At 36.9% G+C, this 121896-nt stretch overlaps 3 protein-coding genes and 2 non-coding genes across 9 annotated transcripts; 3 read left to right on the top strand and 2 right to left on the bottom strand.

Moving 5' to 3' along the window:
- Positions 1 to 31436: 31436 nt before the first annotated feature.
- Gpr83 (G protein-coupled receptor 83) lies at positions 31437 to 41317 on the bottom strand. Of its 2 annotated transcripts, XM_026396118.2 has the most exons (4): positions 40931 to 41317; positions 36352 to 36477; positions 33972 to 34105; positions 31437 to 32061 (listed from the first exon to the last, which is right to left on the bottom strand). In XM_026396118.2, exons 1-4 carry the CDS (start codon positions 41315 to 41317, stop codon positions 31437 to 31439), a joined length of 1272 nt encoding a protein of 423 aa, XP_026251903.2. The 2 variants fall into 2 exon arrangements, with proteins under 2 accessions (XP_026251903.2, XP_026251904.2); XM_026396119.2 differs by lacking the exon at positions 36352 to 36477.
- Positions 41318 to 53139: 11822 nt separating this feature from the next.
- Positions 53140 to 114992, bottom strand: Mre11 (MRE11 double strand break repair nuclease). 2 transcript variants are annotated; one of them, XM_026396106.2, is made up of 20 exons: positions 114881 to 114992; positions 114006 to 114117; positions 111665 to 111797; positions 107695 to 107855; positions 104534 to 104621; positions 103389 to 103530; positions 100689 to 100803; positions 94580 to 94765; positions 93598 to 93769; positions 91001 to 91081; positions 87082 to 87208; positions 85138 to 85238; positions 83707 to 83880; positions 80253 to 80315; positions 74573 to 74792; positions 72877 to 72960; positions 62320 to 62378; positions 61065 to 61129; positions 59508 to 59583; positions 53140 to 55713 (listed from the first exon to the last, which is right to left on the bottom strand). In XM_026396106.2, exons 2-20 carry the CDS (start codon positions 114023 to 114025, stop codon positions 55657 to 55659), a joined length of 2124 nt encoding a protein of 707 aa, XP_026251891.1. In that variant the 5' UTR covers positions 114026 to 114117; positions 114881 to 114992; the 3' UTR covers positions 53140 to 55656. The 2 variants fall into 2 exon arrangements, with proteins under 2 accessions (XP_026251891.1, XP_026251890.1); XM_026396105.2 differs by having other exon boundaries at positions 114587 to 114992.
- On the top strand, positions 86113 to 86184 carry Trnav-cac (transfer RNA valine (anticodon CAC)). The gene has a single exon. It is a non-coding gene; the product is annotated as a tRNA-Val (tRNA).
- LOC113188003 (U6 spliceosomal RNA) lies at positions 106757 to 106863 on the top strand. The gene has a single exon (XR_003301483.1). It is a non-coding gene; the product is annotated as a U6 spliceosomal RNA (small nuclear RNA).
- A 154-nt stretch (positions 114993 to 115146) lies between the features above and the next one.
- Ankrd49 (ankyrin repeat domain 49) lies at positions 115147 to 120547 on the top strand. Of its 3 annotated transcripts, XM_077797685.1 has the most exons (4): positions 115304 to 115324; positions 116711 to 116787; positions 117546 to 117897; positions 119071 to 120547. In XM_077797685.1, exons 3-4 carry the CDS (start codon positions 117640 to 117642, stop codon positions 119530 to 119532), a joined length of 720 nt encoding a protein of 239 aa, XP_077653811.1. In that variant the 5' UTR covers positions 115304 to 115324; positions 116711 to 116787; positions 117546 to 117639; the 3' UTR covers positions 119533 to 120547. The 3 variants fall into 3 exon arrangements, with proteins under 3 accessions (XP_026251892.1, XP_026251894.1, XP_077653811.1); XM_026396107.2 differs by lacking the exons at positions 115304 to 115324; positions 116711 to 116787 and adding an exon at positions 115147 to 115194; XM_026396109.2 differs by lacking the exon at positions 116711 to 116787 and having other exon boundaries at positions 115212 to 115324.
- Positions 120548 to 121896: the final 1349 nt, after the last annotated feature.

Below are 121896 nucleotides of genomic sequence, written 5' to 3' on the forward strand. Positions count from 1 at the left end.
ACATTTCTAGCTATTAGAGAAATGCAAATCAAAACTATGGCAGCTATTAACAATACAACAATAATAAGTGTTGTCAAGGACGGGGGGGGGGGTGGAAAGCACACTCATATATTGCTGTGGAAATAGTGCAGCCAATGTAGAAAGCAGTTTGAAGATTCCTTGGGAAACTGGGAATGGAACCATCATTTGACCCAACTATCCCTCTCCTCAGTCTACACCCAAAGGACTTAAAAACAGCATACTACAGGGACACAGCCACATCAGTGTTTATAGCAGCACAATTCACAATAGCTAATCTGTGGAGCCAACCTAGATGACTCTCAGTGGATGAAAAGATAAATAAAATGTGGTGTATATATATTCATTAAAAGAGAATAAAATTATGGCATTTGCAGGTAAATGGATGGAGTTGGAGAATATTATGCTAAGTGAAGTTAGCCAATCCCTAAAAAACAAATGCTGAATGTTTTCTCTTATATAAGGATGCTGAATCATAATCAGGATGGTGAGGGAGCATGGGAGGAATAGATGAATTTTAGATAGGACAAAGAGGAGAGAGGGGAAAGCAGGGGGTATGGGGGTAGGAAAGACAGTAGAATGAGACGGACATCATTACCCTAAGTACATGTATGAAGACACAAATGGTGTGACTCTACCTTGTGTACAGAGACCTGAAAAATTGTGCTCTATGTGTAACATGAATTGAATTGCATTCTGCTGTCATATATAACTAATTAGGATAAATAAAAATTTTAAAAATTTGCATTTGTGTACATGGGTTTATGTGACATTAGGTTTTAGATGTAGAGGTATGGAAAAAGTAATATCAAATTTTGTACTTAGCTAGGGTTAGGGTTTGAGAATTAGGATTAATATGGGAAAAAGAAAATATACATAAGAATGTGTTTGAAAAATCTTTAGAAAACATACATAAATATGTAGGGTCTGATACAAGGAAGAAGAAAGTGTGAGTTTTATGAAAATATATTTTGTAAGCATGGGGACACATGGATTAATCCTATATGTGATATAGTGTAATATATATGCACATTTAACATTGAAAATAGAAAATAAATGTCAAAATACACTTCAATATTCATATTCATGTATATGGATATAACTCACATTAAATTTGTATACAGAGGTATGGAAAGGGTAATATCAAATTTTGTAGTGAGGTAAGGTTAGGGATAGAGAATTAAGATTAATATGGGGAAATATAAATATTCATAGGAATGCACATATGAAAATATGGAAAAATTATGTAAATATAAAGGATCAGACTCAGGAAGAGTAAAGTGTGACTCCTTAAATAGACATTTTGTATAAATGAGGACACATGGATGAATCTTATATGTGATATATTGTTATGTGTATGGAAATTTACCTTGAATATGGAATATAAATATCAAAATACACTTTAAAATTCATACTCTTCATATAAATATAATTCACATTATTTTTATATACAGAGGTATAGTAGAGGTCATATCAAATTTTGTAGTGATGCAGGATTAGAGTTAGAGAATTAAGATTAATATGGGGAAATAGGAATATTCATAAGAATGTACTTTTGAAAATATGTGTGAAAACATATTAAATATACAGCTTGGGAAAGAAAAAGAGTAAATTGTGAGTCCTGTGAATATATATATTGTAAATATGAGGATGCATGCATGAAACCTATATATGATATATTTTGATATGCATTAAAATATAATATTGAAAATAGAAAATGAATGCCAAAATAATTTAAAATTTATCTTTTTGAACATGTGTAAAAGTCACATTAGCTTTATATAAAAAGTATGGAAAGCATAATATGAAATATTATACTGAGCTATGGTTAGGCATAGAGAATGAAGATTAACATGGGGAAATGTGAATATTCACAAGAACAATACTTGTGAAATTATGCATGAAAACATATATAAATATACAGGATCTGACACCAGGAACAGTAAAGTGTGAATCCTATAAATATATATATTGAAAATATAGGGAGATATGAATGAATCCTATATATGATATATTGTGAGATGTATGCAAACATAACATTGAAAATTGAAAACAGAAGTCAAAATACACTTTAAATTTCATATTCATGTATGGGGATTTAAGTCACTTTAGGCTTATATACAAAGCTATGGAAAGGGTAGTATCAAATTTTGTACTGAGCTAGGGTTAAGGCTACCAAATTAAGATTAATATGGGAAAATATTCATTAAAAAAGGATATGTGAAAATGCATGTGAAACCATGTATAAATATACAAGATCCAAAACAGGGAAGATTAAAATGTGAATCTTGTGAATATATATTTTGTAAATATGGGGACACATAGATGAATTCTATATATGATATATTGTGATATGTATGCCAATTGAGCTTTGATAATTGAAAATAGAAATTAAAAAACTCTAAAATAAAAAAAACAGAACACAAGCAATAATAAGTATTGAAGAGGATGTAGGGAAAAAGGTACACTCATACATTGCTGGTGGGACTGCAAATTGGTACTACCACTTTGGAAAACAGTGTGTAGATTCTTCAGAAAACTTGGAATGGAACCACCATTTAACCCAGCTATCCTTGTCCTCGGTTTATACCCAAAGGACTTAAAATCAGCATACTATAGTGACACAGCCACATCAATGTTTATAGCAGCTCAACTCACAATTTCTAAACTTGGAACCAAACTAGGTGCCCTTCAACAGATGAGTGGATAAAGAAAATGCAGTATATATACACAATGGAGTATTGCTTAGCATTAAAAGAGAATAAAATTACAGCATTTGCAGGCCAATGGATGGAGTTGGAGAATATTATGCTAAGCGAAGTAAGCCAATTCCAAAAAATTAAAGGATGAATGTTTCCTCTGATTAGTGGATGCTGATCTATGATGGCGGGCGGTGGGGTGGGTATGGGAAGAATGGAGGATCTTTGAATTGGGCAAAGGGGAGGGAAGGGAGGGTTATGAGGGTAGGAAAGATGGTGGAATGAGATGGACAACATTATCCTAAGTACATGTATGATTGCACAAATGATGCATCTCTACACCGTGTACAACAAGAGAATTGAAATGTTGTACTTCATTTGTGTATGATGAATTGAAATGCATTCTGCTATCATGTACAACTAAGTTGAACAAATTTTTAAAAAATAAATATATTTGGGCGGGGATTGTGGCTCAGTGGCAGAATGCTTGTCTCAAACATATGAGGCACTGGGTTTGATCCTTAGCACCACATAAAAAAATTAAAAAATAAAGATATTTTGTCCATTCATAACTAAACAATTTTTAAAATATATTAAAAAATAAAATTTAAAAAATGTTCAGAACCAGATGGATTCTCATCTGAATTCAATCAGACCTTTAAAGAAGAATTAATACCAATCCCCCTCAAATATTTAATGAAATAGAAAAGGAAAGAACATTCCCAAACTCACTCCATGATGCCATTATCACCCTGATACCAAAACCAAATAAAGACATATCAAGGAAAGAAAATTACAGACCAATATCCATTGTGAATATAAATGCCAAAACCCTTAATAAAATATTAGCAAACTACATTCAAAACATATTAATAGAATAGTACACCAAGATCAAGTTGGATTTATCCCAGGGATGCAAGATTAGTTCAATCAACAAATAATTTATCACATAAGTAGAATCAAGCACAAAAATCTCATAGTCATCTCAGTAAATGCAGAAATAGTCTTTGACAAAATTCAGCATCCATTCATGTTAAAAGCACTAGGGATAGAAGAAACTTACCTCAATATCATAAAGGCCACATATAACTAAATCCAAAGCCAACATCATACTAAAGAGAAAAAAACTGAAAGCATTTTCTCTAAAATAAGGAATAATACAAGGATCTCAACTCTCACCACTCCTATTCAATGTATTTCTTGAAACTCTAGTCACAGCAATCATGCCTGAGAAGGAAATTAAAGGACCACATATAGAAAAAGAAGAAGTAAAATTATCTCTGTTTGCTGATAACATGAATTTAATACCTGGAGGACCCCCTAAAAAAAAACTCCACCAAAGGACTTCTAGATTTAATAAACAAGTTCAACAAAGTATCAGGATACATATCATGATCAACACACAAAAATCAGTAGCTTTCCTATGCTGTAATATGAATATGCTGAGAAAGAAATAAAAAAAACAATTATTCCATTCACAATAACCTCCAAAACATAAAATACTTAGGAGTAAATCTAACTAAGGAAATAAAAGACCTCTGCAATGAAAATTATAAGGAAAGAAATTGAAGAAGTCCTTAGAAGACAGAAAGACTTAAAATGTTCATGGAGAGGTAAAATTAAAATTGCCATATTACCAAACACAATATTCAAGGCAATCCTCATAGAAACACCAACGTTATTCTTCACAGAACTAAAAATAGTCCTAAAATTTTTAGGCATAATAAAGGACCCTGAACAACCAAAACAATCCTGAGTAACAGGGGCAAGTCTGGAAACATCTCAATACTCAATCCCAAAATATATGAGAGAGCTATAGTAATGAAAATCACATGGTATTTGCATAAAAACAGAAATGAAGACCAGTGGCATAAACTATAAGACACAGAGACAAATTCATATAACTATAGTTATCTGATCTTTGACAAAGGTACCAAAAGCACCCATTGGAGGAAAGACAGCCTTTTTAACAAATGGAGCTGGGAAAACTGGATATTCATATGTAGAAGATAATGAAACTAGATCCCCAGCTGCTATCCTGCACAAAAATCAAGTAAGTGAATCAAAGACCTAGGAATTAGACAAGAAACACTACAAATTCTAGAAGAAAACACAGGGGCAACATTCCAACATATTGGCACAGGCAATGATTTCCTTAATAAGACTCCTAAAACTCAAGAAATAAAATAAGAATCAATAGGTGGGACAATAATAAATTTAAAGCTTCTTTACAGCAAAGGAAACAAGAGCATGAAGAGAGAAGCTAGAGAATGGGAGGAAATCTTTGTCGGCAACCCAAAACCTTGTCAGAAACAGTGGATTAAGAACAAGAATATATAAAGAACTCAAAACACTTAAAACAAACAAAAAAAAACCTAATAACCCACTCAATAAGTGGGTAAAAATTCTAGAGGATTTTCTCAAAAGAAAAAAATACAAATTTCCAACAAATATACGAAAAAATGTTCAACATCCTTAGCAACCAAGAAGATTCAAATCAAAACTACACTGAGATTTCATCTGACTCCACTTAAAGTGACCATCATCAAGGATACAGTTAATGATAATTGCTGATGAGAATGTGAGTGAAAAGGTATACTTCTACATTGTTGGTAGAACAACAAATTAGTTATGGAGACCTCTCAAAAGACTAGGAATGGAACGACCATGTGACCCAGCTATCTTACTCCTTGATATTTATCCAAAAGAACTAAAATCAGCATACTATAGTGATACAAGCATATTGTCTGTAACAGTACAATTCATAAAAGCCACGTTATGGAACCAACCTAAGTGCTCATTAATAGAATGAATGTATTTTAAAAAATGTGTTATGTATACACAGTGGAGTTCTACTCAGCCATAGAAGAATGAAATTATATCATTTGCTGGTAAATTGATATAACTGAAGAACATCATGCTAAGTGAAATAAGCCAGACTCAGAAAGTCCAGGAATGAATGTTTTCTCTCACATGCAGAAGCTGGAGAGAAAAAAAAAAAAGGAATAAAAAAGGGTGTCTTACACAAATAGAAGGGAAAGCAGTAGTGTCGCATTCCCGGCGACAAAATCACTCAGGGTCACTCCAGGGGAATTGGGCTTCGCAAAATAACCACACAAGAGACAGAAATAGTTTTTTCTTTGGGGGTCCTGTGACGGCTCCTTTGACCTTAAGGTTCCAGAGAGAGAGAGAGAGAGAAAGAGAGAGAGAGAGAGAGAGAGAGAGAGAGAGAGAGAGAGAGAGAGGGAGAGAGAGAGAGCATGTGCTGACCCTTTTTATTGAGGAGGAGCCTTTCAAATGAGGCAAGGGGTCAGGTTTTAGGGGGCTGAGTCTAGCTTCATGATGTCTGCTGTCAGCAGGTTGACTAACATCTGGGTAGGCCACACCCAAAGGCAGAGTAAGAGAAGGGGACACACAAAGGGCACTTCCATGGAACATCCTATCCCAAACAGGGCAAGGAGTTATATCACAAAGAAACAGGTGAGTGTAGATGGATCCATGGGGCTGCAGGAAGGCACACCTATGCATGAAGACACATCTTGCTAAATTTTTATGACTTTTAAGATCCGGGCCACCATCTATGGCCACTTTGATGTGGCCAGATCACTTGGAAGTGACTGACAGAGCCTCAACCAAGCAGGAAAGGAAAATGCTGGTCACATGGCATGGCAGCCTCCCACACAGAAGAGTAGAAGTAAAGGACCACAAGGGAGATAGAGGGGATGAAAACAGGAAGAACTGGAAGATGAAGTTGACCAAATTATACTAGGTGTATGTATGGAATATACCACAGTGCACTTCAATTTTATATATAAGTATAATGCATCAATTAAAACTTAACAACAATAAAACAAATAACCTAACCAATAAATGGGCAAAGGAACTTAACAGACACTTCACAGATAAAGAAATTCAATCCATCAACAAATATAGAAAAAACGTTCAATATCACTAGCAATTATAGGAATGCAAATTGAAACTACACCTGGATTTTATCTCACTCCAGTTAAAATGGCAGTTATTGAGAATACAAGCATAACAAATGTTGGAGAGGATGTGGGGGAAAAGATAATCTCATATATTGCTGGCAGGATTGTAAATTGATACAACCACTCTGGAAAGTAATATGAAGATTCCTTAGAAAACTTGGAATGGAACCATCATTTGACCCAGCTATCCCACACCCTGGTTTCCACCCAAAAGATTTAAAATCAGCATACTACAGTAATGCAGCCATGTAAATGTTTATAGCAAATCATTTCACAATAGCTAAACTATGGAACTGACACACATGCCCTTCAACAGATGAAGGATACAGAAAGTGTGGTATATATACACAATGGGATATTACTCAGCCTTAAAAAAAACAATAAAATTATGGCATTTGTCAATAAATGGATTAAGCTGGAGATTGCAGAGTCAAGTTAAAATTTGGATAAGCCAACCCAAAAAACCAAAAGCAAAATACTTTCTCTGATATGCAGATGATAATTCACAATGGGCAGGTGGGGCTAGGGAAGAATAGAGGTACTTTAGATTAGACAGAGGGGAGTGAAAGGAGGGGAGGAACAGGTATGGTGGTGAGGAGGGGATGGCTAGGAATGATAGTAGAATGAATTAGACATAATTACCCTATGTGCATATAGGATTATACGACTGGTGTGATTCTACATCATGTATGACAAAAAGAATGAGAAGTTATACTCATTTATGTATGATGTGTCAAAATGCATTTTTCTGTCATGTATAACTAATTAGAACAAATATAAATAAATAAATGAGAGGAAGACCAATAGAGTAGAGAAAGGGTTTCAGGGGGAGGGAGGCAAGAAGGGAAGGTGGTAGGGCTGGGTATTGAAATGAAGAAGACTGTTACATACATTTGTGCATATGCCAAAATGAACCCTACTATTATGTATATTACAATGCACCAAAAATTAGAAAAAAAGATTTAAAAATTAAAAAGAATATATGGCTTATATCTTTCTTCCCTGGAGGAGTTCCTCAGCTTGCAGAGGTCTGGTGATGAAAAGTAGCAGGTCTTTCAGCCAGTGATGATGCATAAGAGGGTTCAGAGCAGCAGTACAGCTGGAAATTTAAAAGGGAAATTCCAGAAACTAGAACACTGCAAAAGGACTGTGCTTCAAAATCTGAGTATAAAGTATGCACAAATCCTTGGCTTACCACCAAAATCTGCAAACACAGGGAAGCTCTCCGGGAACCAGCTTCAACAAAACAGAAGTTTGGAGCTGAAAAAGTGGAGCAGAGAAGTCTAATTCTCCTATGGTAGCATAAGCCCACTATAGCTTGTCTTTCAAGTTGATTACAAATGAAAGTCCTATCAAAATCTGAAAGGCAACTAACTACCTAACAACTCTGAAACAGTCCTTTTTTTAAAAAAAAATATAGATTGTAAAGTCTAGTTGAAATTTGGAGAGGTGACACTCCAAAAAGAAAGTTTCCTAGGTTTTTTTTTTTTTTTTTTTTTTTTATTTCTCCAGGTTTTGCCCCATTTGCAGAGCTGCATGGTAGGGCACCAATGCACACACACAATTATCAAACAGAATTTATCTCAAGAATTCAAGGTTGTTATACCTCTTAAAAACCAAATGAGGGGCTGGGATTGTGGCTCAGCGGTAGAGCGCTCGCCTAGCACGGGCGGGATCCAGGTTCGATCCTCAGCACCACATAAAAATAAAGGCATTGTGTTGTGTCCATCTACACTTAAAAAATAAATATTAAAAAAAACAAGTGAAACTTTGGATTGTGTAGAGGGGAGTGAGGTAAGGGGTGGGGCTGTGTGGACAGTAGAATGAGACGGATATTATTACCCTTTATACATGTGAGATTACACTACTGGTATGATTCAGCACTATGTACTGCCAGAGGAATGAAAAGTTGTGCTCCATTTGTGTACAATATGTCAAAATGCATTCTACTGTCATGTTATTAGATTATGTTAATTAGCTCATATTAAAAAAAACAATTGATGAAAATTACCATGTTTCTAGAATAAAAGAGAAAACCTATTTCACTTATGAACAATTTCACACAATTCAGTATCCATTCATAGTAAATTCTCTCAACACTAGGAATAGAAGGAAACATCTTCAATATGATAAAATATATCTACAAAAACCTGTGGCAAGCATCATGCTTACTGATGGAAGACCAAATGCTTTCTCTTTAACACCGGAAACAAAGCACACACACCCATGCCACCACTTCTATTCCCTATTTTACAGGAAAGCCTGATTAGTGCAATAAGAGAAGGAAAAGACAGAAAAATCACATTATATTAAAAGAAGTAAAAACCATCTTTATTTTCAGAAGATATTCACATGTACATAGACAGTTCTAAAGAATCTACTAACATATCTGTGAAAATAATAACTGAATTTAGCACGTTTGCAGGATAAGACTTCAATATTTTTTTTTTGAAGTGTTTTCTATGTCTTGACTCTTTGAGAAGGAATGAGTATTACCAGAAGCAATGACCTGATCACATGCCCTTATGGTTTGATGGAAGGAAGGAATTTTAATCAAACAGAAATTGAAGAGAGGAAAAAGAGATTCAGCAAAATTCTACATAATAAGGAGGAAGAGATTCCAGCTTCTTGCAGAAAGAAAAACCAAAGCTTTGACTGATAAAATTGCTTTTCGTGTATAAAATCTCAAACTGTGTACAGAATTTCTGAGGGGCAGAGATAGATAGCTTTTCCTGTGAAGCAGCCATGTCTGGGCTAACTACTTGTACTCACCCAAGTATAGAAGATTCTGATCTTAGGATCTGGGCAGGCTGCTTACATAAAAGAATGTTGAAGCTGGTTCCTTCTGGCTTCAGTTTCATGAGGGACCAATTCTATGACTGACAGATTGACATCAAAGTAAGAATAAGACAGACCTCAACCTATATATTCTTTTCTTGAATCCCTAGGCTAAATCAAGGCTATAGAAAATGTTCATAGTTGGAGTAGAGAAATTTATGGGGAAAAAAATTTTTCAGAGAACTGCTGCCTAGTTCTGCCCTAGTTCTGCCCCTGACCCCTCTTTCAGATGAGAAGTGTGTTTCTCTCTCCTTCTTCTCAAGCCTACAGGAGTTCCCTAGTGAGTCTTATACAGGTCCCCCAGAGTCCAGGCTGCTGTGGATTCCACAGTCAGATTCTGGTGAAGGCATCATAGGAGGAAGGATAAGGTCTGACTGACTCACTATTTTGGTGATGTAGCAAAGAGAAGGCTGCCATGCCAGAATTGTCTGCATTGCTTTAATGGGTCTCAGGAGAAAAAAATGTCAGTGATTTCTGTGAATAAGACATCAATCACAGGAGTGTGGAGCTGGAGCTATTGGGGGTAGAATGGGCTCTATCAAGGTAAACCTGGTGGAATTAGTAATGAACTAGAGGTTGAGGGCAGAGTGTTCAGGGAATCAAACACATCTCCTTTGTTTTGAGGATTGTGGTTATGAGGCTACAGGGAGCCTCTGCAGAACCACTGAAAGCATCCACAAGACAATTATCTGCTCCAGCCAGAGAGGATGAGGTCACCCCATCGAGTGAGAACATGTATCTTTCCTCTCTCTCTTTGACTTGCCCATGATTACAGATCTAGGCAGGAACAAAGGAGTGAGGCAAGTGATGAAGGATGTCAGAGTAGAAGCCAATCACAGCCCAGATCCTTAACTAATCTGCAGTGTTAACCAGGAAAAGGAGGCAGAGGGTTAGCTGTGGATGAAGATAGAAGTGCTGATTCTCATATCTGATATTTTCATTTCAGAAATTAAAATTTGAAACTGAATTATATATGCTTAAAATTGTAAGAATAAGCCAAAAAAAGTTGAAACAGAGATTGTAACGTGAAAAGCATGGCACATGAAGAGAAATTGACAAGTTGTAGTTTAAAAAGCTGAAATTTTTGCTCTGCAAAAGGCAGAGAATAAAAAGACAAGCCATAAATTGGAAAAATATTTGCCAGATATATACCTAATGAAGGACTTCCATCCATATTATACAAAGAACTTTTACATTTCAACAAGAAAACAAACAACCCAACTAAAAAAGTGGGCAAAAGAGCTGAGTAAAAAAAAGAATGATATGCAGATGGAAAATAAGCATATGAAAAGAAGTTCAATACCAATGGCCATTAAGGAAATGAAAATTAAGAAAACAATAAGATACACCAAATACATATTAGGATGGCTAAAATTTAAATAATGACCATACCAGCCAGGTGACTTGGCATAACTCTAATCCCAGCAATTTAGGAAGCTAAATAAGAAGGATTGCAAGATTGAGGCCAGCCTCAGCAACTCAGAACCTAGTAACTTAATGAGACCCTGCCTCAAATTTAAAAAAGAAAAAAATGGAAAAAGGACTGCAAATGTAGCTCAGTGGTAAAATTCCCCGGCATTCAATCTCCTGTACAAAAATAAATAAAATAAAATAATGACCACACCAATTAACTGGAAAGGTGCAGAGCAACAGGAACACTCATCCATTCCTAGTAGAAATGCAAATGGTACAACCACTTTAGAAAACAGTTTGCCAGTTTTTTAAAAAGCCAAACATAATCTAACCATATGGTCCAGCAATTACACCCCCAAGTATCTACCCAATTGATGTGAAAATTTATGTCCACACAAACACCAACAAGTTGATGTTTGCAGAAACTTTGTGTTTGTATGTGTGTGTGTGTGTGTGTGTGTGTATCTGGCATATATATACATATATGTGTGTATGTGTGTGTGTGTGTGTGTGTGTGTGTGTGTGTGTATGGCAAAACCCGAAAGCCAATAATGTGTCCATGAATAAAGGCGAAAGGTGAATGGAAAAACTAGGTGTGGAACATCCACACAACAGAATACTATTTAGCAAACTGAACAAGCAAAAATCACACAAAAAATAATGAACTGTTAATCCACATGAAGATGAACAAATCTCAAATGCATGAAAGCCATTCTGTAAAAGTTTAATTCTGTATGATTCCAATGATATACTATTCTGAAAAAGACAAAACTGCAGGAATTGTAAACAGATCAGTGGTTGCTTGAGGTTCAGGGTGGGATAAGTATTAAATCGGTGATGCACAGTGTTTTTTAGGTGAAACTATTTTGTATAGTATTCTAACATTTGATGTAGAGTAGAACAGTGCATTTGTCAAAACCCAAAAAATTTTACTGAACAAAAAACAAACTTTAATGTGTACAAATTTAAAACAATCATTTAAGGAGGCCAGAAGATTCCAGGGTAGAATCATGGAATGCAGTGATGGAATGCAGATAGAACAAAAGAATCTAACAAACAGTATCACAAATGTTTAAAACAATGTTACTGAAGGGGATGCAAAATAAAGGCACGGAATTTAGAAACTGCAACTTTCCAAAAGTAACTTTGGATATGAATGGAGTCTATGAGTCTCTAAAGGCAAAAGGTACTGCACGTAAGCACTGAACTCTGCTTAACAAGTTATTTCCCACAGGAGAATGAGTGAATGATACTGATATTGCTCTGCATGTACATTGGAACTGAACATTAAGTAAATGAATGGCAGCTGCTGGGAGTCAGGATTTTGCTATTGGAGTGGGAGTTTATAGATAAGCAAGGAAAGAAAGTTAGATTAGAATTTGAGACACCAATATAAGCTCATGTTTAACTTATGTAGATATAGATGGTTACATGTAAAAATGTCTACAACTATGTATTTACACGCAAATTAGTATATACATCTCTATCTCCTTGCTTTGCCAAATGAAAGTTCCTAGAAGTAATGGCACCCAAGCAGCAAAGGGCACACCTGGCATCCAGATATTGATTTCTAAAATCAGTTTCCAGTAAATAGAGTGAGATTCCTTGGGGAAATAACTGATTCTCAGATGAGAGCAAGAAATACATAAGCTTGGAACATATCAGCTCCAGAAAACAAGGAAGTACTAAATCAAACAAATCCCAAGTTGAAGAGAGGGTGTCAAGTGGACACAGGAGCCAAACTAAAAGAGCTCCTTACAGCCAAAGCAAAATAAAGTCGTTTTAGACCATACTCCTGGTATAAAATAAGTATCATAAGTCCATATTTACATAAATAAATGAATAATTAAGTGGGAGAAAAGATAAACCTGTGCAGCAGAATTCCAAGTAATTTATGTAGCTATTTCCATTCAAGGAGATGCAGCACTGCTCCAATACTTAACTGTGGGCTGTACCCCCAGTGACATGTTCCAAAGAGTACAGCATAGAAAGGGGGGAAGAACTTCACCATGAAAAAAACCTGAGAAGTAGCACCTCAGCCAGATGATCATGTTTAATATGAGGAGTGATAGTGCACATTCACAGTGTGAACCTTTGATATAACATGATGAGAATGGCACTTTATTTCTGGGATCACTCCATCCACCCACCCACAAAATCTGTAACCCTGTCGGTCATGAAACCATCAAACAAATCCCAATTGAAAAACATTCTTCGAAAAGATGCCAGAACAGTACTCCTTAAAACTGGTGAGATCATCAAAAGCAAGAATAGTCAGAGAAATCCACACAGTTTCAAGGAGCCTAAGGAGAAATAAAAAACTAAATGAAATGTTGTATTCCGATGGGATCCTGAAACAGAAAAAGACCATTAAAAACTTAGGAAATGTGATTAAAGTATGGACTTTAGTTAAACTAGAGTAACGTATCAGTATTGGATCACTAATTAGGACAAATGTACCATAGCAACCTAAGATGCTTATGTTAGGGAGGGTCAGGTGTGGGGTGTAAGAGCACTCACTCTACTCTCTTCACAATTTTCTAGAAACCTAAAACTATTTTAAAGATAAATGCTTTTTTTAAAGAAATCACAGAGCCTGTCTAAGCTTTTAGCTAGATATAGGGGAAGATTACATAATGAATACATTTTAAAATTATGGTGAAGTGAAAAGACAATTCATCTAAATTCAGGGGCCTTATTATTAACTCATTCCTGAGGATACCTACATACACGGCACTTTCACAGAACGTCTTTAGCCAAGGATTCCTGCCAAATACAAGTAATAGGCAAAAATTACAAAACACACATAGGAATCCACTCTGGTTTAAAAAAAAAGAGAGAGAGAGAAAGAGAGTTTTTAGGTACAAGAAACAGGAAAATATGAAGAAAAGAAATGACAGATATGAACTCAATCTTTGAAGGACTTAGATGCAGAAGGACTTAGGTGTAGAATGACTAAGCTTAGAGAGATAAAAGGAAGAATATTGTCTTTAATTCAAGGAGAAGAAGGAAAGAAAAGAGTGGACATATTTCAAAAATAAATATATAGTCATACTATGAATATAAGAAATAGGCATTTCAGATGGATCCAAGATGGCGGGCCAGAGGGAGGCAACATTCTAAGTGTTGCTCCGTGACCTGGGATTCAAGTAGTGAGAATACTGCTTCTCTGCAAGCAATATTCCCGTTACCTCACAGGAATCACCGTGCCTGTCCAGGAATCCAGGCCTCAGCATCAGAGAAGGATCCCAACCACTTGCCCACGCAGTACTACCCGGTACCGAGTGAGACCATCTGCTGTGACAGCACCCACAAAGAACTTTCGGCCACCCACCTGAGCAGAAATCATATACACTGCTCCCATGAAGGACACCAGGCAGCTTCCCACACACAGGAACTCCGGCGGCCACTTCCATGTGGATCCCCATCTACCAATGTGGGGCTCCCCTGGTTGCTGCCATCTTGGGACTCTGCAGCAGCACAGATAGTCCCCTATATGCAGTAGCCTGCCCTCACCCAGAAACTTCACACAGGCTCTGAAGTCAGCCAACAGTCACACACTGCTTGCCACAGAGCTTGTCTCTGAACATTCAAGAAATAGCATGAAAAGACCAAATTTAAGAGTTATCAGGATAGAGAAAGGCATACATTTCCAAACCAAAGGAATGATTAATCTATTAAATGAAATAATATCAGAAAAAAAATTTTCAAACATGAAGAATATCAAATTCAGGAGGCTTACAAGATGCCAAATATACAAAATCACAATAGATCCACACCAAGGTACATTATAATGAAAATGATTAACATACAGAATAAGGAGAAAATATTAAAAGCCACAAGAGAAAGGAATTAGATTACATATAGGGGAAAACCAATTAGATTATGTGCAGTATTCTCAACCCACACCCTGAAAACAAGAAGATCCTGGAACAACATATATCAAGCTCTGAAAGAAAATGGATGCCAACCAAGAATCTTACATCCAGCAAAATAAAGCTTTAGATTTGATGATGAAATAAAAACCTTTCATGATAAACAAAAGTTAAAAGAATTTACGACTAGAAACCCTGCACTACAGAATATCCTCAGCAAAATATTTCATGAAGAGGAAATGAAAAACAACAATGAAAATCAGCAAAGGGAAGTATTAAACTAAAGGAAAAACTAATCAAAGGAGAAACCAAGGGATGGGGATGTGGCTCAAGCGGTAGCACGCTCGCCTGGCATGCGCGGGGCGCTGGGTTCAATCCTCAGAACCACATAAAAATAAAGTAAAGATGTTGTGTCCACCGAAAACTAAAAAAAAAAAAAAAAAAAAAAAAAAATTCTCTCTCTCTCTCTCTCTCTCTCTCTCTCTCTCTCTCTCTCTCTAAAAAAAAAAAAAAAAAGGAGAAACCAAGTTAAGTTAAATACCAAAATAAATAAAAATGGTTGGGAATACAAATAATGTCTCAATAATAACCCTGAATGTTAATGGCCTTAACTCATCAATCAAAAGACATATACTGGCAGGTTGGATTTTTTTAAAAAATCCAACAATATGCTGCCTCCAAGAGACTCATCTCATGAGAAAAGACATTCACAGATTGAAGGTAAAAGGTTGAAAAAATCATACCACTCACATGGACTGTGGAAGCAAGCAAGGGTTTCCATCCTCATATCAAATAAAGTAGACTTCAAGCCAAAGTTAATCAAAAGGAATAAAGAAGGATATTTTATACTGCTTAAGGGGAGCATTTATCAAGAAGACATAACACTAATAAATTTATATGCCCCAAACAATGTAGCACCCACATTCATAAAAAAAAGAAAAAAAAAAAAGAAAAACTCTTCTCAAGTTCAAGAGTCAAATAGACCACAACACAATAATTCTGGGTGATTTTAACACACCTCTTTCACCACTGGATAGATCATCCAAACAAAGCTGAACAAAGAAGATATAGAACTCAATAGTATAATCAATAACTCAGACATAACTGACATACATAGGATATTTTACTCTTCAATGAACAAATACACTTTCTTCTCAGCAGCACATTGATCCTTTTCTAAAATAGACCATATATTATGCCACAAAGCAACTCTTAGCAAATATAAAAAATAGAGATACTACCCTGCATTCTATCAGATCATAATGGAAGGAAATTAGAAATCAATGATAAAATAAGACATAAAAGCTACTCCAACACCTGGAGACTAAACAATATGCTACTGAATGAACAATGGGTTGCAAAAGACATCAAAGAGGAGATTTTAAAACTTCTTAGAAGTGAATGAGAACAGATACAATGTATCAAAATCTCTGGGACACTATGAAGACAGCACTAAGAAGAAATTTCATTGCATGGAGTTCCTTCCTTACAAGAAGAAAAAGTCAACACATAAATGACTTAATGTTACATCTCAAAGCCCTAGAAAAAGAAGAACAAATCAACATCAAAAGCAGTAGAAGACAGAAAAATAATTGAAATCAGAGCTGAAATCAATGATATTGAAACAACTGAAAAAAAAGACAAAACAAAAGGTTGGTTCTTTGAAAAATAAATAAAATTGACAAACCCTTAGCCATGCTAATGAAGAGAATGAGAGAGAAAACTCAAATTACTAACATATGTGATGAAAAAGGACATATCAAAACAGACACTACAGAAATACAGAAGATAATTAGAAATTATTTTAAAAACTTGTACACCAATAAAATAGAAAACATCAAAGGCATTGACAAATTTATAGACTCATATGACTTGACCAAATTGAATTAGGAAGATTTACACAATAAACAGATCAATTTCAAGTGATGAAATAGAAGATATCATCAGAAGCCTACCAACCAAGAAAAATCCAGGACCAGATGGATACATAGCCAAGTTCAACAAGGCCTTTAAAGAAGAACTAATACCAATACTCTTCAATTTATTTCAGGAAATAGAAAAAGAGATGGCAGTTCCAAACTCACTCTATGAGTCCAATTTCACCTTGATTCCAAAACCAGGCAAAGACACAGCAAAGAAAGAAATCTTCAGACCAATATCTCTAATAAACATAGATGCAAAAGTTCTCAATCAAATTCTGGCAAAGTGAATATAAAAACATATCAAAAGATAGTGCACCAAATCAAGTGGGGTTCATCCCAGGGATGCAAGGTTGGTTCAACATACAGAAATCAATATATGTAATTCATCACATCAATAGACTTAAAAGATAAAAATCATATGATCATCTCAATAGATGCAGAAAAAGCATTTGACAAAAAACAGCAGCCCTTCATGTTAAAACACTAGAAAAACTAGAAATAACAGGAACATATCTCAACATCATAAAGGCTATCTATGGTAAGCCCCAGGCCAACGATATTCTAAATGGATAAAATTTGAAATCCTTCCCTCTAAAAACTGGAACAAGACAAGGTTGCCCTCTTTCACCACTTCTATTCAACATAGTTCTTGAAACACTGGCCAGAGCAATCAGACGAAAAAAATTAAAGGGATATGGATAGGAAAAGAAGGACTCGAATTAGCACTGTTTGCCGACCAAATGATTCTATGCTTGGAAGACAAAAAAAAAAAAAAAAATTCTACCAGAAATCTTCTAGAACTAGTAAATGAATTCAGCAAAGTAGCAGGATACAAAATCAACACCCACAAATCAAAGGCATTTCTATATATCAGTGACAAATCCTCTGAAAGGGAAATGAGGGAAACTGCCCCATTTACAATGGCCTCAAAAAAAAAACAAACTTGGGAATCAACCTAACAAAAGAGGTGAAAAACCTCTACAATGAAAACTGCAGAATGCTAAAGAAAGAAATTAAAGAAGACCTTAAGAGGTCTTTCTATCTTCCTTATTCTTGGATAGGCAGAATTAATATTGTCAAAATGACCATACTACCAAAAGCATTATACAGATTTAATGCAATTTCAATCAAAATCCTAATGACATTCCTCATAGAAATAGAAAAAGCAGTCATGAAAATTCATCTGGAAAAATAAGAGACCCAGAATAGCTAAAGCAATCCTTAGCAAGAAGAGTGAAGCAGGTGGCATCACTGTACCAGACCTTAAACTATACTACAGAGCAATAGTAACAAAAACGCTTGGTATTGACACCAAAATAGACTGCTAGACCAATGATACAGAATAAACAGAGACTAACCCACATAATAACAGTTATCTTATATTAGAAAAACACACCAAAAATGTATATTGGAGAAAACTCAAAGTGGATCAAGGACCTAGGATTTAAACCAGAGACACTGCACCTATTAGAAGAAAAAGTAGGCCCAAACCTCCATCATATCAGATTAGGCCCCTACTTCCTTAATTATATACCTATAGCACAAGAATTATATCAAGAATTAATAAATGAGATGAATTCAAACTAAAAAGCTTCTTCTCAGCAAAAGAAACAATCAGTGAGGTAAATAGAGAGCCTACATCTTGGGAGCAAACTTTTACCACTTGAACATCAGATAGAGCACGAATCTCTAGGGTATATAAAGAACTCAAAAAGCTAAACACCATGATAATAATAACAACAACAACAACCCAATCAATAAATGGGCCAAAGAACTGAACAGACACTTCTCAGAAGGTGATATACAATCAATCAACAAATATATGAAAAAATGTTCAATATCTCTAGCTATTAGAGAAATGCAAATTAAAACTACTCTAAGATTTCATCTCACTCCAGTCAGAATGGCAGCTATTATGAAGACAAACAACAAGTGCTGGCAAGGATGTGGGGAAAAGGCACACTCATATATTGCTGAGGAAATAGTGCAGCCAATATGGAAAGCAGTTTGGAGATTCCTTGGAAAACTGGGAATTGAACCACCATTTGACCCAGCTATCCTTCTCCTTGGTCTATACCCAAAGGACTTAAAAACAGCATACTACAGGGACATAGCCACATTAATGTTTATAGCAGCATAATTCACAATAGCTAAACTGTGGAACCAAACTAGATGCCCTGCAAAAAAAAAAAAAAAAAAAAAAAATATATATATATATATATATATATAATGGAATATTACTCAGCATTAAAAGAGAATAAAATCATGGCATTTGCAGAATATAATGCATTTAGAGAATATAAAGCTGTGTGAAGTTAGCCAATCCCAAAAAACCAATGCCAAATGTTTTCTCTGATATAAGGAGGCTGATTCATAGTGGGGTTGAGAGGGGGAGCAAGGGAGGGTTAGACAAACTCTGGATAGGGCAAAGGGTGGGAGGGGAAGGAAGGGGGTAAGGGGGTAGAAAAGACAATAAAATGAGATGGACATCATTACCCTAAGTACATGTATGAAGATGCAAATGGTATGAATATACTTTGTGTACAACCAGAGATATGAAAAGTTGTGCTCTATATATGTAGTGTAATGCATTGTGCTGTCATATGTAACAAATAGATTAAAAATAAAATTAAATAAAAAAATAGGTATTTAATTTTTAAAAATACAATAAGTAATTGGCTATATTCAACTAAAGAGAAAAGAAATCCACTAAAAGATCTTTAGGAATTATGTAGGATGCAACACAGAGTCATAAGAAGTCAAAAGATATGAAAGGGAAATTAAAAGTCAAAGAGGATTTAATAAGACACTCCAAAACTGACAAGTAGAAGATACAGGGTAAGAAAAAGAGAAAATGGGAATAGGTAATATTCACTGTAATAGTGTCAGGTAATTTTTCAGAACTCAAAAAAGACATAAATCCTTAGAGTGAAGATTCATACAGAATTCCAAACAAAATAAAGAAAAGCAAATACAAACTCAAAAACTTAGTAAATGTTCAAAATGTCAAAGAATAAGATACAATCTGAAAAACTACCTACTTATGAGTCCAAAGGACATTATGTTTTCTGAAATAAGCCAGAAAAGAAAGAATACCACATGATCTCACTCATGGGTAGAATCTAAACAATTGAACTTATAGCAGCAGAGAGTAGAATAGATTGGAGTAGCCAAGGACTGGAAGGTGTGAGCAGGTGGTGAGAGAAATGGGGAGATGTTGGTCAAAGACTACAGAGTTTCAGTTCAGCAGGGTGAATAATTTCTGGAAGTCTATCATACAGCATGGTGAGTTTAGTTAATAATAATGTACTATATGCTTAAAATTTGGTAAAATAGTAGATCTTAAATATTCTTACCACAAAATGATAATTATGTGAGGTGATAGGTATGTTAATTAGCTTATTTAATCACCTCACAATGTATACACTTATCAAAACATGTTGCAAACCACAAATGTACATAATTTTTATTTGTCAATTATACCTTAATAAAACTGGGAGATTAAAAAAAAAACTCTTCTTACAAAGGAAAGACATTCAAAGAGTGAAACTTCATCCCTAAAAATAGATGCCAGTATCTGACCACAATGGAATGAAACTGAAAATGAATGATAAAAGAAGGAAGGAAAAATCAAGCATCACTTGGAGAATGAACAATAGGTTGCTGAATGATCAATGGGTTTTAGAAGACATCAAGGAGGAAATTAAAAACTTCCTAGCGTTAAATGAAAACACAGACACAACATATCGGAATCTATGGGACACATTGAAAGCAGTTCTAAGAGGAAAATTCATTGCTTGGAGTTCATTCCTCAAAAAAAGAAAAAAACCAACAAATAAATGATCTCATACTTCATCTCAAAATCCTAGAAAAAGAAGAGCAAAACAACAGCAAAAGAAGTAGAAGGCAAGAAATAATTAAAATCAGAGCTGAAATTAATGAAATTGAAACAAAAGAAACAATTGAAAAAATTGACAAAACTAAAAGTTGGTTCTTTGAAAAAATAAATAAAATTGACAGACCCTTAGCCATGCTAACGAAGAGAAGAAGAGAGAGAACCCAAATTACTAGCATAAGGGATGAAAAAGGCAATATCACAACAGACTCTTCAGAAATACAGAAGATAATCAGAAACTATTTTGAATCCTTATACTCCAATAAAATAGAAGATAGTGAAGGCATCGATAAATTTCTTAAGTCATACGATCTGCCCAGATTGAGGCAGGAGGATATAGACAATCTAAACAGACCAATAACAATAGAGGAAATAGAAGAAACCATCAAAAGATTACCAACTAAGAAAAGCCCAGGACCGGATGGGTATACAGCAGAGTTTTACAAAACCTTTAAAGAGGAACTAACACCAATACTTTTCAAGCTATTTCAGGAAATAGAAAAGGATGGAGAACTTCCAAATTCATTCTACGAGGCCAACATCACCCTGATTCCGAAACCAGACAAAGACACTTCAAAGAAAGAAAACTACAGACCAATATCTCTAATGAACATTGACGCAAAAATCCTCAATAAAATTCTGGCGAATCGGATTCAAATACATATCAAAAAAATTATACACCATGATCAAGTAGGATTCATCCCTGGGATGCAAGGCTGGTTCAATATATGGAAATCAATAAATGTTATTCACCACATCAATAGACTTAAAAATAAGAACCATATGATCATCTCAATAGATGCAGAAAAAGCATTCGACAAAGTACAGCATCCCTTTATGTTCAAAACTCTAGAAAAATTAGGGATAACTGGATCATACCTCAACATTGTAAAAGCAATCTATGATAAGCCACAGGCCAGCATCATTCTGAATGGAGAAAAATTGAAGGCATTCCCTCTAAGATCTGGTACAAGACAGGGATGCCCTCTCTCACCACTTCTGTTCAACATAGTCCTCGAAACACTGGCCAGAGCAATTAGACAGAAGAAAGAAATTAAAGGCATAAAAATAGGAAAAGAAGAACTTAAATTATCACTATTTGCAGATGATATGATCCTATACCTAGCAGACCCAAAAGGGTCTACAAAGAAGCTATTAGAGCTAATAAATGAATTCAGCAAAGTGGCAGGATATAAGATCAACACGCATAAATCAAAGGCATTCCTGTATATCAGCGACAAATCCTCTGAAACGGAAATGAGGACAACTACTCCATTCACAATATCCCCCCAAAAAATAAAATACTTGGGAATCAACCTAACAAAAGAGGTGAAAGATTTATACAATGAAAATTACAGAACCCTAAAGAAAGATATTGAAGAAGACCTTAGAAGATGGAAAAATATACCCTGCTCATGGATAGGCAGAACTAACATCATCAAAATGGCGATATTACCAAAAGTTCTCTATAAGTTCAATGCAATGCCAATCAAAATCCCAACAGCATATCTTGTAGAAATTGATAAAAGAATCATGAAATTCATATGGAATAATAAAAGACCCAGAATAGCAAAAACAATGCTAAGCAGGAAGTGTGAATCAGGTGGTATAGCGATACCAGACTTCAAACTATACTACAGAGCAATAGTAACAAAAACAGCATGGTACTGGTACCAAAACAGGTGGGTAGACCAATGGTACAGAATAGAGGACACAGTAACCAATCCACAAAACTACAACTATCTTATATTTGATAAAGGGGCTAAAAGCATGCAATGGAGGAAGGATAGCATCTTCAACAAATGGTGCTGGGAAAACTGGAAATCCATTTGCATCAAAATGAATCTGAATCCCTATCTCTCGCCATGCACAAAAGTTAACTCAAAATGGATCAAGGAGCTTGATATTAAATCAGAGACATGGCATCTGATAGAAGAAAAAGTTGGTTATGATCTACATGCTGTGGGATCTGGCTCCAAATTCCTCAATAGGACACCCATAGCGCAAGAGTTAACAACTAGAATCAACAAATGGGACTTACTCAAACTAAAAAGTTTTTTCTCAGCAAAAGAAACAATAAGAGAGATAAACAGGGAGCCTACATCCTGGGAACAAATCTTTACTCCACACACTTCAGATAGAGCCCTAATAACCAGAATATACAAAGAATTCAAAAAATTAGACAATAAGATAACAAATAACCCAATCAATAAATGGGCCAAGGACCTGAACAGACACTTCTCAGAGGAGGACATACAATCAATCAATAAATACATGAAAAAATGCTCACCATCGCTAGCAGTCAGAGAAATGCAAATCAAAACCACCCTAAGATACCATCTCACTCCAGTAAGATTGGCAGCCATTAGGAAGTCAAACAACAATAAGTGCTGGAGAGGATGCGGGGAAAAGGGCACTCTTGTTCATTGCTGGTGGGACTGCAAACTGGTGCAGCCAATTTGGAAAGCAGTATGGAGATTTCTTGGAAAGCTGGGAATGGAACCCCCATTTGACCCAGCTATTCCCCTTCTCGGTCTATTCCCTAAAGACCTAATAAGAGCATGCTACAGGGACACTGCTACATCGATGTTCATAGCAGCTCAATTCACGATAGCAAGACTGTGGAATCAGCCTAGATGCCCTTCAATAGATGAATGGATTAAAAATGTGGCATTTATACACTATGGAGTATTACTCTGCATTAAAAAATGACAAAATCATAGAATTTGGAGGGAAATGGATAGCATTAGAGCAGATTATGCTAAGTGAAGCTAGTCAATCTTTAAAAAACAAATACCAAATGACTCCTTTGATATAAGGGGAGTAAACAAGGACAGGGTAGGGACGAAGAGCTTGAGAAGAATATTTACATTAAACAGGGATGAGAGGTGGGAGGGAAAGGGAGTGAGAAGGGAAATTGCATGGAAATGGAAGGCGATCCTCAGGGTTATACAAAATGACATATAAGAGGAAAGGAGGGGTAAGACAAGATAATACAAATCGAAGAAATGATTTATAGTAGAAGGAGTAGAGAGAGAAAAGGGGAGGGGAGGGGAGGGGAGGGGGGATAGTAGAGAATAGGACAGACAGCATAATACATCAGACACTAGAAAGGCAATATGTCAATCAATGGAAGGGTAACTGATGTGATTCAGCAATCTTTATACGGGGTGGAAGTGGGAGTTCATAACCCACTTGAATCAAACCATGTAATATGATGTATTAAGAACTATGTAATATTTTGAAAGATCAATAATAAAAAATAATAATAAAAAAAAATAAAACCAGAGATTTGAAAAAAAAAATAGATGCCAGAAACAATAAAATAATATCCTCAAAATATTAAGGAGAAAAGTGACAGTCAACCTACTATTGTTTATACAGCTTGTTAGTCAGTTTTCTGTGACTATAACAAAATACCTGAGATAATCAACTTAAAGGAAGTAAAGGTTTACTTTGGCTCATGATGTCAGAGGTTCATGGCCAGTTGTCCAGTGTGTCTTTGGGCCTGTGACAAACCAGTGCATCATGGTGGGGAGCACATATTAGAGCAAATCTGCTCACCTCATGGCAACTGGGAAGCAAACAGAGAAAAAGGGTTGGGGCCCTAATATCTCCTTCTAGGACATACCTCCAATTACTTAACTTTCTTCCACTGGGCCCAACCTCTTAAAGGTTCCACTCACTCCTAATTGCACCACAAGCTGATGACCAAGTCTTTAACACCTGGGCCTTTTGGGGCCCAACTGTAGCACAACTAAACTGTCATTCCCAGAGTAAGGCTTTAATAGAGTAAGTTTTTTGTGTTTTGTTTTGGTACTGGGGATTGAACTCAGGAGCACTTGACCACTGAGCCACACCCCAGCCCTATTTTGTATTTCATTTAGAAACAGAGTCCCACTGAGTTGGTTAGTGCCTTGATTTTGCTGAGGCCGGCTTTGAAATCTGGATCCTATTACCTAGCCTCACAAGCCACTGGGATTCCAGGCACATGCCACCATGCCAGCTGAATAGAGTAAGTTTTAAAAAAATAGAAGAAAGACCCGTGGAATAGACAAAGGGGGATGAAAGGAAGGGAAGAGGGACAGGTTTAAGGAAAGAGAGTGGAATGGATCTGACCTGCATTTCCTATGCACATATATGAATATACAACAGTGAATCTCACCATCATGTATATTCACAAGACACTAATTTTAAAAAATACTGTAAGTAAATAGCAGAAAGATCAGTAGAGTAGAAGGAAGGAAGGGGGATGGAGGGTGGAAGGAAAGGGCAAGGACTGGGGACTGAATTAGAACAAATTATATCCCGTGCTTTTATAATTATGTTAAAATGAATCCTATTGTTATGTATAACCAAAACAACCAACAAGAAATTTTTAAAGTAAGTTTTAGACTATCAAATGCTGCAAGAGATTACTTTTTATAAATCTCTGCTAAAACACATACTTCAGGTTGTTTTATTTGATAATAATTCCAACTGCTTTCTTACATTGCTGAGGATCTGCATGTGACTTATGTTCTGGCAAGGGATATGCTCACAAAAATTTTGAAGCCAAAGTGAGCCATGAGAAGTGGAAACCGTGTCAAGGTCTAGGTGCTCTTCTAGAGGACACTGAGTTGGAGGAAGAGAGTTCACTGGCGGCTGTAGCAGAGATTCTACCAGCCTTAGCACTGAATGATGGCCGTGTGAGCACTCATGGCTGGACTGCTTCTGTTTGTACAATGGTCCAAATGTCATTCCCTAATGACCCTGAAAATTCTGTTTTTTCTCTGCTATCCTGTAATAAGGTGTTTTTAGATTTAAACTAGTCAAAACGGCTTGTTTTCTACAACAAAGAACAATGATGGACAAACAACTTGTTCCGCAAATGGTGGCAGGTACAGACTTTTAGAATCTGGACTTAGTTATCTCTTTTCCAGGATTTGAAGGCAATGAGAATAGGGTTAGCACAGGTTTCCCATGGCATGCAATGACTAAGCAGTCACCATTTTACATTCCCACCAACCATAAGGGAGTCAAGCGATAAAGGAAATTTTGGCTTCATGAGCTTATTCTGTGGTTAGTCCCTGAGTTCCTGAATGTAGAGTGGGAATTCTTAACCACTGGTGAATCTACACATGAACAGTTAGGGCAGCGTGCCAAGCAGACACCCCCGGAGCATCTTCTCTCCGTGGATTAGTGAACCCACAGCAACATCATATCTTTGGAAGAATCCCAGAGACTGGTGCCTACATAAGTTCTTGAAAGGTACACAGTTGGTGATCCCTCCTACAGTCCATTCAACTCATCTTTTTGGCCTCAATCTAAAATAGAAGGGTCTTAGAGCACATGCATAGGACTGACTCAGAAAAGTATCCAGTTTCTCAGCAGAAGATAATGGAGCAACACTAGTAAGTAGGATAATGGCCCTCCCTGAAGATGGTCACATCCCAATGCCTAGACCCTGTGAATATGTCCAGGCAAAAAAGAATTAGGTTGGAGGATGGATTGAAGGTTGCTAATCAGCTGACTTTAAAATAGAGACATTATCCTGTGTTTCCCAGATGGGCTCAATGCTATCACAAAAGTCCTAAAAAATGAGGAGGAAGGGGCAAAAGAAGAGAGTCAGAGAGAAATGTGATGATGGAAGAAGTTCTGACATGGTGCTGCTGGTTTTGAACCTAGAGGAAGGGGGCCAAGAGCCAAGGAATGTGAGCCTGTGCAAGCTATCAAGGGCAGGAGAGAGGGTCTACCCAGAGCCAACAGACGGTAATGAAGCCCTTCTGTGTCAGACTCCCGATCTGCCTACAGAACTATAAGATAAGCAATTTTTGTTGTGTAAACCTCTAAGGCAGTGGTGATGAATTATGGCAGTAATATAAAACAAATACAAATGCCTTCAAAATTGTGGAAAAACATGATTTTCAACTCAGTATTCTATCCACTACCAATTAAATACAAGTTAAAATTAAACACATTTACAGACAGATCAGCTCTCAAAAGAAATGAGCACCGATGCACCTTTCCTTGGGATAATGCTGGAAGATGTGATCTTCCCAAATAAGGGAGTAACCAAAAAAAGAGAAAGACAACGCTGCAGAAGCTGAACTAGCTCTAACGCTGAAGAGAGCAGCAGGCAGGGAGGACAGGTGTTCTGCAGGAGGAGAGCAGACAGAGTGGAGCCACTCAGGCGGCTCAGGAAGTCTGAGGGGACCAGGCTCTGGAGCTGGAGAACACTTAGGCCATGTGCCCATGTCACAAAGCAGTTTTGACTATTTTTAACACCAGAGAACAATTAGCGGCAGTGATTTAGAAAACTAAGCCAAAGCAAGTTTTAACTTCAGAAAAACAAGGTTGTTTTAAAAAGGAAAAATAATTGTCATGTCTTGGTTGTCTTAGCAGTGAACTCTAATTGCATGTTCTAATAATACAGATGTAAGTGGATTGGAAGAGTACAGGGAAGAAAAGTGAAGGCCTGGACCTCTAGGTCTCCATATCCATTGGTTTGTTGTTTTTTGGTTGGTTGGTTGGTTATAGACTTCAGGGGTGCATAATTGGATTCTCTATAACCTTGATCTGTGGCATGCTCCCTTTTGTCGTTGTTGAGATGGAGTATGGTGTGTTACCCAAGCTGATCTCAAACTCCTAGGCTCAAGCAATTCTTGTACTTCAGCATCCCTAGTAGCTGGGACTGCAGGCTCCTGCCACCCATGCCTGGCTTTGTGGCACATCCTTCACATTGGTCAACACGTGACCTGTTTTTAGCTATCTGGTTAGTTATTTGATTCATGACTTTTAATACATAATTAGCATCCATGAACCTATTATCCAAAATAAAAGCTGGACAATTATCTGTATCTTCCTTGTGGTCCCTACCCTACCCTGACACCAACCAGTACCCCAGCCTGCCATAATCAATATCCTAAATCCCATGCTTATGATTCCTTTGTCTTCTTCATAGTTAAGCTGAACATCTTAAATTCATGACCAATCTGAAGATAGGGTTCCTGCTGGGCTAGAAATGGAAGCAGGGGAGGCCCTATGAAGTTCAACCCCTCTGTCCTCATGAAGCAGCTTAGTAGCTTATTCTCCACAATTCAGGTTATGATGCCTCAGAAAGAACACTGATCCCAGGGTTTTCTCACATTAGATACCACTTTTTTGTTGTTTTTAAAAAAGGCTCCCAGCATTGCATGTATTTCTTATTCTTCTTGTGTTCCTTTTCCTAACTACTCATTGAAATGAAAGGAAATTTTAGGGGAGGAGTACATGGAAATGCTAAAGGTCATCCTTCACAGCCCGGAGGCTGGCTGCCATGGCTACCATCTTCAGGCCACACTCTAAGACATACATGTTTCACCCATGGATGCTCTAAAATCCCGGGTCTTATCAGATTCCTCCTGGATCCAGACATTCTGGAAGGGCTCCATCACTATAGAGGCTCTGGTAGCACAGCAAGGGGTCATCTGAGTTCTGTTTATGTTATCTGAAGACCTTGAGGCCCAAGCTGGCTATTTTCCTTGGCAACCTACCATGGTCTAACAGGCACCAGCAATGTGAGAGTCACTTAGGAGCTTGCATGGAAGGTAATCTTAACCTTAACAACTCATGAGGCAGCCATGTGACTTTTCTAGTACTAGAACCATGGATTTATTGACCAGTGGGCTACAGGAGCCTTTGAGGCTCACCTAGTCAAGCATTTCCCAAAGTATATAGTTCAAACACTAATTTTTAAGATGGTTAATAGATTTTAGACTTTTAAGATGGTTAATAAATTTTGGAAGATAAAAAAAGTTATCTTCCAATCAAGAAAATTTAGAGAACACTGAATTTAAAAAAAAAAGTAAGATTCTTTTTTCATACTTTCTCAGAACCTAATGTCCAAGAAGGTGACTTGTTTCCTATTTAGATGTGTGCAAGTTATCTAAGTTTGCTGAGCCTCAGAAGAAATATATTTCTTTATTTCTGCAATATAGAAATAATAATGCCCACTCTGAAGGGCTACTGTGCCTGTGAATGAGATAATGAGCTCAAAAGCCTTTAGCATGGAACTGAAATAGGAAATTTCAACAAATGTTAGTTCCCCTCTACTTCTTTTATGCCTTCCATTTTTTCTTCTAATTTTCCTCTAAGTTTAGCAAATTACTCCAATTAACAACTGTCTGTGAAACTGTTTAAAAATTATTTTAACAGATGCTTTGGATGGCATCCGGGTAATTATGTGTGCAATGAAGGCTCCCACGCAGCTCCCCTGGCAGAATAGTGGGACCCCAGGCCCAGTGTGGCAGATCACAGTAGGCACAGGGAAGGTGGTGCCCACTGCACACAGAGAGTGGGAGAATCACTCTCCAGGCTCCAGTGGCAGCTTCACCTCCTCCTCCGTCACCAAGGAACAGATGGAGATTGGGGCTAACACATGCAGCACTCGGCTGACTCAGAGGAGGAAGCTCTGGATCAGGAGACAGAGGCTTCTCAACTGGCAGTGTCCCCTCTCAATGCTGGACTCCTTCATCTGAGATCCCAGGCTTTGGGGTAGATGAGTTCCATGCTCCCTTCCTGAATCCATGTTGATCTCCATTTTAAAGGTTACCAGGTGTGACAGAATCACCAATCCAAGTGGCACAGCCTCCACACACACAAGATATTTTATTGAGACTAGAACAATTTACAGTGAAGCATTCTGTATGTCACACTGAGAAAACTCAAGTTTTACAAATTTCACGTTCACAATTACAAGTCACTTTTTGCTCTGAGGGACACAGGAAACACACGGAAAGGGGCAGACAGTTGACAACAGGAGACCCAGACTTAGGGGTTTTCTCATAACTCAGCAGTATTTCTAGCCACCTTCGAAGACAACGGGATGAAGCTGTCCCTATCCATGAGTCCAGAGCAGGGCACACTTTCTATCTCCCTGCTGCCTCTTCTGGTTCTAGTTCATAGAATTTCTATGGCAGCATTAAGAGGGACTAAAAGCTGCTTCCTGACATCACAGATAAGAACAAACACAGAAGCCATTTAGCCTGAAAAAACTCACTTGGGGATCCGTTTGGACTTAGAAAATGCTCTCAGCCCCCATGAAAGTCATTTTTTAAATCCACTTTTCAGAAAAAGATGATTGTTAAAATTTTTTTTTTCTATTTTGAAAATGTTCTAACATCCTCATAAATAGACCAGTGAAAGAAACTCTTGTGGTTCATTATACAGAAGCAGATGATGAAACCAAGTTCAGTTTCAATTAACTGCCTGGAGTTATAAGTGAATCTTGGCCAAACCCTTCTCCCCTAACACTGTTTCCCATTCAACTCCATCTGCCCGCTTCCCTTTCAGGATTTCTCCAGGGCTGGGAGAAAACCTAAACCCAGCATGACAGCAGCAATTGTTCAGGGCTAGAGAACTAAGCTCAATTCTGCCTGACAAGTCTCTCTCTGAGTGACACTGTGAGTCAAGTCAGGACCAGACGGAAAGTGACAAAAACGTTCAGTCTCTGGAATGAGATTTTTCTGGCAAGTGGGCCCTTAAGGAAAAAGTTTCTTTAAAGATACCATAGGTTTTTGGAAGTGACATGTGAATTGCCAAGGTGATGATGACAGTGAGTCTTCTTTCAGAAACTGGTGTGAAAGAAATCTCATTATTCAGACAACACAGAGAAATGGCCTGTCTAGACAGTTGGGTTGATGAAGTGGCTCAGCACAGTTATTTCCAGCATATTGGAAAGGCTGTTCCCTCATTTCCTGTGAAAACAGAACAACATTTCACCCCCTTTTGTTTCTGTGTGATTGTAAGAAAAAAAAAGAAATTATACCTCATGGCTGAGTCTTTTCTCCTGGATCATCATGATGACCACCATCTGGGGAGAGGTACCTTAGCTGATGTTGGGCCACCATTGGCTGAAAGATGAAACCAGTTCTGTATGCTTTGGGACAGTGTTCATTTGGGGTTCCTCTCTCACCTCTTCTTTGATTTGTCTGGACCACTCTTGGAGAGAGGCTCATAAGTACTCTGCTGCACCCCTGTTCCTTGTTGATCATTACAATCTAATGGAAAATTATAGTTCCAAATTTTAAAACTGCACACATGCATACATATACCCGTTTACACACAAAGGGGAAAGCTGGAAATAAATTCACAGCGTTAGCAAAGGTGATCACAAATTGATAGGATGAAAAGATGGTATTTTTTTCTTTGTGCTTTTCTGAATTTTTTCCAAGTGGAAATAATGATTTCTGTTTGTTTTAAGGAAACTAAATTGGTCCTTTCTTGTCATGTATAGAGCCAATCTACTGAAAAACTATGATTTATCTTGGTCCAATGACTTCAGAAGGCAAGGCATGAAAACCTATGCCTGTTCTAGCTTGCTAACATCTCACTGGCCAGCGAATCTGTTTTCAGCAGAGCTCTGTGCATGTGGGTCAGCTGCACCCAAAGGATGACTTTAAGTTTCCTCTGTGGATGCTCAGTAGTCAGAAGGGCTATAAGGTAGCTGCCCAACAGTTGGAGTCCATTGACTGATTGAGCCCCCATCTGAGCTGAGGTTGCCTTGGTTCTCTTGCTCAGAGATCCAGGGTGCTATACCTCATAGCATTTTCTAAATAGGAATTTATGAACAGATGCCTAGTTGGTAACTGAATTTTAGTTTGCACTTCAAATGGGGCTAGAAGGCCAGGAAGTTTCCTAGGAACTCAAGAGTCCTACTGTTTCTGTAGGAACTTGTTTCCAGCACTGTGAAGATCATGCACAAGAGGATAGGCCATTTTCCAATCTCAGCTGGAGGCAGATCCTCCCCTGCCTTCTCCCCACCTCCTCTAACTCATTGCCACAATGGGTTCCACAGATGACAGGTCTGTCTTCCCAGACTGGAGTTGCGAGGAAGGCAAGAGGTTATTAGCTAGTGGAGCCCTCTGACCATTGCTCTTCTCTGTCCAAGCCACCCTGAAGGAGGCAACTGGGGAGGGTGGCCTGTCTTCCTGAGGCTTGGGGGGTCTTTGGCACATGCTCAGTAATGCCTTTAACTCTACCCTGAAGTTCTCATTCAGCCAGCAGTAGATGAAGGGGTTGTAGCAGGTGCTACTCATGGCAAACCAGTGGAAGGCGAAGTAGAGGGCATTGTTGGTGCGGATGACCTTACTGGACAGGAGGAGGACGTAGCAGTTGAGAGGGAACCAGCACAGGGCGAAGAGGACCACCACAAGCATCAGCATCTTGATGGTTTTCTTCTTCTTGCGGCGCAGGGCCAGGTACTGCTCGGTGGTCACATCGCCAATCGTGTTACACAGCCACAGCTTCTTGGCCACACGAGCATAGGCCACGGAGATGATGAGGAGAGGGAGAATGTACAGCAGGATGAAGGTGGCCAGGTCCAGGTACTTCCAGAAGAGATCGGCTGGCTCAGGGAAGTCTGGCAGGCATAGGGAGCGCACAATGTCCTCACTGCAGGCAGGAGAGAGAGAGAGAAGGTGACGGGGAGGAGAAAAGATGGAAAGCCTTCACCCCAAGAGGCGCCACCCCTCCCTCCCCTGGACTCTTGGCACATCTGTCTGTTATAGCTCTTCTGACACTGTAGCCTAAGTATCTGAACACGTTTCTCACTCCCCACAAGGTTGAGTTCCATAAAGGTAAGGAAGACACTGAATCTCTGAGTCCTCTTAGTCTTGCGTTGTTCCTGGCCCACAGATAAGATCTAATAGGTATTTGTTGAATGGTGAAACAGTAGTGTCCTTAAAAATGTACCCTGGTCCTCTTTATCTCCCTTACTAGGTCCATGTGCCTTGTTGCTCTTGTTATATGTAGCAAAATAAAAATTCCCTTTGCTCTTGTAGGGAAAAAAAAAGTCTTCCATGTGTGAAGGCAGATGGGGGGTCTGAATGTGGGTGGATCTGAGTGTCTGATTTCTTCCAATATCCTGGAATTCATGAAAGGAGCCTTTATCAATAATTTGAAAAAATTGACCTTCAGGGCTTCTCTGTCTCTCTTGAGTCTGCTTTTGTCATAGAAGTAAGCAAAATGTGTCTTTCAAGGACACAGTGCATAGCCACTGTAGCAGACACTGGGAGTGCATTGTCTTGGTCCCCAGGACCTCCCTTAACAGAGCATCAGCCCCCAGCTGCTGCCCCTCCAGCAAGAAATGCTGGCATCCGTGGTCTTCTAGGTGTCTAGGATTACCCTAGACACCGAAAATCCTTTCCATGGATTCAGTAAGAACAGAAGTGGGGGCAGTTTCTAATTTCTCTAGTAAGCCTGGAGCCAGTGGCTGACAGGAATGTGAGAGCCAAACTCTCTGGCCTGCGGCAGGGTTTTTCCTCCAGATTCTACTCCTGACTCTAAAGATTGCTCCAGAGACTCCAGCTTCCCCTTAAGCTACACCCTGGCATGGGTTCTCCCTTCCCAGTCCTGCCTCCCTACCCCTTCACCCAGTATTCCTTGGAGCATGGGCCTAACAAACTTCTTGCATGTGTGCATACCTTCATCTCAGGACCTGTTGGAACTTCACCTACAACAACGTGTGAAAGGTTGAAAATCCCTCTATGATCATTCATTCATTTATTCACTCAGTAAATACAGACTGAAGGCTTGTTACAAAGAGCATGGTTGAGATCACTGAGATACCAAATCAGAAACTGAGCCAGCTTGGGCTGCGGTAGTGGCACCGTGGCAACGCACTTGCCTAGCATGTGTGAGGCCCTGGGTTCGATTCTCAGCAACACATTTAAACACACTGACAACTAAAAAAGTTAAAAATAAAAGAAACTGAGCCAGCTCTTTCTAAATTTAAGAGTCTAGCAAGGAGAGAGGTCTTAATGAACTACTTTAAATTTTAAACACTGAATGTTTGAAAGAATTTCCCATCTGGTAAAAACATATGATAAACAAATCTAGGTGAGAGGTGGGGGAATTAGGAGAATCCTGCCTCAGACACATACACACATATATGTTTTTCTAAGTCCTGTGAGAATTTAAACCTTGCTCATTTTAAACTAGGTGCAGTTGATTCCCATCTCAGTCTATGTGAGCACATGCCCCCCTGGTGGCAAAACCTGGTAACTACTGCCTGGTCCTTGGAGAGAGATTGGAAAGACAATCAAGAGGAAGCTGAAGTGGTTGAGAAGAAAAAAAAGACAAAAGCTGGGTGGGAGGTGCAAAGAATAGGCATGGATCAGAAAGCAACATGATGGGAGAGAGGCCAGGATCATGGCTCAGTGGGGCAGGACTTGTAACTCTGATAGTTGTGGATCCAGAGGGGCCTCCAGTTTCCCTTTGCCAGGGCTTCCTGTCGATTTGAGAGAAGGCAGGGATAGGCGATCGCCTCTAAAGCCTAGGCTTCTCCTACTTATTCATCTCACCTGTACTTGAAGGTAAACAATTTCTGACAGATAGCATGAGGGAGCGAGAAGAAGGTAGCCATGATCCAGATCACAGCGATGTAGATGATACCCTTTGTGATAGAGATTCGGGGCTTTAAAGGATGCATAATGACCTGAAAAACAAGCAAACAGCATCACTAGCTAAACAAGTTTAAAGAAAATGAGACTCCAGATACTGCAGCTCAGCTGTCACTAAGATATGCCTTATTTATTAAGCAAGCACCCTTTACATTCATTGTTGAGGCCCTGAGCTGACCAGGTATCCAGGGGTTGCGGGGCAGGGACCATGCCCCACTCCATAGCCAACCTTCAGGAGTGTAAAAATGGTGCTGTCTGGATTCAGAGAGTCTTGGCAGTTCAAATGCTTCTTGCTGCAGACCTGGGACCAAGGAGGGCTTGTGGAGGAGGTCTGCTTGCATAGCCCCAAAGCAAAGCTGGTAGAGGGACAAGCCCATGCTCAGTGCCTACGTCCTTGAGATCTGACTTAATCTTCCCAGGATTCTAGACACCTTAGGTTATGCAGGGCTCTGAAAAGGTCTGAAGCTGTTGTACCTCTCATGGAAAGCTGCATTGACACTTATTTGGGAGCTCACAACACTGTTTATGAAAGCTGCTAGCAAAATTGCAATGGGGCTCAGCATCCACACGCCTACAATAAAGCCAGTGTTATAAGCTTCAGGGTGAAATGCACTTGAAATTGCTACTGTATGCCAATCAATTCTTCTAAAAGCTTGAACATTTAAAAGCATCTTCATTTTAAGATGAGAATCGTTACTTCTTGGGAAAGGCACTGGGGATAGGTGAGTTCAGGGTCAGGGAGACAGAGGTCATACAGAGTTACTGCTGTCTTAGGACACTATCCTGAAACACATGCAATGTTCTGGATGTTTCTCGGAATTTTTTTTTCTTCCCAATTCTTTTTAAGATCTTATGGGAGGTTGTGATGAGTTTTCGGAAGCTTCCCAGAACATCTCCATTCTGGACTTGGCCATCTCTGCCCCTCCTACTCCTGTGTTCAGGTTTGCCGAAGGCAGTAGTAACCTGGGAAAAGTCTCCAGACACTGTTCAGGGATTTCATTGGCATTGGGTCAAGACCCTATATTTGAAAATATGGCAATATGGTCAACATAAGCAAGATTTAGCCCCTGTTCCTCAGCCCCACTCAACCCATGCATCAACTCTTAACTGTGTTAGACAGGAGTAATCATAGACCAAGGACAGGTAGCCTAGAGATCTTAATGAATAAAAGGAGATTTAAAAAAAACAGAAAATATTTGTATGTAAATGTTCACACTTTGCTGTAATGTATTTATAGCATATATGAAGAGTTCATTCTTACAAAACAATAACATTTCAAAAAAAAATTTCAAAGTTTGGCTAGTCCAATTCCTTATCAGACAGATGCTTGTGTCCCTTTGAAGACATTCTTATCATGTTGTCATCCGGACTTTGCTTAGATATGGCTGGGAACATGGAATGCATTACCTCCCAGGCAGCTTTGTCCACCTTTAGACATTTCATTAGAAAGTCATTCCTCACTTTGGACTTCAGCTTTGAGCCTGCATCTTTGAAGCTCCTTATCCCTGGGTGCTACTCAGAATAAATCCCATTCCTCTTTGTCCTCTTTGTCCTGGTGGCCCTAATGATACTTGTTTTTTAGGTTTCCTTGAGTCTTCTCATAGCAGAGTGGTCTAGTGATCACAGAGTAGCATGGAGCCACATAGACCTTGGTCCTAGAGGCATTATTCATAGTCACATGATCTTGAAAAAGCTACCAATCCTTGGTTCCTTGATTCAGCATAGTCTAAACATACAACACAGGCTCACTGAGTTAGCATAGGCAAGGCACCTGGCATGAAGCCATCCCCTTCCAGGATGGACACCCTCAGGTTCTCTTTGGGTTCCTACTACCATGTCCACCCAGGGCTTCTAATGTCCTCACCCCAGATGCTATCACCACCATGACACCTGCTCTTGCCATTGGATATCCTGGCTTGTTTTCCTCTTCAACGGTCTGGGCTAGTGAATACCCATCTCTTACTGAAGAGCCTATCTCCAACCTGCAATTACTGTTGCTCTCTTTTCATCTGTAATTTTCCAGGTTTCCCTTTCTACCCCTAAAATGAGCTCATTGATTTCTGAGACAGAAAATGCCACCACTGAGCCTTCATCAGACAACAAACTTTTTTTGAAACAACTAGGACAAAGGGTTTAAGATCCCTAATCTACACGCTTATCAATAAGAAAACATGCTCAATGAAATCTGGGCTAAAACCACTGTCTTGAGAGTATTTCCTGCAGACTCCAGGAAAGCAAAGCCAAAGAGGAAAGGACAAAGAGGGAAGGTTGGTGCCCTCACCTGGTGGCGGTCCACAGCAATGGCCGTTAGTGTCAGTGCTGAGACATGCAGGGAGCAGTACTGGGCAAAGCGGCTGACATGACACATGCCCTTCCCGAACACCCACGTGCTGTTCACAAAGCGGACCTAAAGACAAGCAAACAGAAGTTAAGAGAAAGACAATCCTTGATTATGACACCCCCTTGACCCCTTGGCGGTCTCTAAGGAGCATATCCTTGGGAGGCCTCTCCCAGCTCCTCCTTTCTTTCCATATATGAGGCCAAATCGTGATTACATGTGATTTCCCCCAGCACAGCTCATTATCATTCATTCAGTTCAACAAACCCTGATCGTGATCCTATGTCATCAGGACAGGAGATCTTAGGAAAGACATGGGCTTTGGAGGTGGACTTCCTACCTCTAAGAGTTTATCACTGTCCAACCTTGGCAATATATGTAACCTCTGTTAACCTAGTTTTGTCATTTGCAAAGGAGAAAAAAAAAAGGTATCACAATCTCTACCTTACATGCTTAGTATGAAGTCTGTAAAGGATGAGAAGAAACTATCTGGCAGATTGTTAGAAAGCTATTGATAGAAAGAAGTGGTAGGTATTTCTATGAGTAATAATAGAATTCATTCTTTGCCCAACTAAGTTCAGTCTAGTGATTACATAACACAGCGTTTGGACTGTACCAGAAATTTGGGCTAAGCTGATCTTGTGACTCCTCATCTGGGAAGGAGAACCATGACGAGCTTGGAGTGGTATGGATCAGAGAGAGCTATGGTGCCCTAGGAGAACCTAGTCCTCCTACCACGACAGCCAGGGCTGTTTGCTCAATTAATACATGAGCAGCTCCTGGGGAGTATTGCTGCTTGCCCAAGAGGGACCAAGCATGATTTTGATCAAGGAGCTTGCAATCTGGGCAGGGGGGAACCAAATAACCCAAGTACAGGGTGGAAAGAAGTCAATGCCCTATAGAGGCCCAGACAAAAGGCAATTAGACCACCATGTAGGAGTGTGAGTGGGCAGAGGAGAAACAGAGGTGATGAAGACAGAAACAGAGCAAGTCAGCCCCACAGAAAAGAGTACAGTGTAGAGATTTACAGCAGATTTTTTGGTCATCCTGGGAAAGACATTTGGACCCTCTAAGCCTCAATTTCCTCATCTGCAAAATGGAGCTGCCTCTTTTTAGAAGGTTGTTATGGAAATCAAACAGGATGGGGAGAGGGAGCATGGGAAGAATAGACAAACTCTAGATAGGGCAAAAGGGTTGGAGGGTAAGGGAGGGGGCATGGGGTTATAAATGATGGTGGAATGTGATGATCATTATTATCCAAAGTACATGTATGAAGACACAAATGGTGTGAATATACTTTGTATACAACCATAGATATGAAAAATTGTGCTCTCTATATGTAATAAGAATTGTAATGCATTCTGCTGTCATATATAAATAATAATAATAATATTCATCATAAAAAAATCAAACAGGATGGACAACACACATCAAGTAGGCGCAACAGTGCTTAGAACCCTGCAAGTGGGTGACCCTCTGCACGGCCACTGTGACTACATCAGAGACATCCGAAATGAGGAAGGACTTGCATGGGTGAAGATCAGACCAAAAGGCACTGATACTGGATCATGTCGTGGCTGGGAATGAGGAGTGGACAAGTCTGGCCTGATCGTGAAACCAGGACAGCAGACGGTGGGCTTTCCTCTTTCCAGGGTAGACAGGGAGGAGCCATTTGAGGCTTTTGAGCAGTCTAGCCACATAATAGAGCTAGCAATATTCACCCCTACACTTCTCACCCCCACACTGAGTGAATGACCAAATCCAAACCTCTAATGGTTTTCAAATACATTCCCTTGTCCTTCAGCCCTGAGGTCATGGCCCTGGTACAGCTTCCTCCCCACTCTTAGCTCTTATCTCTAGCAACTCAGCCTGCACACCGCTGTTCATAGCTTCCTTAATAAAAAATCAGATTGCTGTTACCAACCTGCTGAGCATGGCCCACAGTTCTCAGGCCACAGCCAGATGCCTCATGAGTATCCAGGCCTGTTCAAACTTGGCCCTGGCCTTGCTTTCTGGTCCACCACTGCCTCTCCTGCCCCAGGCCATCCCTCCTCTCATCTCTGCTGCTCCAGCTACACTGAGCTACTGGATGTTCCTCAATACACTGTGAACTTTGATGTCTCCTTGCCTTTGTCTCCCTGGTCCCTCTGCCGGCATTGACTGTTCAGCATGACCTGGAAACTCCTACTCATCTAGGTCCCTTTGAAATGTCATGTTCTTTGCAAAGTCTCCTTTGATCCTCTCATGGGACTCTGGTGGGTGGGAGTGAAAGACTCCCCCCTCTAGGTTCCACTGCATTTTGTGTATGTCTCTACAATGGGAACTGTGAATAACTGTTTATTAAGCCCTCAGTGGTCAGAGCTGGGCTTCTGATGACCCTAGTGAGTGAAGTAGATAGGAAGGGAGACATGGGAGGGAGGATACTCTCAACAACCAGCCAAAGCAGGATGCCTTGCCCTGCTGAGTAGACTAAGGGGTTAGAAGACCCTGTCCCAATACTCCTCTCTCTCCCTGATTACCATCACCTTGCGACTTTAATAGGAATTTGGATTCAGCAGCTCTAAGGGTCAGGTTAAAGTCCAAGGTACTTTGGCTCATCCTGGATGGAGTGCAGGATTTTTAGCACCTTGAATTCCTGTCTTGCAGACCGTGCTCTGGGGTAGGGGCTTCCAGCTCTCAGCTGTAGCTGGCCTTAGGTCCCTGGCCTCCTTGTCCCCCCATGTGTCTATAGCAGATTCAGCCCTATAGCCTGGCTCTGGGCAGTATCCTTCCAGTTCCCACTGTGGATGACCCAGCCCATCTCAGCACTGCCCACTGTCAGGTCAGAAACCTAGGGAAGAGGGGTAGATGGGTGGTGCAGTGGTGGAGCATTTGGCTGGCAGGCAGCAGGTCCTGGGTTCAAACCCCAACACCATAAAACAAACAAAAACCAAGGAGAGAAAGAGATGTTGCTTTCTTGTGAATCAAGGCAACAGAAGCAGTGCTCTTTGTCCTTGAGTTAGTACTCAAAGAACCCTGAATGGGCATCAATAAGTTCTATATAGACCAGAATGAGAATAGGGAAAGTCCATAGTTTGGAGCAGTGGAAGCAGAACATGGTCCTAGAGTGACCTCCATTCCTCTGGTGGTGTGGTGGACAGACATCTGGACTTGAAGTAGGGGATGTAATTCTTATCCTGGATCTACATATTACTAGCCACACAGCCCTGAACAAGGGACTGAACCTCTCTCTGCCTTAGTTTCCTTATCTGCCAAATGTGAGTGATGTTCTCATAACAAACCAAGAGAAAGAGAATGTAAGAGTTCTCTGAGGATTTAAGATTTGGAGGGACATTCACATAGGTGCATGGACTCTTCTTTTTGTTTTCTGTCATTTCTGGGTATCTGTGTGTGTGTTGAGAGAAAGAAACACAGAGGCAGGCATGAACAGATTCTGCTTTGACAGTAACTCAAATAAAAATAAAGTTATTCCATAAATTGAAAAAGATGTAACCCATGATATAGAAACAGGCAGATTGCACAGTCACAGCCTTCATGATTCCAAATTATCCATGAGAACTGCACTTCTAGGTTATAAAAGGACAGAGATTACACTACTAATGTTGAGTGGCCAGGGCTTGGGGAGGAGGCCATGAACCACCTGTGTGCTGGGGAGCCAGCCAAGCCAGGTGGGGCCCATGTTCACTTCACCCTCATCTCTTCCCCAACACAGATCTCATACAAGGCCTCACTGTCAATCAACAGAAGGGAAATGAAATAAGCAATCTAGGAAAATGCACCTCAGGTTCCATTAACATTCAACAATTGTGTGATATTTTAGTTGCAGCATAAAACAGCACCCCATTGATATAGAGGGGTAGACCTTTAATAGGGAGAGAGGAGGTGATCTAATAGTGTCTGCTAATATTTTAAGGGCTTGATTTACTGTTTGATAATCAAAAGGGTGCATGCATCCAATAAGATTAAACAGCAATGAGATTATCCAGCTGCAGACACTCCAACCATTGACCCAATGTCAACAGCTGCAGAAGCTCTGGTTTAGAAATTAATTGAGCAAAAGATGGGAGGGAGGGAATGAGGGAGAAAATGTGAGAGAAAGAGAGATGGAATGAGAGAGAAAATAGGAGAAAGGTAGGATTGACAGAAAATTAAGACCATAAGAAGAGAAGAAGGTGATAAAGGATGCAATAGAAACAGACAAGTAGAGAGAGAAATGAGAAACAGACTTCAGAGAGAGAAAGACAGCGACTGGTGGAAAGACTAAGAAAAATAGAGGAGGGGTGAAGCGTGATAAACTAGGGATGAATGACAAGAGAGACTAAAAGATGAAGTCAGAAAGGCATAAGTACCAGAAATGAGGAGGTGGAAGAACCTTAGGGGTGGAAAGATGGGGGTGGGGTGAAGAGGCGAGAAAGGGAGGGAGGCAATGACAGAAGGAGGGGAGAGAATTGAGAAATCAGATAGATGAGAGGGCGACCAAGAAAGCCTGAGGCTGGGGAGCCAGCGGAGCCAGGGACCTTACCAAAGTGAAGGGGGTGTTGAGCAGCGTGATCATTATGTCTGCCACCGCCAGGTTGACAATGAAGAGGCTGGTGGCCGAGTGCATTCGCTGGTTCTTGAAGATGACATGACAAACCAGCACGTTGCCAAAGAGCGAGAAGATGATGATGAAGGAGTAAGCCACGATGAGCAGGGCTTTCACCGTGGGGTTCTGGGACTCGGCCCCGTAGCGCCTCCTGCCCACAAAGTTCTGCCAGTCGGAGAAGGTGTAGTTGTTCCAGGAGAAGAAGTGCGAGGTGTTGGGCACCGCCAGGGCCGCCTCCAGGCTCTGCTCCTCCGCCCGACTCTCGGGGCGCTCAGTGGCTTGCACCAAGTGGAGAAGGAGGAGCAGCAAGAAGTGATGGACCATTTTCCCGGAGCCGCTGGTTCCCTGGAAGCACGCTGTCGGGACGTTTCTCCCGGACTCGGGGTGCTGGGAGCCGAGCGCGCCCGGGCTGTGGCGCCAGGGAGCCCCGGACCGCCGGCGCCCCGCTTGCAGCCGGACTCAGGCAGCTACCAGCTCTTGGTGGACAAGCTCAGGGCTTGTTTCAGCACTTTTATATCTGCTTCCCCCAGGCTGCCAGCGAGCGCCTCGCCTATTGGGCAGCGCAGCGACTCTTGCGCCGACCGTGACGCGCTCGGGCTCTGACAAGCCTCGCTCGCTCCACGGTGCCTGGCGGCGTGGTTGCAGTCCCCACGCCCAATCCACTCCCACTCCAGCCACAACTCCCGTGGCGCTGCAAAGTGCTTTCTCCAATGCACCTTGGCTCGATTTCTCCTAACCTCTAGTGAAGAGGACAGGTGGAAGCAGCCCTTGGGGGAGAGTGGGGATTATGTGGGATCACACATTGCAAAACTTGGTCTGCCAGGGGGTCTCCTTCAGTGACGAGGATAAATTTCATTTGTTTCCATCTGTGCTGTAGTATTAGCACAGTTGCAATATTGAGATGAATCATTGAGTTCTGGTGGACTAAGGAACGAAGCAAACAATGAAACAGAGGCCTTAGAATTGCTCCAAGCTCCCAGAGCATCTGGATTATAGGCGTGCTGGAGGGCTTTTTAAAGGCGTATTATTTCTTTGACAGCTCTCAGGAACGCAATGTGGGGGACCTTTGTTTTTCAAAGAAACTCTTCAGAACAGTTTTCCTGATAGATCAAAGGAAACAAGAAGCTTAGCTATGTGCCCACTTACTGGGTAAGAGTGAGTTTTCTGTCCTGAAAGTTGCAGAAACCGTATCTGATAGGAATATAATGATCCATGTTGCTTCCTAGTTCCCCACCTACTTCTCCATCTTGCTCACCTATTTACACTTCCATTGTGCAGCCAACCATCCCCTGCTACTGACCTTTCTGACCTTGTTCTTAAGACCAGGCTCTCTGAAATCAGGATCTAATCCCAGCTTTGTCACCTCCTCACTGAGATATTAGGCAATTTATTTCACCTTTTTGGCCATGGTTAACAGCTTTCTTTTCCTTTATGTGAGGTTTTCAGAGAACCCTGTATAGATCTCTCACCACACTACATTCTGTTACAAGAGATGCAAGATAGTTGACTACTTATAACTATGCCCTCAACTCCCCATTCTAATGGTAAATCTGGTGTAGACTTTCTAGTGTGTCATCTACCCCTGCTGAGCAGTGCCCTGAACAAAGTACTCAAACCCAGATAACTTCTGAGCTATCCTCTTGGCCCTGGGGAAAGCCTGCTCCTTTCTCCCAACCAAAGCCTGGAGAACAGGACCTTCCCACCACCGTCCTCTTTTCTCACTGAACCAGCGGAAAAGCTCCAATTACCTGCCACTTTGGAACTTTTCCAGGAACATTGGACTTCAGCTTCAGTATTCCCTCGAACTCCAGGGACACGGCCCAGACTCTCCTGTTGATAAACAATCAGAAAATAAGTCAATAAGTGTCACCCTAGTAAAATACAAGGTGCACTTATCCTGGTTGGAGTCAGGGAAGTCTTATCAAGTGACACTTCAACTGAATCCTGAAAGAACAGCGGGAGACAGGTCATGGAAAAGGAGTCCTTAGTGAAGGAGTCGCAGTGCATTTGCAGACATGGAAGTCAGTCGTGTATTAGGCAGGGAGTTGAGTGGAGAGTGAGCTGGAGAGGTAGGCAGGGACTGGAGCATGAGGGTCATTAGTCATGCTAAGAATTTGAAAGATTTCTGGGGATGCATGAAAAGACTATAGGTAGAGACTGATAGGATCCGTTTTGCCTTTTAGAAAGAACACTCCAGCATATGAGTGGAGAATAGAGAGGCTGTGGCTTGAAACAGGTTTGAAGGCTGTTCAAGTAACCCAGGGGTAGAGGTGAGACCTAAATCAAGCTGGGTGGGGGGAGGAGAAAATGTGACAGAGATTGGAGGGAAAAATCAGGATGAATGCCCAGTTTTAAGTTTGGTTAAAGTCAAACACAAAAAGCATGAAAGGTCTTTCTTTGGCCTCAATCTCTTCCAGAAATTTTAGGCTTTCTTCACTGTTTTATCAGTAAGTTCCTAGAAATCCCCTTTACCTCCAGTTTCTTGCCTTATATTCACACTCCAAGCCACTATTTTGAAGTGTTCCTCAATTCTGCTGATGGGCCTGGCAGGTCACACAGGACTATGTGTTGGAATAGAGGATTATGGACTGATCCCAGGAGAAAGGACAGGGTATCAGGCTGATGAAATAACAGGCATATAGGTTTTTTAAAAAAAAATTCAGGAGACTTCCTATAAACATGTAATCTAAGAGCTTGAATAGACTTGATGTCCCATCAAGATGACTTGGAAACATTTCAGGGTGGTAAGGCTAGTGTGTGGTGGTCGTTTAGAAACAGAATCCTAATGAATAGCCCCATGTCAAAAAAAAAAAAAAAGTGCATGAGTAGAAGAGGGCCAATGAGCAACAAGCATAGAAAAAGATCAAAGGTAGACTAAGTGCCCTGCCGAACACTCCCTTCCAACATCCTCCTCTAATCCATAGCAGGCATATTCTTAATCTGAGCCACGTAACTAGTGCCTTTGCTTTGATTCCTTGCTTAGCCTGTCTACCTTTTAGGTATGAGGACATTTGTGCCAGGTGCCTGGAATTGTCCCTCTGAAAGACAAGATGAGGTATTCAAGAGTTTATTTGGGAGATGAAGGTAAACACCAGCAGGGAGTGGGGAAGTGAGATAAGGAAGGAAAGGTGGCCAGTCAAGAGTGCATTGTCAAGCCAGCTACCACTGTGAGTGACTGGAGCTTAGCCACCTGTAAAGTCAATATTAAGCATAGATGTCAGCTACCCAAGCCAAAGGGTAAGAGAACTGGGATGCCTATATACCAACTCCTGTCACTCATCAAAGTTTTCTCCCAAGGGGTGTATTAATGCTCCAGAATAGGCCTGCAAAGTAGGCAGTGGAATTAGGCACAAAAGAAAATAGAACTAATGTGCTCTAAGGGGCGGGGCACTCAGAATATCCAATGGCAGGCACGGAGTCTGTAATCACTTCCTTTTCCTCTTCCCCAGATATTCAGTTCTCCATTCATTCAGGTTTGGCCTCCCCACCTCAACTGAATTTCTACTCAGCACCATTGTCCCAGCTTACCCTGAACTTCTGGAACAACCCATTCGCTAATAAGCAAGAACATCCTTCATGTTACCCCACACTAAGGTTAAGTTATTAGACATTCTTTCCTCAGGGGCTTTATCTGTCCTGTAAATTACTGTTGCTCTAAGGAGTTATAGGAGAACACAAGCTGCTCTTATGGGGTGAACCAATTCCTTTTGTACATTCTGAGTAAAAATGAGGACACTGTGTATAGTCAGTGTGTGCCACATACTAATTAGATTTCTACATCTCCAATAATAGTTCCATGTATTAAACATACCAAAGAGAGTTTACTGTTTAACTCTCTCAAATGGCCTTGAAGAAAAGGAAGATAGGAACAAAGGAAGAAAAACACTTTATAAGTATTTTAACAAAAGTGAGACAGAGAGTTACAGAGCAATAATTTCACACAGAGGCCTTAGAAAGAGGCATTTCTGAGATCTTCGCCACATCAAAATTCTGGATGCTGCAAACAATGTTGCTTTGACACCAACATTGTTTTCTAAAAAGCTCCTACTTGAGTTAGAAACTCTCCACACTCACAATTCCCTCTGGCACCAATCACAGCAGCAGAAAGGAAAGAATTGCAAATAGCATGGTGACATGACAGTCACTTGAAGCTTGTTTAAATTGCACACATTGGATATTGACATACTTGAATTACAAAAGAACCAAGTAGGCCTGAAATATCAAGTATTGCTGAAGATTTACACAAATGCAGTAACAACACAAAAGGTGTGGGTGGGCTAAGCCAGCAATTGCTTTCCAAGTCTGATACACTGGAGCCATCGAGTAAGAAGATATATTTAGAATAAGGGAAAGAAGAATACCAATGCTCCAAATTACAGTTTGTTACCCAAATTAAATTGCAAGTTGCTTTAACTTACCCTGCACTTTTACATAGAAATTTTTCATAAATGGTGATTTGGGTATTGGGCCACCTAGTACCAATCTGTTTAACCCATGTCATAATATTAGTTGTATCCCAAGAAGGGTAGGTAGTTTCCAGAATGGCATTCTCCGTGATTTGCTCATTTTGAACCAAATGTCCTTGTGCATGTTCCCAACCATATCCACAAGTTTAACTTTCTACCACTCATCACCAAGATCTGTGTCTCTACTCATCACCTTTGTCAAGAGTTTCAGACCTGTATCACATATTCACTGTTGGCTGAATATTTTTACCTAGAATACCCCCGAACACTTCAAATTCAGCAAGCTCCAAAGTCAACTCATAGCCCATTCTCCCCCCACTTTCTTATACTTGTTCCCTTTTCTGTTCACTGTCCACCATGGTTAGAATCCTGGGGTCACCTCACACTTTGCCAATTTCACAATGGTATGTGTTTGAGAATGTTATTTCTCTACCTGCAAGCATTGTTTCTGCCATCCTAAGGCCAGAAAAAACTCCTCTCTTCTTCAATATCCAGTTCAAATATTGCCACTCCTCTGAAAACTCACTGATGCCTCACTTGACTGCCAAAGTCCCAGGACAAGCAAGGTCAGGTCCCAAATCTACTCTTTTTGTGTGTGTGTGTTGGCAGGGGTGGGGTGGGGGGCGGGTACCAGGGATTGATCTCAGGGGTACTCAATCACAGAGTCACATCCCCAGCCCTGTTTTGTATTTTATTTAGAGACAGGGTCTCATTGAGTTGCTTAGCACCTTGCCATTGCTGAGGCTGTCTTTGAATTCATGATCCTCCTGTCTCAGCCTCCCAAGCCTCTGGGATTACAGGCGTGCACCACCATGCCTGGCCCAAATCTCCTCTTTTAAGAGTGCTCCCATAACATGCCATCCATTCTCTAATGTTGGACTTCCTCTGTTGTAGTCTCGTTGATATGCACTCCTTTTCCCCACTCAACTGTGAACTCCTCCAAGGCTGGGAATGATCTTATTCCTAACATTACTTTCTGTAGCCTGGCACATTACCCAGACAGGAGTAATATTAGTAATGGGTAATTATTGTAGTAGATACTGAACTTGGAATCATCAAACAATTCAGGAAGCAAATTTCTCTGAATACTTTTTTCTAGTAGGATTTGGGGGCATAGTTAATCATCTTCTACATGCAATGTAAAACCTACCTTCTGTGATAATAACTATTTTCTGGTTCTGTTGCTGGTTAATTATTTAAAATGAACATGTCTTAATTAGATCTTGGAGGGAGCAAAAAAAAGATACAGTTCCTCTACTGGGTAGAACCAAGGAATCAATGTTTCCTTAAGGGATTTTGTGTAATTCTATAGGTTGAGTCATATTTCTTAGCACCAGTTTTAATTCTATGCTCTTAATTGCTGATGACCTATTTTTTTCTACTTCTTTATTTTTTTTATGTGTGCTTTGTTTCAAATCAGATCCTTAGAATGTGAAAGAAGAGAATTACCCATGATATTTAAGCCATTTGAGAAATGTTGCATCTTCTATAAGGGGAAATGATGATTAAGGTGGATTTTTTTTTACAATACTCAGTAAAAATTTTGTTAAAGATATTTCTAGAAAGCATCACCAGATCTACAACTTATTTTCACCAGATGTAAGTAGTAGCCATCACTGACATACCCTTTTGAAAAATGCTTTAATAAGATTTTTTTAAAAAAATTACCACTTGAGGCCATTAATTTTGAGCTCCAGAGAAAAGCAGTCTTTTTTTCATATTAACTTTTTCCTGACTTCTATTTCCTAAAGTTCATGCTATGATAAAGACAAATTCTAGCAATTACAGCTGAAAATCCTGCTTGCAGGCAGTGGAACCAAGGGAGGTTTGGTATTTAAAGTATGATGATGATGTCTCTGAGAGGAAAAACTGTCCACAGTGAAGTTAGCATGTGGTATGGGAAACGGATGGTCAGATCTTGAACCACCAGAGTATTCAAAAAAAAATCACATAAGAATATTACAAAAGCCTTAAATTAAGAGTAGACTAATAAAACCTAATGTAAATTGTGTCGGGAAAAGGATCGTACCATTTATACTATACTTATAAGTTTAACTGCTAAATAAAAATTCTTAACAAGTAGTGACTTCCAGAAAGCTCTGGATCCCCAGCCTGGGTTCATCCTGGTTCATCCTCCCACCTCAGTCCTTTGTTACACAGTGTAATAACTATCCACACTCTGCCCTCCCATTGGACAGTTTCCTTAAGGCCAGGCCCCTGCTCTTTTCCTCTTTTAAACCAAGCCTAGCATAACATCTGGCACAGAGCAGGCTCTTACTAAATATTTAAAGCATGAATATGTGAAAGTATAAATAGATTCTGTTAAAAGGGAAAATCCCAAAGCATTCACAGAAATAAAGCTGAGCTGTTAATTTCACCATCACTCCTTGACATCTCATAAATCAAAAAAATGGCTGTGTTCTGCAGTGGAGGTAGTATACAAATTATTATAAAGCAAATGATTTGATTTCCCATTGCCAAAGACCCTCTTAGGTATAACTAAATATTGCACCCTGGTCAGATTGGCTCAATTGGCTAATCAGACAAGAAACCCATTCCTGACAGTGACAACAATAAGGAGCCTGTTATAGGTCAAGATTGACTACTCTCCTCTGCAAACCACTTGTTTTTTTCCTAAATTTATAAAACATTTTTTTCTGAGTATAAATTGTATTTGTAAAGAAAACTGAAAATGCAAAAAACTTAAAAACATTTTAATTTGCTTCCTTTAACTTTTTACATAAAATGAAATTTTATCAGTTTCGTGTCCTGCTTATATTACTATAAAAACATATTTCTTGTTACTAAATTTTTCTCAAAACATCCTTTTAAATGCCTGCATAACATTTTGTTTCATTGACTACCATACCATAGTATTTTTTTCACTATCATAAATAATGTTGGATGGAATCATCTTTTTACATAAATATTTTTAGACTTTTTATTTAGAGAAATGTGCATCCATCATCCAGCTTCGATCCATTTCCTTTCTGCTGGTCCAAATTATTGGCTAGGATAGAGTCCAAAAAATAGAATTTCAGGTAAAGAGGATGAAAATGTTTTAAGGCTTATGATAATTTTGCCAGATTGCATTGTAGAAAGGATATATACATTTACACTCCTACCAGCAACATGAGAGCACTTCTTTTCACTGCACACTAACCAACACCTAGTCATTTATTTGATTTTCTGAAATGCATTGTAAAAGGTTTCTTCCTCACCCAGAAGCTAAGAGTAAGATCATTGGTCAGTCAGACCTGGACTTCAATGCTCCCACTCTATAGCTCTGATTCATGCAAGTCAGTCTCTGAACATCTGCTTCCCATTCAGTGGATAAAAATACCTACCTTCATGGTGATCAGATGTAATGATGGTAACAAAGTGCTTAGCTCAGTCCCGGCTCAGAAAAAAAGAGCTCAATGAATGAAGTATCTCTTTTAGACTCAAAGCTTTGTGGGGTTATGTCTATCGTGGTTTTTCGGCATTTGCTTGATATAGAGTTGGAGCTAGCACTCACTATCGAAGAATAAAGTTCTGCTGTGATAGGTAAAAGTGATATGTTGTTTAAAGTTTAATCACTAACAAAGTCCTAGGCTAATTAGCTATTTGCATTTCCAGTCTGTCATTTTTAAGTTCATTCCTTTGGTTATTCAACCAGGCAACTTGACAGTTTTTACCAAGTCTTTAAATATGACCTCATTGTATGTTCAATGCTTCACATCTAAGTCTAGCCTATCGAAACAAAGAAGCTATTACAAATATATGTATGTATTCTTTATGCTGTTTAGGACTTTTCAGGTTTTCTACAATAGCACACTTTTGTTGTTGTTTTGGAAAAAAACTAATAAATATGATTTGGGTAGCAAAAACAATAAATAGAATAACTTCTTGTGTGAAATCACTATTAGATTTTTAGCTGATGGATACATTAAATCCAATTAATCCCAGTGTAAACCAATTCTCAGTCTATCACCTATTACAGGTTTTATCTAAACCTACTGGAAGTTATTTGCATTTTCAACATTCACAATAACTTGGTCATCAGGTCACCCAAGGTTGCTACTCAATGTTTAATGACTCCCTCCCTGTACCATGTGAAATGTCTTTCTCTAAAGAAGAGCCCTCCTGTTGTTGTTTACCCTGCCTAGGCCAGTCGCCAATTTTAGACATGACTCATGTTCTTTCTTGGGCTTTTTCTGTCTTTTTTGTATAGTCCTGTTCAAACATGCTTCAGGATTTGAGGATAATGTTTTTAGTTGTAAGTCAGGAAGTGCCTTAGTTGATGGGAGACAGGTGGAAAGATTGGAATTTGGATTTGGACAGAATTAGATTTAAAACTCAGTTCTACCATTTACATTAAAAATGTTTAAATTCATTAAGTTTAAAATTTTTATTTAAATAAAAATTTATTTTTGGTTGGGAGAGGTGGTGCACACCTGTAATCCCAGCACTCGGGAGGCTGAAGCAGGAGGATTGTGAGTTCAAAGCCAGCCTCAGCAATAGCAAGGTCTAAGCAACTCAGTAAGACCCTGTCCCTAAATATAATAAATACAAAAAAGGGCTAGGATGTGACTCAGTGGTTGAATGCACCTGAGTTCAATCCCCAGTACCTGTCCTCAACACGCCCCCAAAATTATTTCTTACATTTAAATCTCAGTTTTAACATTTATTAGCTGTATGATTTTTAGCTTAAGCCTTTACCCTTCCCTACTTAAAAAAATAATAATAATAATGCCTACTGTTTTAGTAAATTTTGTGTCACTCTGACCACAACACTCACTCAGCAAAAACAACTTAGAAAAGAAAAAGTTTATTATTTACGGTTTCAGAGATCTCAGTCCATAGGTGGCTGGTTACATTTCTCTGTGCCCAAGGTGAGGCAGCACCTCATGGGGGAAGGTCCCAGAGAAGGAAAACCACTCATGGTGGAGATAGGAAGCAGAGAGCCGGAGGGGTCAGGGAAGATAACAGGAAATGGCCCAAGGGACCCAACTCCAGCCACACTCCTCCTGCCTATAGTTACTACCCAGTTAGTCCATTCAAACTAGGATGGACAGATTAGGTCACAACTCTCATAATCTAATTATCTCACCTCTGACTATTCCTGATATTCCTGCATTAATAGGAGCTTTTGGGGGACACCTCATATCCAAACCAAAACACCTACTTTATAGTGATGTTATGAGAATTAAATAATATGTATACATAGCTAGGCCTGGCATAGAACAGGTAACACAATAGTTTCCTCCTTCCTTTATAGCACCTGCTGCATTTAATGGGAGAAGCAATCCATGGAGAACATGAGATGGCTGTTGAAGAGCAGGAAGTGAAGAAAAAAAAAAAAAAAAAGCTCTGGTTTCTTTGTTTCCAGGTGTGTAGATGGAGGAAAACTTGCGGATGGGAACAGTGAGGATCAGAACTGGAAGCAAGCCTAGGTTGGTTGTTCTGTAGAGGTAGGCAGGGTCTCAAGAGGAGACGGAAAGATAGCACATGCTTCACACAGGTTGAAAAAAGTGGAGATGAATGAGATGGGGGTATAAGAAACGTTATTTCCCTCTCTTGACTGGGCCATGTCACAAATGGGTAAAGAATGGTAATTCAGGGAAGTGGGTTCATAACCATTTAGGTAGGAAACAGAAAGTCCAGCAAGGACAGAATGTTTCTAAGCTTTCATAGCAAGTTTTACCTCCAGGAACCAAAATCAGTTTATGTATCAAACAAAATGTCTCGTTAAGCCGGAATAAGGTCAAGGCTTTAATTAAATCAACTGCAATTGAAAATATTTAAGAACTATAACCCAACTGAAACTAGATGGATATTTTTTATATTACATTATGTCATGGCAGTATACATAATTATAAAATTTATGGAAAATGTAAAGAGCCAAGTTTTTCCAAAATATCCTTGAAGAATACGAAGTAGGAGAAACTGTTCCATAGACAAAAAGGCTTATTATAAAGTTACAATAATTAATTCCAAATAAGCCAATAGAACAGAATGGAGTTCAGAAACCAATTTATGCAGATGGGAACTCAAGGACTAAGGGCTCTACAGAGCAGGGGAATGGTAGTTATTTCAACAAATGGGCTGGAGCAAGTGCATTTTCACATGGAAATGTACCTTCACATTCAAATGAATGAAATACAACCCCCTCTCATACCATACATAAAAACCAATTCCTAGCTGCACTGTAAATGTAAAAAAAGAACAGACGGACTTCTGGAAAATAACACAAGAATCTTCATGACCTTAGTGGAGAAAGTGATTACCTCATGCAGGCACAAAAACAAAGTAGGCAACAATGGTTTAACTAAAAGGTTAACAAATCAGATATGAAAAAAATCAGGATACCAAAGTGAGCATATACCTTGAGAGAAGCACCAAATTACTTGGCTATACAAAGGGGTTCTAATTCAACAATGAGAATAGTCGTGCCAAAAGTAATTGAAGAAATGTACCTAATTGTTCACAAGGCACATGTGACAAGAGGATTACAAGGAAATATACACATTTTGCTAGGTACTTCAGTATCTGAATTTTGAAGAATAAGTATGCATTGCTTTCACCACCTTAAAATAGCTAAAATCAGATCTTATGATCTGTCACAAAAACATACAAATGTGCATTGCAATAGCAACCTATGAATAGGCTTTACAGAGATCAATTAAAATTTGAGTATTTTCAGACCTAAAGAACATTAAATTCAAAATTCTTGGAAGTAAGATAAGCAAATGATGAAATGTGCACATTTCTCATTCAAGAATACAGAATCTCTATGGATAAAAAACTCACATCTTTATTATGTAAAACTTTTATAATAATTTTAATGGAAGTTAGCTGTTAAAAACCATAAAATATTGTTAATTAAATGCTTAGCAGATATAAAAAAGGATATCAGATCACTTTGGGGAAGTTACTTTTAAATATTATACACTTCCAAAGAAAAACTTTACATTGATAAACTCTTCTACTCAATTTTTCAAGAAAGGATTTTTGTCTTTATGAAAACATAAAACATTTCTTTCTTCTTGAATATTTATATGCAAAATTTATCAAACTGGCAATTTTTATAGTTACAGCCCAAACCAGATAAAATATATGAAACATTTAAGATTAGAAGGCTAATTATGGTACTGTTGCATAGGTTTAATATTCCTGCATAGGTTCTAAATTTATTTGGAAACTAGATTTCTTGAGCTTTGCAGAGGAAACATACTGACTGATATCTAGTTCTGAAAGCACCACCTTGTGGGAAAAACAAGCACTCTGGATTAGTCGGACTGCATACTCAGAAGAGAGAACATTCAGTGGACTTCCAGGGCATTTGCGACACTATTTGTTACCTACATAGAGATTCCACAAGTGCTAACTATATAATTATTTGTTAAACTGTATGACTTTTATGTATTTATTGTGATTAGAAATTTTAAGTTTATAAAAATAAAAACAAGGGGCTGGGGATGTGGCTCAAGCGGTAGCGCGCTCGCTCGCCTGGCATGCGTGCGGCCCGGGTTCGATCCTCAGCACCACATACCAACAAAGATGTTGTGTCCGCCGAGAACTAAAAAAAATAAATATTAAAAATTCTCTCTCTCTCTCTCTCTCTCTCTCCTCTCTCACTCTCTCTTTAAAAAAAAAAAATAAAAATAAAAATAAAAACAAGTTTCATCTGTACCTGAATTAAAGGTTGCCTCATCTTCCTAAATGCCTGAATTTCCTAAGCAGTTCTATTTTCTAGGGCTGCCTAGGAAAACACTGCGTTTGTACCCTTGCTAGATTTTACATAGGAGACAAGAAGTCAGGAAGATTTCTTCTTTGGTAAGCATGGAAGGACTCCCTGCAACATTTTCCTCACCATGTTTTCATCACTACTCTCACAGCCTCCAAGGGCAATTCCAAGTGGTCTGGAATCATTTGAGAGATCCCTATACAAACAGTTCTGAAAACTACCACAGAGAAACCAACAGTAGATTTTGTTGCCTCGATACAGAGAATCAAGGATATGTGGCACATTTAACTACGTTAACAATATTCAGTGAGACAGGTTTTCTTTACACATTTTATTTACCATATTTCTAGAGCTTGCCACACACTAACTATTCACAAAATGACTTGAATTAGTTGAAGAGATGTTCATTTTCTGTAACTGCCACAGAATCACTTTTCTTAGCGGCTAACTGCATCATATTAAGTATCTCTGTTCATAACCTACAGCAGTGTTAAAGAGAGAAAGACTTACTCCTTTTGCCCAGGAAGCTGTTAGTATACTTCAGTGGCCATGTCTTCACTTTCCCCCTTACCCAGGAACATTTAAACTGGCATGAGACCAGCCATCAGCTGACGCTGCCTGGTCCAAGCCAGTGTGCCATGTATATGGGTTGGAGGGCATACCATTTCAGCTTCCCCACCACCATTTCACCCCAGACTGAATCTCTACTCCATTCAAATACAGGTCATATTGTGGATTTAAAGTGTAATAAAGATGTGGGCAGATCTGCCTTAGAGTGTTTCACAAAACAATGCCTTCTGCTAGGTTAATGCTACTTGCTAAAATAATGTTCAAGTTAATGCTACTTGCTAAAATAATGTTCAAGTTAGGCACAAAACTTAGTTTTTAAAGAAACTCATTAGAATGTTATAATGTAATTTTTGACTTAGGCCATTTCTAAGATGCTATAATATAGAGATATCCATTATCTAAATGCTTCTTATAATTTGACAAGTTCTAGATATAATTATTCTGATGGTAATGAATATTGTTTAATCAACTATTTGCTTCTATGTATGAAGAAATGTCAGGTTGTTGTGCCACAAAGATCCACCATTTCCTTAAGGAGTCTTTAAACAGAACTGCCTCAAAGAATGAACTCTCTCAGCCAGACATAGTGCTGCCCGCCTGTTATCCCAGCAACTCAGAGGACACTGAGGCAGGAAGATCCCCAAGTTTAAGGCCAGCCTGGGCCACTTAGTGAAGCCTTATTTCAAAATAAAATTTTAAAAAGATAGGAGTGTAGTTCAGTGGCAAAAGATCCCTGGGTTCAATTCCCAGTACTGGGGGGGGGGGGGAGAGAAGGAATATTCTCAGGTATCTATTTTTTAAAGAGTGTTAAAAAGGAGAATGGGATTATTTCAATAAAACCTTCTTCAAGATTTCTGGAATTGCCCATTCAGAAATATTTTATAGGAACCAAAGTTAAAATTAAAAGAAAAGTTTTATTTTTGTCTTTTTGAGATGGGATCTTACTACGTTGCCTAGGCTGACCTTGAACTGTCTCTCCTCCTACCTCAGCCTCCCGAGTAGCTAGAACTGTAAGTATCTCTTTTATTGAAAAAAGTTAACATTTGTAAAATATAAAATTTATTTAACGTTTTTCTTCCTACAAATAGATGTAAGAAAGAGAATAGCCTTAATGATAGAGAATAATAGAGACAATTGCTACCACTCAATAGGAACATAATGTTTTAAATTTTTGCTACAAATGGAACAAAAACTCAGTAATTCTAACAGACTGTTTTGTTTTTTTTTAATAAAAAAATCTATATAGAATTATTCAAACTTTTCAGTACTTCTAATCATTCCAAATCTTTGGGGCTACTACTACATGAAGCACTAGGGGAAAAAAAAGAAAACCCATACTTAATGACAAAAGTGATGTGAGGCACAGTTTCACATAGAATGTTCACTTCTGGGAAATACAAAGCCTCTAGAAAATTATGTTTTAAAACAAGAGGTTAAATTTTATAGCTCTTTCCTTCAATTCTGGCTAAATTTAACATTAAGATACTGAAAGTCTTTGATCATGAAGCAGAAATATATAATGGTGGATTTATTTTACTACTTATTCAAGAACAACCTTTAAGCAAAGCCCTATTCAGTAAGATATACACTAACATGTCAGTAAAATACATTTTAAATTTTACAAAGCATTCCCAAATAATTTAACAATCAGACTAAAAAATGAGAACCAATGTTATTTTTAAAGCCATCAGCTGAGAAACACCTTCAGTAATAGAGTCATGTTCAGGAAATGATACTTAAAAATATAAATTCTTACATATTAGTTTATCTGTTAAGTAAGTCTTTTTCAAAATTTTCAGTTCACAGAAACAGTTTTAAAATCTTTAACTATGAAGTCTTTGCTTGAGATGTTTTGATTCTTTCTGTAACTTGAAAATTTCTAAGTTCCATTGAATATATTATCTTCTGTTTCTTCTTAAGGAACCAATGTTCATGAAAGGATCATCATCTTCATCCTGAAATGACATAGATGTTAAGTCAGTATTGTTCCATGTTGCCCTGAAGCAAGACAGAAGCAATGGTGTTAGTGAGAGCCACTTTCGCTTCACACAGGCTAGATTTCATTTTTTGCATTTCCTTTATAAGTGTGAAACATATAATTCAATTCAAGTTCTTAATGAGCATTAAAAATAAAATTTGATCCTGCAATATACGAGTGTATATACACATATATATTGAACACCCATTTCTCTCAGTGATTAGACTAAATAAAAGCAAATGAGGTATGGGTAAGCCAGGTAAAACTGAATTAAGTCATTTCTATTTGGTCTGTCAATATTTTTTTTTTTTCCATTTCCCTCCCATTTACATTCTATTACAGTTGTCTGCTATTCTGAAAATTCACCAAAAAATAATGAATTCACATGCAGAAGGTCTAACTTAGAGCTGTAATTCTTAGTTCCCATTTCCCATTTAGGGCTAGAAGTAGATAGCTACTCTCAGACTACTGAAGAAACAACTTATCAACGCAACCTTTTGGGTTTTTGAAAAAGAAGTAGATGGAATATTTCAAGAGTTTCCATCCTGATGAGCTGTAAATTACATGCATGTTAGAAAACAACAGGAATATGAGATATTAACTAAGAATTTAACTAAAGAAAATGAAAACTAACAAACCTCAGGTAAGTTCAAGTTATATAATTTAATGAGGGATAATATAAATTGATTATATTTTATAATTCAATATTCAGAGGTAAAATAAATTTGTAAATTTCTGATTTATGTTTCTATTAACAAATTAATAAAGGAAATCATTAGCTTATGTTAGTTTTATTGATGGTATTAACAAATTGAAGTGTTAGCTAAATTATCCATCTCTGGTAAGAAATGGATACCTTGAGAAATATAAATTCACTTTCATTTACTGATTCATTTTCTGCTACTATCAAAAGCAGAACTTATTAAATATGAATCCAAAATGAAGTCCAATAGAGAGTTTTCTATCTTTGCAGTTAAACATGAACTAGTACACAAAATTTTAACATTAATATATAATCACATGTATATACAGATGCTCTGCTTGCTTCTCTCCTAGAATAAATATGGTAACATTCAATAGATAGAACGAGCTCTTGCTGATGAGCTCTTGCTGTCATTTTTCGGCCCAGCTCAAGTTGTTTTAAAACTACAGCTGAGATACAGGGAACTTGGAAGGAGCAGTGGAAGCTCAAAATGAAAAGGGTAAGTCACATGCCATACCATGTATGAATCCTGAGGACATTTTGGAAAATTAATAAGCCAGTCACAAAACAACACATACTGTATGTTTTCCATTTATATGAGTTACCTAGAGCAGACAAATTCACAGAAAGAGACAGTTTAACAATGGGTACACGAACTGGGGAAAGAGGGAAATGGGACCATGTTTAAAGGTTATAGAGTCTCAGTTTTGCAAGATTAAAAAGTTCTAACCTATCTATTATCCTGCATAAAACTCAAAGTGGATCAAGGACCCAGGCATTTGACAAGAGACTCTGGACCTACTAGAAGAAAAAGTAGGCCCAAATCTCCATCATGTCAGCTTAGGAGCCGAATTCCTTAACAAGAGTCCTAAAGCTCAAGAAGTAAAATCAAGAATCAATAAATGGGATTGTATCAAAAACTAAACATCTTCTTCACAGCAAAGGGAACAATCAAGAACATTAAGCGAGAGTCTATAGAATGGGAGAAAGTCTTTGCCATCAACAACTCAAAGTATTAATCTCCAGAATATATAAAGAGCTCAAAAACTTCACACCAAAAACCAAATAACCCAATCAATAAATGAACAAAAAAACTAAACAGACACTTCACAGAAGAAGAAATACAAATGGCCAACAAATATATTTAAAAAAATGTCCAACCTCACTAGCAATGAGAGAATTGCAAATTAAAACTACACTAAGATTTCATCTCACTTCAGTCAGAATGATAATTATCAATAATACAAGCAACAGTAAATGTTGACAAAGATGTAGGGAAAAGGGCATACTTATACATTGCCAGTGGGACAGAAAATTGGTGCAACCACACTGGAAAGTAGTATGGAGATTCCTCAGAAAACTTGGAATGGAACTACCATTTGACCCAGCTATCCCACTCCTCCTCGGCAATACTGAAACGACTTAAAATCAACATACTCTAGTAACACAGCCACAACAATGTTTGTAGCAGCTCAATTCACAATAGCTAAGATATGGAAAACCAAGCTAGATGCCCTTCAACAGAATATAAAGAAATGCATAAAGAAAACAAATGGATAAAGAAAATGTGGTACATATCCAGAATGGAATATTACTCGGCCATAAAGAGAAATGAAATGATGGCATTTGCTGGTAAATGGATGGAACTCAAGACTATCATGCAAAGTAAAATAAGCCAACCCAAAAGATTAAAGACTGAATGTTTCTCTGATATGTGGATGCTGACTCACAACAGAGAGAGAGAGAGAGAGAGTGTGTGTGTGTGTGTGTGTGTGTGTGTTTCCAATCTGGGGTGGGGAGATAGAGGTTCCCTGATTGAACTATGGACGGGGGGGAATGAAAGGGGGTGGGAATGGGAATGACGATAGAATGAATGGGACAAGACTTTCCTATGTTCATATATGAATGCACAACCAGTATAACGCCACATCATGTACCACCACAAACATAGGAAGTTATAGCCATGTATGTATGATATGTCAAAATACATTCTGTTGGGCTAGGGTTGTGGCTCAGTGGTAGAGCACTCGCCTGGCATGTGCGAGGCCCTGGGTTCGATCCTCAGCACCACATAAAAATAAAATAAAGATGTTGTGTCCACGGAAAACTGAAAAATAAATATTAAAAAAATTCTCTCTCTCTCTCTCTCTCTCTCTCTCTCTCTCTCTCTCTCCAAAAAATACACTCTGTCATATATAACTAAAAAGAACAAATTTTTAAAAAGTTAAAAAAAGTTCTAGAGATCTGTTTTACAACAATGTGAATATATTTAATACCACTAACCTGTACGTGTTAAGATGGTTAAGTTTTATGTTAAAGTGCTTTTACTAAAGTTGAATTTTTTTTAATAAAAAGAAATAAATGAAAGGGATGATAGGTCTAAGAGAAATACCTTCAAGGAATTCAACAAAAACTTGTAAATGTCCTTTAAATGGCAGTAATGGAGGAAAGGGAAAGTCCAGTATCCTTCAGTCATGTAGCTTTAATTCAACTTGATGAAAACAATAAATGAATAAAGGCAAGAGGCAAGTCTTGATCATACCTTTTCTATTCCTGTTCATTCAAGTCAGAGGAGATTTAACATTTGTCCGATTCAGACAATCACCTTGAGTTTCCTCTATACATCTTATCAGAAAGCATTTCATTCAATGTCTGAACACTCTGAGGTAACACCACCAGACACCATCTTATATATGAAACATGTGGAGCACACAGTGGGTAATTATTCTATTAAAATAACATTAAAAGCTCTTACATTATCATCACCAACATTTCTTCAAATATAAATGGTAAAAGCTAAAAAACTATTCTTAGCTTTTATCATTTATATTTGAAGAAATGTTAACTGGAGTGAACATCATCTTTTAAAAATCTGCAGGACTTTCATATGAGAAATTACACAGACGGGCACTCAACAGATATTCCCTATTGACTTTTAACATTATAGATCAAAGAAAAGCTATCAATGAAACTATTAAATAACTTTTAGCAACTAGCTAGCAGTCTCTATTTACCTATCACAAAGTTAAAAATTAATTAAAATTTAACAATTTAAAAGACTTTATTACCTCATCTGATTCAAAATCAACCCCTTTAGTTATTTGGCTCTGGGACATGTGCTTGCTTGCTGATGTGCTCGACCACCTGAGGCAAAAAATAAAGGGGAGGAGCGATAATAAACCAAAGACAATGACATAGAGAATGTATCAGAAATGCATTTCTAGTTAAGTTTCTCAATCCTGAAAGCACCCAGGAATAAAAATAATACACAATTCCCTTCAATTGCACTACAGCAGTAAAACTCTATGTTAAGAAAAAGGACTCCTGGGCTGGGGTTGTGGCTCAGTGGTAGAACGCTTGCCTAGCATGCATGAGGCACCGGGTTCAATTCCTGGCACCACATTAGAAAAATAAACAAATGAAATAAAGTTGTTTTAAAAAAGAAAGAAAGAAAAAGGACTCTAAAGTCAGAGTTTGGATCTCAATTTTTCCATTCACTAGCATGTCTTTAGACAAGTTTCTTTGTGCCTCAATTTCCTCATCTGTAAAATGGGAATAACAGTTTTTTTTATTAAAGATCCAATGTGTTAATATGCTGAAATACACACAGCACAACCTGACATACCAAGCACTGATCAGAGGCTTAATTATAATTATAGTTCTTATCACATATCAAAATATATCTATTATCATCCCCCACTTCTGAAAATTATGGTAACATTGAAATATTTTTTACTCAAATCTCAGTTCTACAACAGAATAAAGGTATCTTTAAAAAGGCCCCACATATTAAAAGAAAGAAAAAAGGCCCACCACTCTCCAGAGGTTTTCTTCTACCAGAGCCCACACTCCTGGCTCTTTATTTGAGCCCTTCCCATAAGCACTCACGATAAGGGCCTGAGTCATAATTTCACACATAATTATGTACTGATTCAATCTTCCTTTAATGGATTCATAAATGGGTTCAACTCTTTCCACAATTTAAGTTGCCTGAAGGCATAACCATATTAAAATAGTTGTTATGTCCCCCATCAGACCTAATTTAATGCTCAAAAAGAAAATATTTAAAAAGGTCACTGATTATTTTCTTCATAGAAATTTCCATTAATTGAGTTTTAGCTAAGCAGTGTTCATCCAAAATGTTAATTGTGAAACAAAATGGTACTACTGAATTAAGTCAAGCTCAACAGCAACAGGCAAAAAAAAAAAAAAAAAAAAGGCCAGGAAAAGCATATAAATACTCTAAGGCAGAGTAAATCTACACCATCTCTTTTTAGCACTTAGTACAGCACCATGTGCAATTAAGTAAATAAACTATGGTAGTAAAGAAAAGCTGGAATCAAAATTAACAAAATACAAAATTATTTTCTAGTAAATGGGAAGAAAATCATTGAGTAATAAAGACAAAAGGAAGTAAATTACAGGTTATTTACATTTTCAGTGACAATACTTAACAACACTGCAACAGTTTTACAATCTAGCCCTTGTCTATTTCTTATTTCTGTACATACTTTACTAGTTGAAAGTAATTCTGTTGAACTTATACAGCACAGAAAAATGTAAAACTAGAATTCTGGATACTTTTTAATATTTTGGATTTTTTTTTCAGAAAGTCCCCAACCTACCTTTGATCTGTTTTTGAAGTAGTAGGAAAAATGTCATCCTCATCTGATTCATCCACCTCAATCTCCTAAGGGTAGGGAAGGAAACAAAGCAAAAAATGGTTCTTTTTACGAATGGAACATCTAAATATGAATTAAATAATTGAATCTGAAAGTGGTTTTTTGAAAAGTATATTAAAAAGTCACAAAAAGGGAGCCAGAAAACATGAAAGCAGTAACTATTAAAAATTAAAGTCAGCCTGACCTCCCTCCAATGTCCCTCTTTATTCACAAATGGTATTCTCTATCGAATGCCTTAGCTCACTTCTCTCCTTGCCCACACAGGGCCTGGGTACCTACAGGATACAAACTGGTGAGTGACTTGCACAGGCTTGAGGGCAGTGGTGACCTGTGATGTTCTTCCTGGATTCCGATGAGGAGCTAGAACTTCAGTGTTCCATCTCCAATTTTAAATGAAGTATCTAACCATGTGAGAAGTACCAGGTGTCTGTTACATTTGTCCCTACTAAATACCATTTGTTAGAGTAAGAACCAAAAAAGATATTTCTGATTTTTTATTCCATCATGCAAAATACTAGCTATTCCTTGACATTTTGTTATCTTGACATGCAACACACACACAAGCTGTCTTCACCTAAATGAAGCACAGATGAGGATAAAACCCCTGAAACAACATCATGTAAGGACAAGGATGTTGCTAAACATCCTACAACATAAAGGACACTGCTTCATAAAAAAAGAATTATCTTATCTAAAATGTCAATAGTGCTGCTAGAGAAACCTTGATATAGGAGGAAGAGCACTGGCTTGGAAGTTAAGACATACAGGTTTTGAAAGTGAGGTACTAGGGGAGTCAAGCCCATTCTAGAGTCTTTGGAAGCCAAAGGAAGAGCAGAAGGCCCATGTGAAATCCGAGCAGACCACGGAGATCCTTAGGCTCCAACCTTTAGTCTGTGTTGAGTCTAAACTTGCTTTGGATGTTAGTATTCCACACTCATGCCCTTTTGTTTCATTGTTGTTACCCTTGAAAATATTACCTTACATACACTCCTTATGGATATTTAGTAATGTGAACCACTATTTTTAAAGGAAGAAAAGAAATAAGAAGAATTCTGAGTTGCCCTCAGTCTATGTAAGTGATAAGCATCTTCTGGCTTTAATAGGTCCTCTTTTATTTACTTTGCAAGTCAAAGAATTGACAATTCATAATGCAGGAAACATAAATTATTAAAAGAGAACTATAAAACCTTTTTCTTACCTCTGAGTAATTCTTAGTAGCAACATTTCGGGAGGGCTGCTGTCTCACAGTTTTAAAAGCTAGAATGCAAAAGATAAAATACCATTATGTAATTCTTAAAATAACTTAGAAAAATTACACATTTCTTTAGCTGAAGATTTTATTTTGTTTTGTTTCTTTGGATTTCTTCTTGGCTTTTTAAAAATGCTTTTATTAGTACATTACAGTTGTACATAATAGTGGGGTTCATTTCTACATAATCATATATGCATGGAATTTATTTTACTCCATTTCAGTCCCCAGTGCCTCCTCTTTCCCTCTGCTCCTCCCTTCCCCTAGTCCCTTTCCTCTGCTTTACTGGTCTTAGCTCAATGTTTTTAAATTCCTATCTGCAAAAACCCATCATGACCAAGTATTTTCCATCTGTACCTTTTAAAATCAGAAGGCATATGGAATTGCATGTCCAAATAACTCAAGCTCTACCTGTCAGCCTCACGCTTATTCAAATATAGTAACAGCAGTATTTACAAATACACCTGTACTAAAAATACTTAAAAATAATACCCAAAAGATAAAACCTGACCCCCAACCACTGAGCTACAAAGATAATGAAGGTAAACCTCCCAATACCCTCCTTCTTTGCAGTCAATGGCTACATTATGAATTTTCTCATTCTATCTTGGTAGCCATATTTGGAAGGGTACTGGATATACCAGAACTATATCAGAGGGAAATTCTATAAAACAGTACATCTTTCTTTTATTCCATGATAAAACTTTCCTATGAATCTTTTTTTTTTCTTTCTTTGCTTTATAAACTAGGTTCAAAGTTGAGGTTTAGCTAGCCCTTTACCTTTCCCCTTCTTTTCCCTTGAGATAAAAACTTACAATAAATTTCAAACACCTGAGGTTTATATTTTCCTAAGTCTTAAAGTTTGCTAATATCACACATATCTCCCCCAAGACAATCTCCAATTTAAATAGGGGAGGGAGGTAGGGAAGGAAGGAAGGAAGGAAGGAAGGAAGGAAGGAAGAAAGGAAGGAAGGAAGGAGCGAGCCAACCACTCAAAGAATCCTTCAGAGTACAAAATTTCCTAGTCTGAAAACCTCAAGAATCTTTCTACCTAGCCTACATTTACTATTTGCTCCTGTTTCCTGTTCTAGATTCTAGATCTTGTGATGTCTGTCTGAGAGGAGAGATGAAAGGCCGAAGCAAAAGTGTGGTCTGCTCTCTCAATTTTGGTCTCACATCCTACTCTACTAAAAAGGCTAGCAAATGAACAGAAAAGCCAGTGACCATGACACTTGCAAAGAATATTTCTGCTCAATACTTATTCACTATCTCCTCAAACACTGAGATCCTTTAAAAGAAGAAATCTTTCTTTTAATCCTCAGTGGATAGAAAAAGATGAAGGTTTATGAAATAAATTAATTTTATCAGAAAAATAAGCATACGTTTTGTTAGAAAGACAATATATTGCAGTGGTTAAGAGGCCTGGTTTTAGATTAAGACTCATTTTGACTTCCTCCCCAGGTAACTATGACAAGTTCCTTGGCTTCTTTCAATCTCAATATACTCAATTGTAAAATACTGTTAATACTTTATCCAGAAAATTGTTGAAAAGATAAAGAGGTATTTAATGCAAATTGTTTTGGCAAATGCCTAGTGGGCAATGGGCATTCACATACATGGAGCTGTTAGTGGTAATACATGCAGCAGCAGCAGGGAATCTCATGATAGTAATCACACATAAACGCAGTGGCAGCAGAGGCATCTTTTAGTTGCTCAGTCACTGTCCTTGGCTAACTTTAATGGAAAAATCTGAGTTGTCAACTCTTGTTTACAACTGCTGTTAGCTAAAAGTGTAATTTCTACTATTCCCAAAATTTCAGCAAAACAATAGACCTCCAAATTCCATGGAGCTTATTAAAACAGAATTTGGCTTTTATTTTTTTCTTGACTCCTCCATTTATAATGGGGATATACAAGTTACAGTTTTAATGTTGCTTCTGTCCCAGTGTGATGACACACACAGTTAATAGGCCATGGTTATTTTTTTAGAGACTTAAAAAAAAAAAACACCAAATCTAACAATAAAAATATTTCACACATTCATATTAAAAACATCAGTTTCTTTTTCAAAACAAGGCCCAAAATTGGGAGATAATCAATTAAATCAGCAAAACGATGAGATCAAATCAATTAGATAAAAGATAAATTTAGACTCATGATTTATACAGCATCCATCTGGGGCTAGGGATACAGCATAGCAATAGAGCACCACCCTGGCACGCAAGAGGCCCTGGGGGGTGGGGGAGTGCCTCTAATACTAATTAGTGATCATCTATTGAGCTTTTTTTTTTTTTTTTTAAGAGAGAGAGAGAGAAAGAATTTTAATATTTATTTCTTAGTTTTTTTCAGCAGACACATCTTTGTTTTTATGTGGTACTGAGGATCGAACCCGGGCCGCACGCATGCCAGGCAAGCGCGCTACCGCTTGAGCCACATCCCCAGCCCATCTATTGAGCTTTTACTAAGTACTGTACTCAGTATCATGTATACTTAAGTTCACTTAAAATAACTATTCCATGAGATATGTACAACATTGTCAATTTTATAGCTCAGGGATCTGAGGCTTTCTGAATAATCACAGTTTACTCTTACTGAGACCTACCATGTATAGTAGGTCCCTCGCATAGATTTTCTCAGTAATTCTCAACATGACCCAATAAGGTAGAAACAATCATTACCCCACTTTAGAGATGAGGACATAGAAACTTCAAGATGGAAAGCGTAACCAATCTGCTTAAGGACACATAGCTAGACAACGGAGGAGTTAGGAGTACAAGCAAGGTCTTTCTGACTTCGGAATCATGCTCTAACCTTTACACTCTACTGTTGAGAGCCACAGCCAAAGGGGTCCCTGTTAGGAGCCACAGCAAAAATATTGATATAGGCACCTTTGGATTTAATGACTGCCAGCCAGCAATTCACATTCATATGGTAATTGGACTCATGCTGTTCAGCTGGGCCCATTTCAAGACTCAGGTTACTCATGTCACTCTTGTAATGGGAGAGTTCCCATTGGTTGGAAAAGGATGGTAGGAGGGTGTTCCGGGGGAAGTGGAAACACCCCCCCCCCCCCCCCCCCCCCCCCCCGCTCAGGTAGAACACACACGTGGCGGACCCACTTGTTAGGGGACGCACACGGCTCTCTCTCTAAATAAAACTTTGTCTCAGTTTGACTGGCTTGTGTTTTTGTGCCCAACCGGGTTGCAAGATTGCAAGCCAGCGTGCACTGACAGCTCAGCAGGGGATCGCTCAGCAGGGGTGCCGCAGGCAGGGCTCGGCGATAGAGGCGGCAGGAGCGGAACTCAGCCGACCCGGGGCCGGGCAGCCTGCGGCAGGTCCCAGCAAACTTCCTGCTGCCAGCAAACTTCCAGCTGCCGGCTGATGATTGGCTCACAGCGGCCCCAGCAACATCTAGCTGATTGGCTCCTCCACGGAGCTACTCATTGGGCTGTTTCCCTGCCCTTTCAGACCATGGAGCTGATCATTGGGGGACTTCTTTGGCTCCGCCCACGCGACCCAGCCAATGGGCCTCAAGAACAGAAGGATTGTGGGAGGTGGGGAGGTTTGTGTGGGTGAGAGGCTTGTGGAAGCTGGTGGTGGCAGTTGGGCTCTGAGGGTTTTTTCCCTGAGGAGCTGTTTTGTTTGGCGTTTGTAGTTCTAAAAATAAAGTTAGTTCCTTTTGACAAGTGGCTCCTGAATTGTGCCCAGACAGACTGCGGCACTCTACAATCTCTGTGTAATTTTCATTTAATCAAGTTCAAGAATTTAATATGCATCTACTATGTACCAGGCACTATGGATGCAATAAACAATAATGACCCAGCCATTGTTCCCCTAGCACTTACAGTGCAACGGTAGCAGGTAACTAATGGGCCTGACCAGACCAAACCAGGACTAACTCTAGTGCTGGGTTCTAAACCATAATGCTACAATGCCCATGGCACCACAATAAGATCTGGACCTTAAACACAACTCAAGGGGATCTGAAGCTTCAAATTAATGTGGTTTACTGACATAGCCTCTTTCAGAGGGGACTATTATTACTTTAAAAAATAATGTCATGATGCAGGCACATCAATGGTTATAGCAGTTCAATTCACAATAGTCAAGCTATGGAACCAAACTAGGTGCCCTTCAACAGCTGAATGGATAAGCACGGAGGATTAGATAAATCCTAGATAGGGAAGAGGGGTGGCAGGGAAAGGGAGGGGGCAGGGGATTAGCAAGGATGGTGGAATGTGATGAACATCATTATCCAAAGTACATGTATGAAGACTTGAATTGGGTGTCAATACTTTATATATAAACAGATATGGAAAATTGTGGTATATATGTGTAATAAGAATTGTAATGCAACAAGAAAAGTACATGAATAACGGCATGAATTGGGCTGAGGATGTGGCTCAAGTGGTAGTGTGCTCGCCAAGCATGCGTGAAGCACTGGGTTCGATTCTCAGCACCACATAAAAACAAAATAAAGATATTGTGTCCAACTAAAAACTAAAAAAATAAATATTTTTTTAAAAAAATAAAAAAAAATAAAGTCATGAACTGGCATGAACATACTATATATACAAAGATATGAGTGTAATAAGAACTGTAATGCATTCCGCTGTCATATATTTAAAAAATAAAATTAATAAATTTTTTAAAAATGTGGTATATATACACAATGGAATATTACTCAGTCATAAAAAAGTATGAAATTATGGCATTTGCCAGTAAATAGATGGAACTAGAGACTATAATACAAAGTGAAATAAGTCAATCCCAAAAAAACAAAGGCCAAATGTTTTCTCTGATATGCAGATGCTAACACACAATAAAGGGGCGTGGATAATAGAAATTTACTGGACAATCCAGTGAATGAAGGGAAGTGAGGAGGAATGGGAATATGAAAAACAGTAGAATGAATCAGACATAATTTTCCTATGTTCCTACGTGAATCTATGACCAGTAGAACTCCACATCATGTATAATCATAAGAATGGGATCCTAATTAGAATAAGTTATATTCCATGTATGTATAATATGTCAAAATACACTTTACTGTCATGTGTATCTAAAAAGAAAAAAATTTTAAAAAGTGAAAAACAAAATAATGAAGTCAGTCCAATTTGTGATAAAGCACCATAACTGGCCCTTTGTCTTTCTACCCCAAAATGAAATTTATTCCACACTCTCAATGCATAACAGGGCAGCTGTTATTAAATAAAAAGATGCTTTCAAAGTCTCTGTTGGCATAGTGATTCTAAAAGATGTTCACACTGTCAAGTGAAAAATGCTCACAAACAGTATGAGCTAAAGTCCTCAATGCAAAGGAAGCACTACAAGTGAATTCCAAATAAGTAAGGATAAAATCTCTTTATCTATTCATTGTTTTTCATACAATGCTTCTCCTGAAAACAATCCATGCTGCTCCTCAAGCAACAATGGAAAAATCTCAGTTTGAAAAGCACATGAAGTAGCACAGCATTACCAGGCCAAAACAAGAAAAGCTAGAACTCAAAGAAGTACTAGTCCTTTTCCCTGAGGAACCATTCATTCATGGAAACGTTAATGTTGGCTTTTAGAGAAAAGCTGAGTGAGACAATGCTTAGCGGTGGTGGGGAGACTGAGGCATTTCCTCGACACCATAAGCTGGCACCCCAATTGATAAAGAGAAGCAGAGGTAAACAAGATTTCATAAGTGCATGTCACACCCCAACAACCCTCAAGTTGTACATTTAGTTTTAAGAGGCCTACCTAAGATTTATTTTTTCAAAATTATTTCATGATTTTATTACTTTACATTTATCTCAAAATAAGGTTTTATTTTATTAGAACAATAAACTAATTTGAATTGACCTGTTTCACACAAATATATGTATACATATGTATATATTTTTTATATGTTCTTTTTAGTTATATATGACAGAATGTATTTTTACATAGTATACATATGTATACATATGTAGTATAACTTCCCATTCTTCTTCTTATAAATGATGTAGAGTTATACTGGTCGTGTATTCATACATGAACACAGGAAAATAACGTCTGATTCATTCTACTATATTTCCTATTCCCATTCACCCTGCCTTCCCTTCATATTACCCTTTGTCTAATCCCAAAGTACTTCTATTCTTTTCTACTTTTACCTTTACAGTGACTTTGCATCAGAGAGAACATTCAGCCTTTGATTTTGGGGAATTGGCTTATTTGATTTAGCATGATAATCTCCAGTTCCATCCACTTACCAGCAAATGCTATCATTTCACTTCCCTTTAGGGCTGAGTAATATTCCTTTCTGAATATGTACCACATTTTTTTTATCCATTCATCTGTTGAAGGGCACCTAGGTTGGTTCCATAGCTTAGCTAATGTAAATTTCGTTGCTATAAACATTGTTGTGGCTGCATCACCACAGTATGCTGATTTTAATTCCTTGGGTATATGCCAAGTAGGATAGCTAGGTCAAATGCTGGTTCCATTCCAAGTTTCCTGAGGAATCTCTATACTGCTTTTCAGAGTGGTTGCACCAATTTGCAGTCCCACCAGCAATGTGTGAGTCTACCTTTTTTCCCACATCTTCACCAACATTTATTGATATTTGTATTCTTGATAATTGCCATTTTGAATGGAGTGAGATGAAATCTCCATGTAGTTTCAATTTGCATTTCTGTAATTGCTAGAAATGTTGAGCATTTTTTCATATATTCATTGACCATTCATATTTCTTCTTCTGTGAAGTATTAAGTGGCCTAAGATTTGAGGTGCCCTAGAAGTCTGGAGAAACAAAGACAAATCTTTTCAAGAAGAACACTACTTCATCCAAAGTCTGATTATTCCTACTGACAAATTTTCTAGGAACAACAGATAACAAAACATCCAAAGAAATAAGTCACCATGAATAACAAACAACAGAAACAGAATTCACAAAAGAGGCCAAAGACATTTAGGCTTTAAGTCATAGACACAAAACATAAAACAAGTGTCCTTACTATGCATACAATCAATCAATCAATCAATAAATAAATAAATAAAGACCTAAAGACATCCACAGGGAATTCTTAAAAACTATGAAAAGTGACAGATCATATTTAAAAAGAATCAGACAGAATTTCAATACTGGAGTCCTCCCCTACCAAAAAAAAAAAAAAAAAAAATACCAAATAACTAAAAATACAAAAGAATTTCAGAATAGATGAGTTAGAATATAGATCAGATATTGAGAGCTTTGAAAGAACCATTGCTTTGAAGTATGTGACCTTGGACAGCAAGAGGCCTCTCCTGGGTGCCTGGAGAAATGCCCACTCCCAAGTGGCTCCTATTGATAGGGAGAATTCCATTCTTGTCATGGAATTTACTAGATCAAAAGCCTTGAATTCAAATCCCAGCTGCCTGGAGGTAGAAGAGTTGGGTTTAAACAAGTAAACCCCAACTAAGCTGTTTTACTTAAAACTTCCTCCTGTTTACCTCAAGAAGCCTTTTCATAGTGAATCCCTTTGATTTTTAAAACCTATATGATAAACATGCAGAACCTCAGCTCATTGCCCAGTCAGATCCCACCAGGGCTGATTCACCCACTGAGTCCCACTTTTACCTATAACTGAGTAGTTCCCTCCCTTCCTCCCTCCTTCCTTCCTTCCTTTCTTTCTTTTTTTATTTTTACTTTTTGTGGTGCTGGGGATTGAACCCAGGGCCTTGTGCCCTATCTTTATTTCTTGTACTTTTCTTATTTTCCTAATCTGCCCACTGCCTGTATTTGGAGAACTGTTCACTCGCTGTGCAGGTCATGGCGATAATCAGATACGATTATTCAGAACGGAGTGCAGGAAAATAGCATATACAAGAGAAATTAAGAATGAGCCAGGTGCAGTGCTGCACGCTTGTAATCCCAGTGGCTCAGGAGGATGAGGCAGGAGTATCCTGAGTTCAAAAATCCCCAACCTCAGCAAAAGCAATTTGCTAAGCAACTCAGTGAGACCCTGTCTCTAACATAAAATACAAAAACAGGCTGGGAATGTGGCTCAGTGTTCGAGTGCCCCTGAATTCAATTCCTGGTACCACTCTCCCCCCAAAAGAATGAAAATATCTCACAGAAGGAGGAATAAAATAGGAATGAGGAAATATCTGAAGGGATAACAGACAAGGCTTTTCTAGAACGATACAACACAAATTCAGAGATTTATGAACCAATAAACCCTAAGCAGCATGAAAAAGAGCACTATACTTAAGATTTATAAGAACAAAACTTTAGAACACCAAAGACAACAAGGTGAGGGGGAAAAAAATAGATTACTTAAAAAAAAAAAAAGAAAAGGGAATGCAGCTTAATTAACAGCTGATATCTTAACAACAGAGGAAGACTGACTTTAAATGATTAATTCTATTCACTCTATCAAGGAAAACTTCACATAAGTAAGCTAGGCAGAGCAAAGGTCATCTGGGCTAAGATAAAGGCAGGCCATCTACAAGTTACCATCTGTCTATAACATGCTAATCAACTTCTGGTGGTTTAACATAGAAGTGTTCATATTTTATTCATTCTCTTTTTCTCATTTTGTATAACAACAACATTTCATAAATGCCTACTATGTGCCAAAATTTTTGTTCAGAAAAGCCTAGTACAGTATGGATTATCATTCCTAATTAACATGTAAACAACCTAGGACTGTAACCTACTTGAGTAAAGTCACAAAACTTTTCCATATTGAATTCAGAGTTGAACTCGGCCTGCATTCTTTACAATATAAGATGCTGCCTTTTCTTTTTTTCCCTTCTTTGCTTTTGTAACTGAGGTATCAGAAATGGAAGATCTTCTTTCTGAACACCATTCCCAACCTGGCCAAAAAGACAAGTTTCTGAAATCAAAAGCTAAGGATATTAGAAGACTCTTCAAAGTGCTGAATAATACTTCAGTAACTAGACCTTTATCTCTTCCCCTGCACTGAAGTCAACTAAAAATGGATCAAATATATCTAGGAATTAGACCAGAAACTATGCAACTCCTGGAGAAAAACATGGGGTCTACGCTCCAAGATACAAGCACAGGCCATGACTTTCTCAACAGGACCCCTAAGGCTTAGGAAATATGCCAAGAGTTAATAAATGAGACAGCATCAAATTTAAAAGTTTCTGCACAGGAAAGGAAACAAGATCAAGAGAGAACCTACAGAATGGAACAAAATCTTTGCTAGCTACACTTCTGATAGAGGATTAATATCAAGAATATGCAAAAAACCTTAACACCAAAAAAATCAAATAACCCAATAAATAAATGGGCAAATGAACTAAAAATACTTCTCAGAGTAAGAAATATAAATCACCAACAAATATATAAGAAATTCAACATCAATAGTAATTAGGGAAATAACAAAACTACACTGAGATTTCATCCCACTCGAGTCAGAATGGCAGCCATTAAGAATATGAACAAAATAGATGTAGAGAAAAAGGAATACTTTTTTCACTATTAGTGAGATTGTAAATTAGTACAACCACTATGGAAATCAGAATGGAAGTTCCTCAAAAGACTAGTCATGGAACCACCATGACCATCTATACCAATCCTCAGTATTTATCCCAAAGAATTAAAGTCATAACACTATAACAATTCACGCATACCCATGTTATAGTAGCACAATTCACACTAGCCAAACTGTGGAACCAGCAGAGGTACCTATCAATGGATGAATGAATATCAAAACTGGGGTATATAAACACAATGGAGTTTTATTCAGCCATAAAAAAAATAGGAAATCATGACATTTGCAGGAAAATGGATGGAACTTCAGATAATTATGTTAAGCAAAAAAACTCAAGAAGGTTGAGGATCATATGTGTTCTCTCATATGTGGCAGCTAGGATAAAAAAGAAAGATGGTGGTAGGGAATCTCATGAAAATCAAAGGGAGATCAGTAGAACAGAGGAAAGGGACCAAGGGAGGGAAGACAGAAGACAAAGAAAGGGAAAATCCTGATGAATGATGTTGGCCAAATTATATTGTTATGTTGTGTGTGTACAAAGATATAACAACAAATCCTACTTTCATATACAACTGTAATGTACCAATAAAAAAACATGTAAATAAAACAGAGTTTTAATTGATCTGATGATTGTGTCCATTCTCTATCATCAGTTGCCATTCAATAAAGGCTGAAAAACTTCCTTTAAGGGAGAGACAATAATTCTTTACAAGACAGCTTACTGCACCTTTATTTTTATATTAATTAGATCCCATACTTCACTTTGCTAGGCAATCATGATCCCCCTGTCAAAGATAAATAATAATTCTATTTGTCTAAAAGAAATTATTTAAAACATTATTAAAGTTTACTCTCCAATAGTTTTGATGCACGACAAAGATCTTTTAAAGAATAACTTATCCTATAATCTTAATAGTCCTTTTAACTGTAATGAATGCAATACAAATAAATGAGGGCTACTATGAGGGGTTTCCTCAGTCTTTTTAAGTTGGAATTTATAAGTTCTGCTAGATAGTCACTTGCAGCCTGTACTCACCATCTATAATAGACATATTTCTAGATGTTGACACGGTGGCCTTTGAGTTCCTGCTTCGAGTAGAAGTCTCTAGAGCATTGCCTGCTATTAGAATAATGAACAGTCAATACACAATCCCAACAGTAACTAAGGCTTTTTCAAACACCACCAAAAAATGAAAACTATATAAAGTTATGCCAAAAGTTTGTAAAAACTGTAATTCCAGTCACTTGGGATCTGAGGCAGGAGGATCATACCAGCCTCAGCAACTTGGCGAGGCCCTAAGCAACTCAGCAAGAGCCTATCTCTAAATAAAACATTAAAAAAAAAAAAGGATTGGGGATGTGAGTAGTAGGTAAGCATCCCTGGGTTAATCCTTGGTTAAAAAAAAAAAGTTTGCAAAAAGCCAAAGGCCTATATTAGAAAATGTAGAGTCTGACCAATCAATTTTCAGACATTAGACTAATGCTTTTAGACTATGTCTGGTTCACATTCATCCATTTAAAATTTCAGAAAAAAAATTTTGTAAATATGAAGATAATGATATCACTAGAAGATGGAGATTTCTCTCACTGAAGACTTAAAGCTAAATTACTATTCATTTTGCCAACTTATAATTCACTTGAATAAATATTTAATGAAAATAATTAGGAAATTTCTTTAGGGATGGATTTAAACAACACATTAAGAAGTCACTGGATGACCATTTTCCATTGTCTGGACTATTCAATAGCAACAATAGTATATTAAATACAGAGATAAAAATAATTTTAACAATTGGTTTTAAAAATCAAATTATTTTGGGGGGGTAATTTTCCTTTTTGAATGAATTTTATGGAGAACACTTTATAAGATTGCAGGTATTTTACCTTAGACAGTAACAAAAACAATTCTTTTATGATCTGGAGTAGTCATTAGCTAACCATTTTCCTTAATGATTCATATTTGTCTCATTATTACTTTGCACATGTGAGAGAAAATGTGACAATAAATGTACCCATTATGTACTATGAGAGAAATACAATAAAGCTTCAAAAAAATATAGGTTAAGAACAATTAAAACTCTATGTTGGCAGGGCATGTTGTGGCACATGCCTGTAATCCCAGTGGCTCAGGAGGCTGAGGCAGGAGGATTGTGAATTCAAAAGGCAGCCTCAGCAAAAAGTGAGGCGCCAAGCAACTCAGTGAGATGCTGACTCTACATAAACCACAAATTAGGGCTGGGGTTGTGGCTCACTGGTCAAGGGACCCTGAGTTCAATCCCTGGTACCAACAAAACAAAACAACAACAACAAACTCAATTTTGCAGGTGACCATTCAAAATTCACTTAAGTTAAAGGTACATGTCAAAACTTAAAATGCCTTTTGCATTATAATAATCAAATTTTAATTGGGCATGGTGGTGTACACCTATAATATCAGCTACTTGGACTTAGGCAGGTTGATCTGCCTGGGAAACTTAGTGAGACTCTGTTTTGAAACAAAAAATAAAAAGGGATGGAGATGTAGCTCAGAAGTGCATGCACAAGACTCTGGATTCAATCCTCACTATTGCAAAAAAAAAAAAAAAAAAAAAAAAGGAAAAAAAATGTTTTTTAAAGAATCATGTTCCAGAAACAAAGACGGGTAATAACTCAATTCTGACCAAAAGATACTAGGTACTACTTCCCACTCAACTTCCAAGTCTGCAGCATGCAAGACAATATTTAGTACTAACCTCTGCCTCTTTGAGACCCTCCTCTTGATGCTGAATTCTGCCCTCTGCCTCCTCTTCGACCTCTGCCTCGGCCTCTTCCTTTGTTGGGTCCTGCTGAGATGCTATCATCAGAGTCATTTGCCATCTGTTCTGCTAGATCTATACTCATGAGGTCATCAGCACTAAAGGCAGATGTGTGGTCTTCTGATTGACACCTGAGAGCTCGGGCCCTATTCATGGCCTGTGTAACAGGAAAAACACGCATCAGAAAATAGTGCAGCATCTTGACAATCACTAATTTTGTCATTCAGATGAACAGTTAATATTGTCAAACTGTACATTTTATTATTTTTCACCAACTGACTATAAAAGTACAAAAATTCAATGTATTTGTATAAAAAGTATAATCAAATTTGATGTCTATTATCTGTCAGATCAATTTATAATACTACCTGTAAAATGAAACCTTTTGAAAAGGTTTACCAATCAAAATAGAATTTAAAGAATTGAAATTTTAAAAACTAGATGGAAATCTGGCTATAACTCCTACTTCAAAACCACACTTATGAGCTACTTTTTAGAATGAGCTCTTAATAAACAACAATAAAAAAAAACTTACACAAAGTAGTTATTTTCTCTAGGTGGTGAAATTTCAGGGTGCTTATCTTTTCTTTTTTATTCTTATACCTTATACAATATGCTTTTTCTAAAATGTTTGTTTCCATAAACAGAAACAATAAATAATCTCTTAGAACTATAAGCATATTAAGGTTTGAGAAGGAATAAAAATCGTGGAACCAACAATATGCCACAATTTTTTTTATTTTGATAAGAAACCATCTAGAAAAGTTTAAGACTTAATCAAATATTCTAACTCTAAAATGAATACAGATTTTTAAATTAAAAATTGAATAAAAGCAATTCTGCCTTGTCTCTTTGCTTAAACTAGCAAATGTAAAAGGAGTACAAAAACAAAATGCATTTTTCAATAAAACTAGAAAATAATTCCAACCCCAAACACATAATCTATGAAGCAGAGTGAATAAATACAATGAACACTTGAGGTGGCTAAGGGAGAAAACTGAGAAGACTTCAGGAAGTGTAGAGTTCTCCAAAACAAATACAGATATCCTAGGATGTTATGACAATAGTTTTTTACTTGGAAAAGCAAGTTCTTAATCTAATAGATGATCAAAGCATTTCTAAGCATTATGGTACCACAAACGAGAGGCAGGACTAAAGAGAAGGGAACAAGGCATGCAGGGTAGAAATAGGAACCAAGTGTGGATAGGGCATACCAAGTAGACTAATTCAGTATTTAAAAAGTTGGGAAAAATAAAGACTTATGACACAATTGTACATAATTTGGAGAATTAGTAACATAAACTAACCAAGAAAAAACATATTATCAACAGACTATCAGATAATACTGTTAAAAGAATGACACCACCAAAAAGAACAACCAAAAAATTTCATAGGTAAATTCAACCAAATTTTCAAAGTGATAATTCACTTGGTATTTCAATAGTTCTAGAACACAAGGAAAGAAATCTTCCAAATGTTTGCAAACATGATACTGACAAAGGACTATACAAAAAGAAAATTAAAGATCAAAAGATATATAGTAATATATCATGAGGGCAAGGATGAGGGTAATAAAAGCACTCATACTATCGTGAGAGAGCAAACCCAAGTGATCTTTATAGCAATGTGGCAGCAACTAGAATTTAAAATTCATATGCCCCATTACAATTATTATTTTTTTTAAAGAGAGAGAGAGAGAGAGAGAGAGAGAGAATTTTTTAATATTATTATTATTACTATTTTAGTTTTCAGCAGACACAACATCTTTCTTTGTATGTGGTGCTGAGGATGGAACCTGGGAGCGCGCTACTGCTTGAGCCACATCCCCAGCCCTACAATTATTATTTCTTGAAGTTAATTACCAACCATCATTTCCAAATTCTACATTTTTCTCTTTGCCCAAACGCAGTATCATCATCTTTATCAAACATTACATTTGAATAGCATTTTAACTCTACTTTTCTTATACAGATTTTCATCATCCCAAACTGAAACTCTATATCCATGTCTGTTTATTTATATCTGGCTCTTTTTTTCATTCAGCATAATGTTTTCAAGTTGTAGCACATATCTAAATTTCATTCCTTTTAAAGATTTAACCAACATTCCATTGCAAGTAGGTACCACATTTTGTTTATCCACTCATTTGTTCATAGACATTTGGATTGCTTCTAACGTTGGCTGCTTTGTCATATCTACTTGAGTCCCTGCTTTCAATACTGTTGGTTATATACCCAGGTGTGGAACTGCTAGATTATACGGCAATTCTGTGTTTAATTTTTGGTTGCATCATTTTCCATCCCACCAGCAATGTATGGTGTTCCAATTTCTCCACATTCTTACCAATACTTGTTATTTTCTAAGTGTGTTTTTCTTAATAGCTATTCTAATGGGTGTGAGGTGGTATCTCACTGTGACTTTTACATTTCTCTAATCATTGGTGATGTTGAGTGTCTTTCCACCTGTTTATTAAACATTTGTAAACCTTTAGAAAATTGTCTATTCAATTCCATTTCTCACTCTTTCAAGTGGGTTTGTTGTTATTGGTGAGTTGTAGAAGCCTTTTTTAAATATATTGTGGATACTAATCCCTTTGATATATGGATACATTATTTGCAAATAAGTTCTCTCATTGTGTGGACTACCTTTTCACTCTGCCAATAATTTCTAGTATCACATTTTGAAAGAGATTACCAACCCTAACTCTAATTCAGATAGAATATTAAGAAATCAGATAAACTAAGGACTAAGCATAATATTTAGAAAAGTTTTTATATTCTTAAAAAGCTATTAAAAAACAACAACAGGGGTTGTAGCTCAACATAGAGTGCTCACCTAGCACATGGGAGGCACTGGATTCAATCCTCAGCATCACATAAAAGTAAATAAATAAAATAAAGGTATTGTGTCCAACTAAAAAATATATATATAACAACAAATTAGTATATGTGATTGAGACTACATATGATCTACAAAGCCTAGTATTTACTGTCCGGCTCTCTGTTTCAATGTGAACTTATAATTAAAGAAAAATTTTTAATTTTTTCCATATGAACAAGAGTTTCAAAGTATAATGCTTTTTTCCTAAATGAAAGGACTAATATTTTTGTTTCGTCTGTTTGTTTAAATAATTTAAGCAATTATACTGGGATTAATATTCTGATCTAAATGATTATACAAAGCTATGAATTTGCATCTTGAGAAAATATCAAACTCTAACACCCAAGTTCAAAATAGTACACTGAGGCTGAAAATCTTTAATATCCTATGTATACAATGCTGAAAATTTTACCAGTGGTTTGAATGTGTCCCCCAATTTCATGTGTTAGAAATGCATATGTTAATAGTATTGAGAGGCAGGACCTTCAGGAGGTGACTGGTCATGATGGCTCTACACATATGAATGAATTATCCATCCATGAATTAATAAATAAATGAGTTATCAAGACAGTAGCTTGGGCTGGGGTTGTAAGTAGAGCACTTTCCTAGTATGTGTGAGGCCCTGGATTCAATCCCCAGCACCATATAAAACTAAATAAAGAAAATAAAGGTATTGTGTCCATCTACAGCTAAAAATATTTTTTTTAAAAAAGAGAGGCTTTATTATGAAAATGAGATCTCTCTAGCACACTTGCTGTTTCACCATGTGATGTCCTCCACCATGTCATGACCCTGCAGGAAGATATCACCAGCTGCTCACCAGATGCTTGCACCATGTTCTCTGGACTTCCCAACTCCAAGTACTGTGTGCTAAACAGATACTACTATTTATAAACTGCCTGTCCTCAGACATTTTGTTAAGAGCAACACAAATTGGACTAAAACACCTAAGAAGCCCTGGTCACTTGCAAAAGTTTTAGAAATATAGTTGAAAATCTAAACTCATTAAAGTCTTTCCTCTGAAAAATTCCAATTTGAAATGTGTCATATCCTTTCCTACGTTCCTTATGTAAAATGTGGAGGGTTTTTTGTTTTTTTGTTTTGATTTGTTTTTTTTTTTCCAGTGCTAGGGATTAAACCCAGCACGTCATGCATGCCAGGCAAGGGCACTACCACTAAGCTATACTCCCAGTCCTCATTTTTACCCTTTCAAAAGATTAAGAAAAAATTGAAGCTAGTATCTTCAAACATAAAGGACCCACAGTAAGAAAGATTTCTATAATATGTTAAATTGAAAGAGGTAATCCTAATTAAGCTAGATGATCCAAGAACCAAAAAAGAACACTTCTTTCTAGCCTGCATTTTTGCTATTTGGCAAACTCTTTTCTATTTTAAGAGCAACTTGTAAAATGTAAAAAAGGTAGCAAGGGATCCATAATCTATTGGCTCTTAAAAATAACTTAGCTTTCAACAAAAGCCACAGCAGTTACATCTATGTACAGTGATTTTGATGTCATTCATAATGGTTTTATAAGTTTTTAATTTGTAGCAATTCATTGGTCATGCATTATTATTATTATTACCTAATACTTTGATAATACAAAGGATGGTGGACAAATTTAGATTTCAAGGTTAAAACAGGTTCAAACTCTAGCCCCACCATGTGACCCTGAGTCTGGTCTCAGTCTTACTTGTAAACAGGAATTAAGATAGTGTAAGTAAGGCACCTATCAAAAAGAATTCAATAAATACTTTCTTTAGAGCTACTAAATAAAGAAAATCTTATGAACATAGATCACACCTTTTTCTAATTTGTATTTCTAATCTAAAGTGGAACATGTAACCCATAACTGTTTAAAATGTCTGCTGATGGAAAGCAAACAAGGCAAAACCCAAGAGTAAATAATTTATGAGGTAACTTTTAAATACTAGTAGGCAAACATAAAACACTTAGGACAATCAGGAAAAAAAAAAAAAAAAGAAAAACTGGCTGGGGATATATCTCAGTTGGTAGAGTGCTTGCCTCATATGCACAAAGCCCTGGGTTCAATCCCCAGCACCATAAAAAAAAAATAATAAGAAGAAAAAACTATTTCAATCACTAGATTGAACTAGATAGAAATGCAAAATTCTATTAGGTAGGGTCTCAAAACTTAATGAGGTGATTGCTAATTTGTTGTTCCTAACCTGCAAAGATAGAAACTAAGAGAAAAATGATTGTAGCCAAGCTAATTTTAACACTTAGATTGGACAACAGAAACTGCCAAGTCTTAGCCAGGGTAACATTGCTAATCAAAATACTAAGCTTCTTTTTTGCCCCAAATAATAGGTTAGAATACTTGCCTGGTATATGTGAGGTCCTGAGTTTAATCTCCACTACCAGGAGGAAAAAATGGATTTCAAAAATATAAGCTCAAAGGATAAAATTTTATCTTATATAGATAAGATGCTCTGATAGCAACTAGATATTATTCTGATAGAAAGAGAGCTTTTTAAATGTATCCCTGCCCCCACAATATACACAAATTTTAGGCAACAGCAAAAGAAAAAAAAAAAGTAGCAATGCCAGCATGAAGAATACTGTAGGCAAACAAATAAATCAAAGGTAGCTATTCTCAGGCATCCCCTGCTCACTCCTCTCCATCACACCTGTGGACTGACTATTCTAAATAAACCTACTAGTTATTCTATTTTAACAAACTAAGATGAGTACAGAAATTAACAGCAAGAAAATTACCTCTCGAACTTCATCATCTTCTTCTTCAGTATTTTTTTGTCTGCTTTCTCGGAAACGACGTACCTAGGTCATAACACAATAAGTCACAAACATGTTGCTTATCCCAGTTAGGTAAATATAAAATAATGGACTACCACTGATTAAGAAATACTTTTCATTACAACACAAAACCTGGAAATTTAACTACAGTTTGTCTCACAAAAGACTGATTAAAGTATATTTTTCCAGTTACTTAAATTAAAATGCTAGAAATGTTTTCTGAAGTAAATATGTGTATATTCACATATATATATGTTTTTCTCTGAAGTTCTCTCTCTCTCAGAAAAATTACATTACCAGAAGCCAAAATGTTCTATGTTACTGAAAAAGTCTAAGACTTCAAAGAAAAAAGTTCCTAATATCCAATGGATATATATTTCAGTAAATAGTTAAAAACAAGAATTTCTCTTTTATAAGCCTTGAAATATTTATTACATTCCTCAATTCACCCTTGTACACATGGCTGCAAAACACATAGGAGGCTCTCTAAATCAGTATCTGAAGTGAGTGGGTCCCTAAAGATCCATATTTGTTAATGGTCAACTACTAAATATTTGCTGACTGTGGCTCTGGACCCAAGAGGGGAACTACAAATCCCATGTTTTAATGGATCCTGCTCACAAGGATCTTACATAGCTAGAGACAAGCCCCATTTATTCAACAATGTACTCAGCACATATTTAGGTACTGAGTACCTACTACGTGCCAGGCACTATTGTAGAAAATAAGAAAACAAAAATAGTAAAAACAAAACAAAAAAACCTCTGCTGCCTTCACAGAGGTGACAATCTAGTGAGTATATGGAAAAGAAGGGAGGACAGCCAATAACAAAACAAGAAGTTATATTGTATTTAGAAGGTATCCAGGATCCAGTTAATACAATTAACACTGAAAAGGCTTATCCTATGGGAGCCTTTGGCATCCTCAGGGTCAATGCATTTACTGATGGATTTAACCTACACATTATGATCACATGACCTTGATTATGTGAACAGAGGGCACAGAAGGACTACTTGGATTCAGGCACAGTGTGGCACACCTATAATCCCAGCAGCTCCAGAGGCTAAGGCAGAAGGATCATAAATTCAAAGCAGCTTCACCAACTTAGTGAGGCCTTAAGCAACTTTGTGAGACGCTGCCTCAAAATGAAAAATAAAAAAAGACAAGGATGTGGCTTAGTGGTTAAGTGCCCCTGGACATTTAAGGTAGAACAGTGACAGTAGATTTAGCAATGCAGGTCACCAGTGACCCCAAAAAGAGCAGCTTCACAGGAATGATGGGTCAAAAGCTTGATGGAGGACTGGGGTTATAGCTCAGTGGTAGAGCACTTGCCTAGCATGTGTGAGGCACTGGGTTCTATTCTCAGTACCACATATAAATAAATTAATAAATAAAGTAAAGGTCCATCAACAATTTAAAACATTCATATATATATAAATATATGGTTGATGGATGGTTTTAGAATGAAAAGGAAGGGAGAAAACTCTCTGAATCAATTCTTACGTAAAAGAGGAACAAAGAAACAGTACAGTAGCTAAAGGGAAATGGGATTCAGAATTGTTTGTTTTTTAAGCATAAGATCAGTATGTCTGTTATGATTCAGGGAGGAATGCAAAAATAATAATCTTTTAAAAAGGTGACATACTATGTAATAGTGTCCAGATGGTATATAGCATACCTAAAGTGCCACTATTTGTAAAAGAGAATCAAAAGTCACAAAAAACACACCGAGCAGGCACTGTCTGGCAGCATCTGATGATTTACCAGGCACTCATTCTTTTAATCCTCACAATACTGAAGGAGGTTCCATTATTATCTCCATCTTATAGATGAGGAAACTGAGGCACAGGGAGGTTGGAGAACTCACTGATGGGTGCACAGCTAATAAGGATTTTCATTTCAAATACAGGTGGTCTGGCCCACAGTGCATGCTCTTAGCCACCATCCTACACACATGCTGGGAGCCTTCTGCAGCTCAGGAGTCAAGGTGTCACTGTAGGGAGGGTCATGTTTTATTGTGGATACTCACCTGAGGAATCTACCTGTACTAAAAACTCAGAACATAACACATATACTGGGACAGACTAGGTAGTTTTGGAGTATGGTTTACATGCCTGAATTTTAAAAATACTTGTCATTGAGTAAAACTAGTTACATAATAACACCATAAGATTTTAAGAAAACCATGTTAAGTAAATTCAAGAAAGGAAAACCCAAAGGTAATGTGTTTTTAAAACAATGCTTTATTCTTCTGTTTAAGGGGAATAGAAAAGGTGAACGCCTATAATACAAGTGCCTAAATGTAACTGTTGATAGTATACTGGAATACTTCCAATTTTTATATACATGCATACACATACACTCATGTATACAATAAAAATAAGGAGGATAATATTGTGTATAGCTCTACATCCTTAGAATTATTTTCCCACTTAACATTATATTGGAAATATTTTTCCAAGTTCTTAAAAAATGTAATTTTTCATGGCTATAAAGAATTCTATATTGTGAATGTTCCAACACCAAATGTAACAAGACATTTCCAATTATTCTTCACTATGGATAACACTAAGAATAATTATTCCATATACAAATCTCTATCATACTATTTTCTTAGGAAAATTTCCCAGTTTAAATAGTAAATCTTGAGCTTCTTCATATACACTACCAAAATGCTTCTCAGAAAAGCTATTTGAACATAATCCTCTCACCAGCAGTATACTAACTACTATTTTTCTCAAATCATTCCCAATTTGACAAATAAAAAATACATTTAATTAATCTAAATTTCTTTGATTATCCTTGGCTAACCACCATTTTCATATGCTTATTAGGCATTTATATTTCTTTTGTGAACCACCTATTCATGTCCTTTGTTCATTATCCTATTGGAATATTTAATATTTTTAAAGATTTATTATAGCTATTTAATATTAAGAATATTAACCTTTCTTTTGCCCACATACAAATATTGCCATGTCAATAACTTTTAATTTTGCTTTCTGACAATTTGGCATGCAAACATTTAAACATCTACTAGTCGAATCTTAAGAATGTTCTTCTGTGATTCTTCTGGTGCCTTTATGCTTAGAGAGAATGCATGTTGTAGATGAGACTCTAAAGCTCAATCAAAACTTATTAAAGCAGTGAAATAAAGAGGAATTTTCATCCTACAAGGCTCATCTTCAGGACAAGATATTTTCTAAGGGAATAAAACTAAATCATGAGGTCCAACCACATGTAAATGACTGTTCTAGACATTTTAGTTTAATCTTCATCTTAAGATCTCATCTTTATTAGTGAGGAAACTGAACAAATCAGAAAGGTTAAATAGTGGTTTATCAGAAAAAAAACTCAGATCTACTCTTAGGAGAGACTGTCTAAATAGGCCTACACACCCAAATTAGTTACTCACCTCTTCATCAATTTTATCTTCTAGGGCATCGATATGACGTTCTTTAAGAAATCGCTGTGTTTTTTCCAACTGGTATTTCACTAATTCCTCAATGGCATCCTTCTCTTCCTTGTCCACAAATTCTTGTACTGCCTCACCCATCCCTCTTTCTGTTAGCAGTGAGAGCTGAACATTCTGTAAGAAAAACAAACCTCTATTTGCAGAAATATTATCTATTCCTTTTAAAAATAAGTACCTATCAGCAAGGAAAATTACAGAATAATGTTATCAGAGACAAACAAGTTACCTAGCTATTGAAGGAAAAACAAAATTGGTAGATAGTAATCTAGCCTACTGACAAAAATTAAGGGTCAAAAAAGCAAACTCAAACCAAGAAAAGGAAGGGGAGCCCAGGACAGGTAAAGATGCAGAGGCCTGAATGGCTGGGGTCCAGAAATAGCACTGTAGATTAATAAGAGATTAGGTGAATATGTTACACAGCAAGTGAAAATTAAAGTTGTAGGAAATGAAGACTGCTAACCAGCTGATTGTAAAACAGGGAGATTATTAGGACTGTCCAGGACCACCCAGTATAATCATAGAGTCAAGAAAAGGGAAGGAGGAGGCAGAAGGAGGGGGTCAGAAGGAAATATAATTGTGGGAAAATGGCCAGAGATACAACATTGCTGCCTTTGAAGATGGATGAAGGGGACCAAGAGCAAGAAACACAGACACCTCTAGAAATTGGAAAAAATAAAGGATTCTTCCATAGAGCTTCCAGAAAGTAACACAGCCCTGCTGACACCCGGACTTTAGTCCAGTGAGATCTGTGTTCTGACTAACAGATCTCAGATCACGTAACAAAACTGTTATTTTTATACAACCAGAGACTCTTAGAGTGGTATAATTTATTCAAATGGTTAAATTTAGTAGCTTCACCATCATGTGGCTGTATTTGTAAAGTAATTCTAAAATTACATCCAAATTAAGAGAAAATCAAATCCTGGACTGACCTTTGCAATAGAGACAAAAAAGAAAGAGGATAAAAACAATAATACAATAAAAACACACATTAAAAATATCACATTAATAATGATATTAAGCTGGGCACATGCCTGTAATCCCAGTGGCCTGGGAGGCTGAGCAGGAGGATCTCAAGTTCAAAGACAGCCTTAGCTAAGTGAGGCATTAGGCAACGCAATGAGACCCTGTCTCTAAATAAAATACAAAATGCCCCCCAAAAAAGAAAAAAAAAACAATGATATTAATAACCATGAACTAAGCACTAGTTTTTCTTGATATACAGTAAATACAAATGAATGTAACTAAATGTCACCCTACTTACTCATGGCAACACAGTGAGGATTCATTTTGTTTAACTATCAATTATATGTATTAAAATCTGTTATTATAAAATAGTCATTATTCAAAATGTAAACTATAAGAAATTACCTTCTCTGCAGTCTGAAAATACTGTTTGACAAGGTCTTCTACCCTGAGAGTTGTTCCTTCTGAAGGTTTTGTGATAAGCTTCCCAAAGTTGATCTCTTCTCCTAGAAAAATAAGTCCATCAAAAAATAGCAACTTCTACTAATATGTTAAAGTGGCTAAACTCACTGCAGGTTGCTGTCAGTGAGGAGGTAAGGCCTAACTCTTATCAACTGCCAGCTTGCCCAATATGGTACATTTCAAGACATTCCAGCCACTTTTGCTAATAGCTACAGTCTTTTCCCACAGTTAGTATTCCCTTTCCATATCTCCAAGGAGTAGGTCTCTTATAGCTGTTCTCACGAAATGGTTCCCAGATGTTGGGAGGTCCCCAAGACCCTTTCAGGAAATGCATAAAGTCAAAACAACTTTCATGATAATATAATACTAAGACATTGCCTTTTTTCACTGTATGGACATTTGCACTGATACACAAAAGCAATCATGGGTAAAACCACTAGGTTTTTATAAGCAATTAAAGTATAAACAATTTATAAGCAATTTAAGTATAAACAAAAAGGAAAATCAACAGAATACAACTCACCAGAGACAAAACTCAACTAAATAAGGTACTGTTATAATTCTGTTTTCTTATGAATGCTATACTCAAGATGTTTCAAGGAATTGATAAGGATGCACAATTAAAGTAAATAATGATTATCAAGAAGCAATTAAATCAGGCTAGAGTTGTGGCTCAGTGGTAGAGTGCTTGCCTAGCATGTGTGAGGTACTGGGTTTGATTCTCAGCACTGCATATAAGTAATAAATAAATATATAAAATGAAAGTCAAACAAAAAAAACTAAGCAATTAACTTAATTTCATAGTATAAAAATATGATTTTCTGGTTTGGATTTCTTTCCTATAAAATAGTAGAAATGAGCTGACTGGGAAAATAGAAACCCATTAAATCTGAGCTAATAAAAATCAGAGTAGGGCTAGGGATATAGCTCAGTTGGTAGAGTGCTTGCCTCACATGCACAAGGCCCTGGGTTCAATCCCCAGCACCACCAAAAAAATTAAAAAAAAAAAAAACAGTAACTTTTAAACAGGTACATGTTTCCATGAAAATTCTCTTATTCAATAGCTCTGAAGAGAAGAGTCTATACATTTAACATGATCAATACTTTTTATGAAAAATCACTATTTCAACCAATGACTTAGCTTTATAAATGTTAAAAAGGGCAATTAGATTTTATAAAATTTAATTAGAAATTAATTACCTACATTATCAGAAAACACCAAATTACAGGATACTTCTTATTTTCAAAAAGCCTGATAACTTCCTGATCCACTGTACACACCAGTGTCAAAATACTTAATAATGCATAATTTGCCAATGTATTATCTGGACATTAATACTGCATAGAAAGTAGCAGATACTTATTTTGTGCTTTGTTTTTGTTTTTGCATTACAATTCTTTTTTTTTTAAGAGAGAGAGACAGAGAATTTTTAAATATTTATTTTTTATTTTTTAGTTCTTGGCGGACACAACATCTTTGTTTGTATGTGGTGCTGAGGATCGAACCCGGGCCACACACATGGCAGGCGAGCGCGATACCGCTTGAGCCACATCCCCAGCCCTGCATTACAATTCTTAATACACCTTTATCAGAATTTATTTTGAACAATAACACCTAAAGACTATATATGTTATTACTCAGCAATACTGTTTAGAAAAACTATATTTACAAAGACAGTCTTCCATTTCTTCATAATCCACAGGTTTAAAAAATAACAACTAATTTGTAGAAGAAAAAGATTTAATTATTCCAACCATCTTTTTTTTGTCTAAGATATTACAATAAACTAAAACATCTTCTATAACTATTTTATTTTCTTTTGTCAAAGACAGATTTATAAAAGTCTTACAATAGCATTCTTTAATTTATAAAAATAACTAGCTTACCTGGTTTTTCTTTTTGTTCTCTATGCCTGAAAAAATGGATAACATCTTTTGGATTAGCTACTCGATCCACAAATTTCTGACTAAAGCGAAGAACATTGAAAGGTTCAAAACCTCCACTATAGTCCACCTGAAATACAGAATAACATATGAAAGCCAGGAAACAATTTGCCAATTTTTGAGAAACACACTCATTCTTCAGTATTTATATTTGGCATTTTTATATTTACTTATCTATACTTTTAAATTTGTAAAAATTACTTTTCTATAATATATTTTAAAGATCACATTGGTATTGTACCATTTATTCAATTGAGAAAATAATACTTGGAAGGTTCATAAACTTAAAAGCAAAATAATTTGGGCACAGTGGGGTACACTGGTAATCCCAGTGGCTCAGGTAGCTGAGGCAGGAAGATCCTAAGTTCAAAGCCAGTATTAGCAACTAATACTTAAACAACTTAGCAAGATCCCATCTCAAAATAAAAAGTTTAAGAAAGGGAATGCTAGGGATATGGCTCAGCAGTTAAATACCCCTGGGTTCAATCCCCACTAAAAAAAGCAAAATATTTTGATGGATCCAAGTTACAGCAAAGATTTCCACAATGCTGGAATTATTACATCTCCAATGACAACAAAGTTTAGGTACCCACTAGGAGTACTATCTGAAAAGGAGATGGAATTTCCAAACAAATTTCTAAACTTTCAAACAAAAAAGACCTCTAATACAACAAAACACCGGCCCTAGGGCATTAGTTCCTTGGTCTATCATCTCAGGGATATGTATATCTTCAAACTGGGCATGGACAAATACTGGAGAAATCCAAGTAGAAAAGAATAAGTCTATAAGCATTGGGAAATGATTACCTTCAAGAGATGGTTACCTCAATGGAACTAATAACTCTCAAGGAAGACTATTCTGGAGAAGTCTACAATGGTAAATAGTCCTTTACAAAGAGAAACACGACTTTCCCCTGAGGAGATACACTCACTAAATTAGCTATTCTCAGCGCATGCTCTGGGACCAGCATCACACAGCCTAACCAGAATACTCCTGACCTGATCATGACCCCACCCACACTCTTCATCACAATTGGCACCATCTTTTTATTCATTATGTTCATTTATTTGATATTTACTATGTCTCCCTTCATTCCTCTACCTCCTATAAGCTCAAGTTCAAAGCCACATCTTCTTTAAACCATCTCTATGGCCAGGTGTAGTGGTGCACACCTGCCACCCTAGCAAGTCAGGAGTCAGAGGCAAGGATTTCATGTTCCAGGCCCATCTTGGTAACTTAGCCAGACTCTGTCTGAAAAAATAAAAATAGCTGGAGGTGTAGGTTGGTGAGTATCCCTACATTCAATCACCAGTATCACTTAAACAAAAAAACAAACAACAACAACAAAAAAATCACTGTGTCCTTCTCAGGAGAAGTGATTTGAATCACAGTCTCTTATTGTCCTGTGGCAGGAGCACAACTGTGCTGGGAACTTCCTGTGCAAAGGCTACAGGTTAAGACTGCCCAGTTGCTATGGTGACACCCCCCCCCCCAAGGAGGTTCTGTGCATGGCATGGCATTATCAGTCTTGACCCTAAATTCAGACACCAGCTATGGGGGACAGAGGATTATGAGTGCAAAAAAGATAATTATAACTGGATACCTGATATACCTAAGCCTAATTCTCTCTTTAGATCAGAAGCCAGCTTGTCACAAGTTATGAAGGATTCATTTCTGTTTTCTGTAAAAATATTAGGATGTCTGTATAGCCTGGCCATTAGTTGATGTTGTAAAGCTGCTTGGAATGCCTGCCTGTGCCTTGAACTCACCCATGCCCGGTTTTCCCTGACCAGATAACAACCCTTTCCTAAACCTTAGTGATGTCTCATAAATTCTGGCCTTCCCTAGCCAGATAAGGACCCTCTCAGGGGCTCTAATGACCTCCATAAATTCTGATGTCGAATCGAGGCTAGCAAAAATGTAAACTTGTGTTGTGCTCCTCAGAGTTTTCTTATCTGTAACCCCCCTTTGTGTAACTTTTTGGGCTATAAAACTGGGCACAAGGAAGCTTTGCGGCTGTCCTTGGCTCCCACGATTTTGATGGGAAAGGCAGCCCGGCCGGTTGAAATAATAATAAGCTTGTTTTAATTTGATTTTAATTGGAGTCAGTGGTCTTTTCTTGCAGAACTTTGTCTTTAAACCTGCTTGCTTTTAAGAAACTTTCTCACAGAAAATCCTTTTGATGTTAAAACCTATTTAATAAATGTGTTGAGCTAGCTCTGTATTGTTATACCTCCATTAGAGGGTAATGTCCCACCTGGTTGCAGCTCTCTATGTGTGTCTGTTTGTCTTTTCTAAGCTCCCATCACCCCTCACCAGTTTTTCTGAATTAACAGCTATGCAAGTAGCGTGTCCTCCAACATCCATAACACAGGTACTCTGAGATTTGTGCAATAAATTAATAAGGACCCTCTAATGGGTACAACGTATTTTGTCGTACGACTTACACAATAATATCTGATCCTTTATTTCATGAATGAATAATTTGCTGTGTTTAGAAAAAGAATGCCAATTTGCTATTTAAATGGTTGGTTCCAAAGTTATCAGACAGACATAAATGAGAAACATGGTATCTTTTGTCCTGATGAAGAGAACTATGTCCTTCATTTAAAGTAACCTTCTTTGTATAACCCAGATCATCTCTTCTGCTGCCATGTTCTAAAAGTACTAAATGCAGAGGCAACTGGGTATCCCCCAAACTCCTTAGACATACTCCAGCCTAGATTTATTTTTAATTTTCTGCTCATAAAAATTACAAAACTTGTTCACTAAACAAACTTTACTGGGTGTCTTCAATGTTCTGGTACAGAGTACTCTGTTAAGGGTTAGGGACACAACCATGAACAAAACACAATCTTGGTTGTCAAGAAATTTACACACTGACCAGGAAGACAAATATAAATAATTGCATGCAGAATGTAAATGGTACTATAAGAGATATGAACAAAGTAGAATGAAGACACGAAGGAAGAAACTTCAAATTGGAGGGGAGACCCAGAAAGGTTTCTGTGGAGAGACAGGCTTTAAATGGTTGCTGAAGGAGACAAAAAGCCAGGAGCAAGGAAGTGCATTCTACACAGGATTGGCACAGGCAAAAGGTTCAAGTGAACTTCACCAGGCACAGGACCAGTCATTTTAGTCCAATATGACTGGAGCTTAAGAACATGCTTAGGAGGAAAAAGCCTAAGAGGCTGGTTTAGACCAGGTTCTATAAACACCCTAGTGCTACCCCCTCAAAAGTTTTGACTTGTTTCTGTTAGTGCTAGGAAATTACATTAAACTGTGTCCAGAAGGAAAGCCATGCAAGATTGTGTTTTACAAAGATCCTCTTCGCATTAGAGTGGAGAAAAGGCTAGTTGGCAGAGTGAAAAGGGAAGTGGAAGTTGAGTGCAGGTAGGATGTTGCAGCAGCAGGCCTCTAAGTGATAACAAGGGCTCAACTACAACAATGACAGTCGGAGAGAGAAAGGGGACCAGATTACTTTTTGTACACCACTCGCTATATAATTCATTTAGATCTCAAAAACTTATGAAATACAAATCAACAAACAAAAGATCCAGTTGTGTGAAGTCATACAACTAGTGAAAGGGCCAGAATCAAACCAAACAGTCTAGCTTTAAACTGTAATCTTTACCCCTGCATCCTACATCCCAAGACCCCTCAAATTTTAATGTGCAGACAAATCTCTTGGGGATTTTATACTACAAGGCAATGGGTCTGACATGAGGCCTAAGATTCTGCATTTTTTCAATAATTTCCCAGTTGATGCCAATACCAAGTAATGTGGCTTAAGGACCACAAAAACTGTACATTACTAGAATTTGAAAATTAATAAAGCTTAATCATGTAAATAAGACTTACTCGAAGTCGTATAAGAGGCTTCTCTGGCTGTCGAGAATTTCCCAGACGTTCCCGTTCAGCCTTTTCAAGCATTTCTTCAATCTCAAAATAAAAATTAAATAAAACAAAGTACATTTAGTTTAAATCAGTTGAATAATAGTTCATATTCCTACCACAGGAACTTTCCTGCATTACACAGTCATCTTCATTTCCTAGGTTATTTATAACACCTTTTAAAATATAACTTCTAGTAATGCTCTCATTGATTAATGTTTTCCTTTGTGAAAGTTCTTAATAATTTTTCAATCTCTGTATTCTTTTATAAGAAAGTTTAAAATACTGCTTCTGCTCCAACTTTCTATTCATGTTTTGATATGACTTAGCCCTCATTTTATTAACTTAAAAGCAAATAAACCTAGATTTTTCAGTCAGATCAGGCAGAATATGTAGGATTCTATAACCAAGGCTCTTGGATTATTTACTTTGAAAAAGTTCAAGCTAAAATAAGAAAAATATTTCAAATATCTGAAGCTATCTCATGGTATAATCCTTGTCCTAAATTGTTCTAAGGTCAGAACTGAGATATAAGTAGACGAATTTTAATACAGTAACTTTCTAACAGCTGAAGTCCTCTGGAAGTTATCCAATCACCATAAACACAACCTTTTTGAAAATGATTCCTATAGTACCTCCTTGTAACTTGGTTCTCTCCTCAGGAATAATAATAGAACAAGTATTTTTGTCCTTAAATCTCTTCCAGTCCTAAAATATTATAATCTGTCCTTCAAATTATCTGTAACAATGCAGCCCCAAATAACTTTCAATGATGAGGTTTTACATCCGTAGTATTCAATATGGTTGCCATAAACCACACATATACAGAGAGAGTGCCTGGAATGTACTTGGTACAATGAAGAAGTGAATTTTTAATTTAATTTTAATTAATTATATTTAAATAGTTACATGTGCTACTAACTACCATCCTGAAAACACAGAGCTATAAGAGTATGATCTAGATAAATTATTTCAATTCAATGAGCATTTATAGAGGACCTATAGCCAAGTATTTAGACATGTGCTAAGATGGAAAAGATGGGCCTTGTCCTCACATGCATATAAACAATGATATAATTAAGTACAAAAAAAGAAACACAATAGCATACAAATGTAACAAGGTTATGTGTACACCCAGGTGTTTAAAGCGGATCCTTTTTACTTTTGCTGGTCATGTGACCATTCCAAGTCCACGGATCTCAATCAGGGACATTGTCAAAATCTAGAAACAATTAATTCATGTCTGGGGGAAAAAGGAGCTACTGGCGTCTACTAAGGCCAAGGAGAACACTGCTAAACATACTATAATGTACAGAATAGCTTCCCACAACAAAGAAACATATAATCTAAAATGTTATTTGAGCCAGGGTTGAGGCAAGGAATATAATTAACTCAAGATCAATCCATGTATTTTTCATCCCCGATTCAGGAATTGTGCTTACCCCTTGACAGTAAAATTCAATGTTCAGGGTTTATTTGGAACTACTGGGAAAAATAATTCTTCCAGCTATACCGATAACAGAAGTCTGTGGGCCAGCATGTGAGAATGTCTTCCATAAAGTGAAGTTTAGCATAGAAACCATAAGTGTGAGTGGTAGCAGAGGCCATAAAAACAGAGAGAAACCCACAACTTTAAGTTTGAATTTCTGGAATCAATCTCCTTGACACCAACATACTCTTAAAATTTTTTGGTTATATAAGCTATACATTGCTCATATAGCTCTGACACTGGACAAATTACTTTATCTAAGGTTTAGCTCATTGTACATAGATTGTGAATAGTAGGGCTGGAGGTACAGATCAATGACAGTGCTTGCCTACCAGGCAGGAGGTCCTAGGTCTGATCCCAGAAACTGCAAGAAAATTTAAAAAAAGGTAGACCCTAACTGCCTAGAACATTGTTAGATGGATTTAATGCAAAATGCTGTCCAGAGTGCACAGCATATAGAGGCAGTCAGTAAATATTAGTGTTCATAATTATTATTATTGTCATTATTACCCTAAATGATTTTTAAAAGAATAAAATGTGAAGTAGAAAAGCTGGCACAAAGAACTGAATGTCAGCAATTAATGTTGTTGTCAACCTACATATTATTAAAAGCATTCACCCAACTTTAGTTTAGTAGGGGTTCAATTTTCTGCAGGGGTTTATGAGTGGCAAGTCACACAGAAAGGGAAGATGGGGGCTTATGCTGAAGCTGTAGGGTATAAAGCAAACACATTTTAAAATTTTCTGTGGAGCAGATATCAGGGTGAAAAGTATGCCAAATGGAGATTATTAGAGAAGCTACATACCACAATATCCTCCCACTGCCAATCAGAGTCACTGCCCACAGTCATAAGTGAGACAAGCCAATTATCAAGTCAGGATTAAAAAGAAGAAAAAGATTATAAGTACTTTTTTTAAAAGAAGGAAAGAAACTGAGACAAAGGTTTAATTAAAGTCTTAGCAGCTTCATGAGAATATAATAAATACAAAGGCTTCCCTCTACTGAATTACTTTATTGAAGGTAAATAATTTCTCAACCAATGTATATCTCATTGACTTCATCTAAAAGAATTACCTTCTCCAAACAGAAGTTTTGTATGGCTTGGGTTACTTTAGGATTATCTGGGTTAAAAATATCTGTATGATTAGCCAGAACTACATCCTCCATAAAAAACTGTCGCACGGTACCAAGAGGGATCTTCTGCATATTCATCTTCCTCCCTTTAACACGGAGCAAACCAACGTGTCTGAAAAGGGAGAAAACTGGAAGCTTAACTACAACATTTATTTCCCCAGAAAATTAATTTCTAACTTTCTATAAAATATTTCCTTACAAAATTATATCCTTAAAAATAAATGCTTTTCTCAGTTTAATCTTAATGTCATTTTCACAGGAAAAAAATGGTAAACCTTCTTTCTCAGAATAAAATTCACTCATTCATTATTTTTCCTGTCTAAACAAATTACAGTCTTACAAGGGAAGATAGACCTAAGTATAATAAAATGTTATCAGGACAATAATAAAATTAACTTACAGCAGAACTACAAAGGGGAAAAAAACAAACAAACATACATCCTATAAGCCTCCTCTTATAACAATCTGAATGTCAATAGATCCCTAGGGTAAAATCTCTTAAAAATGGAGTTTAGTCACTGTTAACTACTTTTTAAAATCACATCACTCTGTCAAAAAGAGATTAAATATATTATCTTATTGCATTTGTAACTAGAAAAATCACAATTAAGTGATTTTATGGGATTTTGTTTATAAATGAATTTTATGAAATTAGCAGCCATCAACATAGCGTCATATTTAAAACTTAATAAAAATGTTAGGTTTGAATTTGCCTAATGAACGGCAAAATCAACATCAAATGGATGTTTCCTTGTTGAAGATGGCTTAAAATCTGGGAAAACAGTAAAACCACATAGAATAACCAACCTTCACAAATAAATCTTTCATATATTGCCAGGACCTTGAACCCATGGGATAATTAGGAGATTATTACAACAAGGATTTCTTTAAAATTGATTTGAAACATGTAACAATGACTCACTTCTTCACAGCTTCTCCTGGGGAAAGAGAAGTAACCACTGAGCTTCCAGGTTGTGATACATAAAAGAGCTGCTGCTCATTTTTGGTCGGAGCTATTTTACACTCATGTTCATGGCCCCAAATAACAAGATCAATGAAGTCATCCAAAAACTGTTCTGGAATGAAGTTTGTACTTCCATGTTTACTCCTATATCAAGATTTTTTAAAAATAAATAATATAAATTCATTGCAATATAGAATAATTCCATATTAACTAAGTCTATACAGATTTTTCTCTATTCACTTATGATATATTATATCATTCTTTGTGCCAAAAACTTACCATGAGATTGGGAATACAAAGATGATCAATATCTAGTTTTTTACTTTTAGGTAGTGATAGACTAGCAGAGCACAGTCAAATAGGATGTCAAGAGAAGGTGGTCAACTCTACATTCAAGGAGTCACAAAAGGCTTTACAGAGAAAGGTTCCCCAGCTTTGGTCAAGTCAGGAAAGCATGAGCACTGACAATAAGAAAAATCCACAAACTGAGCTGGGCTTGGTGGCACACACACATATGTAATCCCAGCATTTCAGGAGGCTGAGGCAGGAGGATTGTGAGTTCAAAGCCAGCTTCAGCAAAAATCAAGGCACTAAGCAACTCACTCAGTGAGACCCTGTTTCTAAACAAGATGGGTGGGGGGTAAACTAATACACTACTGTTGAGACTGCAAATTGGTGCAGCCAATATGGAAAGCAGTATGGAGATTTCTTGGAAAATTGGGAATGGAACCACCATTTGACCCAGCTATCTCTCTCCTAGTTCTACACCCAAAGGACTTAAAAACAACATACTACAGGGACATAGCAACATCAAGTTTATAGCAACACAATTCACAACAGCTAAACTATGGAACCAACCTAGATGCCTTTCAATAGATGAATGGATAAAAAATATGTGGCATATATACACAATGAAATATTACTAATTAATAAAAAAGAATAAAACCATGGCATTTGCAGGTAAATGGATGGAGTTAGAGAAGATAATGCTAAATGAAGTTAGCCAATCCCCCCAAAAAATAAATGCCGAATGTTTTCTCTGATATAAGGAGGCTGATTCATAGTGGGATAGGGAGCGGGAGCATGGGAGGAATAGATAAACTCTAGATAGGGAAGAAGGGTGGAAGGGGAAGGGAGGGAACACAGGGTTATTAATGATGGTGGAATGTGATGATCATTATTATCCAAAGTACAGATATGAAGATATGAACTGGTGTGAATATACTATGTATACAGAGATATGAAAAATTGTGTTCTATATGTGTAATAAGAATTATAATGCATTCTGCTGTAATATATAAATTTAAAAAATAAATAAATAAATAAATAAAACAAAAACAAAACAGGATTGGGGATGTGGCTCAGCAGCCAAGTGCCCCTGAGTTCAATCCTCTATGCCCCCCACCAAAAAAAATCCACAAACTGATCTTATTATATGCACCACCCCCCAAAAAAAGAAGGCAGAAAATAAAATAAATCTAAATTTTGTAGTATAAAAACAAATTTCTAAATGTGTCCAAACCTTTTTTTTTTTTGGAGGTGGGGACTGGGAATTGAACCCAGGGGTTCTTTACCTCAAACTTGAGGTCCTCCTGCCTCAGCCTCCAAGGTTGACCGGGCTACAGGCATGTACCACCAGCTGACCAATCATTTTTTAACATATCTGTTTCTTTTATGGATTATAAAACTCATGAGATAAACTGTCAACAAGAAATAAGAGTTTTTCAATATTAAATAAAATATTATATGAATAAGTGCTTTGTAAACCATAGTTTTATACTTAGAAAAGTTATTACCCAGTAAGAGAAAACAGAAAGAAAAGGTTTTCTCCAACATTAAATTATACCATTGGGTATTTAAGTGAAATGCTCAAATATTTCACCCTAGCATTCATTTGATCAAAATCAATATTCATTCACTTAACCAACAAATATTTACTCAGGTCTAAAATGTGTCAAATGCCTCAGGCAGTTAACACAGCAGTAAACAAAATCCTTGCTCTTATGGGAGAAACAAGCAGTAATACCATAAGTATATGTGTATAGAAATAAAACTTGTCAAGCAGTGATTGGTGCTTATTATAAGAAAAAATAAAAGGAAAAGTGATAGGGAAGGATGCTAATCTACATACACAGGGTAGTCAGGAAATAGCTCTTTGAGGAGTAAAAATGAGCAGAGAATTGAGATGAGGGATCCATATGCAGAGGAAGAGCAGATGGTAAAGGTGCTGAAGTAGGAATGTGTTCCATGGGTCCAAGAAACAGCATGGAGATTCATATAGGTGAAAGGAATAACACAGGGAAGACAGGAAATGAAATCAGGGAAGCAGCAGGCTTAAGTATTTTGGAATGTTTTCATGTAAAAATTAAACATTTGCTGGGTGTGATGGAACACACCTGTAATCCTAGTGACTGGAGGCTGAAGCAGGAAGATCACAAATTCAAGGTCAGCCTCTGCAATTTAGTGACCCTAAGCAAAGTAGCAAGACCCTGTCTCAAAAAATAAAAAGGACTGGGGATGTAGCTCAGTGGTAAAGCCCTCCTGGGTTCAAATCTCACTTAAAAAAAAAAAAAATCTAAGGTATGAGATCATGACAATTACTTAGAAAAAGAAGGTAATTCTCAAATACACTGTGCCTTCATGGAGCAATGGCTCTTTCCTGGAATAAAGAAGGAAGATTATTCAAGTAGGCTGACTATGATTTGTGACCTAGAGATGGATCAAAACATCCTAGTTGAAAGATTTTGCATGACAAAGCCCTCCTCAGCTTCAGACCACTCCTTCTTTCCCAGCAAAAGAAAAAAAAAATGGTGAATATAGGAAAAAAAAAAAAAACAAATAAAAGCAGCACATCATAGAAGACTCAAGAATTCTCACCTAATCTGAGAAAATCTTTTGTTTTTTAACAACTTAAGGAAACAATAACAACAGAAGTATCTAAGAATGCTAAGGCTGGGAAATTAATCTAAGAGTATTTAAAAAAAAATCACAAAACCACAATGAAGAGGGTGAGGAAGAGGAAGTAAGTAACTTTGGAAAATGGTATTTTGATTGAATGTAGTAAAGTTGTAGACAAAAATATACAAATATTGTACCTTAGTTGACAAATTTGTTTCTCACAGGGTTATGGTTTAGTAATTATGAAATTACCTTACATATAAACCTGGATCAAAAAAACAGGTAAATACATTATAGATGATACAATCCAGATTTCTGTTAGAGAAAAAAGTTACAAATAAGGCAAGGGAGAAGACAAAAAATGAACCTTGTAAGTCTGGATTAGAATCAGCCTGAATTTATAATTGTGTTTCTAAACACATACATAGCTAGAAATAGAAATACAGGTGTGAATACATACATGCATTGCTATACATATAAAAATCTTTATTTCCTTCACTCTGTTTGTTCAGAGAGCTGAGAGAGCCACAGGAGTAACAAGCACACCCAGACACATAGGTACGTGTAGGTTTCTAAATATTACTTCCCAATAAAAGGAATCAGAGCTCCTTGGAGAAGTGGCTGATTCCAAGGCTAAGGGAAGAAAATAGAAGGTGAGACTACAATATCTTTTTTGGAGAGGGGGTAACAGGGATTGAATTTGGAGGTACTCAACCACTGAGCCATATTCCCAGCCCTATTTGTATTTTATTTAAAGACAGGGTCTCACTGAGTTTGCTTAGCACTTTGCTGTTGCTGACATTGGTTTTGAGTTCGAGATCCTTCTACCTCAGCCTACCAAGCTGCTGAGATTACAGGTTTGCACCACAGTGGTTGGCAGAGACTACAGCATCTTGAGGTGCAAAAAGGCTAAGGTTATACACAAAAAAAAGAAAGAAAGAGGGGCTGGGGTTGTGGCTCAGTGGTAGAGCACTCACCTAGCACTAGGTTCAATCCTCATCACCACATTAAGATAAATAAATAAAGTTATTGTGTCTATTTACAACTAAAAAATATTAAAAAAATAAAAAAAGAAAATGAAAGGGCTAAGTGAAATAATACAGAAGCCAACATAAAAGAGCCTCCAATGGTCACAGCAGGATTAATCCATTGGATTATAACTCAAAGAGTAAAACAAATGATCCTTAAGCCCATTATGACATGTATAAATGAATAAGTAAATAATGGGGGACAGGAATAAGAAACAAAATCTTCCTTATAAAGAAATTACTAAATACAGAAAGAATAAAAATATTTTAAAAACATCACAATTATAATACCACACTATATCAATTGCTATAAAGATGATCCCAGTGGATGCTAAGATTAGTGGGAAATTTTTTTTTTTTTTTGAAGTTTGTAGAGGAGACTCTTTTTTTTTTTTTTAATATTTATTTATTTTTAGTTCTTGGCGGACACAACATCTTTGTTTGTTTGTGGTGCTGAGGATCGAACCCGGGCCGCACGCATGCCAGGCGAGCGCGCTACCGCTTGAGCCACATCCCCAGCCCAGTGGGAAATTTTTAAGGTGAAAAAGTATGTTTAGATAGTCTCCCAGTATTTTTCCCAAAATGTTCATTAATTACAAAGTAGAAAATAGGATCTTTATAGTGGAGAAATCTGAACTATACCCCTTAATCAAAGGATGGCTAGTATCACCAGCAATGAGACACATCAACATCATGTTGACTACTTGTTCTCTGATCAATGTTATCTTCTATCTTTCACGCTGGCTTAAATCTGGATCACTTTAATGAGTTTTCCTTCCAACTTTTCTCTACTCTGGCATAGTACAAAGTGTGGCAGAACCAGGAAGGCTCCACAAGAGAAGAAACACCTCCCCAATGGTATAAAGTTTCATGGCAACCACACAAAACAAAACTCTGGCTGGCTTTTCCTTTGAAGCTCATACTGTTTATTTGAGAAAGTACATAAAGTAGTGCAAATCTGTGTCCTTCTTTGACCCAGCACTTGGAAAAAGCCTGCATTCACTAATGCAGAGTAATCTGCATTCAATAAACATGTTCAACAAGTAAATTAAATTACAGGCCCCAAAACCCTTGGATTCTTCCTTGACAATATCCCAGGTCTCTCTCTTCTGTTTCAGTTTCACTGTCATCACTGTTGCCATCTCACATTTCCTACTATGATAATCATATAATAAATCTTGCTTCTTCAAGTCTCTCTTCCTGAAAATCAATTCTGTACCCTACCAACAGATTAAACATGTTTCAACCACTGGCAAAAGAAAACTGACCCAGCTATATTTACATATTCTAGAAAGACACTTTTACATATATGTACCAGAAAACATGTATAAGAAATGTTTGTAATAGCAAGGTTTTAAAAAGAGAAAAAAAAAAAAATGCCAGGCACAGTGGCACATGCCTATAATCCCAGCAGCTTCGGGGGCTGAGGCAGAAAGATCTCAAGTTCAAAGCCAGCCTCAGCAAAAGTGAGGCAATAAGTAACTCAGTGAGACCCTGTCTCTAAATAAAATACAAAATAGGGGTGGGGATGTGGCTCAGTGGTCAAGTGCCCCTGAATACAATCCCCCCCAAAGCAAAATAATTGGAAATAAAAATGTACACTGACAGAAGAAAAAATAACTGTACATAAACAATAAAAATGAGTTACAAATCTAAGCAACAAAATGAATGAAACTCAATAATGCAATATTAAACATAAGTTGTTTGTAAAATATACAGCATCATTCCAGTTATACTAAAACTAAATAAAATAGCAACTATGGCTATACATGTGATTAAAAATAAATAAAAGCACTGGATATTAATTCAAAGCTGAAAATAATGCTTCCCCTAGACTATGTGGAAGCACATGAGATCATGAAAAGAGAATGGGAAAATGTACTGGTAAGATTCTACTTTTTGCTGAATTAATTTTATAGTTATTCTTATGCCTCATCCATATGCTAAAAATTTCCTTTTATAGAAATTAATATACATTAAAAACAATTTCAAAATAAGCCACGTGCAGCAAGTCCAAGTTTCCCTGATTCTGCCTGACACTATGAAAGAATAAGGGCATTATTCACTAAAGCACGTGAGCTTGGAAACAGATTTGGGGAACCTCAATACTTGGCCCAACATTTTTCAGAGAATTCTTTTACCTGTTTTGATGAATCACAAATAAATTAAACCAAGAGTTCTCATCTTCTTTTGGTCTCAACATTGTTATTTTTTTATTGACAAACATTCGATAAAGCCTTTCATCTGGAATGGACCCTGAAATAGACATTAGATATCTTAAAATTATTTTCTTACTTTGGTTTAAAAAAAGAAATGCTTTTCTTCTAAATTATGCATTTCTCAAAGTATTTCATTTTACTATTAGAGATATATTTAAATTCTGGAATAAGTTATAAGTGATATCATGTACAAAAGTTATGTTTCAGGTTCTTACATGACAGCAGTTAGATACATTCAAAGAACATGTTTCATTTCAGGGCTATGTACCCTCAAAATCAGAGAAATGTGAACTAAAAAAGGAAGTTTCTTATGTTTAAATTCTTATTAAAATCTTTAGTAATATTGTTTTTTACCCCCTCCTGTATATAAATTATAGGCATATGTACTTTTGATCTAAGATACACATTATTACATGCACAGATATTTAAAAAGTTAAGATAAAAATGTATTTTAGCACAGTATTTCTATGTACATTGTGATTTTAAATTAAAATATCATGCTTTTTTAATAATTCAATATTTTTCAAATAATTCTTGTTATTTCATGTACACCACAGGCTCACCTTGGTCTAGTGAAGAACAAAAAACAAATAAGTAAACAAAATAATAACAAGTTGTAAATATTATAAAAAGGGAGGAAAGCCAGGATGATAACAAGGAGAATAACTGTGTCGGGTGGGAAAGAGGGGCAAGGCTGCTATTTTATATAATGATTACAGAGGATGTCAGAAGAAAAACCATCAATACAACAATGTATAAGAGCAAGAAGTAGCCCAGCTCCCAAAGTAAATACCTTGGTATGGCCATTGGAATAACAACTGAGGTAGAATATAGAATATACATAACTGGAGATAAAAGTCAAGGTATACAATGCACAGAGCATTTAGAAGGTTGATCTACTCAGGTGCTGAAGCACTGAGAACACTGACAAAATCTGATGATAGGTAGGCAGGTAAAAAGTTTGAGGGGAAGCTGGGCACAGTGGCTCATGTCTATAATCCCAGCAGCTCAGGAGGCTGAGACAAGAGGATCATGAATTCAAAGCCAGCCTTAGCAATAGTGAGTTGCTAAGCAATTTGGCAAGACTCTGTCTCTAAATAAAATACAGATGTCACTCAGTGGTTAAGAGCTCCCCAGTACAAAACAAAAACAAAACAAAAAAAGAGTTTGAGGGAAAAAGAGGGCAATTTAGCCAAAAGGTATGAGCTTTAAAAAAGCAGGGTATTTGGATATAACTTATTCCAGAATTTAAATATATCTAATAGTAAAATGAAATACTTTGAGAAATGCATAATTTAGAAGAAAAGCATTTTTTTAAACCAAAGTAAGAAAATAATTTTAAAATAACATAATGTCTAAAAGAAAGTAGTGGTGGGGAACAAGAAGAGTAATCCCCATTTCTGCCCAAAAGACCATAGTAAGAGAACTGCAGGAGACCTAAAACCCTCAGACACACAGCTGGGCTTCAGAGAAGGTCAGAAAGTAGAGGCAACATTCAAAAGATACAGGCAATGCTGGGATATGTTCATTATAAAGAATTCTAGAGTTTATAGTGAAAGGAAGAAGGTTGGGATGGACACAAAGTCCGGTTAAAGAAGGCATAACAGGACAAGATGAGCCTTTGGGAGAAAATGGTTAACTGAGGAGACATGTCTCTGATGGTACCAGAGGCATAATGGGACCTGTCTTCAGTCTGAAGGTAGAAGAAACTGTTTTCTGGAGATATGATCTCTAACACTGTAGTAATTAAAACTGCTAATTGCTTTTTTAAAAAATGTATTTAACCTCCTGCTATATCACTTGCAGAGCAGATGTGAGGACATACTAAATGGACTTAAAGCACACTTATTTCTGGTCTCAAAAATAACTGACACATAAAATACATAAAATAATGAATGTATTCTTTTAAAAAATAGTCTTTGGTCTTTCGTTCACATGGAATCAAGCCTAGCAAATAAGCTTCTGTCTACTGAACACTGGATGAATTAAAGATAGTGAAGTTGATAATGCAAATGCTTGATCTTTAGAGATGACACTCTTAGATTAGCACTGTCCAACAGACATGTTAGCCACTAATGTGTTCTAAATATATAATTTGAAATTTAATAGTAGCCATATTAAAACAAGTAAAAAAAAAAGACAAACTAATTTCAACTTATCTGTTAGTAAAGATATTCTACATTTTTTTTCTCAGTCTTTGAAAACTAGTATGTACTTTACATTTCAAGTGTCCAATGTCTACATGAGGCTAGTGGCTACCATACTGAACAGTGATGCTTTAGATTTTTCAAAGACTTCTAAGATACCAAAATGAAGTTTTGCTAATTATTCTGTAATTCTAACATACAACATTCTATATATACGTTTAAAAGAAAAAACTCAAAACAATAAACAGATACTAACGGAGAACTATATTTTAACCAAAATTGCTATTATGTATTAATACGATTAAATTAAAGTTTTAACAAAATCTTCCAACATTTTTTTTACAACCACCAACAAGTAATAAGGAGATCTGTTACACTTTTTTGCAGAGGATCACAAAGATATGTCCAAAATTCCATTTCACAATTGGCTAAACAATTATTTATTGATATAAACAGTAAAATGAAACCATCTTACCTAAACCATATAGAGCAATTTTTGTGGTTCCTTTTTGAAGCAAAACTGGACTAATGTCTATCTTCTCCACAGACATTGAACGTCCAAAGTGATTTATAAATCCAGCACAACTTAAAATATCCAGGGCACAAAGAGCATCTGCCTATGAAAAATATTTTCAAATAATATTAATGTGTATGTACAAATAAACACTCTGCATAAATACCACACTACTTTTAACCAGCATACTGCACATACTACCTGCCTTATCTAAATGCTTAGGACCAGAAGTATTTCAGATTGTGGGAGATTTTTGGATTTTAGAAAGTTTCCATAGATTTTGTCAACTGAGTATTCCTAATCTGAAAATTCAAAATCAGAAATGATCCCAAGTCCCAAACTTTTTGAATAGTAAGTTTCATATTTTAGAGCATTTGGGGTTTTTATTTTTAGATTAGGGATATCCAACCTGTAGTTACAAAAACATAGGTTAGGATAGTGTCTTCTCAAAATTCCAATATTAAAAGTATCCACTACCTTTTTTCTACTATAAGTTATCTACAGCAACTGGACTCACACACTAAATGCCAGGTAAGCATCTCACTACAACTACGTGGTGTCTTGGCCACTAAAAAGTAAAAATCAACCTAAAACAAGTGCTTTATAATTTTAGGCATACCTCTTGAAACCTGGGGAAAAAGACTATAGGTAATAAGTGACTTAAAATATTTATGACCAGATTTTAAAATAAGATATTTTGAGTTTAGAACCTCTAGTATTACCTCCATGACAAATAGGAAATAAAATACTCTAATTTAGATTTAAAGATGTTTGTGAAATAATTATATCCTATAAGTGAGATCCTCAAGAAATGTAAAAGCACAAGTAAATTATAAAACACTACACAAATATTAAGTGTTTATTCCTCCTGGCTACTCATTGCCAAACTCAGTTCTAATCAAATGAAAGCATAGCTGATATACCAATTCTTATTCTAGATTTTTTTTTATCTAAACAGTAGTAAAAATGCGTATATTAGTGATAACAAATCAAATTTGACTTCTTGACTAAAAATTTGACTACAAATTGCTGAGGAAAAGAAAAGGATTGCTTTCCACAGATAAACTAAACTGAACATTTCTAAAATTTCAACAAACAATAATTACCCCTGTAGGATCATCATGATTTCCATGAATACTAAACACTGGAATTGAGATGTTGAGATTGCCATCTTGGTAGTTCACCCATGGAAATCTTAAAAAAAGAAAAAAAAACTGAAAGTTTCTACAAGGGACAAAAGTTGTTTTGCAAGACTTTAAAAATTCATGCGATTATAGACACATTGTACAATTTAAATTGGCAGATGACCACTAACAGTACTTCAGAAAATATAATCATAGATAACAATTCATTTCAACTAAAGCTTGAAAATATCCCACAAAGTACTACATTTTAATGAAAATCCAATAACATTAAATGGTGCTTCTGAAATGTATGAGTGATAAAGTTGATTAATAGGAAATTGATAGTCCTCAAAAAATTTAAAAACCTTTCCATATGGGTTTTTTATTCTTTTTAACTTTAATTTGTTATAATAACAACAGAATGAATTACAATTCATATTACACACATAGAGCACAATTTTTCATATCTCTGGTTGTACACAAAACAGTCAACATCCTTCATGTCTTCTTAAATGTACTTAGGGTAATGATGACCACTGCATTTCACCATCTTTCCCACCCCTATTTCCCCTCCCTTCCCCTCACTCAACTTTTCCCCTTGGTCCTATCTAGAGTTCATTTAATCCTTCTATCCCCACCCCAGCATATTATGAATCACCATCCTTAAATCAGAGAAAGCATTCAGCATTTGGTTTTTCTGGGATTGGCTAATTTCACTTAGTATTATATTCTCCAGCTCCATCCATTTACCTGCAAATGTCATGATTTTATTCTGTTTTAATTCACAACTTCCTTAATAAAATTCCTATAGCACAAGAAATAATATCAAGAATCAATAAGTGGGATGGATTTGAACTAAAAATCTTCCTTCTCATCAAAAGAAACAATCAGTAAGGTAAACAGAGAGCCTACTAATTGGGAACAAATTCTTACCAAACCCACATCAGATACAGCATGAATCTCTAGAATACATAAAGAACTCAAAAACCTTAACAACCCCAAAAAACAATAATCCAATCAACAAATGGGCCAAGGAACTGAACACATACTTCTCAGAAGATACACAATCAATCAACAAATATATGAAAAAATGTTCAACATCTCTAGCAATTAGAGAAATGCAAATCAAAACTACTCTTAAGATTTCATCTCACTCCAGTCAGAATGGCAGCTATTATAAAGACAAACAACAATAAGTATCGGCGAGGATGTGGGGGAAAAGGCACACTCATACATTGCTGAGGGGACTGCAAATTGGTGCAGCCAATATGGAAAGCAGTGAGGAGAATCATTGAAAAATTGGGAATGGAACCACCATTTGACCCAGCTATTCCTCTCCTAAGTCTATATTCAAAGCACTTAAAAACAGCATACTATAGGGACACAGCCACATCAATGTTTACAGTAGCATAATTCACAACAGCTAAACTGTGGAACCAAACTAGATGCCCTTCAGTAGATGAATGGATAAAGAAAATGTGGTATATATTCACAATGGAATATTATTTAGCATTAAAAGAGAATAAAACCATGGCATTTGCAGGTAAATGGATGGAGCTGGAGAATATAATGCAAAGTGAAATTAGCCCATCCGTATAGTTTTTATTTGTCATTAGGACTGGGGAGAAAACACCTATAGTTTGGAATCCAAAAGAACTACATTAATGATCTTAGCTTTATCACCTTCTACCTGTGCAATTTAATCTTCTGTCCACTGCTGTCCCAAGTCATCCTATTCTTCTCAGAGGCAAATAATGTTAGCAATTTCTATCACATCTTTTCATTGTAACATATTCATTTATTTCATTTAACATATTTTAAAAATCATTCCACAGCAGTACTATTCATGAGAAACTTCTGCTTTTGTGGCCACAATGTATTTCATTATATGGCTGATGATACTGTATTTAAGCAATTCCCTATCAATTTACATTTAGATCCTTTTTAGTCTTTTGTCTTATAAATAATGGTACAATTAATAATCTTGAAAAGTTTCCCTGTTGAGAGTGTATCTGTAGGAAAATTCCTAAAGGACACTATTGAGTCAAAGAATATATACGCATTTGCAAGTTTGACAGCTACTGCCAATTTCCCTCCATAAAGGCTGTTCAGAATTACACCTAACACGATGACATGCACAAGAGAGACAAACTTCCCCAACCTCACCAACATACAATGTTATCAAGTTTTTAAACCTTTATGCCAGTGCTCACTTTGGCAGCACATATACTAAAATTCTAAAAATACTGAGAAGATTAACATGACCCCAGCACAAGAACAACACGCCAATTTATAAAGCATTACGTATTTAATATATATATATATATATATATATATATATATATATATATATATATATATACATACATACACTGTATGCCAGTGGTTCTCAATCCTAGCTGCATGTTAGAATAATTTGGGGATCTTTTAGGAAGTACCTATGCCCATGACACACTCCAAAAGATATATGACCCTTGGCATGGGCACCAGCATTTTTTAATATTTCTAGGTAACTGTAACATGCACAAATGACTGAGAAGCACTGATCCATGCCCATCTGATTAAAAAAAAAAATTCAGTATAGCTTTATTTTTATATGGCATTTTATTTCCTTTTCTGTCAACTATGTCCAAATTTTTACCTATTTTCCACTAACTCAAGAGGTTTTTTTTTTTTTTTTTGGTTTTTTGTTTTGTTTTGTTTTTTGAGGACAGGTACCAGGGATTGAACTCAACCACTGAGCCACATTCCCAGCCCTATTTTGTATTTTATTTATAGATAGTGTCTCACTGAGTTGCTTAGCACCTCCATGTTGCTGAGGCTGGCTTTGAACCCTTGATCTGACTGACTCAGCTTCCTGAGCTGCCACTGCACCCAGCCAAATCCCAGGTTTTAAAACAAACAAAGGGTATAAACAGAAGAATATATCAAAGAAGATATAAAAATCTGAGAAGATGTTCAGTCCCAGTATTATTTAGGGCAATACAAATTCATACAATGATGTACAGAAAATTCAAAGAACTATATTTAGTATGCAAATAACTTACAGTGAAAGTGAAATAGCTGTAATTGTTAATGTGTTTATGAGTATTTACAGAAAAGATATGCAGGTAACATTCACTTCAACATATAAATATACTTACTTACTAAAACCAAAGTTGACTGATTGATCACTAATGATTTCAAACTGTACAGGACGATCACCCATACAATATTTTCTTAATAATTCAAGGCATGTATGTAATGTTTTTCTTGAGGGCTTATTTTCATGGAAAAGATCACCACCTAACAAAATAAAATCCACCTAATCAAAAGAAAATAGTGTTAAAATTAGTAGGTTTTATGAGTATGACTTTTTAAAAATCTATAGATGAAAAAGGTAGAAAAAAATCTTTAATAATTAAAGACAACATCATGTATGACAATTTAAAATCTTATGTTTCCTTTGTACTTTTTGCTCATTTGTTTTTGTGGTGTTGGGGATTGATCCCAGGTCCTGTGTATGCATGGCAAGCACTCTACCAACTGAGCTATATTCCCAGCCCCTTATGTTTCCTTTATTTAAAGGTCCTTCCAATCTGGTCATTAATCTTACTCCAATTTAGGTTCAAAAGCTGCCTTTTAAAAAGACACATTTAAATTACTACACCAAGTCCGTGACTCAAGTTACCCAAGGTGATATATATTCTTTTAAATTAAAATCAAACATAGACTTTGCACTTTAACAGAACACACAGAATATATATATATAAAATTCAACCCAAATTATTTAGTGCTCCTACAGGCACTGGTAGCTAAGGAAATAGCAATTTACAAAATAGATGATGTCCTTTCCCTCATTAAATACTACATGCAATACCCTGTACTGGGTCCTGAGGCTATAAGAATGAATATTATATGATCACTATCCTTAATACGTTCAAATTCTAATGGAGGAGACAAACCATTATGCACTTAAAAATAAGTCAGACTCTGACATGCAGCAGAATGGATATGTAAATAAACATAGATGGCACTACAATGAATTGAGGGAAGATGTCCAACAAAAAATCCAGGGGGGATGTGTTAACATCATGGCATTTGAGATATAAATGAAAGATAAATGAGATTTTTGAGGAAAAGCATTCTAGAAACATCAGTGAAGAAATAAAATCACACAAAAAAATTCCAACACACTCACACTTTTAAGAGGTATACAATCTACCTAAAGAAACTTAAGTTCTTAATTATTCAAAAGACTGGAGTAGGGATCACTGTGGCTACAGTGGTCAGGGAGAGTTTATTTAAAATGTGAGATTTACTCTAGGCCTTCAAGACTGAATATGATTTGAGTAAAGAAAGAAAATTATTATAACAGAAGAAACAAAACAAATACGCAAAAAATACACTGAGTAAGGCATGGTGGTGCATGCCTGTAATCCCGATAACTCAGGATGCAAGGCAGGAAGATTGCAAGATCAAGGCCAGTCTTAGCAACTTGGCAAGGTCCTAAGCAATTGAGAAAAGCCCTGGAAAATAGAAAGGGCTAGGGTTGTAGCTCAGTAGTTAAGCATCCCTGGGTTCAATCCCCTGTATCTGCCCCGGCCCCCAGTCCCCCTACAAAAAATACACTGAGGGAATGAGAAGTAGTTGGTTAATGTATGTCACTTCTGTAAAATGAAAGGAATTCTGGAGATTGGTTACAAGGCAATGTGACTGCACTCACTACTACTGAACTCTGTACACTTCAAAAGATGGTGAATTTTAAGTTATGTGTATTCTATCACAATTAAAAAATATTTTTTTAATATTTTTAAAAACTAGTTTGTGGCTCCAGGAAACCCCGAGAAGGGTTTAACTCACTATTGTGGTATTCCTGCCCAAACTTGCAGAACCTGAAATCTAATTATGAGGAAATACCAGGTATACCCAATTGCAGGCACATTATACAAAATAACCAGTCTGTACTCTTTATTTAAAAATATCAGGGTCGTGAAAGACCTCAATTAAAATTAAGGGAAAGAGTAATTAAAATATGCATCTAGAAGTTCCAGCATGGGGCCACTGAGGATGGGGAGGTGGAGAAATTAAGGGATGTAGGAATGGGAATTAGGAAACAAGATGGAAGGAATGGACAAAGAAGCTTGTGCACAGGGAAAGAAATGCTTTAGGGCCTAAGAGTTAAAAAGAAAAGAGCATTTCCAGGAGACTATAGCAGGAAACAGACCTCCTTCGGTTACGTTTCTCTGCCCTCAGGGAAAAAAGAATCCACCTTAAAAGGAGTTGATACTAGCTATTTCCTAGCTCAATTAACAAAGTTCTAAGAGCTCCTATAGCTTTTTAGATCTTTTATAAATATTTAAATACAGAATGAACATGCAGGAAAGATTTTTCACTCTCATGGAATTTACCCTCCAGTACAGAATACAGATAATAAACAATTCACTGAATTATTTCAGGTGAGACTATGAAAAAAATAAAACAGAATAAGGTCACAGAGTGCTCAGGGTTTTGGGGGGGGTTTTGTACTGGGGATTTTAACCCAGGGACACTTAACCATTGGGCCATATCCCCAGCCCTTTTTTATATTTTTTTATTTAGAGACAGGGTCTCACTGCACTGCTTAGGGCCTTAGTAGGTCCTCGATAAGTTGCTGAGGCTGGCTTTGAACTCACTATTCTCCTGCCTTAGCCTCCAGAGCCATTACACATGAAGTATTCTTACTTCCCTATTTCTAATATCAGTACCACCATTCACCCAGACTCAATACACTTTAATTATTGCCTTTCCTTTTCCCTCATCCTCACCATCTACAACTATCCAAACATTATAAATTTTATCATGTATTATCTTTTGCATTAACTTCCTCTTTTCTATTCCTAATGCCACTGTTTTTAAAAAGATCTTTTTAAAGATCTTTGACCTTGTATCTTTTTAAAGATCTAAAACTGGTCTGATTCAAGCCATACTACCCTGCTGCCAGAGACTTTCTATAGAAATGGGAACAAACTCCTCATTCACTCTGGCATACAAAGCTCTCCTTAAAGGAGTTCAAACCCTCATTTCTAGTCTTTAGGCACACCTTCTGATACATGGCCTATAGGTGAGCCAAACCAACCTGCTAGTCATCTAACATACTTGAAACTTTTTCATGCCTGTGCCTTCATTCCTGCTACACCTTGAACATACATTCTCTGTGCTCTTCAAGTACCAAAATCCAGCCCTCCTTCAAAGCTCAAGTTAAATGTCACCTTTCATTAAACTCATCTTGCTATCCTCATCTAAATGTCATCTCTTCCACCTCTAAAACTCCCAGGAAATACTATATGATTTTCTTAAAGCTCTTACTGAAAGGAAAGTGACCACAACACTCGGAGCAACCAAAAGATCTTTATTGCAGCAGTGCAACAGAGAAAAGAGAGGGGGGGGGGGGAAGCGCACGCAGGAGAGAGAGAAAGCAAGAGAGATAGCAAGAGAGAGAGAGAGCAAGAGAGAGAGAGCAAGAGAGAGAGAGCAAGAGAGAGGGGGGCCTGGCAGGAGGGAGTTTTTATAGCCCAAATCTAATGGGGCCTCTGGGTCTGCAAGCTGCCTTGTTGGCCCAAAGGGGGTTAAGTGTTCAGCCTTGAGCAGGATTGAATGTTCAGACTTGAGGCAAACAGGTGATAAAGGACCAGATAGAGGGGGGTTTGAGTGCGTGGGCTATCTTGCAGCCAACATCTGTTCAGCCTGCCCTGCAGACAACACAGTTCAGCCTGCTCTGCACCCAACACTTACCACATGTGACCTTGTATCTGAGTATTTTGTATATCATATCTCACATTTGGATTTGCTATATGTTCTTTGAAAGCATAAACTATAATATTAATCTTTTCATTTCAAATAGAAACTACCACAAGACTATGCATTCATCAAATGCCTCAAAATATATTTGTAAATTTTAAGACTATTTACCAGAGTAGATCCTACCGTTATTAAGGACACAAACACAGAATCTGCTTTGAGTTTTTAGCATATTGATATGTAAGGAGGCCACATCAGCACAAGAGCCTCTAAAAATAAATCTAACCTAAGAGACAAGAAACTATTGACCAAAGAAATATAGTAGAATCACACAAATATATACATCAAACTCACTTCATTTTCCTGGGCAAGTGTTAAAATTTCATCAAGTGTGACAAATGTATCATTTCCTCTGACTGCATCTTTCTCCATAAATCCAAGGTGAATATCAGTTGCAACTAAGATTTTAAATGTATTTTCATCATCACTGTATTAAAAAATAAATATCATTTCAATATAATGCATTAAAAGGATATTCAAGTAAGTTAAGACGTAAGCATAAAATAAATAACAGCAGTTAGGAGTAAAGTCATTTTTCTACTGTTAAACTTGTTCTGAAAATCTGAAGTACTCAACATCACATAATTTTTCTAACCACTAATTCAATACATAACAAATTTGTACATAAGTTTTAAAAGGTTCTGTAACTGCTTCAAAAATTTATAATCCTGTTATAATAAACCTAAAGGCCTGCTTGTTTTCCTATTCTGTCCCAGCACAAAAACCCAAAGAGCTTTGATCTTGATTACTAGATTTGGTTATTTGATTTTACAATCTAGGAAAATCAAGTTTAAAAAGTCTTCCTCTAAGTTTGTAGGTAGATTTTATACTATTGTGCTAGTAATTTACATTCAGGCTCCTGGAAACAACTGCTTGTCTGTACTTTCAATAAAAAGTTAATTTTTCATTAATAAATTTTACCAAGTAAGAAAAGAAATTTCAATTCAAATAAAATCTGGCAGAGGCAATTTCATGTGAAGCAGCACTGGAATAGCAATTAACATTCTCTTAAACAATGTAAATTTTAATTTTCTAAATACTTTTATATCTATGATTTCATCATAACTCCTAGTCAATAAAGAGGTAGGCATTATTATACCTGAAAAATGAAAAGTCTAGACACTGAAAAATTGATTTATCACTCAACTAATTTCAGAAACAGGACTAAAAATCACATGAAAACTCAGGTTATTTTTACTAAACTATAATCTTTAAAATCTTTTTTTTTTTTTTTTAGAGAGAGAGAGAAGAGAGAATTTTTTTAATATTTATTTTTTCAGTTTTTGGTGGACACAATATCTTTATTTTTATGTGGTGCTGAGGATCGAACCCAGCACCCCGTGCATACCAGGCGAGCTCGTTACCGCTTGAGCCACATCCCCAGCCCCAAAATCTTTTTTTTATTATTTTTTAAATTGTAGATAGACATAATGCTTTTATTTTATTTTTATGTGGTGCTGAGGATCAAACCCAGTGCCTAACACATGTTAGGCAAGCACTCTACCACTGAGCTCAACCCCAGCCCCTTTAAATCTTTTTATACAAAGTTATTATTATTTTTTTTTATTTTTTTATTTTTTTTAGTTTTCGGCGGACACAACATCTTTGTATGTGGTGCTGAGGATGGAACCCAGGCCGCACACATGCCAGGCAAGCGCGCTACAGCTTGAGCCACATCCCCAGCCCTTTTTATACAAAATTAAAATATTAATATATGAAAAGCATTTCCAGAAATATTTCTCTTCAGTAACTTCAAAAATGATATGCACAAAGTTCTGATTACTGTATACAAGCTTTTCAGATCACATCACTACATCCTTCCACAGCAATGTATAAAGTATTTTCACATGATTTCTCTCATTTAAATCTCAAAATTAATCTGAGAAAGGCATGATTATTCCAATTATACAAATTAAGAAATTGAGGCTAGGCTCAGAGAACTGCTGAATTTCCAAGGTCATATGTCTAATTTTCACCAATGTCTTAAAACTACAATGAAAAACTTAAAGTCTAAGGCTTTTTCCACCTAACATTTTTAGGACTTTTATTTATTTAGACTTTATCCAAATTCATTTTCAATATATTTGATACTACATTAATTTACTCTAAAAATCTGCTTAAACAGAACTTCATGAATAAAACTTTATCATGAAAATTCAAGGCTATCTATAGCTTCAATATTTTAATAAAGTCTAAGAACATAACCTTACTACAGCAACATAACAAATTACTCCAAGACTCCAATCTATAGCTTCACAGTTTTAATAAACATATAGAATGGATTTTTAAACATTGAAAATATTCTTTTTGATGATTAACACTTCTGCTCACAGGCAAGTTCTTTATTTACTGGTAATTTCTTTTTGGTTGTGGGTACTGGGGATTGAACTCAGGAGGACTGGACCACTGAGCCACATCCCCAAGCCTATTTTGTTTCTTATTTAGAGACAAGGTCTCACTTAGTAGCTTAGCACCTTGCTTTTGCTGAGGCTAGCTTTGAACTCGTGATCTTCCTGCCTCAACCTCCTAAGCCTCTAGTATTACCAGCTAATTTATTTTTTTTAAGGTGGTCATAGTTAATAATCATTGTAAACCCAAAGTAACCAAAGGATTCTATAAGGCAAGATGGGCTTACAGTGCATCAGCAGTACTCATTTTTTTTATGGTCAGTAGGGCTCCACAAGGGCAAGATTTCTCTCCAATAACTCCTAGGTCCTGTGTTCAAATGTGTCAATCGTTTCCAAATTCTAAAAACAAATATCAAAAACATATTTGTTAAAAGGTTGCACATACTTAACCATTTTCAGTTAGGCTGCATAGGTACAGACTTCTTAAATAATCAGACTGGCAATTCTGAAAGTCTCATTTTCATCTAAGCGCCTACTATTATTTTTTAATGAGTTTATAATAGACAATAACGCATCTTCAGTGCCACTTTAATATCACTGTTATGGTTAACATAACAGTGTTTCTTTTCCCTTGCTCTTATGGAAAATTAATGCATATTAATAAATGTACGGTAAGGATCACGTACGATTCTAATGCAGCACACAATTCTGGGTGTTAAATTGTACGCATAGGATTTTCTGGAGTATGGCGGCAATCCCCTATTTCCTGGCCCCAAACAACCTTTTTAAAAGATCAGGATTGTTTTCATAAGAGAGGGACCCCATGTTTAAAGCTAGAAAAAAATAAATCAAACACGTGGAGAAACACCTTTGAGAGCCTGCAGGACAACTTTTAAGTAGTCAGACTTGGGAAGGAAAAGCTGTCACCGGCTTACACGTCCGGAGTTCCAGGTTGCATTGGGATTCCAAGAGTCGCCAAGCTCTAGCCGCGGTGGGACTCGAAGTCAGAGCCATGAGCTCTTACACCCCTCCTCAGCCCACTCCGCGGCCCACGCTCGCCAGAGCGTCCCATTCACTCTGGGCTTCCGCCTCAGAACCTAGAAAGCTAGGAGATGGATACGATGCCTAAATTACCCCACACCTGGACTCTTCAAAGCCCCACCTTCCGGACCAAGACTGTCTTCTATCCAGGAAGAAGGGGAGGGATTCGTGAGTAGAAAAGCAAGCAGTCTGCCCGGGAAACAAGAAGGGTCATAAACATGAATTAGGCGCGAGAGAACAGCATCTGTGTTTCTCGCGATGTCTCGTTAATGACGTAGGCTTCTCAAGTCCTCTTCGAGTTTCATTGGCTGCGGAATGTCGAGAAGGGGTAAGGAAAGTAGCGGTAAGGCCCCGCCCCCGTACGGGAGCCAATCCTGAGCAGCCCAGGGGACAAACCCGGAAGCAAGATTCGCAGCGGCGACTTTCCTCTGTAAGGTGAGTAATTCCTCCAGGTCCGGGACCAGGTTTCCAGGTGAAGTAGCAGTTAAGAACTACTGGGTCCAAAGGGGTGGTCACCTTAGGCCCTTACCGAGCCCTGGAGGTCAGGCCATTTGGCGGGTCCTAGGTAAGATCGTGGTGGCTTCTTCGATTTTGGCTGTTTGGAAGGCCGCGGGCCTGCGAGTGACTGGCCGGTGGCAGAGTCAGGTCTGGCGGCCGTCTTTCCTCCGCCCCGCCCGCCTCACTACACCCTCTAGTTCTCAGACTTTATTCCCTGCTCCCCCTTGTCGCCCGTGAATCCCCGGCTTCAGCACATCTGTACTGCGTTTTGCTGAGGACAAAATATAGTGCAGTAAAAGTAATGTGGAACTTTTTAATTTGAAGATCTGGCTTTCAGCTCCACAGAAGGGTCCTTGATCTGAATTTAACAGGTTGTTTTAATCTGTCACTGAATTTGTCACCCTATTCCTAATCGGATATCATCGAGTAAGAATCTTGATCATTTTATTTTTAAACCCTGAACGAAGAAGATGCATCTGGGTTTGACTTTTTAAATTAAATATACCAAGGAAGTTTTGTATGTGATTTATTTTATCTGGAACTTTAAAAGTTCAGAATTTATATGAAGGGCTATGGAAAAAGAAAGACTTCTTGTGGGAAGTCAGTGAGATTTGTGCTAAAATATTATTATATCTGATGTAAATACAAGCGATCCATACTTTATGTAGGTATCTGTTACCTATTTAATGAATTTGATCACTTTTGTGTTGCGAGGTTCAGAAAATAGCTTGAGAATAAAAAAAAAAAAAGTGGAAACTCCAAGGAAACTAATACAACACAAAGCAAGTCCGATGAGGTCTCTCAATAGACTCCAAAAAGTTGGATGGACCTTAGAAATTCTTTGTACAATCCTTATATTTTACAATGAAGTTACAGACCTAGAGAAGTTACTGGTCATAAGTGATAGATTTAAGCTTGAGTTTCATGATCCTGCTTCTAGTAAACAATATTTAATACCACAGTAGATTTGTATATTCTTAAATTTGTGGAATTTAGTAGAACAAAATTAGTATCTTAGGTGTATGACTAATTCTGGATCTTCTCAGAATCTATTCCAGGCAGAATCAAATGACAGGGCTTTAATTAAATTTAATACTATTGCTGTTTCTCAATACTTGCTGTATACAAGTGGAACTTAAATGTTAGTTAAACAAAGTCCCTAGCCTTAAGTTCATGATCTTTAAGCATCAGAAACAAAGTTCACGGTAAAACAAGACAAAATATAGCACCAAAAAGAACAAAGGAGAAAGATCTAATTGGGAGGATCAAGAAAGAATGAAAGGGAGAACATTCTAAGAATAGTCTTGAAAGATTGGTTAAGATTTCAAAAAGTGCAGTTTGGAAACTGATAAATTATATTTTTAAAATAACGTTTTCATTTTCTTTAATTGATTAAGGCTTATGTGCTATGTAACTCTTTAAGCTGATATTAATTTGTAAATTAATATTGCAGCTAAGCAGAATAAACATCTGCCGGAAGCTCTTCCATCTCCAGGAATGGGTGAATTATGACCCTCCTGTATACTCAAGGTATCTAGATAGGGCTCATATTATCTTTGCAATCACCTGCACTAGACAGGAATCTTCTTGAGGAAAAGACATGGATCTTGTTCATTATTGAATCCCAGTTCCTAAAAATTCATATTTTTTGAGTGAAGGAGTAAATGACAACCAAAATTCAGTTCAGAAACAAGGAGCCAACTAAGAACTATAGTTTTCTGTCAGCAAATAGGACTATTTTTTGAAGCAATGCGTTTTCCTAGGCCTGAAATTATTAAAGTAGAAATAGGATAATTATTACAAATATAGTGATAAAATTATCTGTACCAGTGAGAGATTTGGGAAAGATATCATTTGGGGCCTATTTTGTCTTAAGAATTTTTTCAAATTGTCTCTTAAAAACTAGAAATTTTTGTTGTGCTTTGTATTATCTATGTATCTAGTTTATAAAAATTGTTATTATATCTGTATTTATTGTATTAGTTATACTTCAAAAAATTTAAGCATTCATCACCCTTCACTGAATACCATCATACTTAAACCAATAGGTTCAAAATAACAGGCATAGCCATTCATTTACTAGAAGGAAAAGAAGAATGGCTAGATCGTTAAAGATCATAGATAACTGAAATCTGTTAGCTCCAGTATTTAATATGTTTAATGAGCATCATGAGAAAACGACCAGTTTAGATAATGTTTATTTGTGCATGTTTGCAAAACTGGTTTCTGTGCTATTGATAAAGCTTCATTTAGTGTTTTGCTAATAATTTTTGTGTTTGTGTTTTCAGATCTTGATGAAAACAATAAAGCAGACATAATTCATCCCTAGAAAGATTATATCCTAGCATTTGAAATGCTTTTTACTTAGAATAGTAGTTAAAAATGGAAAAAACAAAAATAAATGATGAAGGAAAACCAGACCCAGAGAATTCTTTGGACTTTTCTGAACATTTTAATCAACTTGAATTGTTGGAAACACATGGACACCTTATTCCCACTGGTACCCAAAGTCTCTGGGTAGGCAATTCTGATGAAGATGAAGAGCAAGATGAAAAAAATGAAGAGTGGTATCAATTACAAGAAAAAAAAATGGAGAAAGATCCAAGCAAATTGCTGCTTTGGGCTGCTGAAAAAAATCGGGTAAAAAAAAAAAAAAGGGGGAACCATAACATAGTAAGAAAAACTTTGGGTTTAGAACCTAAAGACCTGCCCCACCCCTCTATTTGATCTTTGAGCAAATTCCATATCTGAACCTCTAGTTTCTTATATGTAAAAATGGCCACCATAATATCTGTCTCTGTTGTACAGGATGGTGAGAATCAAATTAAGCAATGTACACAAAAGCACATATTAAACTATAAACTGTCATGTTAGGTATTATTTGGGGGTTTAAGAATAATTAACAATAAGGATAGCAAGCAATTATCTATATTTTTAAAGCATTTATAAGTTATTAGAATTATCCTATGGGTAAACATTATTTAAAATAGGTAAAATGGAAATTAACATTTATTAAATACCAACTATACCAGTTAGCTTACTACATTGTTTTATTTAATCCTCACGTATCCATACAATAAGTGTTAATATTAATTTTCCCAGGATTATCCTAGTAGAATTAACACGAAAAAACTATTCTTTCTACTTGGCCACTTCCACTTCACTTTATTATGTTCTCCCATGTCTGTGTTGGTAAACTAATACCTATAAGAATTTAACATTGTTTAATAGCTTTTTAGCTCTAGAACACCCAGCAGCCCTCTAGAGGTTCATAAATTAAACTGAAAATCACTGCCTGGTGGCAGGTTTCTGAGGTCATATTCAGAAGGAATTGAGCCTTTAAGTCCTTGGATTTCCTTTCACCATTTTATTCTTCTCTTAAAGGAAATTTCATTTTTAAAAGTTTTATACACTGTTTATTTGAATGATGCTATTATAAGAAAATTAATGTTATATTTCCTTTGCAGATGAAATATAGAATATTAAACATGATTATAGCCTGTATTATTCATTTAGGGCTAAAGCTTTTGTGCAGTAAGTCTTAATTAGACCAGGACTAAATGTGTGGTTTGATATTCAGAGAATCAGATTCTTAGAAGCAACTGAGTATAGTTAACACTAAATTGTTCATTAGTAAACCAGTTGCCCTATTGCCCCCAAAAAGAAATCTTATTTTCATTTTAAAATTCATCTCTTAACAGTTTTTTACTTAACTTAATTAAATCTAAAACTGCTGAACAATTTCATTTTCTTTATTTATTGTTTTGCTTCGAGTTGGGTTTTTTGAAGAGCTCTTTTTTTTTTCCTTTTCAGCTTACTACAGTGCAGAGACTACTTTCTGAGAAAGCCACTCATGTAAACACTAGAGATGAGGATGAGTATACCCCTCTTCATCGAGCAGCCTACAGTGGACATTTAGATATTGTCCGTGAACTGGTTGCGCAAGGGGCAGATGTGCATGCAGTAACTGTGGATGGCTGGACACCTCTGCATAGTGCTTGTAAGTGGAACAATACCAGAGTGGCTTCTTTCTTACTTCAGCATGATGCAGATGTCAATGCTCAAACAAAAGGCCTTCTGACTCCCTTGCATCTTGCTGCTGGAAACAGAGACAGCAAAGAGACCCTAGAACTCCTCCTAATGAACCGTTATATCAAACCAGATTTGAAGAACAACTTGGATGAAACTGCATTTGATATTGCCAGGAGGACAAGTATCTATCACTACCTCTTTGAAATTGTGGAAGGCTGTACAAATTCTTCACCTCAATCTTAATAGTTCTAGTAATTTTCTTAAGTTTGTAAGTACCAGTGCCTCCTTTGTGTGTGACATAAAATATTCCCATTATACAAAGTTGACATCAAAAGTCTTACTACAAAAATTCAGTGCTACTCAGTATAATGTTCTTCCTAGTGAATCGCCTGATCTTGATGTCAAAAATGTATTTGAGAGTTGTTTAGATATATCTTTAATGATTTCTGTGGAGTTGTGATTTTTATGAGGAATAATTTTAACTGACCTTTACTTAAAAACTTGACACGGGTAGAACAGAAACTAAAGATATTTTTGGTGCTGATCCAAGAGAAATGTATTTTTAAATACCCCATATCCTGGATCTTTGTTGAGTATTTAATATATTAACATGTATTTTTATAAAGTTAGGTGACTCCAAATTTAATTTAAAAGTCTTAAATATATTGGAACAGCTCAGCTGTCTACATTATCATAATCAGTTGCTTTCACTGTAAATCAGAAAAAGTAACATACTAGTGACTTTAAAAAATACAATTTAAAAAAGCCTAGATTTTTGCTTTATATAACAGAAAATTTTGAAAAGTAGTTAGCTGGGCATTTAGTCCATGAATTTTACATACTGCCTCCCCTGCCACAGTTCACACAACCCTGTGCACAGTCCTACCTCACCCTGGTTAACCTATATAATCCTTATTATGGTGAGTCAGTATGACCTTTTAGAGATGCACACAACTATCCCTTGGTCCAGGAGATCATAATATATCTGCTACCCAACTGGCTTTACTTGCCTAATCCTGCTGGGTCAGCCTCTGCTCATAAAATCTCTTTTGAGTTCACCAAAAATATCAATTTTCCAAGGTCCTCAGTTTATTCAAACCATTACAAGGGCAAAGTGACAAGGGTAAGGAATTCTAATAGTAAGGGGATTATGATTATATTGGGACTAGAACCACCAAGTGGCTCAGGTTTAAAAAAAAAAAAAACACACATAGTGTGGATAGTGATAAACAAATATTCAAGAAAAATAAAGTGCAAGTTTGACAAGAAAAAAGGCGTAAGTTCTTTTTTAACATGTATTTTGTTTGACTTATAGCATATTTATTCAAACAGCTTATGCAACTCTCTCCATGTGTTCAGCAGTTTCCCATTGAATACCTAGCTCCTTTGACTATTCCCAAAGGATCTTCTCTTAACCTCTCAACACTGGAACTAACATTGTAGGGAAAGGAAACAACCAGTTATGCTTTTCTTCAGTATATTTTTTAAATGCCTACCAAATTTTGTCTCTTGAGCCAGCTCACATGACTCAACCACCCTAGACTATGCAATAATATTTATTAATCAAATATATGTGGCAGGATTTTGTTTAGAACAGAATTGGATCATCTCAGAAAGTTAAAGATAATAAATTAACAGAGTCATTGTAACAGACTCTCAAGAGTTATAAAACTTCAATTATTTTGTGATCTCTGGCCTTGGTTTTAGAGTATCAATACCTAATACAAATATTTGTGCAGAAAACAAGAGATTGCTTTCTTTCTGTTTTTTCTGGTCCAAGTAAGTGACACCAAATGATAAGTACAGCTGACAGACAGTGATGGTAGAGTAGGACCCCATCTATACCAGTAGACTGCTGAACGAGGCTGCCTGATTATCTGAAATTCACAGAGCCTGTAGCTCCATTCTTAATTGGGAGTGGGTTACATCATGATTTTATGTCAGTTTTCCCTTTATGGAGCCAAAGAAGACTATCTAATAAGGAACTGAGTTGTGACCACTCTTAAGGATTTTTTAGTCCTCAACATTCACCAATGCAAAAAAGCAAACTTTGAACAAATAAAGCCTCTCTCCCAGAGGGCAGAATTTTTATTGTTTGCATCCTTTGTACTTCACATTTACTACTATCCACAGGAAATATTTACTAATTGTGCTTTTGACTACCACATAGCTGTTACTGTTTTTTACAGTTTAAGCAGGCCAAAAGTTGAGTGGCAAACAAAATTTTCTCTAATTCTGAAGTTTATCCAAAGACTTTTTTAAAAATCTGTTTTCTATAACTGAGGTCTTAAATTTGATTAACTTGTCTGCTTGAGGAAGAGACAACTTGTTATTGTTCAAGGTATATATAGGCCCATGGTGAAACTATTTGGCTTTGCCTATATAAATCTCAAGTACACTACAGGAGCCTTGTGGCCCACAGCCTACCACGGTGATGGGATTTACAGTCTTTCTATAGGAATGTGAGGACATTCATTTATTCCTATTTTTTTGGCATCTTTGTAGCATCCACCACTCACTAGAAGCTCATGATCAAGAGAAACCCAATAGCTTGAGTCTCATACCAAAATGAAATCTCTGGATCAGCTCTCTTATTTTTTTTTATTC

This window comes from Urocitellus parryii, chromosome 4, assembly GCF_045843805.1.
Source record: "Urocitellus parryii isolate mUroPar1 chromosome 4, mUroPar1.hap1, whole genome shotgun sequence".
Lineage (NCBI taxonomy): Eukaryota > Metazoa > Chordata > Mammalia > Rodentia > Sciuridae > Urocitellus > Urocitellus parryii.

What these genes read in the sequence shown, in the direction of transcription:
- Gpr83 (XM_026396118.2), bottom strand. Translation starts at nt 41,317, where the DNA reads ATGGTCCATCACTTCTTGCTGCTCCTCCTTCTCCACTTGGTGCAAGCC. An exon ending in TCAACACCCCCTTCACTTTG is followed by an intron (nt 36,478 to 40,930) that starts GTAAGGTCCCTG and finishes GCTTGTCTTTAG; the next exon opens with GTCCGCTTTGTGAACAGCAC. An exon ending in TTGTTTACCTTCAAGTACAG is followed by an intron (nt 32,062 to 33,971) that starts GTGAGATGAATA and finishes TCCTGCCTGCAG; the next exon opens with TGAGGACATTGTGCGCTCCC.
- Mre11 (XM_026396106.2), bottom strand. Translation starts at nt 114,025, where the DNA reads ATGAGTACTGCTGATGCACT. An exon ending in CTACTAAGAATTACTCAGAG is followed by an intron (nt 61,130 to 62,319) that starts GTAAGAAAAAGG and finishes CCCTACCCTTAG; the next exon opens with GAGATTGAGGTGGATGAATC. An exon ending in TTGATTTTGAATCAGATGAG is followed by an intron (nt 55,714 to 59,507) that starts GTAATAAAGTCT and finishes ATGTCATTTCAG; the next exon opens with GATGAAGATGATGATCCTTT.
- Ankrd49 (XM_026396107.2), top strand. Translation starts at nt 117,640, where the DNA reads ATGGAAAAAACAAAAATAAATGATGAAGGAAAACCAGACCCAGAGAAT. An exon ending in GGGCTGCTGAAAAAAATCGG is followed by an intron (nt 117,898 to 119,070) that starts GTAAAAAAAAAA and finishes TTTCCTTTTCAG; the next exon opens with CTTACTACAGTGCAGAGACT.